Genomic DNA, 144,179 nt, shown 5'->3' with positions numbered 1-144,179 from the left:
ACACACACGACATAGTGTATTTACCCAGTCACTGTGCTTCTCTGTTAACTCAATGATAGGCATGCACCTCTTTTTCACCCTTAAGTAAAGAGTGAATATCAGCATTATCAGGTAAGCTCAATAAGCTAATAAAGAATATTATTATCATTATTATTATTATTATTGTCAGTATTATTATTATTATTGACAATAATAATAATAATAATAATTGTTAATGCCAAGTCGCGTGTAGTCATGCATCATTAGAATTTAGTTACATCATGGCTGATCTCACAGAATTACAGCAGACTTGTGGCTGGTCTGTAGGTCCAACTAATATAAGCATGTTCTCTTGAAATAGCTCTGTAAAAATATAAATGTAAAATATTTACCTGAATTTTCGAAATAATTTTAATTAAGATTTGTGATGAGCATCTTTCACTAAGTTGTAGCTGGGACATCAATGTTTAAAGGAGACTGGCAATGTTGGTATTGACACAGAATGATGTAAAATACTGGTAATGATAGGCTTTCTGTTTAGTTAGCAGAATGCAGTGTCTTCTAATCGAGACTGCAGCAAGCAGGCAGTGCTTTGAAACATCACCGAAATGATCTTCTGTTGCAGTCTTTACGAGCTCCATGTTGTATTGTTTACAACCTTCTGTGATTCATATGACAAATCAATGCTTACAGTAACTGCAACAAGCTAAACTTTTTTTTTTTTTTAAATTTTAAATCAGATTTTCAGGTATTCAGATCAGCCATTTTCCCAGCAAAGATCCTCACTGCTCCTCTAGTCCTGCTGACAGTAGTGAGTCACAAGTTAGAAGATCTGCAGTAGATGTGGTTTTTCTCCATCAGCAGCTCTTAACCAATTGCCCAACCGCCCATCAGTCAATACCCCTTCCCCCACAATCCCTGCATCTTTGCCCTCTGACCTCCATATGGATGCAGCAGCTGAGTCCCTTATTGCTTGGCAACCACATCCTCCATCTTCTCCTGCTCTGCAGCTCTCCGCAATGAAACTTTGAGCAGCAGGTTTAGCCAGAGGCTGTCTAGAATAAACACTTCTCTGCAATTCTACACAATCCAATAAATGTTCAGTGGGACACGAAGTTTATTGTTTCCCTGTAAGTCTCCCCATTTACTTGAAATTGTCAACAATTACTGGTTGATTGTAGTCAGTCAGTAACATGCTCAGTGTGGCTGACAGCTTGCTTTCCAATTACGCTCATTGACATTGGTGTCTGTAATCGTCCGTCTGTATGAATTAGCAGGTCTGCTTAAAAGTAGAGCACTGTGGCTTAACCAACATTTTTAATTAGAGCAATTGGTATAAATTACAGACAAACTACCCCATAACTTTACTTGGTCTATATTCCTGCAACTGAATGTATGTTTATATGACATGCTATCAGAGGTCTGTGGTTAGCCTCCCTAACTCCCCTGCTCCTGGCGAGCTGGACGAAGTGTTTCTGGTACAAGCTTGTGGGTCTGAATTCTTTAATTCGAGTCGATTAGACAACAGCAGCAAAGAGGACGTTTGTGAGTGAATTGAGGTTGAATGGAGGCGAGGTTTATGTCAGGGCCACAACACAATGAGTAAAGAGAATTAATGTGAATAACATTCATTGGATGCCCATTTGAGTCTTATCAATGAGAGCCGTGCCAGCTGTGTGCTCAAACCTACCAGCGTGGCGATTACCACGTCGACTCTTACCTGTGACGATCCTCGCTGAATCCGGTCTATCCAGCTTACCCCCAACACGCCTGTCCTCACACAAACTCTCACACACACACGTGGTCTGTGTGACGTCAGCGAGGGGATTTCCCATACCATATGAGAGCATCAGACAGACGCTACATATGCTGTGTCACTGCGCCTGCCATGCTCTCCTTCCGATTCACCCCGTTTCCTTCCGTCCCTTTGCTGTCTCTTGGTTTCATCTCGACCCGCTGTTTCTTCACCAGACTGCCTGAACTTGTGCTGACTTTATCTCGTTTCCCAGCGGTTACTAATTCTGCAGCCCTTCTTGCTCTGTCGCAGCGCTTCATATCTGAGGAGACTTTTTTTGCGGTGCCGTTTGCTTACATCAAAATAGCTTCTGCAAAACAGCCAAAGACATGTTAATGCGAAGTGAAGCAGAAATACATCGAGGTGTCGGTACCCGGTGCCTGATCTGGACAAACCATTTCCCTTTGCGTTTTGTTGAATGTGTGAAGCATTCAATGACAACAAACATGGATGTGTGGTGTAAAAGGTGCACATTTGTGGTGATATTTCACATTGTGATATTAAACACTGTGAATACAGGTTTTCCAAAGTATGCCTGGTATTTCCATCTCTGCAAAGACTGTAGACAGAACTCACAAAGCCCGACAGCGTAGGTGGTGTTTTCACATGTATCCTTTTAAGATCACTGTTTGGTGAAGCCAGCATGATCTTTCTTGATGGTTTTCTTTAATTTTTGTCGCTTAAACAACTTTGAAGTGTTTTTTTTTAAACAGCAATGTGCTGTTTTTGTGTATCTTGTCTTGCGTCAGCAAGTTGGACTTTGCTGTGTAACTGTGCATTTTGCCTGTCGGGGGTGGGGTGGAAGTAGGAGGGTTGTGTGACTGCTTGAAAGGGTCTGTGTATATGTTTGTGTGTGTGTGTGTGTCTGTGTGTGTGTGTGTGTGTGTGTGTGTGTGTGTGTGTGCGCGTGTGCAGTCCAGTCCAGTTATTGCGAGCAGCCCTGACACAGATGGTGCTCAGCGATACCACATACCAGAGGCATTGTTTAGGGAAGGCGAGTTCGGGGAGATAATTGACAGGCATAGAGATGACCCATCCCCCTACGACACGTCCACCTCCCATCCACCTTCACTCTGTGTCTTTATGTCAGCCTCCCTTTATGGCGCTGCACACACGCACACACACGATGACCCTCTCCTTTTCACTTTAACCTCCTCATTTTACTAGCTCTGATTTTTCCCTCTTTTCTCTCGCTCTCTTTCCCACCCTCACTTGCTCTCCTTCTTTTCCACCCTAGCAGCAGAGCCCAACCCGGCCTCTGATTGGTGGACAGACTGCTTTTGTGCGCTATCTCCACCGTGACGTCTCTCCGGCGAGCTGTGTGTGTGTGTCTGTGTGTGTGTGTACATTTGTTCATAAGTGTATATGTTTCAAATGTGAGAGTAAATGAGAAAGAGAGAGAAAGAGGGAGGGAGGGAGGAAGGGTTGGTTGAGGGAACATTCAAATTATGTACACAGAAGGAGAAAAAAAACTGAATGAGGGTGAGGAAGGAGTGATAGTGATCATAGTGTGTGTGTGTGTGTGTGTGTATATTTGAGCGTGTGTGCGGTAGACCTATGGCATACTAGCAGGAGAGAGAGAGAGAGGCAGGGAGGGGGGTAGAACAAGAGAGCAAGCGACAGAGAGCGAAATAGAGAGAGAGCTTGTGCATACGAGGGCTCATGTAAAGCCAGATTAAAAACACAAGATGGCTTCCTGAATGGGCTGTACAGACGAGGGAGAGAGAGAAAGACAGAAGAGTGGAGAGGCAGAGAGAGAGAGAGAGAGAGAGAGAGAGAGAGAGAGAGAGAGAAAGACAGCACAAGAGAGAAGAGAGAAGAAAGGGATAGGGGGATAGAGGTGAGGACGAGAGGGAGACTGATCCTTCTGATGGGGATTTGGCCAGCGGACGGAGGAATACAAACCAAAGCAGCTCAGAGGCTTGGAGGGTAAATATTCATCACTCCAGACTATTTTAGGATTGATGGGTGGGTGGGGGGTAGAGTTCGGGAGGAGGGGGGGGAGGTTGGTAGGACTGGGGACCGCTCGAGACTAAACACACAATATAAAGCCAGCCAGGATTGTATAGACAAGATGTGATGTAAATAAGAGTCTCTTATCGTTTTAAATCATCAGCCCCCGGTTGGTGAAACATTTCCATCTGTTCCATCTCACTCTGAGCTCACCTCTTACTCTCATTCATTTAGAAACACTCTTACCATAGTTGTCTAATTCATACATTAGAACAACACCGGGTCTGGATGCAGACATTACATAATTCTATAACTGCCTTTGCAGACTTCTTCTCTGTCCCAGCAGTAGAGGGAAGTGCCAGCTAATACATTCACTATTTGAGGACGAGTCACACAGATTAGTGCACACGGCTGTTTTTTGTTGATGGATGAAGATGGCAGGACTGATAAGGAGATGGTGTGTTAGTCGTGTGTGTTGTACCCCGTGGTCTTTAGTGACAAGTCTTTTTGAGCAGGCTCTTGTCGCATTACTCTATTGATTGTTATTGTCTCCCCCTCCCACCTCTCTCTGTCTCCCTCTCGCTGCCCCCCACTCTTGTTCTTTTGAATGGCTGTAAAGGTGGAATATTTTGGAGACAACGGCCGAAGCTGCTGGGAAGACCCCGAACTGGTAGCTGAGGTAAGAGAGGACTTCAGGGTGTTTCTGGCCTGTTTGTGATCTCTGTTCAAGTTTGATTTTCACTTATTGGTTCTCCAGTGGTGTGAGGTGTGAATGTTGATCAACCAACTCAATGACCGTCTTCTACTCTTTCAACTGTTTCTGTCAGAATGTGATCAACACTTTATTCGACATGTTTGTGTGAATTGTTTAAAAGTTGACACAATGATAGGCTAGGACTGTCGCTGTTGTATCGTTGGGATCATTTCTGACTGGATGGTACGTTCCGTTTTGAACTCGCGATATCAGCCCTGTTATCAATACAGAGTGAAGATGCATTACACACCATAAGGTCTGTGCTTCCCTACCCGGAAGAAGACAATCTCGAATAAGTTAGTTTATGTCCAAGTAGCGGCGAGCTCAGTGTCTCAGCAATAAAGTGCTGCCATCCTCAGTTTAAAGCATCCCACGCTGCCCGCTGATTGGCGCCAGAGCGAGGCATGTGTAGTGTAGATACAAGAGACCAGAAGAGGAGGAGGGAGGAGGAACCCAATGCGCTGGCGCAGGAGCCAAGATAGTCGTTCTCTCTTCCATTGGTTCTGGAGTCAAATGAGGTAAAGGGAGTAAAAGTTAGTGTGTCACGCATGCGTACATGTTCGTTTGTCAGGCGTAGTAACCTGTGCCTGTTGGGAGCCGCTCCTTTGCAGTTTGCCGGGGCTCAACACGCTTGTGTTTTGTGTCTAAAGGACGTTCGCTCAATCGGTGAATATAGAGGATGGATTATTGAGGACGAGACAAGCTGTTGTCTTCTCTACGACATTCTGATTGTCTCGTTTCCCAGCGGAAGAAGGAAAGCATTGGCGTGCCGACCGACACATTTTGTGTTGTGAACTTGGACATGACTCAAGGGTATATACTGTATGTTAGCAGAGCAGCATCACTACAGTGACATGAAATGTAGTTTAGTCAGTCAGTTCTAAATGTCTTGAATGGGTTTAACTCTATGTTACTACTGACATGCTCAAGCTTAGCTCTAAGCTTGCTCTAATCCATGATCGGGCAGACAGTCTTTCTTTTCATGTTGTCTCTAACCATCTGGATTGCTGGGGAAAATAGTTTAACTGTCTGCTCATGAGAGCAGCGTGACCAGGATGTCATGGTTACTGAGTTTGTCCCTGGTGGAGTGTTTATCTTGTGAAGATCTGCATATTTGCCAAAAGTGTCCTTGGTTACATAAAGACAAGCACGGTCCACACCCAACATGGTGAGAACACCATTTTAAACAATAATAAGTAGTAGATTATCCTTAAGTGTTTTCAGGACCTACACAGCTGCTCTTACATCTCAAAACATAATATTATGTGTGATGATCAATGTGGTTGAAAACGTGCAGAGGAGGGACTTTAGCTGTCTATCTCTGTTTTGCAGCACTGTGTCTGTTTGTTAGTCTCTTGCAGTTCATAAAGCAGAACAGAATCAAAAGTTAACCACAACAGGCTACAAGGTAGACAGACTCCACTCACATGATTTCATTTCCACATCAATACACAGGATTTCCTATTAAATATGAGATATATTTTACACAATGTAGCACTGGAAACAGAAACACTCAAACGGCTGCAAACATGACTGCAGAAGAACATGTTAATTAACATGTTCATCCTTGCGTAAATTTCCCAGCCTCGTCCACAAAGGGTTAACACTGACCTAGTTTCCGTGGCAACACTGGCTGTCTGATGACGTCATTGTTTATAATTTTAGCTCAAGTCCGGCATCCAAGGTTTGTCACATGACCAAATAGCCGGCGCCACACGTCTGTGTATTTGTGGAGTATGTTGTTCTGTATATAGTAGAGCTTCAGGAAGCAGAGGGTGTGACATCACCTCATGCTACCCATGTCCCATGAAACCCCACTGGTAACCAAGGGTTAATTAAAATTAATTTTAATCCAGTTATATCCAGTCTCTTAGGATATATCTTATTCTTAAATTATATTTCATGAACTGATCAACCATTTGAATAGTGACTGACTATACATTTATCCAGTTAACCTCAACTGCAACCCGTTATGCACACAAGTTCAACTTTATCAAATTGAAAACATACAACAAAAGTTGAAAACATAAAATCCAAAAGAAAGTTCCCTTAAATGGATGCAGTCATTAATATATGTACACTTAATATATGTACACTAGTTTTCCCATGTTGGATTGATACCCTGCACTAAGTGAGGCACTGTGGTCAGTGGCCCAGTGGAATTCTTGTTGGCATATCTGTGTTTGATGATGGAAGGAGGTTGTCATCCGCCTGGTGCCGCAGCTAATAAAAAATGAATAGAGGGAGGAGGAGGTGGAGCCGTCAGCTGTTGCTCCAGCTCTTTAACTCTCACCTCTCTGGCGGCTGTTCTGCCGCTCCCACTGAGCGATGCACTTTACACAAGCCTGAATCCCGCTGCTGCCCAATGATGCCAGGTTTTATGTAACACAGCGCCACAGCTGCTGAAGTTTTCGTCTCACTCTTTTGTAACATGAAAATATTGATTTTTGAAGTACCAGTCTATTCATTGGAATTCAGTGGAGGCTAATCTCTCCATACAAGGTAAAGAACTGCACTGATGAGAGAACACACCAAACTGGTGGCAGCACAGAAATAACTTTGAGACAGCATAATCAAAAACTTCACATTTAAAGAAAATCCAGCTACTATCGTTCGTAAACCTGCCTTTAATGTTTAAATATTACAAATTCACCTTGGCCTTGATTGTATCAATGATTTAGTGGCTACATGGTTTCATAGCACACATTAGAGCACTGGCCCTTTAAGCCAGGCTACGTCTGACTTGAACATATGGGAAGCTAATCTTAGCCTAAATCCTGAGAGAGACAAGTCTGGCAACCAGCCACTGTACAGAGCTAAGGAAGGTTTCATTGGTTTTCTCTCTCAAGTATGAGCAGTTTATGATTTACCCTTAAATACCCATCAGATATCAGGCTGATCACCTGGAAAGCTCTGGTATTCTGTTAATGATTACAACAAAGTGAGTTCTGATTGCTCAGCTCTTTATCATGACTTGACATGCACACAATCCCAGCAGGTAGTAGCAGACAAGGTTTTCTTTTTTTTAATTATTTTTGAACTATTTAAATTCACACATTTATCATTTATTTTCCTTCTGTCTGCTCTCCCTTTTTCATATCCAGACTTTTCAAACATATTCCCTCTGTTGTGTCCTCTTCTTTTCATGTCCCAAACCTGAAGCACAAAGAGCTGCCTCTTTAAAACAGCAACCCACTCTTCCTCCTCCTCGTTATTTTTTAGCAGCTCCACCCTACTCAAAAGCCCTCCACCCCCAACAACCTTTCTGATTTTTTTTTCTCCTTCCTCCCAAACAACTCCTCCCCATCTCTTTGTGAGCGCTGGTTGTAGTGTTGGTGGTGGCGTTGGTGGGGGTTTGCCCTCCCCAGCTGGTCTACTCGTGCTGACTTGCACGTGCCAAAAGTCAGGAGGTATGACTCAAGCCAGGATACTCTACACTGAGTACTATGATCTACACCCAAACCCACCCTAAACCTAACACCAGCTGCCTGGGAGCGTGTTGGGGGTGGGGCCAGATAGCAAAGACAAAGAGAGCAAACCAGTCAATGGATGAATGATTAAATGACAAGGTCATCCTTTAAATATGAACAACATGTGAACTGCCTGACACTCCGAGGCTGACAGACACAAACATATACATAACAAGGCAGTCAGAGACGGAAACATCCCGCAACACACCTGAATTCAAAACTTTACCCTGACCTACACATTTTTGTGCCTCTGGCTTCCTGAAAATGTGCTTGTTTTGTCATTATAGTATATTCCACACAATGAGGCGCACCTAAAAGCTTTTAATTTTCTCAAAAACCAACAGTGCACCCTATAATCCAGTGGGCCTTAGTTGTGAAAAAAGTTTTGAAATAGGCCATTCATTGAAGGTGCATCTTATAATCAGATGAACCTTATAATCCAGTGCGCCTTTTATATGAGAAAGGTTTTAAATTGGCCATTCACTGAAGGCGCGCCTTATAGTCCACTGTGCCTTATAGTGCGGAAAATACTGTACAGTGATACCTCTGTACTCGACCATAATCCGTTCTGAGGTGGTGGTTGAGCACCGATTTGTTGGACCACCGAAACCAATTTTCCCATAAGAAATAATGGAAAGTATTTTAATCCGTTCTTACCATTTAGAAAAATACCTAAAATATTATAAGAACATGTATCTAAACAACAATGAATACGTAAATGTGCACAAGCAGTACATGATAAAGATAAAGCATTATAAACCATTTTGTATAATTTACTTTACGTTTTAGAGAGTGGTTGATGGCACTAGCGACATCACGGAAGGGGAATCCCTTCCATGATGACGCTAGGTAACGCGCCTCCAGGGGTTTTCTCCCTTCTCTCTCTCTTCCGTGGAGGTGAATCTGGCTGGGCAGTAGCCTTCCTCTTTTCTTTAAGAAGGAACCTGTCCATTGTCAGTTGCTTCTGCTTCAAGATAGTGGAAATGGCTCGTACACCACTTTCATATTTTGCTATAATTTGCGTACGTCTTTGCGTACGTAATTTGCGTACGTAATTTGTGTACGTGTTACTCAGCTGGCGGTCTGAGTCGAACTGACGCTTACCCGCTGGCCGAGGAGCGCAGCCGAGGAGCGTGTTTGGGTCGACTCGGCTAATCGAGTACCGAAAATCTGTTCGGGGTCCGATACATTTTCTACTCGAATTTTTTGGTCGAGCACCGATTTGGTCGAGTATAGAGGCGGTCGAGTACAGAGGTATCACTGTATATCTCATCAGGTTTCAGACATGTGTACCTAAAAAGGTATAAAAGTGAAAACTTGACCAAGTTTTTCAAGGTCATCATCTCATTTCATCCCCTTTGCTGCCTGAGTAATGTGCTTTTTGTTTCATCTTTCTATCTGCAAAAGGCTGTGAGGATATTTGGTGGATGGACGGATGAACACACAAACACTGACAATTGCAGTACATCACCGCTTCGCGTGATGTGATAAACACAGAATACATAACTTTTTTCTATCATATGAACATATGACCATCAATCTTGTTAATGATGTTAGCCTCAAACACTGGACCGCTGCTTCTGCTGCGTTGAACATGAGCTTAGTGCCTCTCTGCAGCCTGTTGTCCCGCCCACCAGTAAACCCAGTGACCCTCTGAGAACAATCCAATACTGTATGCACACTAGCATGTATGTGTGCAGGGGAAAAATCATTTACGTCTGCCTATGCGTTTGTTTCCAGTGGACCTTTGTGGTCGCCTTGATGTTGATGTAAAACAGGCATGCACTTGGGGGGGGGGGGGGGGGGGGGTTACATGAAAAGAGAAGAAAGAGAGAAAAAAAAGCGAACGTTAAAGAAATATAGAGCCGAAAGAGAGTGAGAGGATAAAGAGAGAGCCACAGAGTGTGTCAGATCAGATGACCTTGATGCCACTAGTCTGCAGGGCAATATGAATTGGGGGTGTAAAACTGAGCGGTAGCAGTAGGGGGGTGGAATCACATGACCCAAAAGATGGGGAAGGGTAAGACCTTCATGTACCAGCCACAATGCTGATGTGAGACATTTAATATTTTCTTTATCCACCATGTCACCAATGAGAGGAAAGTAATGAGGGCGCAGAAATATGTGGTGAGGTTACATTTGTTCATCAAAGACAAAGAAGACATGTCACCCATGACACAATCATCCTTCCTCCTTGCTGATGTGTTTCATACACTCACGCTTCCTGATGCAGGTAAAATTTTAAGAAGGTTGTTTGACTTTTATGTCACAAGGTTTTTTGAGAATACAAGAGAAATGACTCAGACTTAGTCATGCAAGCCAGCCTAACACAGATTGCTGGTGATGGACTTTTGTTGTCAGTCATCCCTCCTACAACCGACCTTTCCTTTGCGCTGCTGAGAAATGATGAGCGAGAGAGAGAGAGAGAGAGAGAGAGAGAGATTCGAGGGAATGAAGCTACTCATTTAAAGTGTACTTGACTACATTGTGAGACTAAGTGATAAATTAGCATCGTTGTTGTACATTCCTCATTTTCTCCATGCCGGGTTATAGCATGTTTACCGTAAGTGTACAATATCCTGATTCATGTTTGCCATGTGATTTCCACTGAAGAGTTAGCATACTCTCTTTGTTTTTCAATTCTCTTCAAGTCTTTGCTTCGCTGAAGTGAGTTGAATTACCTGGAACGTAGCCAGTTGTAATGTAATCGGTCACATTGTTGTGTTGAAATGTAACTCATTATGTATAAGAGGTGATTTTAGGACACAGCTACTAGGCAAACCTAAATGCCATCATTGTGATTTTGTTTATTTCTATGATTTTAATCTCTCGGGAACATCTTAGAACATTTGCTCATTTCTATCACTTTATCTACATTCCTGTAAATCTAAAGATAGGACAACTAGATTGATTTTGAATGTGACTCCTGCATCGTGCTGCTGGTTTGTGAGTCATCAATGAACTCTTGTGTTTGAATAAAGAGAAGTTATTGTAATTTAGTTTTGTGTACAGTACTTTATAGAAAAACCACAGATGAAATGTTGTTATGAGTATCTGAATCATGTGGTAAAAAAAGAAAATACAGACGTGAAAGTTCCTTTTGTTGGTCAATTAATCAAATTGATCTTTGTGTTTTAGTGAGCTGTGTATGTGAGAGGTGACTCTCATTCACCGAGCGTGAGCTCATTTCTTTCCAGTGAATGGTTGTGTTAATGTATTTTAGTGGAGTATAGGGCTTTCCTTCATGTAACATGATCGGTGTGTTTTTGCTCTGTTTTATTGATGATATTTTCAAAAATACTGGTCATGTGATGTCATGTGTTTGTGATGTGTTTTATTTATTTTTTGTGGTTGGTATTACAAAACAAAAAGTTCCTTGTGTCGGTGCTTCTTTAAACAAGTCCAGTCTGGAGGTGGATTTGCTGTGTCATGGCAGATGGGGAGTGAGAACAATAAGTCAGGTGTATGAAAAAGCACATTTATGAGTGTGTGTTGGTGTTGGCACATGTGTCATCTGTACACTAAGTGGTGGAGGCAAGCGCCCCGGTGGGAGACACCGATGACGGTGATGACGAAGCAGCTACATCATCGTAGCTGCTTCTCTTGCTCACTGCACTCCCTCTCGCTCATTGGCACTCCCTAGTCATGTGACCTAATGTTCTACTTCTCCTCTCGTTCCCAGAGACAGCATAAGCTGCGCTGGGTTTTTTTTGCCTCTTTGGGATGGAAGCTCGTCTGCGTGTGTATATACGAATATGTGTGGTAACCGAGAGACAAGCAGTGTACAATTTGCAGGGCCAGAGAGCGGGTGTGACAGAAAGTGCTGGAACGGTAGGGCAATAAGCTATGCTGGATGGAGAAAATGCTCAGGAAACAAAACAGAGGCAGATCGGGAGAGGGAGGCAGAGGCTGTTTGAGAAACCCAGAGAAAATGAGAGATCAAGAGTAACAAGGAAAGGCTATTGAAGTTGATCCACCCATAGCGCAGTGAGGCCAGCATATTCTAAGTGTTACTATACGAGAAAAACACTACACAGGAGCTGACAACGACCTGCATCGGTGAGACGGCCATGTTTCCTCGTCTCGTCCTCCTCCTGGTTAAATCTGCTCCAAAACTCCATCAGTGTTGGAGAAAAAGAGGAGAGACCACAAGGCCAGTCAACAAGCAAGTGGGCGAGAGGACATTTCCAGCGATCGAGATGATGTTGATGATGATAATGGCAATAACACCAAGGCAGAGCAATGGTGAGGAGAGGATAATAACAGGCCATTATCGTGTGTTGGACTGGAGAGGACAGACGTCAAGAGTCTCCAGCAAATTGGTTGATCAATTAAAGTTGCTGCCTTCACTTGGTAACCTGGAGATTTCTGTTGTTGCTCTTTTCTGCTTCATTTTCCCTTCTAAAGCAGAATCAATCACACAAATAACTTTCCATGTTTTTCTCCAGTCTTCTCTCTATTTCTTCATCCTGTTACTATTGCGCCGGTCCCTCTCCTTTGCCAAGCATAGTTATCTTGCTGTTGGACATCGGTGAAAACGGTATTGCTTAATTTTTTTTTTGTCTTCCCACTTGTGCGTTACTATAATATAACCTACCCAGTGACCCACGGTTTCTGATGGTAACTGAGAAACTTTTCATCTTGTCTGTACGTTTTGGATCTCGGGGGAAGGGGCCGGAAAAACCACTAGCAAGCCAACGACTGCGTCATCTTCCAACCTTTCTTTCTCTTTCACTTGCGACTTTGCTAGATGATCGGCCACAAGGTTGACGCTTTTTGTGAATAGGCCACTGATGTGACTCTTGATGAGGAGAAAATGGAAATTGCAGAATCATTACCAGTGACTACTCCTTGACTAAGCTGAATTTTGGATGTACAAATACGGAACATAATCCCTGTTAGGAAAATGGAATGCCATTTGCCGAAGACTCAGTCGAGCAATGTAGCGTTGCTTCTCTTTGCTCCTTTTTCTTCTGCCCGCTGATGCCGTTGTAAGTTCAAATTGTGTGTTCTCTTGTCAGCCGCTGGTTCGTCTCTGCACTGAGGTTCTCTGGATGAATGAAGCTCACAACATAGCCTTATATGTAACGTCATCTAATGCAGTAGAACAAGTACTGTTGATGGGAGTGGATAGTGGCAAGAAGAGGTTTTTCCATTGGTGGGAGCTCTAATGCACTGTGCTGTTTCCTAGGCTGCCACTGCTAGCGACTGTCCCCCACTGCTCTGTTTCTGCTCACTCCTCCATCGTACGTGCCCGCTGTGGCTCAGATAATGGCCTCTCCTTCTGCACACACTGAAGAGAGAGAGGAGAGGAGATGGAGGGAGAGCCAGCGTGAGAGGGAGGGAGGTAGAGGGAGAGAGAGAAGGGAGAAGGTGGGGGCTGCAAAGAGAAGCCGACTGCATGTGCAGCCGAGAGAAAGAAAGAGGATATTGAAAAAGGGAAGGGAGGAGCAGACAGAGATAATGAGAAAGGAAAAAGGAGAGAACAGAAAGCGTCAGCCATAAGAAGAGGCAAGAGAATGAAAAACGTGTGTGCTTGGGGGAGGTGTGTTGTGTGTGTGTGTCGCTGGTTGCGGGTACGTGTGTGAATGCATGCATCTGTATTTTGGTGCTCACTCTGTCTGTACACCACACGGATTGGAAGGAATTAAAAAAAGGAGTACAGACCAACAAGGTCGGCTTGATTGTGGGTTGCTGTACCGGCAAGCAAGTCTCATGCTCCTCTTTGACTCGTCTTCTGCTTTCTGCTCTCTGGCTGGCAGCTCCATCTGGAGGTCTGGGACGACGTGAGTATGTATGGCTGGTCCTTGGGCTCACAGCCGGCGTCATTGTCAGGGTCTCCGTTTCATGTTCCTGCTCTGCATGGCAGCAAAGGAAAAGGTGGGAGAAGGAGTAGTACAAGAGAGAGGATGAGGAGGGTGTTGTGTATTTGGGATTTGGGTCCGGCTGTCTACACAGAAGCTTAACTTAAACCATTCACCACCATCACTATGAGTATTGTTACATGCTCTATATCCACCATTTAGTTTTTCCTTTTTTGAAATCTTATTACTGATTACTCATATCTATCACTCTCTTGGAAAATGGCTCCAAGACCCAAGGGACTAGTCCACCTGGTTCTGCAACATCCGATCTGGCTAGGTGGGTTGACTGTTTTGTGTGTCACGCTTCTACAACCGTGTGATAAATAGCTTGACACAGTCAGCTACAAGACAGATACAGACTCCAGACCAGAGTAGGCTCAGTCAGGGTATAAATAGTTGTCAAACCACGTGGACTGTTCTCAGACACCTGACTATGTACAAAGTCCTGCATGTGTGAGGTAATCTTCATTTTAGACCTGCATAAAGACTCATGAGAAGTCAGTTCATCTTTATCAGTGCTACAGTGTACAATAGTACGCAGTGCAGTGTTTGCCATCTGCCCCGCTACAGCATAAGGAACACTAACCCCATGTGACATTCTTTGTGTTAGTATTGTGTACATGTAACTGTGAGAAAAAGAGGAAAAGAGAGTGTCAATATAACTTAGTGTGCCTGATTGTGAGATGTTGTACACCGTTGCAGTCACTCTGTTTCAACATACTGCAGTTCTCATAACAGTTGCGAACTGCTAACCCCCTTCCTCTTTCTTGTCTGATGCTACTGATAGTGCAGACATGGGGCCTCTCACGTATTGCATGACGTCTGTTCAATGCCACCCCAAACCAACCCCCGACTCAAGCTTCACACCACCTCTCACCAATAGCCCTGTCACCCCCTGGGACCCCTAACAGAAACCCCGTGCAGGAGGTGGATTTCGAAATACCCGAGCATACTGCCTGTCCTGTAATTAGCTACTTCAAAGACTCATTTCAATAATATTCAAATGATGGGGAAGCTGGGCATCAGGCTCACTTCCACTGCCATACACTGATGGATCTACAAGAACCAGCCAATTTCTCTCCAATTTAAATCCTTTGGAGTTGCTAACATTTGTGTCAGTGATTTGAGACCATCAGACATCTTGAGGTTTATTTTGTTTGCATCTGTAAGAAAAACTTTAATGTCTCTTAATCTGAATCTTCTGCCAGGGAAGGGTTGAACTTGTGACAAGAGTTGTGATCCTTGTAGGTGTATTGAACCCAAGCTGTGAAGAATTAGACACGGGTACTAACACCAAAATGTATGTGCATTACATATTGCCTTTGCTTCTAGATGTAGTAATACATTGCTCAACCACATGAATGTTCTAAGTTATTTGTGCGCTTGTCTTCATTTGATTGTATTTTAAAAGGAAATATCTTGGTTGAAAACTGTTTGTATTGTATTTACCATTATCAGTTTCAAGGGAATGCAGCACGATAGCAGATTATCATCCATTCTGCCAAATGACTTCTTTATTCACAGTTACTGTATATTTGACACTATTGTGCTCAAACTGCCCCTTATGGTGCTTCAAGCTAACTAAAGTGAATAGGAAGTCCAGGTGATTTTTTATTACTTTTTTTTGCAGTTTTCAGTGGAACCCCTAGTGTGGTAACCGTCCAATTTTCTGTTAGGGAGGAAGTGAGATATGCCATTTCAGAGATCAGCTCCTCATTATTGTTATCAATCATCTTAAGTCTTGAAATCTACTGTGGTGACAAAATGACTTTTTTTTTTCTATTTATAACATTATATCAAAAACGTTTGGAATGAAAATATTATTGCCTTTAAAATAGCATGTTACTATCCATGTTGAATCCTGATGCAGTTAGTTTTCGAGTTTGTAGTAGTCAATGAAGAATGAGAGTTGGAAAGCAGTTTCAAAAAGCTACAGTTTCAGCTCTCATAAGCCACTTAAAACAGAAGCTTGAATAACATTTAAAGCATTTCAATGGAGGCTCTCACAGTTAATCAGCAGCAATGTCAAAGACTATAACTTCATCAATACCTGGTTTTGCTGATGAAAGTAGTTCACTAAATTGTGACCTGATAGACTAATCTATTTCTCAGCAACAGATTTAAAATATCTTGTAATATTTGTTTCATTTGTCAATTTTATTTTTGAAGTGTTATTTCCACTGAGTATAAGGCTTTAATCTATTGATATATCTGCTTTGCTTAACAGCAAATGTTGTAAGTTTAGAAAAAGAAAATAAACTATTGTAAATGACTAACATTGCAGTATATTACATTTTTTTATTAATGTGTAGTGTACCCACTTCACGTTTGACCCACAGTGTCTCTCATTAATATGACGGACAATGACGTGCTTTGCATATCCCACCTGATTTGGAGCAAAGTTTAGATTTATAAATGGAATGGTGTATGCTGGCTTGTTATTTGTCAGTATAACAGATTACCCGTTGTGGAATTACTTCGCTGAAGCAATATTTAATTCAGTTTTCCTTCGCTTTGCTGATTTTAACCTGCGATTCTGTGTTTTGTATGTGTGAAATGTTGAAGAGAAAACCTGGTTGACAGTTTGGAAAAAGGGAAGGCTGGATATTATATTAGTAATTTGATAAATTGTATTATAACATCCTGTTGTGTGTATTATTAAATTGATAACTGTAACTATCATTTTGTCACATTATTCCTGGAGTATTAATCAAAGAAATACCAAATTATTTTATTCAGTTCTACTGATTATAAAACATCCATTATCAAAACAGGGTGATTTTACAAATCATGTAGTGTAGTTTTGGTCATCATTCCTGGATTTTTTTTTACAATTTTCATAACTTCAGCTCACTGTATGTTTCTCTTTTTCAGACCGTTTGCAAAGTCACTTCAGTGGATGGCCCCAAAAGTGGAGGTCAGATGGAAATTGGGTCACATGACAGCCTCCAGGAAGGCACGTTGAGCCTGGAACTGGCCAATGGGGTGAATTCCTACCCTAATGATGATGAGACATCGATGGAAACAGAGCAACAGAGGGCAGGGACCATGCCTACTCATCAGTGGTTGTCAGGACATTGCAATGCCAGTGATACCCAACAGCAACGATCGTGCTGGAACAGCAGCCGTGGTACAAAAGCTGTCCACCACACAGACATGGAGGATGCCCACAATCTTGTGGCTTTTTCAAATATTGCTGGTTCGTTGCCCCCTTCTTCCTCCCCTTCCTGTGTTGTGCAGGCTAACACAACCCAGCTGTATGAAAAATTCACCCAGGAGATGAGCTCTGAGGGAGCTCAGGTCAAACCTTCAGCAGGGGCTCCTGTGGGTAGCTGCCAACTTCCAGAAGACCTGAACACCCTACAGACAGCACTGAGCCAGGCTAGGCATGGACACAAGCCCCCTAACTGCAATTGTGATGGTCTTGACTGTCCAGACTACCTAGAGTGGCTGGAAAAGAAGATCAAGTTGGCAACATGTGAGGATAAAGGTGCTTGCAAGAACACTGATTCTCCCCAAGGCTTACAGCCTCAACTGCAGCAACCCCATTTGCTGCACCACTCGCAACCCTACCCACAGGTCAATGGCCACTGTCTGTCTACATCATACCCCAAGCAGCAACATGGTCCTCCTGCAGACCAAGTGCCCTGCTCCAAACCACCAATTCCCTGCTCTCCCCAGGTGCTCTCCATTGCCAAGGAAAAAAATGTCAGTCTTCAGACAGCCATTGCCATAGAAGCCCTGACCCAGTTGTCTGGCACTGGTCCCCAAGGCACCGACTCTCCAACTCCAGCCCCCTACAACAGTAACCTCCATCATCATCAACATATTCAGAACCTCCCATCCCTGTCCTCTCCTAGCATCCATTCATCATCCTCACGCTCTCAATCCGTCCCTCCAGGACGACACACCAGCCAACAGGCCCCAGTGGCCTGTGAGCACCACAGGCCCCAGTCCCAGGGCCAACCAGCCAATGCTACTCCTCTTCCATCCTCTACCTCTAGCTCTCCTTTCCCAGGTCAGGGAAAACATCAAGTCTACGGTCCTAATCCCAAGCAGTGGCAGCAGTGCTCAGGCAAAAGTTCTGAACAGAAGACCCCATGGATGTGTATGAAATCTGAGCCTCAGCCTCACTATGCCACTGCACCTCACAGTAGCTCAAACCCCATGTCGGAGCTCAAACAGCTGCTCGGTGACACCAGTGGAAAGTTTAACAATGCTCCTTTCAAGCTTGCAGTCACACAGCAGCCCAGATCAACCCAGAATGGAAGTATCCAGGGACAGGAGCACCTATCATTGGTCAGGATAAAGCAAGAGCAAGACTCTGGTGAGCACTACCATTGCACAGCTTCTGTACAGCATTATGGCATTGCTAATTGTCAGCAGCAGGGTCAGCATTATTCTGGCTCTCCCTTGTCTCCTGGCCAAGCAGCTATCAGTCACTCCACTCAGGCAGCTCTGCAACATCACCTTCACTACAAGAGGAATCTATTTTCTAACCACTCAACTGGCTTTGGAGCACCAGGCCCTCGAACACCTCTGGTTTGCCAAAATTTGAAAAAATGGTGGCCACAGATGGAAACAGAGGGTTTTCCACATCAGTCCATCAAACAGGAACCCAAGGAATCCAAGAAGAAAAGAAACAGCCAAACAACTCCTATTAAAAAACCTGTGAGTGGGATGCTTACAGCTTCTCCCCTGCCCAAACCCAAACAGATAATCATCAAAAAGACTAAGCCAAAAGCCTCCATGCCGACCTTTCTGCCTCAGACTCAGATCATAGTACAAAAACCACCAGTCGTCATGATGGACAGAGCCCTGCCCCTGACCAACCTGCAACCAGGTACTCTGCCCTCTCTGCCAGTGGTCAGTGACTCCATTCAGGCTAGTGCTGCGGACCTCCCTGCTGCAGGTCAATCTCAGGTATCCATTCCCAACTCCCCAGTGAATCCCACTTCCATTGTTTCTGCTTTGTCAGAAAATATTTTTACCCCAATGGGTCCTCTGCCCCCACCTGTGTCCACTGTAGACAATACCAAGTCAGAGACACTGGGCAGCATGACCAACAGTAACACCAGCATCCCCACAACTCTGACCTCTACATCTTCATCAAGCACCTCTCAGTTACCGAGCCTCACCAACATTGACCCAAAATATGAAGAACTGATTCGCCAGTTTGAGGCTGAATTTGGGGACTCAGACACACTTGTTAGTCAGCCCACAGAGGAAACTGCAAAAGCCCCTCAGCAAGGGGCTCAAGTCAACTCCACATTTCAACCAAACAATCAAGAAATGGAAGTCAACAAAGATAAGCTAGGGATGGAAGAGGAAGAAACCTTGAACCAAGCATCCACAGAAAGACTTACGGATGAGGAACAAGAGGAACCCCTCCATGACGCCAATTTTGACAAGCAGGAACAGCCCAGTTTGCTAGACAACACATTCAGCATGCGGGGTTCTCCGTTACCCAAACGTATGAAGATCGAAGCTTCGGGTGATATAGCAGTACTTTCCACCACTTGCTATTCTGAGGAGGACACACCCATAAAGGACAGTCAGCCTTTCTCTCCATCGGTCAAAGGCTTCCTAGAGTCTCCTATGTGCTACCTTGACACCCCCATCAAGACCATGCTGGATACTCCTTCTAAGGATCTACAGGCAGAGTTACCCACTTGCACCTGTGTGGGTAAGTTAACATGTTGGTGTTGGTGTTGTGTGTGTATGCAGGAGAGGAGAGTGCTACACAAAATCCCATCCATCCTTTTTCATGAAGACAAGATGATAATCATTTTATCTTCAGCCACTTATCCATCTTGCGGGTGTTGCTGGAGCCTGTCACAGCTGGCTATGGGTGAAAACCATGGTACACCCTGGACGCGTCGCCATCACATTGCAGGACCATATAAAAGACAACCAACCATTCACACACACACATTCACACCTAGAACGCGGAGAGAACCCACGCAGACACAGGCAGAACATACAAACCCTTCACAGAAAGAATCAAATGCCGAACCCTCTTGTTGTAAGGCGACAGTGCTACCCACTGAGCCACCATGTCACCCCTGCATAAACACTTAGTCATAAACATATAACACATAAATATATTTTAAACAAGTATTGATTAATATTCTATCAATTCATTGTTTTGAGTGTTACTCATACATCTATGATTGTACATTGAATTAGTCTGCGAGAACAAAATCTGACTAGTGGTGATATCTAACATTGTTTGCCTCAAAGCAATAATATATTGTGCGTTTTTCTGTGTTCATGATTGAGTGTGTGAATAAAGTATGTGTGTTGCCAAGAAGTGTGGCTCTGACCCTCCACACTGCAACAATGTGAAGCACTAAATGCAGGAACAATAACAGTGGTGGCAGAAGCAGCCCTTTGTGAGAGTTTGAGTCACACAGGCAAGCAAAACAGTCTTTGTCTGACATAAAGGGATTCAGTTCCACCGTTTGGTTACTACCCTGCTTAGGTTGTTTGTTTATAACAGAGTAGGTGGTCTACTGTATATGGTACTTTACTTTATCTTAATGTATTGTATCATTCTAAATAAATAAAATTTAACAGGTAGATAAAAGGTGGATTTTCCTTTGATTCACCAATATAGTAAAAGGTTTTTAAAATGTTTTTCAATATTAAGACCAAGCCTGTTTGTCTGTAAAGTTATTAAATCACTAGCTCTGACTTTTACAACTGTACCCAGCCTGGGTAGGGTTGGTAAACAGAACCTTGCTAATCCTAAACATTGAAGAGAGTGCACAGCTGGAGGAAAAGCGGCTGCAGGGAAACACTTTCTTTTTTAATGTATACTGTTACACTAACACACACATGCACACCCACACACAACCAATTTGCACACAAGAATTTAGTATTACTATACTCCTCCACTTCCTGTACTGAACCACACACTGGTGCCTCCCAGCACCAACATGGGAAGGGGAACTTGTGTTACTCTTAACCGTATATATATATATATATATATATATATATATATATATATATATATATATATATATATATATATATATATATATATATAATTTATACACATAGCACTGAGTGTATCTCCACATTAGGGTCTCCAATTTAATGTGAGGTAGACTCAGCTTTAGTCAGATGCAGTGTTTAACACCAAGGTCTCAGAATGCACTCTGCAACCACATGTGTTACTTTTCATCAATGACTTGCCTTCAGCTGAAAAGGGGATTCTTTGACAGGTTTCGAAAGCACACAATAAACTGTAAAACACTGGGATGTGATTCTGATATAAAATAATTTCAAAGTGAGGCATTTATTCAGCCTGTTTAGGATAACATACTGTATCTTGAAATGAAGGACTTAATTATTTGATCAGTTTCATGATCAAAAAGAATTTTATAAAGCACCTTTAAAAAAAGTATTAGCATTGCAGAAAGATAACAAAAGTTACATCGAGGCATTTTCCTAGATGCGGAGATCTGGACCCTTCTCTTAATTGATTGGACAACCAACAAAAACAATAATGTCAGTGGTTGTAAACCACGATCCCAGCTGTAGACGAGTCTGTGGTAATCTGCTGGATTTGAAAGTCTCACTGTGAAAAGGTCAAATTGATGACATGAATTAATGACACAAAAGTGTGGCAAAGGAGAGGGAAACAAAGTGAATCTGCATCAGTGGAAGTCCCCCAGCAGTTTCAAGAGTTAGCAGCATAGCTAAGTGCTAACCCAAACCATGTGAAATTTCTTGGCTGAAATGTGACATTCAAATTCAATGAGATGCAGTTTTTTTGCATTTTGGTGCCTGACCATTAAGGGCTTTGTACACGAGGTGAAGGAATTTAAATGTTATCCTGGATTTTACAGGGAGCCAGCTCAGTGAGGCCAATACAGGAGAGATATGAGTTGTTTTATTAGTTCACCAGTCAGAATACAGGCAGCATTATTCTGGATCAGCTGGAAAGTCTTAAAAGACTTATTGAGTTACAATAGTTCTGCCTTGAAGTAACAAATGCATTGATTTTCTGCATTTTTTTTGTGATCGAATGTGCCAGATTTTTAAAAATATTATAGCAGTGGAAGAAAATACTCCTACATATTTGTTTATCATGGGAGTTAGACGACATTTCCCGATCAAACATGAATCTAAGATTCCTCACAGCACAGCTGGACTGCAAATTTTGTTATTACAAAATTACATCTATTGAAGTATGCTAAATCAAATATTTAATGAGGAATAGGATTGCACTGGTTAACAGTTCAATAGTAATCGAATGTTATAAAATTTGATGGCCTCAAACTATGTAGATTTGCTTCAGAAATGAAGAATCTCAGATGTGCATCTCCACTACTCCATCTTCCTATGAGACTCAGCACAAGGTAACATATGTATACTAACAAGGAAAAGGAGAGAGACGTGAGATCTCAAGTTCATACTCAGACATCTCCTGAAAGACCTTTACGTTTTAATAAAGAAATTGTTTAACCAAAAATATTTTCTTATTCCTTCATGGAGCATTGTAAAACATCAAAAACAACAACCACAGTACAGGCAACAGCAACAATCACAACATTAATAATAATCATGACTTCAAATAATTGGGTTGGAGTCGGTGTCCGACAGAGAACAAGGGGAGAAACATGCACCAGAAGCAGAGTGAAAGCAGTGGCAAGAAATCAACAAAGTTTAGCTCGATTCCTTTCTGGGTCTAAGACTGAGTCAAGGAATAATATCTATATGCATTTTTGACATAGTGGTAATCATTTTTAAAACGACCTACCACTGTGGAGAAACACCATCATTACTAATGTAATCTGTCCATTTTGGAAATAACTGAGTTGGAATTTGCGGTTGTGTTTTTCATGGTCCATTTGTTTGCTGTTTCTTCATCTCTACTGTCTCTGTATACAGAACACATCGTGGAAAAAGATGAAGGGCCCTATTACAATCACCTGGGATCTGGACCTACTGTAGCTTCCATACGAGACCTGATGGAGATGAGGTGAGCCAATCCCACTTCTCTTTATATGTCGTCTCCTCTCAATTTCTCTTCCACCTACATGCTTGTGTTTTCTCTGCTTCTCCCTCCTCCTCCTCCCTCTACACCTCTCCTCTTCACATTTTGCCCAAAGGGAATTTGTGACCCAGAATCCAGTAGGAGGTAAAGGAATTACTACGTAAGCTTATCAGAGGCAAAGCAAGAAGAACAGGACTAGCAGCAGATGATAGACAGGAATGAGAGGAATGAGCAAGGATGGTTATTTATCAAAATATATATAAAAAGAGAGAGGTGAACACAGAAGGGTTGGTGGAGTAGAAAGGAGGGAGTACAGCTTTACCAGAAAGATTGATAGAAATGGACCTTTTTGTGCAAAAATGTCTCATCTGGCAAATTATGTAACAATAATATAAAATTCCTAAGAATTCAACTAAAATTCAAATGATACCACAGTTCTACCCACAGTAAATACCACAATGTATGATAATGGGCATTAGCCAACAAGACTCTAACCTAATCCATGTTACAAACACAGCTAAACAATGAGATGCTACTGTCTGTTACACTTTCACAGAATGTCAAATAAAAAGACAGCTTCTACTAACAGTTTCATCTTCACAGGATTACTGTTTATTCAATATAGGAAAGAGCACCAGAAAGCACCCAGCTGATATTTTTAATAACCAAAGTGCAGATATAATCTCTATAATAAAATCAAAACTCTATAATAGAGCTATTCATCAAATTAGATTGTTTTGATTTTAGAAACCAAACATTGGGGAGATTGACTCATAATTTCTTCTTTCAAATGCAATGGGAATAAAATGTATTAAGATCTCATCCACAAGATAATTATTCAGTTAATTATTGTGGTTCTGTAGCAAGAAATCAGCTGTACAACTAAAGGTAATTTATGTGATTTTGATTCGAGGTGAATGCAAGTGCTGTCAATGAAACCTGACCAATCTTTACTCAGGCTTTATGAAAATAAAAGTCTGTTTTATAAAAGTTTTTACAGACATGTTGAAGAACATTTAGAAAGAACATCACTATTATTATTATCATTATTTTTATTATTACCCAAATTTGCATCAACATTTTATGAGCTCATCTCATTTTTATCATGTCAACAACTGGACGTCACAGTGAGGCTGCTGTTTGCTGGCCTTCAATCGGACCAATGAGTCCCTTGGAGTGTTCAGTTTAAATCAGAGGGAATATTAATGCAGGGACCACCTTTTGTTATTTGAGAGATGACATAAGACTTAAGACCCAACGGTCATTGGTTAACCTTTGACCCAATTCTTACCCTGGTAGCCCACTCCTGTGGTGATAGAGCCTAGTTCCCTCCCACTGCTCCAGCCACCCCAGAGTGATTCCCTTTCAGCAGAAGCCCCTGCGTTCAGTGTCAATCCAAATCTGTCCAGGGTTGACATTTTCACAATAGCCAAAATCACATGAGCAGGAGGCTTGATATGAGCCGTGAGCAGACATCTGACAGCTTCTGCTGACCTGTATCTACTCCAATACAACCTCTGACCCCTCCTCAATTTATTTGCCTCCCCAGTAGAAGTGCTAACATGCATCATCAGGACTACTATTGCACCAGATTCCATTATTTTCATTGTCCTACACACAGAACAACTAGACATCAAACAGAGAGCACACACCTTGGCAAAGGTAGTTTAGTTTCTCCATTAGGTTAGTGTCTCTTGATACGAATAGTTTCCATGGTTCACACATGTGAAATACACAACACGAGGCTGTCCATGTGGTTACACTGTCACTCAATGCAAACTGGTTTGGGTGGTGTCGGTGTAGGAGCGAAGGAGGGCTTTTCTGGAATGATGGCTATTCTTGCATTGATATTGGTTAGTGGTGTCAATCAATTAATTTTTTTAATCACAATTACATAACTTATATTGTTAGTTATTTTAATCAATAAGATGTTTAAAATACTGATATTTACTTGTACCTTTGGGGTAGTTAAAGTATAGTAAAATGCTTGTAGCAATCAATTACTTTATAAAATCTCAATTTTGCTGATTTTGAATTACAGATTTAATTTGAAACCATTTCTTAGTTGTTGTTGCTCTGTTGACAGACATGTCTTGGCTGTGCTCTGCTAGTCCATATTGATCTGTGGGATAAGTAACTACTCACATGCACTCTATTTGGATGTATCTGCAATATCTATACAAGGGTAAAAAGCAATAGAGATCTAAGAGTAAGAGTATGAGGAAGCTAAACTGCATCAAAATGATCGCTCACTCACTCACTCACTCACTCACTCACTCACTCACTCACTCACTCACTCACTCACTCACTCACTCACTCACTCACTCACTCACTCACTCACTCAGACATCACTGATCTAAAGTGGTGTTAGTGTGCTGTTTATCTGATTTGTATCCACACACACATCTCATCCAGATAATGGTCCATTAAAGTTCAGTATTGTGATACATACACTATGTGTGTGGAAGTATACGCTGCTTCTCTCACAGACCAAATAGAAAATAACAGATTCAGAGGAACAGAGGAAAAAAAAAACACTACGAATGAGGTCAGTATAATAAAAAGGATCTGTAGATACAGTCGTGTCTCCTGTCACGGTTCTATCACACCAAACTTGCAGCCAACAGCTACTGAGGCATTTTGGACTGTTAGTGGCCATGTGTAGTTACAAGCTTTTGCAAGGCAGCAAAAATAGCACGAGCTGACCTTTAGAATGTGTAATCTGAGCTGTCAGATTGTCCAGCTCATTAATAGTAACAAATTCACTGCATTATTTGGATTTTGAATGTGTCCACTGAACATCAAGTGGCCATACATAATATTCATGTTCAAATCTTTACAGTAAATTTGAGGCTATGAGAAATGACAAAAATTGTCTGACTGGTCGATTTTTTTCTGGTGCTACATTGCTGAAATCAGTTGAATGGCTCACGGACACACAAAAAGATTAAAGTATGTGTTCATGTTTTGTCATTTTACCATCAGCTTGGTGTTTCACAGCCCAGCCATCTGGGCTGTTCAAGTGGATGTGAATCTTGAAATAACTAAATTATTTACCTCCATCCTGTGTAGGTATGGAGAAAAAGGTGATGCCATCCGGATTGAGAAGGTTATATACACCGGTAGAGAGGGCAAGAGCTCACGAGGATGTCCTATTGCTAAATGGGTAAGTAGTACTCCATCAATGTCATCAGCCATGTGGGCTCAGAGCCTGATACATAGCTTTGAATGAAGGGGACTGAAGTAGCATAACAAGCCTTGGCGGATTTGTGTTAGCATGGTCTCTTCCCTCCAGTTTTCACAGAATAGTGCACAACAGTAAAAACATTAAGATTAAATCAAATTTATTAATCCCCAAAGGAAAATTATTTTTCCACTCTAGTGTTAGTCTATGTTAATCACATACATAGCATGTATGTGTACAGGCCTGTGAACCACACACACACACACACACACACACACACACACACACACACACACACACACACACACACACACACACACACACACACACACACACACACACACACACACACACACACACACACACACACACACACACACACACACACACACACACACACAAACACGCAAAAGGGGCCTGTAAGCATTCAGATAAGAGGTAGAGTGGCGGGCAGCTCCTTTATGGTGGTACCCCAATGAGCGGCTTATAAAAGGGACAGTGCCTTGCTCAAGCAAACCTAGGCAGTGCTCAGGAGGTGAACTGTAAATTTTTTGCCCGACATTAGTTTTGAACCGATGACCCTCCGGTTCCCAGTCCAAGACTTAGTGGACTGTGCCACTGCCTCCCTAAATATCATAATTATCTCTCAACAAATGAGAGTGATAGTACAGGCGTTTTTGCACTTCTCTCTCACTTCATAATAATGTCAGCCAATCTGCAGCAGGTTTATGCCGTGTGTAGGTGTATATAATGAGTTTAATGAGGGGCCCCAGCGAGCCAGGTTTGTCACCACAGTCAGACAATCAGTGTGAGGTCTCTGTCTGTGACACCTGACCAGCCCTCCCAAAGCATCCATCCTCACACATCCTGCCAATGACCAGGGAGATTTAAAACTACCAGCCTATTGAGACAGTGTGGGTGTGCGTTGAAGACAGAGAGGGTGGGAGGGGAGGGATGGTGTACTTAATGGATGCAAAACAAAGAAAGCTTGCAGAGTGACCTGTCTTTTCTGGTGGATGAAACAAGTGCGAAGGATCAGATATTAAATTAAAGCCAAGAGAAGTGAAATGCTTGTCATTTAATACTTTGGTCTTCTAGTTTCTGTTTGTGGTGTGTGTGGTCTAAATGCTGCTAGAAAATATAAAATATAGTGGATTATGTCTTTTGAATACACACACACACACACACACATGTACGTATATATATATATATATATATATATATATATATATATATATATATAAAAATACACACTGTATACTGTATATATACAACACGTGCGGCTTTACCTCGTTGCAGATTTTTAGTAGGCAGTCGCGTGACATCGTACGTGCCTTCTATTGGCTGGCGGCATCCGGAAGTGCACTGTGTTCCATGAGTCTTAGAACGCAGTGCACACAAAAGTGCTTTAAATAGTCTATAAGAGCGTGGGAAAAGGTAATACGGATAGAAGGTGGTGTAATATCAGTGTGGGGAGGGTTCATAAACGGTTAAATTACCATAAATAATAAAATAGTTTGTCGCTATATCGCAGAGTTTTTGTTTTTGCGGGTGGTTCCTGGAATGCATTAATCGTGAGTAATGAGGAATCACTTCATCTTTCTATTGTTCCACTGAAATTTTGTTGTAGTTGTATATATTTCATTATTAACATGACAAGACCAAAATAATAATAAGCTCTGTTTCCTGTCAGGTGGTCCGTCGTGGCAGCGAGACAGAGAAGTTGCTGTGTCTGGTGCGTCACCGTGCCGGCCACCACTGTGCCAATGCTGTCATCATCATCCTCATTATGGCCTGGGAAGGAGTCCCAAGGGCCATGGCTGATGCGCTGTACAGCGAACTCTCTGCTACCCTCACCAAATATGGCAACCCCACCAGCCGACGCTGTGGCCTCAATGATGAGTGAGTAGCTGCTTGGCACAAAGTGCTGCTAAAAGTTTAAGTTGAATGTTTGTGACAAGCTTTTGAGTAATTGTCTGTATGTCAGCATTACGTTGCATTGTTAGGTGACTATGCAAGTTATTATTCATTAGGAGTAATAACCATTCACACACAACCAAGGTGTCCTACAGTATATGGGAGACCTCATAAACTTTTGAGAAAGTTTTCATGCCCCAAAAAACCTCATACGAGAAATCCCTCCCAGAGAATAATCCAAAATCCAACTTGTAACCATGGAACCAAGAGAAACAAATGTTTCCAAAGAGCAAAAGACAATACTTGGTTTTGTGCATATAGAAAGTTCTGTTTTAATGAGTGAATACATTCATTCATTCATTCATGAAAATTGTATAGATTTAGTCCTGCTCCATAAAACAAACATGATGAGCAGGACAGTTTGGATGGATGAACAGAACCCAGAGGATAAGTATTTTTGTGAGGCTCGTAAGATGTGCTGTAATATTTATCCTCTAAGCGCAAAATTGTTCATTCACATTTTTCTGTCAAATCGTTATATCCTACTCAACCCAGAAAAATTATATATTAACAGTTTGTGTAAAGCATGCTTCGGTCACACATGCATTAATGCAAAAGTGTCTGTTGTCTCCCCCTGCAGTCGTACATGTGCATGTCAAGGCAAGGACCCTGAAACGTGCGGAGCTTCCTTCTCCTTTGGGTGCTCCTGGAGTATGTACTTTGATGGCTGTAAGTACGCCCGCAGCAAAGTACCACGCAAGTTCAGGCTACAAGGAAATAACCCTGAAGAGGTACTCATAAAAGTTACTATTTTTGTAATACAGTATTACACATATCAAATATAATGATGAATGACTTGTTACTAGTGTATTCATTAATGTTTTTGCTTGTCAGGAGGATAAAGTCAGGGATAGTTTCCAGGATCTGGCAACTGAAGTGGCTCCTCTGTACAAGAAGTTAGCGCCTCAGGCCTACAGTAACCAGGTTTGTTCTACAGATAAATAGTCTAAATGCACCAACACACAAATAGTACTCAGTGTACGGATGATGAAAACTTAATCTGTCTAAAAATTATTGGCAAGAAGATTAAGAAACAGAAATGACATGCATTGAATTAATTGATATCGCACCTGCAAGAAGCTGGGTGAGAAGCTCAAGAAAATTGTTCCACTGCTGTGTGTGTCCATTCTGGATGCATGTAAGGAGTAAAGTTATCTCTCTTCTTCAGTGTCAGTCAGAGTCAAAAGCTCTAGATTGCAGGCTGGGCTTGAAGGAAGGCCGGCCATTCTCTGGAGTTACTGCTTGCATGGACTTCTGTGCCCATGCACATAAAGACCAGCAGAACCTCCACAATGGTTGCACAGTGGTAAGATAATTCACCAAATGCCTTAATTTGTTTCATGTTTATTTTATGATAAAAACACAATAAATATTTTATGTATTTTCATAAAATATGTTTGTCAAAAGTGTTTTGAAGCCCAGTTTTGCATTTAATTGTACTTTCTATCTTTCTTAATGTCAGGTTTGTACTTTAAATAAGGAAGACAACCGTGAGGTGAAAAAGATCCCAGAAGACGAGCAGCTTCATGTTCTGCCACTTTACAAGATGTCGATGACGGATGAGTTTGGTAGTGAAGAGGGCATGCGCCTGAAGATGCGGACAGGTGCCATCCAGGTGCTTCAGGCTTTCCGCCGTGAGGTGCGCACATTGCCTGAGCCTGCAAAATCCTGTAGACAACGTAGACTGGAGGCTAAGAAAGCCTCATCAGAGAAGAAGAAAAATAAACTCATGCAGCAGGCCGGGGAGACTCCAGAGAAAACTTTGGTGAAGGCTGAGCTCTGCGTCACAGGTTCCCCTCAACCCCAAGGCAATAAAGGCAAGTTACTGTATAGTGTTGCCCATTTTGTGACTTCATTGTGTTGTCTAGACAAGCTCGATGTAAATAACTGTAAATTACTTGACTTGGATGGAATTTTGTCTGTGGCATTCCCCCTAACCTTTAATCCACATGTGTCAAACTCAAGGCCCATGGGCCAAATGTGGCCCACCACATAATTTTATGTGGCCCGTGAAAGCATAAAAGGTCAGAGTATCTATAAATAAATAGGTCCAAAGCATGCTTTGACCAAAAACCAAATTTCCTACAATGCAGTAATTAAGCCTATTTTAACTCTGACAAAAAACCAAAGTTAATGTCTTTATTTTTCTTTATTTGTTTAGATAGTTTGATCCTTGATAGATGGAGTTCTGTGCGTTTCATAACCTGACAAATTACAAGGATTTGTTATAACAGAGAAACAAGCACAAATATTTTTTTCTGTTTAGTTGTAATGTTTACAACTTGAATCAGTAATAACTTCAGAGTTATTTAACATTAAGAAATAGTTACATTTATTTTAATTACTTTAAGTTACATTTAGTTACATTTATAAGTTACATCTGGCCCTTTGAGGACAGCCGTGATGCTGATGTGGCCCTCGGTGAAAATGAGTTTGACACCCTTGCTGTAAACAGAGTATAACAGACCCCAATATTAAACTTTATTAAATAATGAAAATTAAACATGTTTCAGGTTTAGAGATTGATTTACCTTTTCTTTGTTTTTAAATGTTCAGCAATTATAAAACAAGAGATGAAGCCTAACATCAAGCAAGAACACTTCAATGGATTAATTGATGAATACAACGTACAGGCAGCAGACACGTTCGACAGCGTCTGTCCACACCCCGCCTACTATGCAAAGGGAGGCCGTCCCCCAACTGGCCAAACCTCTGCACCAGATCCAGTGAATGGTTACCGCCACAATCTGGCCACAATGCACAATGGCTTCTACAACTACCCCCCCAATGCACTTTTCCCCCGTAAGCTGAGGACCTACGAGGGTCGAAATAGCTGTTTGACCAAAGCAGGCAACAAGGTTGACCAGCTAGAGAAGAAGCCTGATATTCTGAGCCTCCAGGCCAGACTAGCCCCGCCCTACTCCAACTCTACAGAGCAATCCAACCACAGTGGTTACAGCCAACCTGCAGACTACAGCCAATCCCGTCCTTCTTCTCGTTCCTCTGAGTATTCCGACAGAGGCACTCCAGTCATCAAACAGGAACCCATGGATATGCCGTTGTGTGAAGGCACAATGCCAAACCAGGCTGGTGCCATCACACCTAGCACGACACCCCAGCCTACTGGATGGCAAGGGCACAAGCTAAACGGAAGCATAGTTCCTACCAACTGGGACAACAGTCTGACCCCTAAACAAAATCTTGAAGCCTCATTGTTAAACACAGACAAGCAGCTGTTTAATTCTCATCCCCAGCAGCAGCAACAGCAGCAGTCCACTCCATGCCACTCACGGTGGACACCCTACCCTAGCTCAAACGCCTTAATGGCTTCCCCTGCACCATCACCATCCCCCCAGTTACCACTCTCTCAATCTCCATCCCCTCAGCTAGGCACAGCACTCATAGCTAACATGCATCAAGGCTCTACTTGCCCTGTCACCCCACGTCCAAACACCCCTCGTCCAGGTACACCACAGCCTAGTAGCTCTCACTCACGCTCTGTTACTCCACAGCCAGGCACCCCAGGCCCAGGCAACTCCCGACAATGGGTCAGCCCTGCTCCTAGTCCTCAGCCAAATGCTTGGGCCATGGGCCCAATCACATTTAACCAGGGTTTGAAGCACATCAATCCTGCAGGTGCTTATCCTGACAAGATGTGGTTCAAGACTGGGGAAAGTCGGTGTTCCACTCCCCTTGGGATCCAAGAGAAGACCTGGAAGTCTTGTGGAGGATCAGTGGCATCCAGCACCCCGTCCCCTGCCCCTGAGGGTCGTCTCTTCCCTGACTCCCTGCAGCAGTCAGATTGGAACCTCAACCAAGCTGAAAGTGATGTTGAGAGCACTAAGGGCTGTGACCATGATAACGATGAGGTGTGGTCTGACAGCGAGCACAACTTCCTGGATCACAACATTGGTGGTGTAGCAGTAGCACCAGCCCATGGCTCCATCCTGATTGAATGTGCTCGTCGGGAACTACACGCTACCACTCCACTCAAAAAGCCTGATCGCACCCACCCCACCCGCATCTCTCTGGTCTTCTACCAGCACAAGAGCCTCAACCAGCCAAAGCATGGCCTGGCTCAGTGGGAGGCTAAAATGAAGCTGCAGGCAGAGCGAGCATTGCAGAGGCAGCAGGAAGCAGCTCTTCTGGGCCTCTCCCAAGAAGATATCCTGGCCATCGGAAAGAAACGGAAGCGGGGGACTGCAGCAGATGGTGCCAGTCCGGGACCTGGACAATCTAAAGTCAAGAGGGAGGGGCCAGTGACACGGTGTGCCAACACATTCCACACCACCTCTATGGTCACTGTGTCTCCCTATGCCTTCACCCGCCTCATTGGGCCCTACAGCCACTTTGTTTGAGGTCAGACAGACAAACAGATTCTTAGCTACAGAGTGGTGCATTGGAGGGGTTCAGAGTAATGTGCAGGATGACTGTCTCTTGGCCATCCTGCAGTCTGGCAGCTCTCCATCTTGCATTCTCTACAGTCCATCTGGGAGGAGGGGACATGTTTATTGTTTTTTTTTTTTTTTTTACCTCATGTCAGGCAGTGGTTTGATCTTCAGATACACTGCCTGTGGTGCTCTTTCTCTCTCTACCATAGAGAGGAACTCCATTGCTTTTTCTTGTTTATAGAATTTTAATGATTCTAATTATTGCTAATTATCAATATTATTATGATTGCTATTGTTACTGTCAATGTTGTTATTACAGGTATTATTATAATGAAGACGTGTTTATTTTTTATGATTGCTGTTTTCGTTAATGTTAATAATGACGTGATCGTTTTTGGTTTATCTATTTGTTTAATCAATCAGTCTGAATCAATCAGACTCAGACAATTGTTGTTTTTTTCCATGTTTGGAAAATGTGTACCTTATTTTCTGTTTCATGCCCTTCTTTCTTTTCAATCTTCAAGCTGCACTTAGAGGAGGAGACGTCTTCTTACTGGCAAGACAGCAAATCAGTATCAGTAATCAGTCATTATATGTATGTATACAGTTGATTTTCCAGTGGTTTTACCTAGACCTAATTCCATATTGACAATATGCAGTTGTACATACTGTATTAGATTAAGATTATGTTAAATTATTTTAGACATAAATGACAATTACAATTATTTTCAACCTAGGTCTAAAACTGATACAGTTTATCCCCACTGGGTATCACTGCAGTAAACTGAGCACGAGCAGATTTCATTGTCATATTTTTTTTGCCTGACATTTATATGTAATGCACTAATTACTAGCTTGATTTTCACATTTTCTCCTTCAGTTGGGAAATATGCATCAAGGCTTCCCAGAAAGATTCCCCAATATTATTATTATTATTAAAGCTGAGGTTGTTTAACAATAACAGTGCTTGGTTTCATCTTGTTATCCCTGCTGTGAATGTTTATGACACAGCAGAACCTCTAAAAAAAACTATAATTAAACTGTGTTAAGAAAACTAGTTAACAGGAAGTAGAATGATGAAAATAGCTAAAAAAAAACAATTGTACTTTTCCTTTAAGCCACATTGGTCACTGCTTGTCCTGTAAGATGATGTGCTCCTCCTCTTCTTTTTTACCCCTACAGTTTTCGATTGGTGCTCAACTTCCATCTGTGACTGATTCCCATTCCACTACTCTTTTAGGCACTTGATGCTGTATCTAGGTGCTTCATCTCAAATCTGTCTCAACTGCCATTTGCAAATATATATTTCTGTTTGACCGAGGTTGAGTACAATACCACAATGAGAAGATTCATGAAATCCAGAGAGGTGCTGATGGTCACCAGGGTTTACGCAACATGAAAGTCACTTACATTGCTACTCCACATAGGCTCGAATAAGAAATATTATTTGCAAATGTCATTTGACCCAGATCTGTAGTTATTACTACATTAAGGTGGAACACACACTTTATCTTCCTGTAATGTTCAAGCAGGGATGAGCACTTCCCAGTTTAAACTCTAGAGGGCAGCAACGAGTGCTGTTTCAAAGTGATGTGTACAAACAAACCTACATGTGCTTGAGATCCAGCCAGAAGCCAGGAGTTTTGCCTTGCTGCTTTAACCACTCAGTGACCAGTAGAGAGCGCACTAACATCCTATTTGCTGAGCGTGGGTGAGTTTTAACAAAGCAGCTCCATCCAAAGCCGATTTTTGTCCACTGGTGGCACAAATGTGAATACAGCCTAGAGATCCATGTAGGAAGGCCACTCTGGGCTACAACAGAAGGAAACAGCATGGGAACAGCAGTGCTTTTGTTGCTCCTACACATACCTGGTGCTCTCCTTGTACACTTGATTTACTGTGAAGGACCCAATCCTTCCTCTGTATGGTGCTGTCATCTTCAGGCAGAGTGAAGTGTGTCCTTCAGGCACCTTGTCACAACAGAGCCTGTCAATCAAAGTGGCCGGCCCATGGTTCCTTTGGCAGTTTCTGTAGGCAAAACGTGTTGTGTCACACACAATGTGTCCTGTACAGAAAGCACAGGCATTCATTTATGGCAACTCATTGATAAAAGAAGCAACAGCGCTGTGATTTCAAGGGAGATCTTGAAAAGTTACTCCAGCATCTGGGAGTCAGCAGTAAATGAAAATACATGATCTCTTACATCGTGTGTCAGTGTATGTGCACATATGTAATTGGTGTGTGTGTGTGTGTGTGTGTGTGTGTGTGTGTGTGTATGTTCGTATGCGTGAGTTTGTGTGTTTGTGTGTTTCCATGCACACATGCATGGTCATACGAAAGAGAAGAGCCAAAGAGCTTTGACTGAATAGAGTTACCTCCGTGGTAAATGACCATAATTGATTCATTCACCTGAACAGGCTGACTCCTGGCTGCGGGGGGGTTGTTTCATCTGCAGAAGAACCCATTACCTCTCCCCAAGGTCTCCAGCTCTCTACCTCACGTTGTAGAGACACTGGTCACTATCGCATGTTGCTACTGAGGGAAAAGAGTCATGCATATGTCCCTTTATTGCTCTAGATCTCCACACTCATTTTACCCTACTTTTTTTAAGCTCTTATTTATTACTACATGATGATGATGATGATGATGATGATGATGATACTGATTGTCTTTGAAGTTATTGCTTTTTTCTCTTTTTTATATAGCTAATACAAATTGTACATAGAGATGGAAAGATTTATAAAAGCACTTTTAATCTTGATTTTATTGACAAAACGTAAAGAGCCGATTATTGACAACTTGAAGCTTAGTTTTTTTGTTTTTTTTTTATTTTCTCAAGAGAGAGATAAAAAATTTAAATATTAAAATATTTAGGTAAGATTATTTAACTTGTGATGATAGTAACTAAACCATGAATGACAAGGGGGTATTTTTAAGTCTCTGACAACCCTTAACAATGGTGAACAACACTTGGTCCCAATGTGTTGTGTGTAAGTGTGTGCTTAGTAACACTGCTGTTTTTGCTTTTGTAAGTACTGTACCCCTCGTCAGCATGTATCGGACAGAAACCTGTCGCTTCTTAAACATTAAACATTTCACTTGCCCAATTGGATATTATGACTTTCCACTTGGCTCACTTAGCAGCTATTGTCAAAATGACAAGGGAGAAAAATCCCTCACGTGGCAGATTTCTGATAAAAAACCTCATAGCTATAAACACCATGACTGTATCCATTACCAACCCCCCATGATTGGCTGTTTTGACATTTACACCAGGCATTAACAACCCCAGCCACATCACAAATTCCTATACCAATGTCAAATTTATTTGAAATTTCAAAAATTCCAAAATTATAATTGTGGGACTCAACATCAGTCATTCAAGAAGTCAATTCAAAAAGCAAATCTAAAAAAAGTAGTCACAAATCTGATTGGTGCTGTTCGACCTTCTATTCAATTAGCTTTTTTTTCCAAGTGTAAAGTCAGTAAATCAATATCAAATGATTTCTGTAAATGATATATATGTCGCTGTAGCAAGCAGTTGTTTAGCTTAGCTTTGAACCAGGGGAAACAACTAGTCAGGATCTGTTGATGGACAAAACAAATCCACATACCAGCACCACCAAGTTCAATAATGTTTTGACGTTTAATCCTCTCAAAAAATGTCAAAACACACCATGTTTTGGTTTTATATGTAAGTTATGTCTCACATTCCTCTCACGGGGCGACCATCAGAGAGTGTAGTAAGTCCCATCTCTCAGGCTTTAAGCTGCTTTTAATAAATAACCAATAATCATGTGCAAAGTGACAGATGTTTAGGAGCATACTGGTAGCATCTGGACTAGCCTGAGCTGAATCTTTAGGGAGAAGTGGCTCAGCAATCTTTAGTCAGTCAGACTATCAGGTAAGAGACTGCTCCGTGTTTCTGGAGAAATGTCTATCATTATACTTCACTCTAGTTCTGTAAGTATATGCATGCATCCATCATGCTCCCTGTTTGGTTTCTAATAGTTTCTAATAATCACATGGATTGGGATTTTAATCATTAGGCATGGCTTACTTACACAACACACACACACACACACACACACACACACACACACACACACACACAAACAACGGGTGCTGAGTATACAGTGTACATGACATCTTAACAACTTTGTAAATTCATAAATGTCTCACGGGTTTGCTGAATGTTTCTCTTTATAGGCGCCACATTCCAACCTCATGCTGAGATGAGAGGGTCTGTCAGCTGGTGCTACACCTTAAAATTCACTGTGTAATAATGTGAGGGATAAATGTCACAAATATTTTTCTGAGCTCTTTGAATGTCAGGAGAACTGTACGCTTCATTCAAGCAGTTTCATTGATTGGAAGCTGCCCTGGTGCTGATTTTATGAGGTCTTTTGTTACAAAGCTGCACGTTTACATCTCTTGAGGGCAGGGGAGCTACTCAAAACAGTTGATTACGTAGTCCATTAATGTTTGTTCCACAATGTACTTGAACACATTAAAACTAGGAATAAGTAAAGAATCATGCTTAATGAAGACTGTTATCTTGGTTTCACATTAGGTACAGCGCAAGTACCAAAGGCTATAGAAATTATGTTTTGGGTTTTCTGTATATGTTGATGGTAATTGAATGCTAAGATATTTGAACAATACAAGAATAGAAATTGTGTACTGCCTCCTCATCCTCTCCCTAGTCTTGCACTTCCTTTGAACACCTTGTATATTTTGTCCTTCTCTCACAAACACTTAAATATACATGTGTATCTCACTGTTTGTGGCCCACTTTTAGAAGTCTGTGGAACACTTCATTTAACATGCATTCTTTAAAATTTGGAACAAAGACTTAGACCCTTGCCCATACAAAAAATAGAAATGAACCTACACAACTGGCAGCTACATTCCTTTTTGAGTTTTAGGATTGTTCTGGGTTAAATATTTTCTTTTCAAGGATGCAGTATGTAAAAAAAAGTGTTTTTGTTCAGTCTCTTTCTCTTTGTAGCTGTATGGTGTAATATGTGAACACATAGTGTATGTGGTAAAAAGTCCACAATATTGTTTTATGTTGCGCGATAAATAAAAACATTGAAATGAAAATGTGTTTTGCTGAAGTTATTTTGTGGTCAAGCTCATTCTGATTTTGATTATGATGGCTTATTTGACCAGAAGTCTGTTCTAAAGAGATTAACTATGGTGAGTGATTTCACTTTAATGACTCAACTCTGTAGCTAATTTAAAAGGAAGAATATGTGCGATAATTGGAAGTCTGCACTGAAATAAGTTTCTTCCAAGTCAGTAAACACATGCAACCATTAATAAGCTTTTCGTGATCCAAAAAAGTCTCTTTACTGTCTGTACTTTACTGACTCTATCTGGCCTATCTGCCGTTCTCTTTCTCTGTCTCTCTTTCTCTAACCCTGTCCTCATCTTCATTTTATTTCTTTTCCTCCCAACCGGTCAAGGCAGATGGCCGCCCAAAGGAGTCTGGGTCCTGACCAGAGTTTCTTCCTCAATGAGGGAGTTTTTCCCCACTACTGTTGCTTATGCTTGCTCTGGAGGGTTCATTTGGGTTTTTCTGTCTGTTGAAGCTCTTTGAAATGTTTGTTGCCATGATTAAGCGCTACAGTATGTAAACAAAACTTGATTGATTGAAAGTTTGAGAAAGGACGGCACCAGTAGCATTTATCCTCTCCTATGTCTGATGGAAAAATTGAACTTCTTCCCCCACCTTCTGGAGGGCTAAATGTCAGCCTTGAGTTATAGAACAGGGTGTTGACCACCAAAACTGGACTAGAATGTGATTTGTCTCACACTAAACATGTGCAGCGTTGCCATCAGTGTACTTATTGATTATTGGAGTGGTGATCTGACTCAGTCATTATCTTGTGGATGAAGTTCTGCCTCCATCTTCAGTTCCTGAAATGATGAGAATGTCATTGCATAAATTATCTATTTGAAGTCTGACAAATGTTTGGCTTTGACTCGTAATCGATGAATTTGCTTTTTGAATCAACTTATCACACTAATGAGTATTACGCCCTGAACTTGCATTCACCTTTTCATGACATGTTTCATAGATCTTACGACAGTTTTTACATTTACAGATAAATAATTGTATCTGGATTGCTATTTAGTCTGTTACGATCAGTAAGACGATGTCCTCTGACTTTCTTGAATAATTATCCACCCCAGCATATCCATCAGGTCAAGGTGCTCACAAGGAACGACCACATGGCAGCCAGCACCGAAGCCACATGAAAGGCGACATCAGCAGGGACAACATCTGAATCTGTGCAGATGTTTGTACAAAGACACTTTGGGGAGGTTGAAATGGTTGTCCATCACTGCAAAAACGTCTCCATTACGTTGGTTATGTTACCATAACGTCTTAAAGATGGAATTTTGGTGATGCAAGTAGAGACAGATTGGGAGATGTAGAACCCAGGAACAAAGTGTCCTGAAACTCAATAAGCAATAACAATAAGACGAGACGAGTTGAGAGATGATACTTCAAAGACTCTGCAGGGAAATTTATTTTTGGAAATGGTGTGAGCATCCAATTCTCTCTTCAGTGAAAACATATAATATAAAACAGCATGATGATATTTAATATCATGTAAAATACACACCTGGAGAGAATGTCAGTGATGCACATTTCTCAAAAAAATAAAGTACATAGCAGTGTAAAAGGGGATAAGTAGTGCTTAAAGTTGTGGTGTATTATTTTTTAAAAATGCAAGTGGTCTCATGTTACAAACATACTTTATGATGAACACCTGGAATATTAATACATTACAAGTTTTCATTTTAAAGCTTTTGAAGAAAAACAACCCATGGGGTCATGCTTGACCCCACACGTGCATTTAAGGGTTATAAATCCTTAAATGCACGTAAGTTCAATTACTTAATATTACTTTGTGATATAAGATTATATTTAGGAAAATGCATTATTTTACCTATTTAATTTATTGCTCAAATAAAGTGTATTAAGATGGATATATAAGAAGAATGTAACGTCTTTTATTTAGTCTTTCTATCCATACAATGAAGTTATGGGAAAGAGTGAAAGAAGAAAAGACAGGAGACAGAGCTGGAGGTAGCAGAGATGAAGATGCTGAGGTTCTCTCTGGGAGTGATCAGGATGGATAGGATCAGGAATGAGTACATCAGAGGGACAGCACATGTTAGAGGTTTTGGAGATACAGTCAGAGAGGCCAGACTGAGATGGTTTGGACATGTCCAGAGGAGAGATAGTGAATATATTGGTAGAAGGATGCTGAGTTTTAAACTGCCAGGCAGGAGGCCTAGAGGAAGACCAAAGACGAGGTTTATGGATGTAGTGAAAGAGGACATAAAGGAGGTTGGTGTGATAGAAGAGGATGCAGAAGACAGGGTTAGATGGAGGCAACTGATTTGCTGTGGCGACTCCTGAAGGGAAAAGCCGAAAGGAAAAGAAGAGATTCAGGGATGAAAATTAGATCACAACCCGGACCTTGAAAAACTAGGTTGGGTTCACATTTTCACTTTAATACCTTTACTGGTACAAAAGTACCTAATGACAAATAGAATGCAACAGTTACATGTTGGACCATGGGTCTTTTATTAAATGACCCTGACCTATGAAAGTATGATTTATAAGTTCAAAATTGAAAAATAAAATGTTTCTAAAAAAGGTGAGTTATGTAAATTAAACATGTGCTTGTTGATAAGGGTGTTAAACTTCTGACAGTGTCTTTTGCTCAACTCCCTTTTATATGTAAACTGAAAATTGGCCAAGCCTGAAGCCATGGTCTGTCTTCCTCATGATTACAAGAGTGGTCTTCCTCAGCCATCATGAAGTTAATGATGCTAACTTCATTACTGCTGAAGTTAACATCACAGATGAACAATCATAGTTACCAGATGGGAGGAAACATTTCTGTGCCCAAGTCTCTGTTATCAGATACTGCTTTTAATCTCCAGGTCATATCAAGAAGTCTAGTGGTACAAACACAGAAATACATAATTTGTGGAAAATATACAAAAACACAAATATGCAAAAATAAAAAATGAAAATATTTGTGGCTCGCTAATGGTTAACTAGTGTGGTAAACTAGCTTACTCCTGGTTAATTACCCCCACCAGCATCTGTGGTGCCACTCAACATAAAAAAAGAGTGGAGCAAATTTTTCACAAAATTGGATAACTACACATTTCTGCACCTGAGAAAATGTCAGTTTTCATGAAAAAACATTGGGAAAATAAAAAATAAACTGCAGTTTTGGTTGCTTGAATTCTAGCTTTCATATTGGTTGTGTTACCTTGAACAAAACCTGTTCAGGCAACATGATGCATACGTAGCACAAACCTCTAGGATAGTCCATATTGATTCCTGGGTATCTGTTACTGAAGCATGACACACACCCATCAGAACACATTAACACAAACATGTATTACATGAAGGAGAAGTGTGTTCCACAGGTTCACACATTAGCTACAGAACTGTTGATTAGCTAACTGTGAATTAGGAATCAGTGTTGCCAGATCTGGTCAAAGAAACAAGCACCCAGATCCACAGAAAATAAAAATCCAAATAAAGCAACTTGTGAGGGGGGAAAAGCTAAAAGTGCAAATTAACATAATTGTGGGTTGCATCTGTGTTTCCATTTTCTGTGTTTCCTTAGATATGCAAAGTTTGAAACCTAAACACAAAGCATACACACAAAAACATACAATCTTTCAAATTTTTTAAGTAATTGGCAACCATTTGTTGTATGTTTTTGCATTTATTGCTTTTTATTTATTTACTTTTTATTTATTTATTTTTATTTATTGCTTTTGGTCACACTGTCTTGGGAACAAACTAGTGAATGGAGACATGTCAAGGAAAGAAAAAAAGAACATCCAGTATGTTGTGCTTCTATGGTGTATACAACATGGACGATACCAAATATGACAGAGAAGGCTTGTTTTCAAAAAAATTTGATGCACGATTCAATTGACTGTGTTAGTAGTTGCTGCGGAACAGAGCGGGAGGCAAGAGTTCTATTGTTCTGTTCCTCAACAGAGATATACTGGAATCTGTTTGAGACAAATACTAAATGTTCAACAATTACTTTTACAAGGACACCAGATGCTGTAACGAGATGGTTTTAAATGACCTGCTTATTATCAAAGCCCAGCTGAGTTCTTCTAGCCTTAACTGCTCTTTGATACACAAGAGGAACATCTCTGCACGAAGCACCATCTTTATTTTATCAACCAGTAATTAAGGATACGACCACATATATCCAACATCCAATCACTTTACCTCACATCACTATGACAACCTAACCTTAAGAGTGGGTGTGAAGTGTCCCATTATGACTTCCTGATCCAAACCACAGAACAGAACACAAAAATTAATTCTACTTGACTCTAGTATTTGTTCTACTACAAACATTGCAGGAATAGTTTCCTCTTCACTGACACACAGGTCATGTAAAATTTGAATCTCAACAGTTCTTTTAACAGTACTGTTAACATTAGTATCAACTTATGCATTAGGCACATCCTATGACTTTAAATACCATATATCACATCTTCAAATGTTCTGGCAAGGTCCAGACTTAAACAATTTGGTAGTATGGTCACATAATAAAAAAAAAAGAAAATGTATGCAATATTTTGATTAAAAATATACCTTATCTTTGTCTAATATAGAGTAAAGTTGAAGTGATAATCACTTCCACCTCACACCAGGATAATTAAGTCTGAAGACTTGAACGCCTGTGTGGAGTTTGTGTTCCAGTTTCTGGTAAAACCCACAGTCCATCCATCTTGTGTAAATGTTCATCCTTTGTGGGGTCATGGGGGAGGCGGGGTCTAGCCCAGCTGATATTGTGCAAGAGGTGGGGTACATCTTGGACAAGTTAGCAGGTAATGGCAGGGCCACATAGAGAGATGAACACCTACCAACAATTCAGTGTCACCAAGACATCTCTACCACATGTGGGAGGGAGCCAGAGAACACAGAGAGAACCCATTTGGAGACATTTGGAGACATGTAAATTCCACACAGAAATGTCCTTAGGTATATTTGAGGATGAAGGGAACGCATTTTTTAATCTAAATGATGCTCACTATGTCAGAATAAGAATTTAAATTCAATGACGTGAGTTCGCTGCTTGACTGCCAAAGTCATTGTGAACTTCACAACAAGAAAAGTAATGTGTGAGGGCAACAGAAAGGCGAGAGGTGCTGTGTGGCCTGTTTTGGACAAAAAAAAACATGAAATGGGAAGCAATTTTACCATGGATAGTTGGAAATAATAAGCTTTAAAGAACGTTCCCCACTAGGCAGCACAACTTACAGTTCTTGACTCCATGTATACTCCAGTAAAAGGTCCCTTCCACGTCTTTACCCATGCCAGGCCATAATTATGTAACACAGCTTTCTTGGGGCTGTGCAGCACCTGAAACACATAGTGCCAGAATATGAATTCTAACTTTCTCCTAATGAAGCAACACTTTAAACCAGGAATGCTAAAGTCAAATACACAGAGGGCCAAAAAACAAACAAACAACTGGTTCAATGTTTATTAAAACATATGGAAATGATTGCACATAGCCTACTGAACCAAGAGTGTATATTAATAAATTATTAAATGAATAAAGCAATATTTTCTTATTGCTGTGTCAGTAATTTCAAGTGAAGACATCTTTTAACAGGCACATCGATAAAAATGAACTTCCTTCAAAGAAAAATCACATCTTTGTTTGTGTGTTTCTGAAACGTTTGATGGTGCCTTCCATCCATCCATCCATCCATCCATCCATCCATCCATCATCAACCGCTTATCTGGGGCTGGGTTGCAAGGGCAACAGTCTCAGCAGGGATGCCCATACTTTTCTCTCCCCAGACACTTCCTCCAGCTTCCCCGGAGGGAGCCCGAGGCGTTCCCAGGCCAGCCGAGCGACATAGTCCCTCCAGCATATCCTAGGTCTTCCTCTAGGTCTCCTCCCGGTAGGACACCTCGCCAGGTAGGCGTTCAGGAGGCATCCGGAACAGATGCCCGAGGCACCTCAGCTGGTTCCACTCGAGGTGGAGGAGCAGCGGCTCTACTCCGAGCTCCTCCCTGGTGACTGAGCTCCTCACCCTATCTTTAAGGGCGTGCCCAGCCACTCTACGGAGGAAACTCATTTCAGCCGCTTGTATCCGGGATCTTGTCCTTTCGGTCATGACCCAAAGCTCATGACCATAGGTGAGAGTAGGAAAGTAGAGTCTTACGACTCAGCTCCTTCTTCACCACAACGGACCTATACAGCGACTGCATCACTGCAGAAGCTGCACCGATCCATCTGACAATCTCACGTTCCATCCTACCCTCACTCGTGAAAAGACCCCAAGATACTTAAACTCCTTCACTTGGGGCACGGACTCTCCACCAACCTGTAGAGGGCACACCACCCTTTTCCGGTCGAGAACCATGGTCTCGGATTTAGAGGTGCTGATCCTCATCCCAATCGCGTCACACTCTGCTGCAAATTGTCCCAGTGCACGCTGAAGGTCCAGGTTTGATGAGGCCAACAGGACAACATGGTCTGCAAAAAGCAGAGATGAAATCCTTTGGTCCCCAAACCGGACTCCCTCCAGAACCTGGCGCACACCTAGAAATTCTGTCCATAAAAATTATGAACAGAACCGGCGATAGAGGGCAGCCCTGCCGGAGTCCAACATGCACCTGGAAAAGGTCTAACTGCCGGCAATGCGAACCAAGCTCTGGCTTCGGTCATGGTTTGATGGTGCCTTCTTTGATATTATTCTTTCATTAGAGCCAAACTTTTTCGACACAGAAGACACACAGGTTTGTCTTTTATCTCTGTGAACATGAACTCTGACTCCTACCGGGCTTGAAACCCCCTGTTCTCAGTGTGCACTTTTCACTTAGCCATCTTTGAGGTGAGAGGTAGCTGAAAGTTAATCTCTACTCTGACTGCTGATTAATAATGAAGCTGAGCCCTCTGGACATGTCCAAACCATCTCAGTCTGGCCTCTCTGACTTTATCTCCAAAACCTCTAACATGTGCTGTCCCTCTGATGTACTCATTCCTGATCCTATCCTTCCTGGTCACTCCCAAAGAGAACCTCAGCATCTTCATCTCTGTCTCCTGTCTTTTCCTCAGGGACTCTGTCTCTAGACCAAACAACATCACTGTACACCTACAAAACTGTGGTGTTGTAGGTGTACAAAACCAGTTTGCGAATCAAACCACGTGCGATTAATGAATTCCATGATAGAATTCCGTGAGAGTAACACAATCAGTTCCTTCAAATGAACTGAAGAGTCACAATAAAGTTTGAAGTAATCACAGCAATAATATAGTAATTTGCATCAGTATAATAAATCTGGGGTTTGGGTTAGATTAATACATGAGTGCTAATAAAATTGAAACTAACTCACCAAGTTTTTAGTGATTTAAAAGTGTAATGTAGCCACAAAAGGGCACAAGCCAGTGTCTTATTGTGCTGGTCCCAAGCACAGATAAATACAAAGGGTTGTGTCAGGAAGGGCATCCGATGTAAAACTTTTGCCAAATCAAACAGGCAAATTAAGTCTATCTTCACAAGCGTTGTAGATAGAAAATGATGAAAGAAAAAGAACATAACTCGGGCGGCAAAAGGGATGAAAATGTGATGATGACCTTGAGAACACTAAGTAAAGGTTAGATTCCAACATTTGTACTCACTGTGGATTTTTGGAAGGCAGTCACGATAACGTACGCGCATTCTATTGGCTGAAGACATCTGGAAGTGCGCTACGTTCTGTGAGTCTCGGACTTCTGTGAGACACAAAAGTGCTTTAAACAGTCGATAACAGTGTGGGAAAAGGTAATACCCTCCCCTAACAGTATGGGGAGGGTCCATAAATGTTTAAAGGGACAGTAAAGTTAATTTTAAGTGACATAAATCTTATTCATAATTATGAAAAATATAAGAAAAAAATACATTTTATGTGTTTAGCATCATCCGTTTGGTCAAAAAAGCTTAAACTCTGCGCAGCAGCTTCCGCATTCAGTGGTCACGTGGGCGTCATACGTCACTGGGGCCAAACATAGCTTAGCAGCCATAAGAAACAATACATTCTAGACGCGATTAACACCAAAAATATAATGGTTACCTGCGCGGTGAACGATTGTGTCAACAGAAGAGCAAAAATACGCACTTTTCAAATAAATTCACTGTAAAACTTAAGCTAGAGTTATTAATTCCACACAGTCCAATAGTAATAAACGGCGGTTAGCTCAATGCTAACATAATATGGACAATCCCATTGACGGGCTAGCGCATTAGCATCTTTAGCGCGATTAACTTTTCCATACACACAGTAAACCAAATCAAGGGGATAACCCCCCGAAATCTGAGGTAATTGTTGTAAATTACTAACAAGCCTCAGGGGAAACGAACCCCATCAATTTATCTGTCTCTCACGTCTGATATTGTTTATTTTTCATGAGTGCATTAATCACATGATAATCTGGTCATAAAAACATTTATACAATACCTCCAGTAGCTCCAGACATTAATTAATTGTCCACTAAACCTTGGGAATTAGAATAAATACTGTGGGTTGTCTGACAACAATCTTACCCTCAAATCTCTGGAAATCACCCTAGGTAAAGTGCTCATGGCAGATCCTCGGATCCTTGATCATTTTGACCCGGTTTATCCGTACTCTCCATGTCCTTCCTAGCTTCCCAGAAGGTATTCTAAAGAACGACAGGTCTTTGTCTTCGCGTCTTTTTGCTGTTCTGTTGACACAACCGTTCACCGCTCAGGTAACCATGATACCTTTGGTGTTAATCGCGTCTAGAATTGCATTGTTTCTTATGGCTGCTAAACTATGTTTGGCCCCAGTGACGTATGACGCCCACGTGACCACTGGATGCGGAAGCTGCTGCGGCGCACATTTTAAGCTTTTTTGACCAAACGGATGATGCTACACATATAAAATTTAATTATTCTTCTATTTTTCATAATGATGAATAACATTTATGTCACTTAAAATTAACCTTACTGTCCCTTTAAATTACGGTAAATATTAAGATAAATAGTTTGCTGCTCGGAATTTGTTAATCACATGTGGTTCCTGGAATGCATTAACTGCGAACAACGGCGCACTGTATACCTTTATAGGTATGTTTTAAACCTGATGAGCTATAATCACAAAACAAAAAGCAACATTTTCAGGACGCCAGAGGCACAAAAATGTGTAGGTCAGGGTAAAATGTTGAATTCACGGGATGTTGCAGTCTCTGACTGCATTGGTACATTTTAAATCAAGTCTGATTGCAAGCTCAGCCTGAGCTGCGTCAGTCAGTCAGTCAGTCAGTCAGTCAGTCAGTCAGTCAGTCAGTCAACCAACCAATCAAATTTTATTCAATTCATTTCATAAATGATAATGTCAAACAACATTGACACAATAAGCTTCATTCTTCTCCCAGCGGTGAGCTATCTTAAATAATTAGTAATTCACATTTAACATAGTTTAATATTAAAATATACAATTTAGTACTGCAATCTTGTAAATTACAGCCTTATGGATTACATATCTGCCTTAAAATTTGTGTGTATTGACATTCAACCCATTTGGACGTATAGTAAAAACTACACCTCTGATAATTACATTGGTACAAAAATGTCAAACAGCACCACTGACTCATCACTCAGGGTGCAACACTAACTCATTCACACAGGTTATATGCAAGGCAAAACCTGTTTGTCATTAGTGCTAACCATCACACAATAACACACACACACAAATGGAACTGTATGAAAGCAACTCTCAAAATGAAGGGGAATTACAAATACTCCTTCACAAGATATCTGTGCTGTTGATCAGATACATCATCATTGGTAATCAACACTTTCTGACTCCCCACATGAAGACTGACAACACACCTTATATGTGTGGATGGAAGAGAGAACCATGGACGAAAGGCTCACACCTGAACGGAGCTACAATCTCCTGATTAGATGGAGTCTTTCTTCCGTTAGATAAAGGAGATAAAAATAATTCCTGCAATAAAATACATACAGGGTTCTCTTACAACACCCATGTACCCCCCGCCCACACACACACACCCTCCCATTCCAGATAGTGGTATGGGGGAGCAGTTCCAGCAGAAGTACTAGACATGTATTGAAGTACTTGATATGCACTGTGTGTGTGTGTGTGTGTGTGTGTGTGTGTGTGTGAACTAACTTATATTACCTTAGGGTGATTTCAGACCTGGATTAGACCAACGTTGTGGGGCCCAAAGACCTTAGGCACCCCAAAATGGTGGGCCCCACAAGGTTTTTCATTGCAAAAGGCTCAGGGGACACTCCTGATATGCCCCCTGCCTTTTTTTTGACATGTCCCATAAGGTAGCAAAAGTTGGGTACAGGTGTGTGTGCATTTTCACCCTGGTGGTAGGAAATGGTACTGCATCGCACACACACTCCAGGAAGTGTGTATCCCAACTTCCTGCAAGAGCAGGAAAAGCAGGAAGTGCTGCTGAGCTGCATATATGGACATATTTTTTCAATGCCATTGTGTTTAATCCAACTCTACAGCAAATGTTAATGTTAGATAATGTTAGCTAATGCTAACGGTGGCTAACGCCAACATTAATGCTAACGCTAGCTAACGAGCGTTAGCTAGCGCTAGCGTTAGCGTTAAATAGCGTTAGCTAGCGTTAGCGTTAGCTAGCGTTAGCGTTAGCGTTAGCTAGAAATAGCTAACATTAGTATTAGCTTTTATTGCTAACTGCTGGTCATAATGATGATAGTTAAATGACATAAAAATAAACAGATGGATGGATATTTCAGTAGAAATGTAGAGATGGATGGGTGGAAAGATGGATGGACATTTCAATAGAACGCTCATGCAAATGTTTTAACCACAATACATGGATCTCTTGTTTATGCTTTATGTTAGCTAGCTACAAGCTAGTGTTAGCACTCTATTGTTAACTGCTGGTCTTGATGATCATTGGATGGATGGATGAATGGATGGATGGATTGATAGATAGATGGATGATAGATAAACAGAAGATGGATGAATGGATGGATGACATTTGTACATTGATAGTTTTTCTATGCCATTGTGTTTAATCCAACTCTGAAGCAAATGTTAATGTTAGCTAATGTTAACTAACGTTAGCTAGCGTTAGCATTAGCTTGTATTGCTAACTGCTGGTCATGATGATGATTGTTAAATGACAATGATAGACAGATGGATGGATTAATGGATGGATATTTCAATAAACCTCTGCAGCACATGTTTAACCACAACTTCAAATGGATCTATTGCCTGTGCTTCAGAGCTTTTTAGCTAGCTACAAGCTAAGGTTGGCTCGCTTTCTTTTGTTAACTGCCGGGCATGATGATCATGATTTTTAAAACAAATACATGGATGGACGAATGGATTATAGATAAATGGGCAGATGATAGATAGATGGGTGGATAGCTGGTTGAATGTTTCATTAGAACTCTCATGAAAAGGTTTTCATTTTAATTAAAAAAAAAAAAGTTTTTATTAAGTGTATTAATCCCCAAAGGGAAATCAAGACTCCACTCTACACACAGGTTAGTAGTTACATGCATCTAAATGGTGTGTACAGGCCTGTAACACACACAAGGAGCCTTTGGGCATGCAGGTGAGAGGGAGGTAGAGTGGCGGGCAGCTCCGTCGTGGTGCGCATCCAATGCGCAACTTCTAAGATGATGGCGCCTTGCTCAAAGGCACCTCAGCAGTGCTCCAGACGTGAGCTAACACCTCCCACCATCAGCTCACACTTTGGGTGTTTTTGGGCACGAGCGGGAATCTGAACCCCCATCTCAGAACATTGGACGACCCGCTCTACCGCTTGCTTTACCACTGAGCAACTGCTGCCCCAAAACCACAATACATGGATCTCTTGCTTATGCTTTAGAGCAGCGGTCCCCAACCTTTTTTGCGCCACTGACCGGTTTCATCTAAGACAATATTTTCACAGACCGGTCTTCATTTGCTCGATAATTGTTAATGTTGCCAGGACAACTGTTGTCTAATAATAAATCCTCCGCAGTGGTTTTATATAAAATGCAGACATTGTTGAAACAGACACAGACCAATGGATGGATAGATGGATGGATAGATGATAAATAAACAAAAATGTTGAAATGCTAGTTTCACCGAGCCTTTGTATGCTATTGAGGGTCATTAGCATGAGACACATCACCTGGGTTAATCTGCTGAGACAATCTTTTTTGGAGTTTCGAAAGGACCTGATTGTAAATAGGCGCACAGCCTATCTGTGAACCGCGCGCAGCCTATCTGTCTCCCTAAAGTGGTGTTACAGAAAGTCAGTCGGGCAACGCGAGAGGGGACATGGGGAGACAGACAAACGCTGCAGGTACATTAATGGTTAGAAGTTATAATTTTGCTGTTTCAATATTTAAAACTTTCTTAACTTGTTAAACTAGTGTCAACTTATAAGAGCTCACAACCAGCGCCAGAAAATGAAAGTTATTAAAGGACAGTAAAGTTAATTTTAAATGACATATATGTTATTTATCATAATGAAAAATAGAAGAAAAAATAAATTTTAAATGTGTAGCATCATCAGTTTGGTCAAAAAAGCTTAAAATCTGCACCGCAGCAGCTTCCGCATTCAGTGGTCACGTGGGCGTCACTGGGGCCGAACATAGCTTAGCGGCCATAAGAAACAATACAATCCACGTCGCGGTTAACTCCAAAAATATCATGATTACCTGCGCAGTGAACAGTTGTGTCAACAGAACAGCAAAAAGACGCGAAGACAAGGACCTGTCGTTCTTTAGAATACCTTCTGGGAAGGTATCGCGCTAAAAATGCTAATGCACTAGCCCATCAATGAGATTGTACATATTATGATAGCATTGAGCTAACTGCATTTATTACTATTGGACTGTGTGGAATGAATAACAACTCTAGTTGTTATTCATTCCACAGTGAATTTATTCGAAAGTCGCGTCTGTTGTGTCAAGTCTGTTGACACAACCGTTCACCATGCAGGTAACCATGATATTTTTGGAGTTAATCGCGATGTGGATTGCATTGTTTCTTATGGCTGCTAAGCTATGTTTGGCCCCAGTGACGTATGACGCCCACGTGACCACTGAATGCGGAAGCTGCTGCAGTGCAGATTTTAAGCTTTTTTTGACCAAACGGATGATGATACAGATATAAAAAATGTTCTTCTATTTTTCATAATGATGAATAACATATATGTCACTTAAAATTAACTTTACTGTCCCTTTAAGTGATGGGAATTCCAGCTCTTTTTTTGTTGCTTTCATCAATATATTATACCAATAATATAAAATTATAATGTAAAATTATGTACAAATGAATTAATAATGTAAAAATCTCGTTATACTTTTTATTTATATATGTTTATTATATAAGTATGCCTTTATTTTTTTCACTCTACAGTGCACTTTAAATGAATTTAAACTTAAAACTTATTTTATATAAAACAAATCGACAGTCAAACAACACAGAATCCCTTAAAAACTCGTAACACAACAAAATATAAATGAAAATATGTAAAACAAAAGAAAAAGATCAGCATCCAAATAATGTGTTTAGTGAAGATTGGCATTCAGAAACACCATGTGTGTCCGCTTTGAGGGACTGATTCGGCTTCTTCTGTCAGTCATGATCTGCCTGGTTTTGGAGAAAATTCTCTGGGAGGGAAATGACGTTGCACCAATGCACAGTCTCCATGTCATCACGTGTGTGAGGTGTGGGCAAAGTGAAGCCTTGTTTTCCCACCAGTTTAGTGGATCTGCACGTAACTGGCAAAGGGGCTCCTCAAGGTAGGGTCTCACTTCCAGTATTGCATCTGCTGAAGGCTTCCTTCTTGTAGTGTCTTCACTTGCTCTTTCTTCAAAGAATCTCCAAACAGCAGATGCTTGTGGCCCCTCTTGCTCATCCTCTGCTCCATCTTGGCCCCCTGGAAGTGGAGTTGGCTGGTTGAACCTTGCTGCTGCTGCAGTTATTCTCTGAATAGCTTCATCAACTGCTTTAGTGTCATTGAAGGTCAGCTTCTTGAATCTTGGATAAAGAATGTTGGTTTCTGACAGAACAGTGTTATATTCCATTCTATGGAACTTTCTGTCCATGGATGCACAGGGAGCCTCTACTAGCTCTTTCACATGCTGTGGTTACGCTGGTCTGGTTCTGAGCTGTCACTCTCTGCAGAACCCTGCGCAGGATTAACATTTTGGAGGCTGTAACATAGCTGAAAAAGAATTAACAATTGGTGTTAATATTACGCTTTGTTTTATGTGCAGGTGTATTTAATTATTTCATGTCTACTCAGCCTTTTATTCCAGTAATGCAACAACAATTACTACTACTACTAATAATAATAATACTAATAATAATGTAACAACATTTGTATACTGCACCTGTCTGCACTGATCTCCACAGCGACCTCCTCAAATTGCTCCAGAACAGTGCATGCCTCCTGCAGTACCTCCCATTCCTCTTGGCTCGGAGGATCGACCGGTACATTGATAACAGCTAGGTTAGAGATGACTGCATCCTTGGTCTCCAGAATCCGTTTTATCATATGAAAGGTGGAGTTCCACCTTATCATACAATCTTCTCTGAGCTTCAGCTCAGGCATGTCCATCTGTCGTTGTGTTATTTTGAGCCTGTGTGTGGCTGTTGTGCTCCTGTGGAAATATTCCACTATTGACTTTCTCCACAGCAGGCTTCATCACCTTCAGAGCATCTCTCACAATCAGGTTAATTGTGTGTGCAAGACATTTCATAATTGTGCTGGGTTCATTTCAGGGTTTTAACTGCTTTGGTTATGTTCGCTGCATTGTCAATAACACAACCACCTACTTTGTTGATAACATTCCACTCTTTTGCCACTCTGAGCAGTTCCCCTGCTAAGTTCTCAGATGTGTGTCTGTCACTGAACTCAAAACAATTCAGAAGGCAGGACACCATTTTATCGTCTTCAATAAAATGACAGGTAACTGACGAGAAGGATGTGGGGGTTCAGGATGTCCAGCTGTTGGTTGTTAGAGAGGGCTTTATTAACCCTCTCTTGCAGGGATGATTTTTTTGAGAGAGGGTTTTACATGCTTGGAATGTTGTACACGTGATCTCTTCTTGGTGTATTCTATTGATTAGTCATGCGCTAGAATTTTGTAATGTCCTAGAATTCAAATTCTTTATTTGGGGGCCTTTAGCAGGTATGAGATTAAAATGTGATTAATTAGATTAATTACAAATCCTGGTATTAATGAGATTATTTTTGTAATCGCCTGACAGCACTACTTTTTACCGTGTTTAGGAATATCCTTGTCCCTCCCTGTTGCTCCTCTGTCTGGCCTCCCCTGACTCTGCTGTCCTGACCTGCTGTGTGGAGCTGCCGCCGCCCCTCCCCCACCCTCGCTCCCCCGCCCTCCGCTGTGAGAGACTGGCGGTCACTTCTGAGTGTGAGCTGACAGCGGGAGATGTCACTGAATGCAGGAAGGCCCCTTGTGTGTCTCTGAGTGTTACGGGCCTGTATGCATAACACCAGAACTAATAGTGGGGTCTATACTGTGCTACTAATAATTTTCCTACAGGGATTAATAAAGTATATAAATTTACTTTATTAATCCTGGGCAGAAATTATCTACTATCTGCTGTCATACAATCACAGAATTTAAAATATTACACAGACCACAAGACCGCGTTTAATTTGTGAGCATACATTCAGAGGTCATGTAGCTGTTGGGCTACCAGACCTGGTTTCCCTCCTGAACTCCTTCATGTATTCAAGGCGTCAGTGTGGCTGCAGGGAGCCAGTCCGCTGTCACGTGATCAGTGTGGCTGCAGGGAGCCAGTCCGCTGTCACGTGATCAGTGTGGCTGCAGGGAGCCAGTCCGCTGTCACGTGATCAGTGTGGCTGCAGGGAGACAGTCCGCTGGCACGTGACAGGCACGTGACGCTCAGACGCGCGCGACTGCCGGCGCTGCCAGTCGACTCATCAGACGTCCGCATCTCATTAGAGTCACGGAGAGAAGTTGGATGAAGAGCAGCGGACACGGAAGTTGTGTTTCTGTTGTGGCTGAAAGCACATTCCTGTGGTGAAATCCGAGGTAAGTGTGTTAATACGTCACGAATCTAACATGGCTTTAACAGAAAGTTGTCAGACAGGCGATGCGTCACTGCACGGTTTTTGACAGCAAGAATAATAACCAGTACTGATGCTAGTTTTTGTGCGCGATGAGTGTATGTACCCGTGTGCGTAAATCACGTTTTAAAAGTTTTTGTGTGTGGTATTTGGTCGTATATGTGTGTAATTACACATTATTTTTGACTGATAGCCAGAATAATACAAATATTAATGCTATTTTTATTTATTTAACCTGCGTGCACGTGTCGTGCACGTATATGCTAGCATGCATGTAACGCTCGTTTTGGAAGGCGTGTCAACGTAGCTCACACTCATCCAGAGTCTGAGGCTGATGTTCAGGTGACTGATCCTACTGGATACATCTGTAGTTTCTTGGAGATATGCAGAAAGTGATTGTAGTAATTTAATTTACTGACTTGAGGCCGTATGCAATGTTAGTGATGCATTCAGGGTGTTTGGATACTGTCCATTTGTGTGTGATACAGCCCATCATACAAACTGCAGAAATGTAAATTTGAGTTTGTGGTGATTTCAGAATGGTTGATTCAGCAACCCTTCTACATGCATGTTTTTACCCCAAAGGAGCACTTCTCAACTTACGAGTGCTTTTTGAATGACATCATTTGATTATATATATAGCTGACTTTTCTCTAACTGTACTTTGAGTTACAGTGCAGTTTTGGGAAAAAATAAAATATTCATTTTGCTTTAAATTGTGGTTTTGGGTGAATACAGATGCTCTGGTGACAACAATAGAATTTGTAGATGATGTGGCATTTTGCTTGTGAGAAGCATTGAGGTGGAAATTCCTATAAAAGTATATTGATCTTTGCTTGACAAAATGGATATGAGCAATCAACAAGAACATGTATTGCCTTCTCTTTTGGGGGATAAGTAGAAATGTTTATCAGGGAATGTACTATATCTGGTTATGGGTTGAGTGAATCCAGTTCTGAATATTGATCTATTGAAGCTGGAATGTGTTTACATTTGTGTCTCCCTATGTCTGCACCTTGACAAAACAGATATTTAACCATTATAAAGGACAGTGCCTGTAAAGTTCTTTTGATGAGGGCCAGGTATACTTTGGTATACCTGTAACATAATAAAAATTGGGACAAACTGAAAAAAATGTAATACATAACTGGCCTAGCAGCATCAAATGTTCAGGGTGTGCCATGTGGAGCAAACAAATGTTTGGTGAGGTGCTGACCATGTGGAGCAACCTACTGAAATAATTAGGACTTAAATTGGATGTTGTAGTGTACGCATTGTAATACAAGGTCATGTTGATATAAAAAATGTTCAAATGAATTAGAATACACTAAACTAATAGTAATGAATGTAGGAGATTGGAAAAAATTGTGGTAAGGACAGGCTGGCTCTATCACAGTACCTTAAAATTTGTGCAACTTCCAAGTATACATCAACATGACTATTCCAGATGATTATGAACTATGATTATGAATATGTCTTTAAATCAGTTATTAGTTTGGAAGGATGTTGTTTGTGTTGTTGGATACATTTGAAACAATTTAACAATATTTTCACAGAGGCCTAATGTCAACAAGGAGAACCAGGATTAGGGCCTGCAGATGATGCAAAATCATACATTCTGTCTGCGAGGGACAAACCAGCATTTATTGAATGACATATTGACGCCAATAAAGGTACAGGGCATTATTTGGGTGCACAATACACTGTTATAAAGTTGATATTTAGGATGCATAGCAAAAACATATCTTTGGGAACAAACTTCATTTCAACTGCTAATTATTCAATGTAAAATAATTAAGTTCTTTACCTTACAGTCATATTTCTAGTTCTGTCTACATTCACCTCTATGCATTTACACACTCATGTGTCCCTGGTCTTGTCCTTGTGGGGTCTTGAAATCCTGGACACACAGTTTTCTCTTTTGTTGCAGCCAGTTAACTTTACACACTCCGTTTCTAGTCTTATCCTTGTGGGGCCCTTCCGTCTGTAACTTATAATATATTACTTTATAAACAATTGGCAACACCTGTCAACAACCAAGTCAAGTCATTACTGTCATAAAATAGCACTTTATTAAGTATTAGAGGTTTGACATGGCTATGTTGAATGTAACCCATGTTACTCTTTCATTTGTTGTCTTATTTCCTTGTTCCTCTAGTATAGACTGAACAATGCTGTTATTTTTGAGTTTACATGTAATTTCAGAAGCTGCTTTCACTTGAACTAGTGCTTTTTAGACAGAAATATCTACAAATAGCAGGTTTTATCTTTACCAGCTTGCAAACGATTGTTTTGATCTGAATTCACAGGTGATAAACAAGCAGCCTCCCATTCCACCAGCCGCACCTGAAATTGGTACCCTTGGATCTACAATCTCAGACTGATTACATCAGCGCCTGTGACAGCAAACAGGTAAAGTAGCAATGCAGAAGCCATCATTCCCAGTTATTTTAACTTGTACATTAACCAGAATAAGAAGGGCTAGTGCTGCTTGTGTTTCACTAATGGTTACTGCCTGGATTTGTGTCCTATTTGAAGTAACAGACTTGACCTTAGTCATATTTCTAGTTCTGTCTACATTCACCTCTATGCATTTACACACTCATGTGTCCCTGGTCTTGTCCTTGTGGGGTCTTGAAATCCTGGACACACAGTTTTCTCTTTTGTTGCAGCCAGTTAACTTTACACACTCCGTTTCTAGTCTTATCCTTGTGGGGCCCTTCCGTCTGTAACTTATAATATATTACTTTATAAACAATTGGCAACACCTGTCAACAACCAAGTCAAGTCATTACTGTCATAAAATAGCACTTTATTAAGTATTAGAGGTTTGACATGGCTATGTTGAATGTAACCCATGTTACTCCTTCATTTGTTGTTTTATTTCCTTGTTCCACTAGTATAGACTGAACAATGCTGTTATTTTTGAGTTTAAATGTCATTTCAGAAGCTGCTTTCACTTGAACTAGTGCTTTTAAGACAGAAATATCTACAAATGGCAGGTTTTATGTTTACCAGCTTGCAAACGATTGTTTTGATCTGAATTCACAGGTGTTAAACAAGCAGCCTCCCATTCCAACATCCGCACCTGAGATGGTAACCTTGGATCTACAATCTCAGACTGATTACATCAGCGCCTGTGACAGCATACAGGTAAAGTAGCAATGCTGAAGCCATCATTCCCAGTTATTTTAACTTGTACATTAACCAGAATAAGAAGGGCTAGTGCTGCTTGTGTTTCACTAATGGTTACTGCCTGGATTTGTGTCCTATTTGAAGTAACAGACTTGACCTTAGTCATATTTCTAGTTCTGTCTACATTCACTTCTATGCATTTACACACTCATGTGTCCCTGGTCTTGTCCTTGTGGGGTCTTGAAATCCTGGTCACACAGTTTTCTCTTTTGTTGCAGCCAGTTAACCTTTACACACTCCGTTTCTAGTCTTATCCTTGTGGGGCCCTTCCGTCTGTAACTTATAATATATTACTTTATAAACAATTGGCAACACCTGTCAACAACCAAGTGATGTCATTACTGTCATAAAATAGCACTTTATTAAGTATTAGAGGTTTGACATGGCTATGTTGAATGTAACCCATGTTACTCTTTCATTTGTTGTTTTATTTCCTTGTTCCTCTAGCATAGACTGAACAATGCTGTTATTTTTGAGTTCACATGTCATTTCAGAAGCTGCTTTCACTCGAACTAGTGCTTTTAACACAGAAATATCTACAAATAGCAGGTTTTATCTTTACCAGCTTGCAAACGATTGTTTTGATCTGAATTCACAGGTGATAAACAAGCAGCCTCCCATTCCACCAGCCGCACCTGAAATTGGTACCCTTGGATCTACAATCTCAGACTGATTACATCAGCGCCTGTGACAACAAACAGGTAAAGTAGCAATGCAGAAGCCATCATTCCCAGTTATTTTAACTTGTACATTAACCAGAATAAGAAGGGCTAGTGCTGCTTGTGTTTCACTAATGGTTACTGTCTGGATTTGTGTCTTATTTGATGTAACAGACTTGACCTTACAGTCATATTTCTAGTTCTGTCTACATTCACCTCTATGCATTTACACACTCATGTGTCCCTGGTCTTGTCCTTGTGGGGTCTTGAAATCCTGGACACACAGTTTTCTCTTTTGTTGCAGCCAGTTAACTTTACACACTCCGTTTCTAGTCTTATCCTTGTGGGGCCCTTCCGTCTGTAACTTATAATATATTACTTTATAAACAATTGGCAACACCTGTCAACAACCAAGTCAAGTCATTACTGTCATAAAATAGCACTTTATTAAGTATTAGAGGTTTGACATGGCTATGTTGAATGTAACCCATGTTACTCCTTCATTTGTTGTTTTATTTCCTTGTTCCACTAGTATAGACTGAACAATGCTGTTATTTTTGAGTTTACATGTCATTTCAGAAGCTGCTTTCACTTGAACTAGTGCTTTTAAGACAGAAATATCTACAAATGGCAGGTTTTATGTTTACCAGCTTGCAAACGATTGTTTTGATCTGAATTCACAGGTGTTAAACAAGCAGCCTCCCATTCCAACATCCGCACCTGAGATGGTAACCTTGGATCTACAATCTCAGACTGATTACATCAGCGCCTGTGACAGCATACAGGTAAAGTAGCAATGCTGAAGCCATCATTCCCAGTTATTTTAACTTGTACATTAACCAGAATAAGAAGGGCTAGTGCTGCTTGTGTTTCACTAATGGTTACTGCCTGGATTTGTGTCCTATTTGAAGTAACAGACTTGACCTTAGTCATATTTCTAGTTCTGTCTACATTCACCTCTATGCATTTACACACTCATGTGTCCCTGGTCTTGTCCTTGTGGGGTCTTGAAATCCTGGACACACAGTTTTCTCTTTTGTTGCAGCCAGTTAACTTTACACACTCCGTTTCTAGTCTTATCCTTGTGGGGCCCTTCCGTCTGTAACTTATAATATATTACTTTATAAACAATTGGCAACACCTGTCAACAACCAAGTGAAGTCATTACTGTCATAAAATAGCACTTTATTAAGTATTAGAGGTTTGACATGGCTATGTTGAATGTAACCCATGTTACTCCTTCATTTGTTGTTTTATTTCCTTGTTCCACTAGTATAGACTGAACAATGCTGTTATTTTTGAGTTTAAATGTCATTTCAGAAGCTGCTTTCACTTGAACTAGTGCTTTTAAGACAGAAATATCTACAAATAGCAGGTTTTATCTTTACCAGCTTGCAAACGATTGTTTTGATCTGAATTCACAGGTGATAAACAAGCAGCCTCCCATTCCAACATCCGCACCAGAGATGGTACCCTTGGATCTACAATCTCAGACTGATTACATCAGCGCCTGTGACAGCATACAGGTAAAGTAGCAATGCAGAAGCCATCATTCTCAGTTATTTTAACTTGTACATTAACCAGAATAAGAAGGGCTAGTGCTGCTTGTGTTTCACTAATGGTTACTGCCTGGATTTGTGTCCTATTTGAAGTAACAGACTTGACCTTAGTCATATTTCTAGTTCTGTCTACATTCACCTCTATGCATTTACACACTCATGTGTCCCTGGTCTTGTCCTTGTGGGGTCTTGAAATCCTGGACACACAGTTTTCTCTTTTGTTGCAGCCAGTTAACTTTACACACTCCGTTTCTAGTCTTATCCTTGTGGGGCCCTTCCGTCTGTAACTTATAATATATTACTTTATAAACAATTGGCAACACCTGTCAACAACCAAGTGAAGTCATTACTGTCATAAAATAGCACTTTATTAAGTATTAGAGGTTTGACATGGCTATGTTGAATGTAACCCATGTTACTCTTTCATTTGTTGTTTTATTTCCTTGTTCCTCTAGTATAGACTGAACAATGCTGTTATTTTTGAGTTTACATGTCATTTCAGAAGCTGCTTTCACTTGAACTAGTGCTTTTAAGACAGAAATATCTACAAATAGCAGGTTTTATCTTTACCAGCTTGCAAACGATTGTTTTGATCTGAATTCACAGGTGATAAACAAGCAGCCTCCCACTCCAACAGCCGCAGTGTCCCCCGCCTCACGCCCTACGCCAGCATGGGATAGGCTTCAGCACCCTGTGACCCGCCACGGTGGACACAGTGGCAGAAAATGGATGGATGGAGATGTGGCCCACTTTATTTTCAGTTTTTTCTTTTATAAAGTTATCTTTCTTTAAGTTTTTTTTTTTTTTAAATTGAACTAAGGCTAAAAGAAGGCCTCAGGGTAGAAAGTTTTTGTTTTATGTTTGTCACTGCCTGTTTTTGATTTTATATTTTTGAAATGAAGCCCACTTGTTTTTTCTTTTATAAAGTTATGGTGATCTAAGCTCAAAAGAAGGCCTTTTTGGAAAAAAAAACCCAGTGGAGAGCAAGGCAGTAAGGTTTTGTTTGTTTTTGTCACTGCCTGTTTTTTATTTTGCATTTTGTTGTGATGAGGCCATATTTATTTAAGTTTTTTCTTGTTTGTTGATAAAGTTGGGTTAATGTAAAGCATTCATGTCTTTGTCACATGTCTTGTACCACGCTACGATATAAAAGCTAGAAATGTGTGTGCAGGTGTGTAAAAAAGGGCGTCTAAGGTAGTAAATGCTAGAAATTGGGCCTCACAATGCAGCAAAAAACTTACTTGGAGACAAAAGTTTGGAAATATGTTAAACTCAAGTGATATTTGTGAAATAGATTTTTTTTCCAGCTTGCCTGATTTTTTACAAAGTTGTAGCACCAGTGGAAAGGGTGGACCCCACAAAGTAGCAAAGATGAGTGAGACCCGGTAAGGTAGTATAAGTGAGTATGTGTGTGTGTGTGTGTGTGTGTGTGTGTGTGTGTGTGTGTGTGTGTGTCTGTGTGTGTGTTTGTGCGTGTGTGCGTGTGTGTGTGTGTGTGTGTTTGGGTGTGCGTGTGTGCTTGTGCGTGTATGCGAGTGTGTCTGTGTATGTGCGGGTGTGTGTGTGCATGTGTGCACATGTGTGTGTGTGTTGCTGTGTTTATGCTGTTAACACATAGTATCGATACAAAATTTTATATTTTTGTCAGATGTCAGGAATCCCGCCTCCTCATGTACACCTTGTATAACAGCGTTGCTTGAAGATCCGACACATTTTAATATGAGAACAAAAATAGAAGTTTCCACCCTAATTTTATTCCTAAAAAATAAGATACAATTTTGACTGGGTCTTGTAGGTAATGTTGATCAATATTTTGCATTGTTGGTGATGAATGACTTAGTTTTTTTTATGGAAATGAACCCTATATAAGGTTTTAGGTAACAACATTTCCATAGTGATTCTTGGAGGCAGTAAAATACACACTGCAGATAACAACATGTCAAATTCGGACTGTATACAAAAAAATATCTTGGTTGTAAGCCTGGCTTACCACTGATTTAAACAGTTGATTTTTGATTTCATCAGTCTACAGAATTGTCTCTTAAACCTTTCTTTTAATGCAAATCGCTCCTGGGCTGTTCCAGTCAACTCTTAATGTTTCTTGTGGTCAGGAGTGGAATGAATCTTGATGTCTTTGTTCATTCAGTGTTCATCTTCTGGTTGCCACAGAAACAGTTGTGCCAGCCTTCATCAGGCCATGTTGGAGGTGTCTCACTGTCACACGGGGTTTTTCGTTCTTGTTCTGAGGAAATTGAAAGTCATGAAATGCACTTGATGAAATGCTGGACCTTCCAGAGCCATGTTGGTTTAGAGCTATTCAACACTTCTTTTTTTTGTTTATTTGTATTTTGTTGTGGTTGTTTTCAAACCTGTGATGTTCCCAATGGAATGTTAGTTTTGTAAGATATCTGAAACCCAGGGGTTTTCTGATCTGACCGCAATTGCTAGACTTTTGAGGAAACCAATTTCCCCATAATTGCATCTCATCTTGAATACAGTACCTTCACTGGAGGGGTTTAAATATGCACAGCCGACGCAAATAAAATACCATTATAGAGTTCCCAAAGGAATAATCATGTTTCAGAGCCATTTTAGAAAAACTGTCCAGCTGCTGTAAAAGTAATATTATATGGGGCCTGAATAATTGAGACATAATTATTTTCATAGGAACAAGATTCCTTGCTTGACTGTTTCTTATAAAAGAGGGATTCAAGGTTAGAACTGAATGACATTTTTGTCATTATTGACAGACGACATATGGAAAAAAGGGCAAAGGACAGGACAACTAAGATGAACATGAGGAACAATCAGACAAGAAGAGAAGAGAAAGACAGACACAGAGAGGAGAAATGAAAACGGAATAAAATTGTAAACCAGATGCCAAGAAAGCTAGTTAATGGAAACACACGAAATCTAAATTTCAGAATTAAAAAAATGAACAAGATGATGGATCTTCATTCTGTTTATTTTCATTCAAATTAGTTGCATGTTGTGTTGAGTTGTCTCCATTTTATTTGTTATGGGATATATAAATAAACATATTAATTAAAGCGGCTCTATTATGAAAATCACACTTTTTCAGGTCTCTACATATACATAGTGGTCCTCGCTAAGCCGACCAACTCCTAAAATCTGGTAAACAAACACTTCCTGCATCAATAGATATTTGGACTTTTAGGAAGTCATGGCTCTGAACGACTTGATTCAACCACAAAGCGCTAGAAGAGGCATTCTTGACGTCAGACTTTGCACTCTGTGCTATTGGACAGAGTATTGGACGATATGGATTGGTGGACATGCTCAGGGGCGTGGACGATATGGATTGATTGACACGCCCAAGGGCGTGGCCATCCCCAAGACGGAGTTCTTTGTGTCGGACGTGAGGCATCAGTCTGTTGAAATGGCGTCCAGGAGAAGGAATAAGGTAGTTGCTCAGTTGTTGATTGTACAAATCAACACCAGTGTTTATTTTTCATCCCATCCAATGAAGAACAGAAGAGAGCGTGGTTGCATTTCATTTTTAATGGCAATGTGCAGCTACATCGGCTGCACGTTTGTTTGTGTGTGAACCACTTCAGTCCAGCCTGTTTTAGCAATGAGGGTCAGTCCAGACGGGGCTTTGCCTGAGACTGATCCTCATTCAAGGATCACTCCCAACCAAACTGCACCCCGGTTACAGGTAAGTCTCACCACATTTATGTTTTTTTGCAGTTGTCTATTAGCATGGGTGATCAATTGCTATTTGGCTAATTAGGTGGTGCTGGTTTGTTTCGTGTTTGTGTGTGTGCGCTCCAACGTGTGTGTGGTAAACCTACAGTACCTACTGTAGGCACAACGTATGTGTGCTAAACCTACAGTATCTACTGTAGGCACAACGCACATGAGTTGGGCTCACATTTTATCTCTTTTCTTTTTGTCGGTTAGCATGAATGAAGTCATGCTATGCTAGGCTATGTAGGGAGGTCTCCTTTGTTTCGAGTTTGCGTGTTGCGTGTGCGCGCACGCTCCAACACGTGTGTGCGTGCCGGACCTACAGTATAAAGCTCAAACGCACAGTAAGTTGGTCTCATATTTTCTTTTCTATTATCTGTCAGCATAAATAAAGTCAACTTATGCTAGGCTAAGTAGGGAGTTGTGCTTTGTTTCGTATTGCGTGTGTGCGCGCACATGTTAGTTGATTGTTTGTTGGTCGTCATAGCGACAACGCACAACGCAACCCTCCTTATCCAAAATCAGAACATTGGTGTCCTGAAATTAGTGTCCCTCTTCCTTGTGCATCCTTTCAGCCTACTGCTTCAAGGGACGTGGGGGGCCAAACTGACCCAGTGGACACCCATACTGTTGGTACACAGCTGTCCTGCAGGACTCTTCATTCCCACTATTGAAGTAAAGGTATGTACAAGTCATATTCCATACAATGTTTTAATAAAATTGGTTACACAAATTTTCTAAATATTGTTGTCTACAGGTTAGTGAATGCACCTGTATTGATAGTAGTTCAGTAAAAAATAAGAGTGTTGTGTATTAGAATTTTCTACCAAGACAGTAAGTGAAGACTTTAGTATAACATTTTTTGAGACAGATTCATGTATGTCATATATTGTTTTGGCTCCTTATTTCGTTACGTTTGGTGTACCCCTCTACAAGATCCACTTTCCAAAGGCTTTTGAAGGGACAATGCAGAGTCAAACCTCACAAAGTCAGAGCAAACATTCTGTTAGTGTTGCCATATTTTAATATTTCAAACAAACATGTTTTGAAATTCTGTCTGTAATTGCTTACAAAAAAACACAGTAAAAAGTAACCATACAAATAAATAAATTAGTAGCAAGTACCAGGATGCATTTTTCTAAATAAAGAAATGAATCAAACAATGTCAATAACAGTAAAGATATATCTTTGTGTTTTATTGAACAGGTTTTGTATCTGACATGTTGGACCTCATATGTGGCAAAGTCTTGGTGGACCCCATGCCATACACAAATGAGATGTTGTCCATTCCTCTCCCCGAGAATCTGTCTGCCCAGTATGAGCGTCCGGACAAGGAGGAGGTCATTGCCAGCTACATGACCAGGTTCAACCAAGACTCGGTCTAAATCCAGCGTAGTGGCCTTTTTCTTCAGGAAACTCCTGGCGTATGTGAACCTGGTGTATGTGGGTGACAACCCGGATTCTGCACCCTAAGCAGCCCCAGCACCAGCCAACAAAGGTGCGATAGGCCAGATGTCTGCACCATCTACAGAAAGAGGACACAAAATTATTTAAATGTTTTCAATCCCGAGTATTACAACTGTTGTTGATTTCCTGACAGGATGGCTCTGTGTTCTCATTATTGTTATTGGATGTATTGTTTTATGTAAATAAATTCTTGTATATGTCAACAGAAATGGATTGTGAATACCAAAAAATGTTCAACATGTCCATTAATAAGATAAAAATCAAGGTGTCGCAAATACAATATATTAGACTTTGTTGTACCTATATATGTCATGTTACTGCATTAATGAAGGAATGCCTAATGAAGCAAAATAAGACATAACTAGTTTTTATTCCGACATCTTTCAAAGAACGACTCACCGATGTATTGGTCTCAGACGTGAAGGGCCACACTCGGCCCTCAGTACGTGACCGGCCGTTTGTAGGGTGTACACGTTTAGGCACAGGCTGGAACCCAGGATGTTGAGTCATGCACGGAACCTCATCAACCTCCTGCAGACGGCTCCTCACCTACAGTGAAAAACATGGTAAAGGTCATTTAAATTTATAATTGTAAAACTAGCCGAATACCGTAACAGCAGATGCTTTCTGCTCCTGTTGGCGTACATTCAGTGTCCACAGGAACACCTGTACAACAGGTGAAGACACCTCAAAATAGAGCAGATAAAGGCATCGCTGCAGTATGGCTACATCATTTCACCATTAACCTGGTGTGATGGTGGCAGGTGTCAGCTCCGTGTGTCTCGTCACAGAGGACTGCCTCAAATATTTAGCAGCTCAGTAACGGGTTAAATCAATGTGATAGAAAAATAATGTAACTTAGCCGTGACCAGAAGCTAGCATTAGCCACATGGTAAAAACTACCAGAACCACCTTCAGACTTTACTGTCACTTATAGAAGTGCAGCAACTTTTTAGCAGTAAACACATCTGTACATATACTAAATACATAATAAGACATGTGACATTATTACTGTGATGAGAGGCGGGAGTAGAAGCTAAAGTAGCTACCGGACGATGCTAACGTCCTGTGATGACGTAGGTTACACAACAAAACAACACAGAACCAACTAAGTAACGTTCACACGTACGAACCATTCAGAAACGTCCTGCTGCAGCCGCACAGTCGGTGTTTCTTTAGGAGCCCCCGCTTCTGGGTCTGACTCAGGGTCATAGATGTACGCCGACACGATGGGTCCTCCAAACGCCATAATGCTAACAAACGTAAAGCCGGTCAGTGTCCCGTTAGCCTAACGCCCTCCTTCAGAGGGGCGTGGCCCAGGTGAAGGAGGCGTGGACCAGTGGAGCTCATTAGCATACTGCAGCCGGAGGCCTGAAACGAAGCGTTTTGTGAGTTGCTCAGATGAGCGATTTTGAAAAGCTGATATTTAGGACCACAGATCACTTTTGGTCAAAATATTTGGAATACAGTCTAGTTGGACATCTGGCAGCTGAATGACATTAAGTTAAAAATACATAATATGGGACCCTTAATAAAGAAGAGAACAGAAAACAGATCTACATATTGAAATTAGAAAAAAAAAAATCTAATTAGCAATAAACCAACTGTCCTGTCAACATTTCTCAGCATACACAGACATACTCTGACATGTACATCTACATGTTCCTTAGAAGCTTTATTTCTATCTGTTCCATTCTTTCCTCTCTGATTAGTCACACTTAGCTGTTATGTATGACTGAAGGATGATTGACAACCAGGTCACCTTCTGAATACCGTTTGTCCTCTTTTCCTCCTGATGTAAAATAAGAACCAGGACAATAACAACAATAATGCCTTTTATTCGTGAATGATCACCTGTCTGTGTGTCTGTCAGTGACGTCACTCTGACCTGTCTCCATGTAACAGCTGTCTCACAGTGCGTGACGTCAGCGGCCAGTCGGACTCAGTGGAGCGGAGTCTCTGAGGCAGCCGGCCGGCGGTGCGCTCTGGTCCCGGGCGAACTTCTCTCATTGGGGTTAGGGTCCTCACCCCGTGGCTCCTGACATCTGTGAGCTAAAAGGCATCTGGCACCGCAAAGGTAGGTCGATTTCACGTGAAATAGGTACTTGCTTTGCATGAAAATCTCAGACGCGTCGCTTCTCAGAATGTGCGTTTAAATAAGCTTTTCTTCCATTCTTGCTGCACAAACATAGGAAGCTGTTAACGAATGTACTTTCTCCTGTTTATTATCTAGCTGCAGTCTTTTCTTAAACCCGTGAACCTAATTTGATTGTAAGAAATTTGTGACAAACTATATAATATTGATAAATGATCAATCCCCATTTAAGATGTGTTTCACGTTGCACTAAAATGTTATTTTTATTTATATACTTATACTTAAGCACAACATATGGTATTCTAGTTGTTGTTTGCATTTTCTTCAATTAATTACCATTAATTACCACCATGGATACAGATTCTGACTCACTTTCAGTAACATTTGTAAAAATACTGCAGTATGGACAGATCCCATGACTGTAACATATATAACATATAACATATATATAACATATATAACATATGTAACTATATTTATATGTTGTCACACTGTAGTGGGTTATAATACAGAATCAGATGAGTAGAGACAAGTTATGTGTGATTAGTCACTCAAATGGATTTCCACGTTTGTGAATGGTAAAAAGTTATAGCAAGAAGAAAATCAGTCATAAAATCATATTTTACCACTTATTATGATAGATTTCATTATACAACATTCACCCTCCTGCTGGATCCATTCCTCTGTTAAAGAAGGAGACAAAATGGTCTTTGTGAGACTTTGAAAGGAAAAGTGTCTGCCTGTTTCTGAGTCTGTTCTGTAATATCAGGTGGTGGAGGCTTGTTCTATTCTGTCTGATAGGAAACTCCATTCATCTCACACAAACCTAACGAGATCAAATGGCAGCTGTAGCAGCCTAACATAGTCCAGTGGAATAATGTATGTAGAGGATCATGTGATTTTAAATGATAATAACTGGACTTTATACAAAAATAGAGAACACAACTGGACTCCGCAGTCTGTTGCAAATGTATATTAAAGGGGTCTGTATGTTTGTTTTCATTTCTTGATTAATTGCTTACTTGATTGATTGATTGATTGATTCCCTGTAACAGTGTTGCAAGGTTAGCTAGTAGCTGATGTATAATTTCTTTGTGCTTTTGTAGATTTTTTTTCAAGATAATGTAAGCAAAAGAGTATGCCTGCTAATTGGAGCCTTATAAACTCATTAAGTCACAATCACTTGTAGATTTCATGAATATTTTTGCACATTTTACAGTTTGTGTTACATATTCCCCCTAGTAAATGTTCCATTGTGAATGTCATCTGTCTGCACAGGCAGCGATTTATCCACATCCTCAAAATACACACACTTTATAAACGACTTAAAGGCGTGACTCTCCCACTTGTGCGTTAACTAGACTTATATTTTAAGACACATTTGAATTTGGAGTATTGTCGTGTTGGTTTCACATTCAGAGGGCATGACACTCAATGAAATTATACACATGGGTTTTTTTTGAGTAACCAGGGGTCTCATTAAAGAAAATATTCAGATCTGTAAAAACATGTCGCAATCACCTGTTCGCAGTGAAATACTTACAGAGATGACCTAAGTGGAAGTGGCCTCTTTCCAGTGTCATCCCACATGCATTTATGAATAGTTAAGGATCCACTGCCCATGAAAATGCTGATGTTGTTCAAGAGCCTGGTTAGGCTATCAGTGAGTTTAAAAATGGAAGTCCTTTTTTTTTTTTTTTAGAATATTTTATTTTTCAATTTAAACTTGTAAGAAAAGAACACAAAATACAACAAACTGGGTACAACATACAACAAACCAAAAGATAACTACCAAAAACAGTAGGCTAGTTAATCATCCATCAAAGCAAAAAGAATAAAAGGGTGCAAATGAATGAATTAATGGATTAATAAATAAATAAGAATATAGGTTAAGTAGGTTTGTGTAAATCTTTAGTTATGTGGTATATTCATTTTTGATGCTTACATGTAATCTTTTCAAGTAGGATGCAGCTATTCTTCATCTTCTTTTCCTTTTGGCTTGTCCTTTTAGGGGTCATCACAGCATGTCATCCTTTTCCATGTCAGCCTACCTTCTGAATCCTCTTGTCTAACACCAACTGTCCTCATATCTTCCGCACTACATCCATCCACCTTCTCTGTGGTCTTCCTCCTGCCCTCTTGCTAACACCTTTTTACCAATATACTCACGATTTCTCCTCTAGACGTGTCCAAACCATGGAAGTCTGCTCTCTAACTTTGTCTCCAAAACATCTCACCTTGGCTGTTTCTACAGTGAACTCATTCCTGATCCTATCCACACCTTCAAAGACATTTTAGGGCTTGGATCCATTTCTTCAACTCCTTACCACAGTCACTGTTGCTCTGGACTGTTGACCCCAAGTATTAAAAGCCATCATCCTTCACTCTTTCTTCTCCCTGTAGCCTCACTCTTTCTTCTTCTATCCTTGATACAAATATTCTGTTTGGCTTCAGGTAATCTTCATTTGTCTTCTCTCCAACCCTTGCATCCACCTTTCTTAATGGTCTTCCACCTGCGCCCTGGTTTCACTACAAATGACAATGTCATCTGGAAAATCATGGTCAATGGAGATTCCTGTCTAACCTCGTCTGTCGGCCTGTCCATCACCATTGCAAACAGGAAGGACCTCAGAGCTGATCCTTGATGCAGTCCCACCTCCACCTTGAACTCCTCTGTCACACCTGCAGCACACCTCACTGCTGTTCTGCTACCTTCGTACCTGTCCTGTACTATTCTGACATACTTGTCTGCCACTCCAGAGTTCCTTATGCATTACCGCAGTTCCTCTCTGGGCACCCTGTCATAGAAATCTATAAAGATCTATAAAGACACAGTCTAGCTTCTTCTGGCCTTCTCTGTACTGCAAATAATGCATCTGTGGTATTTTTTGTTTGCAAATATTTGCTTCTGTTGTAAGTCTAGCCTCTACTACTCATTTCCACAACTTTATTGTGTGACTTATCAACTTTATCCCTCTAGATTTCCCACAACTCTGCACATCACCCTTGTTCTTAGTAATGGGCACAGGCACACTCTTCCTCCATTCCTTAGATTCCAGATTCTAAACCACTAGAATTCTGTAAACAACAGAAATGCATCCATACCTCCATAAGAATGCCATTTGGACCAACTGCTTTTCCTTTCTTTATCCTCTTTAGTGCCATTCTAACTTCACCCTTGCTAATTCCTGCTAAGTCCTCGTCCACCATCTCTCTCATTTTCCACATTCATCAACTCCTCAAAGTATTCCTTCTACCCAGTACACTGCTGGCACCATTTAACACATTTCTATCTGTATACTCAATCACCCTAAAGTGCTGCACATCCTTTCTCAACCCCTGTCTGGTTATCCTGTACATATCTTTCTCTCCTGCTGAATGTTCAACCTGGCATAGATGTCATCATATGATGGTTGTTTTGCCTCTCACCTCCACAATCCTCAAGGTAGAGAATTTCTTTCTGATGCCACACATGCAAAATCTTTTTGTCCATAGTCATAGAATTGAGTTCATTTTGTGGACTTCATACCATATTTTGGTTCTATGTGTTAAAACAGGTTTGTCAGTCTTTGTAGCCATGGTGCTTGGCGTTCATTTGTAACTAAAATCCCCAGGCGTTTTGTCTCCGAGGGTGTGAATTCCAATGGAAGCCCAGTGAGGAACACTAGACCTCTCAAAGATAGAAGAAACATGTTGCATTTGAGCAGCCAAATAATACTTCTTTAAACCAGGTAGTCAAAGATCACTCAGGGTATAATCCAAGGTGCGTTTTTTTGTAGACACATGGATTCCTGCCATTCAATAGGAATTGTCTAAGATGCTTATTGAAGGTTTTAAAGAGCTTTTTTGCTATTGGAATAGGTAAATAATGGAAAAAGGAATGTAGTTAGGGTAATATATTCATCTTAATACAAAGTATTCAGTGAATCAACGTAACTGGTAAATTCATTCATTTTTGTTAATCGTGCATTATATTACTAAGTATTGTTAAGTAATTGAGCTTAATGTAGCCGCAAGAGGACACAAGCCAGTGTCTTATTGTGCCGGTCCCAAGCCCGGATAAATACAGAGGGTTGCGTCAGGAAGGGCATCCGGCGTAAAACTTTTGCCAAATCAAAGATGCGAATCAAACCTATGACTTCCATACCGGATCGGTCGAGGCCCGGGTTAACAACGACCGCCATCGGCGCTGTTGACCTACAGGGCGCCGGTGGAAATTGGATTACTGTTGGTCGAAGAAGGAGAGGAGGAAAGTGCGTTCGCACGAAGAAAGAGAAGAGGAACACCAAGAGTATAGGACTGAGAGTAGGGACGTTGAATGTTGGAACTATGACAGGAAAAGGTAGAGAGTTGGTTGACATGATGCAGAGAAGGAAGGTAGACATACTGTGTGTCCAGGAGACCAGGTGGAAAGGTAGCAAGGCTAGAAGTTTAGGAGCAGGGTTCAAGTTGTTCTATCATGGTGTAGATGGGAAGAGAAATGGAGTAGGAGTTATCTTGAGGGAGGAGTTTGTTAGGAATGTCCTGGAGGTAAAAAGAGTGTCAGATAGAGTGATGAGTCTGAAGCTAGAAATAGAAGGTGTGATGTTCAATGTTGTTAGCGGGTATGCTCCACAGGTAGGATGTGAGCTGGAGGAGAAGGAGAAATTCTGGTCGGACCTTGATGAAGTGATGCAGAGCATGCCTAGAAGTGAGAGAGTTGTCATTGGAGCAGACTTCAATGGACATGTTGGTGCAGGAAACAGAGGTGATGAGGAGGTGATGGGCAGGTTTGGTATCCAGGAGAGGAACGCAGAAGGACAGATGGTAGTTGACTTTGCAAAAAGGATGGAAATGGCTGTAGTGAATACTTTCTTCCAGAAGAGGCAGGAACATAGAGTGACCTATAAGAGTGGTGGTAGGAGCACACAGGTTGACTACATCTTGTGTAGACGGTGTAACCTGAAAGAGATCAGTGACTGCATAGTAGTGGTAGGTGAGAGTGTAGCCAAACAGCATAGGATGGTGGTGTGTAGGATGACTCTGGTGGTGAGGAAAATGAAGAGGGCAAAGGCAGAGCAGAAGACGAAATGGTGGAAGCTGAAAAAGGAAGAGTGTTGCATGACTTTTAGGAAGGAGTTAAGACAGGCTCTGGGTGGTCAGGAGGTGCTTCCAGATGACTGGACAACTACAGCTAATGTGATCAGGGAGACAGGTAGGAGAGTACTTGGTGTGTCATTTGGAAGGAAAGTAGATAAGGAGACTTGGTGGTGGAATGAGGAGGTACAGGAGTGTATACAGAGAAAGAGGTTAGCTAAGAGGAAGTGGGACACTGAGAGGACTGAGGAGAGTAGACAGGAGTACAGGGAGATGCAGCGTAAGGTGAAGGTAGAGGTAGCAAAGGCCAAACAAGAAGCTTATGATGACTTGTATGCTAGGTTGGACAGTAAGGAGGGAGAGACTGATCTATACAGGTTGGCAAGACAGAGAGATAGAGATGGGAAGGACGTGCAGCAGGTTAGGGTGATTAAGGATAGGGATGGAAGTGTATTGACAGGTGCCAGTAGTGTGATGGGAAGATGGAAAGAGTACTTTGAAGAGTTGATGAACGTGGAAAATGAGAGGGAACAAAGACTAGAAGAGGTGACTGTTGTGGACCAGGAAGTAGAAAAGATTAGTCAGGATGAAGTGAGGAGGGCATTGAAGAGGATGAAGAGTGGAAAGGCACTCGGTCCTGATGATATACCTGTAGAGGTATGGAAGTGTCTAGGAGAGGTGGCGGTAGAGTTTCTGACTGGGTTGTTCAACAGCATCTTAGATAGTGAGAAGATGCCTGAGGAATGGAGGAGAAGTGTGCTGGTGCCCATTTTTAAGAACAAGGGAGATGTGCAGAGTTGTGGCAACTACAGAGGAATAAAGCTGATGAGCCATACAATGAAGTTATGGGAGAGAGTAGTGGAAGCTAGACTAAGGGCAGAAGTGAACATTTGTGAGCAGCAGTATGGTTTCATGCCAAAAAAGAGTACTACAGATGCAGTATTTGCTTTGAGGATGTTGATAGAGAAGTACAGAGAAGGCCAGAGGGAGCTGCATTGTGTTTTTGTAGATCTGGAGAAAGCTTATGACAGGGTGCCCAGAGAGGAACTGTGGTATTGTATGAGGAAGTCTGGAGTGGCAGAGAAGTATGTTAGAACGGTGCAGGACATGTATGAAGACTGTAAGACAGTGGTGAGGTGTGCTGTAGGTGTGACAGAGGAGTTCAAGGTGGAGGTGGGACTGCATCAGGGATCAGCTCTGAGCCCCTTCTTGTTTGCCATGGTGATGGACAGGATGACAGACGAGGTTAGACAGGAATCTCCATGGACTATGATGTTTGCAGATGACATTGTGATCTGTAGTGAGAGCAGGGAACAGGTGGAGGAGAAGCTAGAGAAGTGGAGGTTTGTCCTGGAAAGGAGAGGAATGAAGGTTAGCCGCAGTAAGACAGAGCACATGTGTGTGAATGAGAGGGACCCAAGTGGAAGAGTGAGGTTAGAGTGAGAAGAGATCAAGAAGGTTCAGGATTTTAAGTACTTAGGGTCAACAGTCCAGAGCAGTGGAGAGTGTGGAAAAGAGGTGAAGAAGCGGGTCCAGGCAGGATGGAACGGGTGGAGGAAAGTGTCAGGTGTGATGTGTGATAGAAGAGTTTCAGCTAAAATGAAAGGAAAGGTGTACAAAACTGTGGTGAGACCAGCGATGTTGTTTGGTCTAGAGACAGTGTCACTGAGGAAAAGACAGGAGACAGAGCTGGAGGTAGCAGAGATGAAGATGCTGAGGTTCTCTCTGGGAGTGACCAGGAAGGATAGGATCAGGAATGAGTACATCAGAGGGACAGCACATGTTAGAGGTTTTGGAGATAAAGTCAGTGAGGCCAGACTGAGATGGTTTGGACATGTCCAGAGGAGAGATAGTGAATATATTGGTAGAAGGATGCTGAGTTTTGAACTGCCAGGCAGGAGGCCTAGAGGAAGACCAAAGAGGAGGTTTATGGATGTAATGAGGGAAGACATGAAGGTAGTTGGTGTGAGTGAAGAGGATTCAAAGGACAGGGCTAGATGGAGGAAATTGATTCGCTGTGGCGACCCCTGAAGGGAAAAGCCGAAAGGAAAAGAAGAAGATTGTTAAGTAATTGAGCTTATATACATTTTTGTTATCCGCCATAATTCCAAGGTATTTAACATCTAGCGATACAGTGGTAGCTTCTGAAACAATTCTTGTCCTGATGATAGAAACCCATGACACACATGAAACTTTTTGTGACAGCAGCATGAGCTCCACGGCATTGGTCCCAGATGGGATTCCTTCCACTGTTGACTCATCAGGAGGAATTTCCAAAAAAGAAAAGAAAATGTCATAGTACATGTACTTTTTATTCAAAATAAATACTTTTTATTGCAAGAAAAAACATTCAAATTCATACAAATATGAATATGTGATATGAGTAAGTTATAAATCTTACACAGTAAAAGTAATAAAAGAACATTTGAGATAAATCCAATAACACACAATACAGTATATGATAATAAGCAGCGTTATAATGTTGGAAATGAACATCAAATGTAAACACACAGTTTTACTTGCTGTGATAGAGAAGGTGACAGAGTAGACATGACTAACTCCTCTTGTTCATAATTACAAATGACAACTGCAACTGCTGTTAATTTATTTTCTCCTACCACGGCTCTCATTCACTACCGTAATGTATGTACAGTATTTTCCGCACTATAAGGCGCACCTAAAAGCCTATAATTTTCTCATAATCCCGTAATGCGCTTTATAATACGATGCGCCTTGTATATGGATTAATATTAATATTAGTATTGGTTAAAAACAAGATTGCTGAAAAAAAGCCGGCAGTCATGCTGCAATATGTCATCAGGGGCACCCTCAGACAGTATTCAGGCCGTACTACGCCCCCTAACAACGGTAGTCAAGGGGCATAGCTGAAGTGCCGACTCTCACTCCTGCTGTTTGACGGCAGAGCAACCTGGTGAGAAGAACACCGGTGACCGGCTACGGCAACATAGCAAAACATTGGGAATTTTCAACAATTCTATTAATAAAGTTTGCCCGACTGACTGATGTCAGTATTTCCCAACTACTGTGGCGCCGGAAATAACCCACTTTAAAGTTAATTGGTCTAAAAAATTTGAAATACACATGCAGCACAATTTTGTTGGTTTTCCCTGTGGTAATAAGTCATAGGTGACCATCAGCCCAGGCATAGCATGGATGGGTCTTGTAGAAAAAGCCACGCAAGACAAATCTTCAGAATGTATAATATGGGTAATATGTTTTTTTCATGAAACTAGAAGAACAATTGCTTTGTTGTTGTTTGTTTCAATGTTTCACGAGCATCACAATGCTTTTTGACAAAGCTAGATGGCCCACAGCAAAGGAAGGATAAAGTGAGTTTAATCTTTTCCAGAAAACTTTTCAACTTCACTGCTTCAAGTGTATTAAAAAATATGTCAATAGAAGCATGGCATACAAATGTTCATTCGTCTTCTTGACAACGAGGCCATGGTAATAATCTGATCTACAGCCACTTTCCCAGATTATGGGTCACAGTTTGGCTGGACCCTATCTCAGCTGTCTACAGGTAAGAAGTGTGATGCAGGCCAGACATGTTACCAGCTCAAAGCAGTAGAAAGGTAGAATATCATATGTAATGCTAAAGATCCTATATTATGCTTTTTTGAATTCATGTCATTTAGCTGCCAGATGTCCAACTACACTGTATTTGAAATGTCTTGCCCCAAAGTGATCCGTGGTTCTCAATATCCTTGATTGAATATGGTTAAAATCACTTCTGCTCTGAAACGCTCGGTGTTAATGGGCGCACCTGCGAGCTCTCTGTCACCACCCCCCTCCTCCCTCTGAGGTGCCTCTATCAACACTTCCCTACCCCCTCGCGTTCACGTGCATTTTATTTACGTATGCCACGTGAAAGCGCGCGCTGTGGCTTCGGATCGATCAGCATAGTCGATCCGACTAACTTTAACTTTCAGTAACTTCTCTGCCATGAGGGTGCAGGAGCAGAAATGTGTTTGAGTGTGTTATGAATATGAGGAGTGAGTTTATGGTGTTGAGCACTAGCATTTAGCACTAGCAGGCTAACACTATGACACAGATAGCCACTGTGATTAAGGGAGGACTGTGTAGTGTATATTTAATCACCAACATAAACTGTGCCGTTGCTAATACAGTGTTGATGTGTTTGGAGGATATATGAAGATCTGGAGTGTGAAATTATAAATGTTGGTTGTTTTTGGTTTATTTGAATTATAAATCTAAGTTTGTCCCTGTTGTGTGTTTCAGCTAATGCAAATGAGAAACAGGGACAATTAGGCCGTTTGAGTTCTTGAATATGAGGTTTCAGCTGTTATATTGAAGTTGAGTAATTATTACACTAAAAAGGTGTTTATTGAAAATACTGTGTTAAATGTTATTTCTGTATTAATGTTATCATGGTGCAGTGAAGAAGGGAAAGTATATTTCTTTGAGCAGCTATAATAACTGAGTGCTTATGCACTGTTATGGTATTAAACATGAAACAAGCAGGAAGTAGAGTTCAGTTCTGACGGTTCCAGTCAAGACATCGGCCACGGACTACTGAATGTAAACTGAAATACTGAATATGTGTTCCTACTGTGTTTCACAGATACCCCCCTTACCCTGAAAACAAAATAAATGTGTTGCACCGGAGTGAGGAGTCTTCTTGATTACATATGTGTAACACACACACACACATATACACACACACGCACGCACGCACGCACACACACGCACACACACACATTTTAACTAGAACACATTTTAACTTTGACCACCACCAACACCATTGGTATGCCATAGTTTATTTTATTTAATTTTTTTAATTCAATAACATGATTTTTCATTTCCATTTAAAAAGGCATGAAAAATAGCAAGCAAGGTGAATACACATTTACATACATCGCTGGTTATTCCTGCCGGTCATAGGTATCAAAAGTCTAAGACTACAAACAAGTATTATTAATATCTTTCATTTACCTTCTGATCGGTCTGTCACCACTCCTCCCCCCTCTCAGCATTCACCTTTTGTTTATTAATGAGGACTTTAACACAAACTCTCCTATAAAACACTGGATTCTTTTGATCGATTGTCCTTGCCTTGTTGTACATAAATACGCGGGTTCAGCTTGTAAAAAAACAATATTTTTGTTTTTCATTGGACGAGAGGAGGTCATGACCCGAGTGCATATTTAATGATCGGGAGCGTTCAGGTCACTTCGGCTATTTCCGTGAGCATGCTTCGGCTAAATTCCGTCGGCATGCGGAAAAAGCGAAAGCCGCTAGCGAGTGACAAAGTTTTAAGTTTTGTGGGGAATGTGGGGAATGGCTAGCGTAAGCCCAGCACATACACCTGACTGAAGCAGAGCTAACTAGTTGGCCAAATACTAGCTGACTTCAACAGTTTGTGAGGATGGGATGACCACGAACATATCCAGGTGGACAAACAAATATGACTCAGGATAGGTCAATTTCCTCTATCAAACATTCAATTTGTTACATCACAAATTTAACTGTTACAAATCCGAGCATATTCGCTGTGGATTTTTCATTTTTAATATATCTATTGATGCAGGAAGTGTTTGTTTTCCAGATTTTAGGATTTAATTGGGTTAGGGAGGACCACTATGTATATGTAGAGACCTGAAAAAAATTGTTTTTCATAATAGGATCCCTTTAATAAAAGTTAATTTATTAAATTATTACCAATGTGAAACTTATATCTAGTAGCTTGAGACTAGTGTAATGTAAAATAAGTTCAGAAATATTTATTGATGACAACCAATGCCCAAATGTAGCCCGGATTCAATTTATTTAACAATTGGGTTCAAACAAAGAACCTAATGCTGAAGTATTGTTCAGAATTGTACTCTACGTTTATTAACAGACATATTCAGACATATTGTACAGCCTCATCTGTGATATGTTTATTCTGAAACTAGTAAATGTGAAGATGAACAGACAGGGCTCCTAAACTGCCCTAAATTCATATGATTCAGTATTGGAAAAAGTAACTCGGATACTTTTTACTTTTTTGAACAAACAATAACAACTTTTTTTATCCTCCTAATGGAGGCAGTAAAGAACTTATTTTTTATATGGATTTTGTACCTAATGTTATTTCCTAGTGCATTTCTCAGTGTTACATCTTCTCAAACTGAATTCTCCCCAGACAATCAATAAATATCAATAAAGATGTGTATGTTGGGCTTATTACTGACTAGTTTTTCTTACAGGTTAAGTTCCATCAATAGACTTACGTCACTTTGCTGTTGCATGACCAGTCGTTACATTAGTCTCTAGTGAGTAGACCAAGATGTCCCTAGGTCTTTGGTTGACAATCAATCAATAGTCTTTTATCGACTGTGTCGTTTTCACTACAGCTTTTGGTACATTAATAAAAGAGGTGTTTTTACCAAAGAGAATTGAGCCCATCACCATCCCATGAGTACCAAAGCCTCTGCACATGGGCAGACCCGTGCCACAGGTTTGCTTAACTTGCCTTTTGAATATTATTGGCGTGAAAAGAAAGTTCTGTTCTATTGATAAGAGCTGAGATTAAATGAAAAGATCCCTCCTGGACTACACCTCATGTTCTGTGCACTAAATCTCAAGATGCTCTATGAATAACGATCCTATCTTGCAGAGACCTGGTTATTATACGGTGCTTTCACATGTTTATCTTCTTCAGAACAGGTTTTATGGACAGGATATGCTGTCATGGCAACATATCCCTGGTGAATTTATAGCAAAAACTCCCTTTCATCTGGGGAAAAAAATGAAGAATCATCAGGGACGGGAACCAATGGAGTGGGTATTCAATCGAAATGACCTCCTGGTACATACTGTATAATATAAAGTCTACAGTTTAATGCAGCCAATGACCAGATAAGAACATATGTAGAAAATGACCAGGCACGTAGAATCACGGAGCATATAAATGATCAGAATGAGTAGAGTGCTCCACAGAGTAGGAGTAGACAGCACAGGGATAACAAACAAAAAATCTGAGAAGAAAGGAAGTCTTGCAAAATCTCAACCCTAACTCAATGACCAATACATAAAGTATCTGAGGCAGAGCTCACTGAGATAGGCTGGATCTGGGCAAACAAAATAAAAAAACCCACTTTTTTTTAATGTTCCTCTTCATTACTAATGTTCCTCTTTATCACCACTGTGATTTTATTCTATTTCCAGTACTGCTTTTAAGTAAATGAGGAAATGCATTTTCAATTTTTCATTTTCATTTTTCAATTTCATTTTCTTTCAAGCAAATGCACTTCTCCACTGCCAGTTCACACTCTGAAATTTTTGGTTCTCAGGGACCTTGAACTGGCCATCCTCCGGTCCCTAGCCCCAGACCTAGTGGAACTGACACTGCTTTTAGCAGTCAGTGTTGCTGTTGCCTGTTAGCACAAAGATTAAAGCTGGGGTTTATAAAAAGATTCTGAAACAACCATGCTCCATGCTGAGACTTTCAAAGTGTCAAGCCATAGTAATTCTTTTTGTATTTCTTCAGTCCTCCCTGCAAATAGAAAGTTAATCATGTTGTCAGCATTTCTGCAGGAACGCCTGCCAGAACAAGATTGGTTTTTACACCTGCAGCTGACACTTCTGTCACTGACAGTTGTTAGTGCGCTGTTTCACTTCATTAGAAGCCCGCTGTTCAGTCGTGTAATCATCAGTAGGTAATCTTGAGTAACTAGTAAGGTTACAGTTACTGTAAGGACTGTAACTGCAATAGGCTTGATAAACACATTGTTTCATGATTTCATCGTTTGAATTCAAGCTTCAGTCCTGTCTCATCAATCTCTGACAGTTGACAGAACTTTTGTAAATTAACCTAGTGTATCATTTGTAGTGTGATGCATGGTCTTGAACTAACTAACAGACAAAGGACCCTTATCCTGAATCTTTTAGCACATAATAGTTGATTAAATAAAACAGAAAGTTGATGAACCTATCCCTTTGAAGCAAAAGCATTTTGTGTCAGTGGCCCAAGAGATAGTTAATATCAGGACAGTTTGAAAATAGAACCAATGCTGTCACAGACTGCAACATCCTGCTACACCCCTGAATTCAAACTTTTACTCTGACTGTTATAATGTACTAATTTTTATATTGTATTTCCCTTTGTTTCTTGATGTTTAATGTTTTTGAGTGTTTAGTGTTTTTGAAATTTCATCTAATGAAAAATTGTAAAATGTTCTAAATGTTCTAAATGTTAAATGTGATTGAAGTTTTTTTTTTTGCAAAAAATCTTCTGAGGCACTTTAGTGTTTCATCTAATGTAAAATTGCAAAATGTTTGAATGTGATTAAAGTGTTTTTGCAAATATCAAAAAAAACAAACAAACCCATCCTGCTACACCCCTGAATTCAAAATTTTACCCTGACCTACTTGCATAGGTCAAAGATCAAAGCTAGTGGTCTGACCTACTGTCATAGATCAAAACACTAGCTTTGATCTATGGTCTTACTCGCACTGGCCTTCTCCTACGTCTGTCTATCTTATCCGGTTCCTGAGTGTACAAAAGTTGACATTTGACCTTGACCTAGTTTTCTCAAGGTCAAGGTCATCATTTCATTTTCATCCCCTTTGCCATCCCAGTAATGTGCTTAGTATTTGTTGGACATACTAACGGACGGACGAACGAACAAACAAACAAACAAACAAACAAACGAACGAACGAACGAACGAACACACAAACACTGACAATCACAATCACAATAAGTCACCGCTTTGAAGCAGGATGTAAAAACATTTTATTACATCCTCTTCAAAGGATGTTTATCCAGTGCAAACAATTCATTATTTGCAATGCAACTTTGGAGATTAAGATTTTATTGTGTGCGGCACGGTTGTGCGGTGGGTAGCATTGTCGCCTCACAACACGGCGGTTCCGGGTTCGAGTCCCGCTCTGTGTGGAGTTTGCATGCTCTCCCCATGTCTGCGTGAGTTCTCTCTGGGTTCTCCGGCTTCCTCCCACCTCCAAAAGCATGTGCCTCAGGTTGATTGGCCGGTCCCAAATTTCCCGTAGGAGTGTGTGTGTGCACGGTTGTCTGTAATTGTGTGTGGCTCCACGGTGCACTGGCGTCGTGCCCGGAGTGTCCCCCCCCTCACGCCCTATGCCAGCTGAGATAGGCTCCAGCTCCCTGTGACCCGCTACGGCGGATAAAGCAGCAGAAGATGAATGAATGAATGGTTAAAAAGATTAGCCTGTGTTTTTAGGTGTGTAACTGTTTGTACCTCAGCAGTAAAAAAAAAAAAAAGGGTTGGCTAAAGAGGCTGTGAAATCTTTTTTAATCTAGATTTCATTAGAGACCACATTCCTCATGAGCAATGTGTCACTCATGCTGTAATGTGTCTGCACATCACCACAGGTGTCGTCTCCCTGTCAAGTATGCTTTTTTCCCAGAGCACTTCGACTTTTAGTTATCCACATGGGGTGGCCTTTTGCAGGGAATGTATGCTGTTTCTTATATATTATGAAATGCTCATTACTTTTAGAGGATATTATGAGAACGAATACAGAAATTATTTATAGGAACTTCTTACAATAGGCGAAATTATGCTTATTATTATTATTATTATTATTATTATTAGTAGTAGTAGTAGTAGTAGTAGTAGTAGTGTTTTTGTGCCTCTGGCAGCATATCTTTTTAAATACCAGGCCTGTCTTTACACAAGCCTCCTACACATAACTCTGACAAATGTAGAAATCCACGTATTGTTGTCATGTACTTATTTTTCAGTAATCTACTATAACAACTGACACAGCTTTTCTATCCCGAATCTTATTTCCTGACTAAAACCTGAAACATATGCTGAATGTTTTGTTTAAATGTCAAGCAATGTATGAGGTTTTAGTAATGTATGTACTGGAAGTTGAATTCTTAAAATGTAGATTTTTTCTGAATTTTAGGATGGAGATTCTGGAGGACATGGGCAAGGAGGAGATGGAGGGATCCATCACTACAGCAGCTGTCATGAACATCAGCCTACATGGTGTCACAAATGCCACAAACATTACCATCTCCCCCTACTATCAGCATTCCCTTCTTGTGGCTGCCAGCTACATCCTGGCCTACTTAATCATCTTCCTACTTTGTGTGGTGGGAAACATCCTAATGTGTGTCATTGTAGTGGAAAACAGACATATGCATACAGTCATCAACCTCTTCATCCTCAACCTGGCTATAAGTGACCTACTGGTGGGCATCTTTTGTATCCCTACGACATTGGTGGACAACCTCATCACAGGTAATACCAGTCATAAGTCCCTTCTTTCTTTGGAGCTGTGTAAATGTGTTAAGAGCCAGTAACACATTTACAGATGCTCCATTGTGTATTGGCCAAGTTATACAAAAGCAGTGGATCTGTACCAGATTGAAATTGATTGATATAATAGTGTAGCTGTGGCACTGAAGTCATTCTTCCCACCCATTTACCCCTTCTTTTCCATTTCTCTTCTTCTTCTTTGAGAGTGTAATTAAGGTTAATGGTGGCTTAAGTGGTCATTTTAAGATCCAAAGGCGCGTGAGACAGGGCTGCCCTCTCTCAGGGATGATCTACTCTCTGGCACTGGAACCTTTTTTGAACCAGCTGAGAGCAGACCTCTCTGGTTTTAGTTTTCCTGGTTCTTCTTGTGGTTTTAAGATGTCTGCATATGCTGCTGATGTTGTTGTCGCAATCAAGGACCAGCATGATGTAAGCTTTTTGGAACGCGCTGCACAACTTTTTAGAGACATCTCCTCCGCCAAAGTCAACTGGGCGAAAAGAAAAGCTCTTATTGTGAGAGGTAGGCTGGACGAGATCAGACTCCCAGATAGACTCCAATGGAAACGAAACGGGTTAAAATACCTTGGAGAGTATCTGGGAGAACAGACTATTATGGAGAAGAACTGGAAAAATGTTTTAGAGAAAGTAGAGGTCGAGGTGTTCATTATAAATAGTTTAGTGCATCTATGTTGTGTCACCGGCTGTCCTGCGTTGAAAAAATCACCGCCTGGATTCATTCCAGCAACATAAGGTCCCCCACCAATGGTGCTGGCACAAATGGAGGATTTTACACGGTCATCAGTTTTATTTTGAGTTTGAATCCAAATATGTCGGAAAATTGTTCATTCTGTTCTCGCAGAGAAACTGTTTTTCACTGCTTCCTAGACTGACAGAGACTCTGCAATCTGTTCCTGTTTTTAGAGAGAATCTTTCTCTCATTCGGTCGTGTTCTCGACAAACATGTTATTACATGTTACATTATTGGTTTGAAACGCAGGAAGAATGAAAAAAAAAAAAAAGATTGGCAGATTCTAAACTTTCTTCTGGGCCAAGCAAAAATGTCGATATATCTAAGCAGATGGAAAAAGATTGAAGGCTTGTCTGACTGCAGTGCAGAAGCCGTTTTAAGAAGATTGTGTCAGGTAAGAATCAGAATCGATCTTAACTATTTCAGAGCTATGAATGATTTAGACACATTTACAAACCTACAGTATAATGTGTCAAAAGTGTTAAAAGTGTATGTTCATGTGTTGAGTGAGAAACTTGTGTTCAGTCAGTGGTTGATTTAATTCAGGCTTATATTTTGTTTAAGTGCCAACATTTCATATTACAGTACTTGTTTTTGAAATGTGAGTTCCTGTTTGCGTGAATCTGTTTTGGATTTTGTGTCAGTGTGACTATCTTGCATTTCAACTTTTATGAATAAACGTGATTTTAAAAATCAATCTTCTTTTTCGTGTTTTAAGTCCCGTACTTTTAATATGAATGGAGCATATTCAACATGGACACTATAGCCTCTGTTTTTAGTTTTATAAATGTTAGTTTTCTTCGTTCAGGAATGTTTTTGATGTGAATTCCTTTTTGTTTGAATCTCTTTTGGATTTTGTGTCAACGTGATCTTGCAATTTGGCTTTTATGAATAAATGTACTTTTAAAAATCAAAATCTTTTTCTTTTTCTTCTTCTTTTTCTTCTTCTTCTCTGCTTTCAAAGATGAAGTAAAAGAAGAAACAATTTGGTAACATTTTACTGTATTGAGCATAAAATGTGAATTTGTTCTTCGTTAAAGTGTTGAGTAATGAAACTTTATTTAGTGATTGTAATTTTTCTTGTGGCACTTCTGGATGGGCTCTTTAAATAGTTAATCATAAACAGGTCGCCTCTGGCCAACAGCCATTGGAGGCGTGCCTGCTGCTCATCTCAGTGATTACTTCTACGTCATTTGTCTCCGGACTGGGCAGGTGTGGGCTTCTTCTGACAGCTGATAGGACAAAGACTCACCATGGAAGAGTTATTTTTACAGAAAATATTGCAGCAATATGGGAATACAGTGTGCCCTCTTTCCTCGCGGTTAATGTGTTCCAGGAACCACGCTTGATTAACAAATTCCGTGATCTAGCGATGAACTATTTATCTTACTACTTACGGTAATTTAAAAATTTATGACCCTCCCCAAACTGATATTAAACCACCCTCTGTCTGTATTACCTTTTCTCACACTCTTACTGATTGCATAAAGCATTTTTGTGTTTCACGTAAGTCCGACACTCATGGAACAGAGCGGACTTCCAGATGCTGACAGCCAATAGAATGCGCGTGCCGTATCACGTGACTGCTTACCAAAAATCCGCAATGAGATGAAGTCGCGAGCGTTGTTGCGCAAATGCGCGAGGGCGCACTATATATTGATTTAATTGGCAATCATCATGTGAGCATTTCATAATTTCTCAGCATTATCTTATAGTGTAATTAGTCTTATTTAATTTGCCATCCATCTGCTAAACGTATATAGCATTATAGTACTACCATATTCAAGCCAATGATATTTGAAGCCTTCATTTGTGCTGTAGCATCGTAAGACCACGATCAAGTGAAAAAAAGGAAGTAAGGTGTGAAGGGACAGGTCCTGAATGTCGAAGGGTCTCCTACTTCCTCCCGCATTATTATCACAATTTCAACATGAAAGAGTTCCAGAAATCTTAACAAAGTGACAAAATGTCACCGTATGCTAGCTTCCAGCATTAGTTTTTAATGTTTTTCTTTTTTCTTTTCAACAGGTTGGCCATTTTCCAGTGCTGTGTGCAAAATGAGTGGCTTTGTCCAGGGAGTGTCTGTTTCTGCATCAGTGTTCACCCTGGTGGCTATTGCTGTCGGAAGGTTAGTGAACTCTGTGTTTCTGAAATTCCAGTTACTCAGATGATGGTTCAATGGCTAACTCATAGGCAGATCCCACTCAATTGAATGAAGGTTCCAATTGATAGCATTACTTCTACATTTTGCTGCATTTTAGTGTATTTGTTGTGTGACTGACTGTTGAGTGTACCCACTCAGCCAAGGACTTCATGACATTGCATAACGTCCCTTGAAATTTTTAAAACACGACAAGTGATAACCAACCTTGTTTACAGTTAATGTGTTTTCACCAAAAACACATTAATGGTGTAATGGTGATTTCATCTTTGTCACAAAGACACATTGATAGGTTTAGTTGTCGTGATTTGTCCAGCAGTCTTCATACATATTTACCAAGTTCACCAGCTGGGTTTCCATGATAACATTTGATAATTAGCAGGAAACAAACATTTCAAACAAGTAAAATACCTCAGACATGTCACTCAAAATATAAAACACAAATATACTGTATATAAATATGTATATATATTAAATATACATTATATATATACATATACATACATATAACACGCAATATTTTATATACATATGTATATACATATATATACTGTATATATGTATATATATTGTATGTACGTGTATATATTTTATGGATGTGTATATATATAAATTTTGAAAAATGTAAGATATGTCAGCCTAACACCACAGTATCATGATTCTGATTTAGAAAATCTTGCTTGACTTCAATCCTTTTTAAAATTAACTATTTTTAAATTGATTAAAAAAATACTTTGAAACATGTCTAGAAAGATCAGAATTGTCATTTGTTAATTTAAAAGAACCCCAACATATAACGACATGTGAATGTACAGGCAAATGGTGTGAAAATATGGGACCAGTAGATTTTCAAACATAACAATTAAAGTTAACATAAAACAAAAGCAACTTGAATGATCACAAAGTTCAAGTTTTAAATGATACGTTTATTAAATTAGTCATACAGGTCATCAATACCTATTTGCTTCCTTTTAAAAAACTTTAAAAAAAACTAAAATGCATTATACTACAAATAGTTGTAGATTGACTACATAAGTCCTTCATTCATTATAGGTGACAGGCAATATTTGATATCTCATACTCTTTCACACCAAAATATATACAGTACATGTTAACCATATGCCTAATGAATGGCAGTGTTGTTTTTTTCCTATTGCAGGTTTCAGTGTATTGTGTACCCTCTACAGCCCAAGCCATCTGTGCTTTATGCAAAGGCAGTCATCGTGTTAATTTGGATACTAGCAGTGGCGATAATGTGTCCCGCTGCTGTAGCACTTACTGTGGAGAAGGTTCCATTTCATTACACAGTGTACAAAGATAACTTCAACCACACATATCCCCTTTACATGTGCTATGAAAACTTTGACAAACCTCAGATGAGAAAGATCTACACAGTGGTTCTGTTTTTGCACATCTACCTGCTACCTCTCGCCATCATGACACTGATGTATGGGAGCATTGGAATCAAACTCTGGTTGTCTGTGGTTGCAAGCAAAAAGCCACAGATGCGAAATACCATAGGGGATAGAAGGAGTCGTCAGCAAATCATACCTCTGAAAAAGGTCAAGGTAATAAAAGTACTCGTCCTGGTGGCTTTGCTTTTCATGCTGTCCTGGTTGCCTCTCTGGACCCTCATGATAATGGCCGACTACGCAGGCTTGGACCGAGACCAGCTGGACTTCCTTACAAGCTACATCTTCCCTCTTGCCCACTGGCTGGCTTTCTCTAACTCCAGTATCAACCCCATTATCTACGGCTACTATAATGACAACTTCAAGAGGGGGTTCAAGGCAGTCTTCAAGTCCAGACCTTGCTGTTGTGTCATGCAATGTCGGCCTTGGAGGAGAATGACGAGATTGGGTAGGAAAAATAGGTCCGTACAAGTAGCGTGCAGAAGTACTGACTTCAGAGATGATTCTAGAAATCACAATTATCTTTTCTTGGAAATGAGAAATCGAGTACATAACACCAGTAAATTTAACGACACAGCAGGGGTGAACAGAAATTCACAGATTGGGTGTGTGGTGGTTCACTCTGAGAAACATCTTTCAGATCAAGGGTTAGAAATGGTTGTTATGCAAAAGAAACACAGTAATGATGAAAGTCAGAAAAAAAATCTACACAAACTCCCCAAGTGTGAATGCACCCTAGGTTACACTGTTACATAGATGTGCCCAGGGCACAGTTGGATGTATTGTGACTCAGTGCTCAAACCAGGGTAAGATATATACGCGCATCATTGAAATATAAAGATACTTTATGTATATGTACCATGAATTTAGTATTTTCTAAACCACGGGTCGGCAACCCATGGGTCCGGGCCACATGCGGCTTTTTCATCCTTTCATCTTTGTGGCTTGGGAAAATAAAATATAAAAGTAATTTATTATTATTTTTTTGATTAGTTCAATTTTTTTATATTGTAGTTGTAAATTGGAAGATTACCGTGGTCCATTACAATGACATCATATGTTGTTGTTTTATTATTTTTTTTGTCACTCAAAACATATCTCACACTTGCCAAAAGTCAGTAGGAGTATACTGTAAGTCCCTTTAACCAGGTAAAATAATTATGCAGATTTTTTTCAAAATATTTATTTTTCATTGTTCAGTGACATAGTGCCCTTTTTATCCTGTTTTTTTTTTTTTTTTAAATTCAGGTCAACCCTCCACTAATATGCTCCAAAAAACCAATGGCAACATAATGATGACGACTCACAGTACTTTTTTGTTTGTTACATGGATAATTTAAGTTCAGCTTTTTTGTTCATTTGAAACATATGCTAAAATGTTCAAAATATGTTTATTACGTAAATAAAATTACATTTCGTCCGTAGCACTTCATGTATTTCAGAAAAAACACACTATAGTTGTTTAAACAAAGCGTAAAGCGTAAATGTAGCGCTATATACAAAGCGTATATAATTTCCTCCGGGATTAATAAAGTATCTATCTATCTATCTATCTATCTATCTATCTAAAGGTTAAAAAAAAACATGTGTACAGCGGTAACTTCATTTTAGACGTCAAAATGTATTTGTGTTTATTTATTGATATCCATGGAAACCAGGTCCAATTGGCCCTTCGAGGGTTCAAGGATGCTGACCTCAGCTCTGCGTTAGAAGTGTTTTGAAGATGGGTGCCTTGTACAAAAGAAAACTGTTGATAATACTGATTGCCTCACTATTGCCAAAGAATTGAATCAAAGCTTGAAGCAAATTTATGAAATAATTTTCCAAAACCATGTACAAAAGTATTTAGTACAAAAGGAGTTTTTTATATGATAAGGTTCAGATAGTTCTGATGTCATATATTTTTGTGAACATATTTTCAGTTGAACAACAATCTGTGGTGGAAAACAGTCATTCTTAAGTTTTATTTGTAAACTCTGTGTGATCAATCACTACAACTAGATATCTTCAGTCTCAGATATTATCTCAGCAGTGCTACACTGTACAAGGGAATAACATTTTAACTAGGCAGCACGGTGGTGCAGTAGGTCGTGCTGTTGTCTCACTGCAAGAAGGTAATGGGTGTGATTTCTTTCTGTGTTCTGTCTCAAATTCTCCATAACTGTGAGTGTGATTGTCTGTCTCTATGTGTGGCCCTGTGATGAGCTGGGATGTGCTCCAGCAACACCTCTGACCCATAGATTGAACACGTGGCTAAAGGCGAGACGATTATGGTTACCAGGTCTTCGACAAGATGAATGAATGCATCTTTGTCTTTATCTTTCTGTGCGTGCGTGTGTGTGTGTGTGTGTGTGTGTGTGTGTGTGTGTGTGTGTGTGTGTGTGTGTGTGTGTGTGTGTGTAATCCCACTTGTGTGACCTGTGGTTTTTCTTGTTGCCTTGTCAGTATTTCACATTGTTTCTGCATTTTAATTTATTTAGAGACTGAGGAGCATTCTATCAATGTTTAATTATTTATGATCTGTCACAACATGAGCTTTCTGTTGATATAACTGTGTTAATATCAATGTTACAAATAATTAACTGCATATCTGTGCTCGTATAGTGTTACAATCTGTATTTTGAAGTACTGTATGCCAAGTTAGATTGGTGTGTGATTTTGTTGTGATGTTGCATTGACGTGACTGTGCTAAACACTGTTATTAAACGAGTCAGTTACTGATAACACAACCTTGAATTGATGTACAGTGATACCTCTACTTACGAATGTCTCTACTTACGAAATTTTCTACGTAAGAAATTTCTCAGCAGAAAAATACTGCCTCTAGTTACGAAAGAAATGTCGACTTACGTAAAGTAAAAATACAGTATCGGCTGATACTCGCAGCTCCCACAGGTTCCTGAACGCAACATTCTCATAGCTGCTCTGCCATTGGCTATTACCTAGTATCTTCTTGGCATCCCATTGGCGAAGAGGGACCTCTGTGTGTAGCTAGATCGGTGTTTATGCAGGGTGCTCGTCATTAGCTATGGACCCCAAGAAAGTGACGGAGAAAAGAGGAAAAGAAAAGACGAACAAACAAAGCAAGAGATGATAGAAAAGCATGGCAAAGGGATGCGTTTGGTTGATCTCGCCAAAGAATATGGCCGTAATGCATCTACAATCGCCATGTTATTAAAACAAAAGGAAGTTTTAGGAGTTTAAGACATCCCTTTGGTGGTTGGAGAAGTTCAGAAGGAGGACTGGAATTCACTCTGTTGTTCGGCATGGTGAGATAGGAGCATATGAACCAAAGAGGGCAAAAAACAATGGGGACAGCAGTTAAAAGGTAAATGACTATCATTTTTATTCTTTAGTCTATTTGTTTTTTACATTATGCACAACTCTCATTTATTGTGTAATAATGTAATCGGAACATGTATTTGTTACATGTTTTAATGTATTATTGTGCTTTATAAAACACTTATGTTGGAATTTTGGGGGGCTTGAAAAGGATTAGGGCATTTGCATGGAAAACGCGTCTCTACTTACGAAATTTTCTGCTTAGGTAATTTCTTCCGAAACCAATTAATTTGGTAAGTAGAGGTACCACTGTATATTGTTGTTGTTGTTTTTTTTAATGTGTGAATTATGTATAGTGGTTCCACTGTTATTCTTATACAAATGTTCTTGGATTTTGAAGTGTAAGTTATAGTCGTCTTAATCTTTTGCTCACTCAGTTCCTCTCTGTAGCTTTAGATGGAAAGCGATGTGCTATAATTTTCGACAAACTTCTTATTAACTTTATTTCTTTTAAAGTCTAAAGAAAGGTAATTCTATGCTTAGTGTGACATTAAATCCTCCATCACTGTGCTAATATGTTCTAAATGACAATATTAACTCACAAGTTCCTGGATGTGTGACACAATGATTACCAGCCTATTTTAGCACAATACAGAATGAGCTAAGGCTGTTGAAATGTCCGTAGTTTTGTTTTATTGGGTCATAAATAATACATACCTCTTACATGGTGAGTTATAATAAGTTATATTGGGTCTATCAAAGGATGTAAATAGGACTAAAACTGACAAACTCACATTGATAAAAGCAATTAACATGTTAGGATATACAGTATCAGAGATACACAGCACTGTACAAGTCTTCTTAGGTGGGTGTACAGAAACATTGGAAGAATGGAAGAATATAGGTAAGAATCTTCTTTTCCTTTCGTCTTTTCCCCTCAGGGCTCGCCATCCTCTTCTCTCACACCAACTACCTTCATGTCCTCTTTCACCACAGCCATAAACCTCCTCTTTGGTCTCCCTCTAGGCCTCCTGCCTGACAGTTCAAAACTCAGCATCCTACCAATATATTCACTATCTCTCCTCTGGACATGTCCAAATCATCTCAGTATAGCCTCTCTGACTTTATCTCTAAAACCTCTAACATGTGCTGTTCCTCTGATGTACTCATTCCTGATCCTATCCATCCTGGTCACTCCCAGAGAGAATCTCAGCATCTTCATCTCTGCTACCTCCAGCTCTGTCTCCTGTCTTTTCCTCAGTGACACTGTCTCTAACCAAACAACATCGCTGGTCTCACCACAGTTTTGTACACCTTTCCTTTCATTTTAGCTGAAACTCTTCTATCACACATCACACCTGACACTTTTCTCCATCCGTTCCATCCTGCCTGGACACGCTTCTTCACCTCTTTTCCACACTCTCCATTGCTCTGGACTGTTGACCCTAAGTACTTAAAATCCTCCACCTTCTTGATCTCTTCTCCCTGTAACCTCACTATTCCACTTGGGTCCCTCTCATTCACACACATGTACTCTGTCTTACTGCGGCTAACCTTCATTCCTCTCCTTTCCAGGACAAACCTCCACCTCTCTAGCTTCTCCTCCACCTGTTCCCTGCTCTCACTACAGATCACAATGTCATCTGCAAACATCATAGTCCATGGAGATTCCTGTCTAACCTCGTCTGTCAGCCTGTCCATCACCATAGCGAACAAGAAGGGGCAGTCCCACCTCCACCTCCACCACCTGATGCAGTCCCACCTCCACCTTGAACTCCTCTGTCACACCTACAGCACACCTCAACACTGTCTTACAGTCCTCATACATGTCCTGCACTGCTCTAACATACTTCTCTGCCACTCCAGACTTCCTCATACAATACCACAGTTCCTCTCTGGGCACCCTGTCATAAGCTTTCTCCAGATCTACAAAAAAAAGTTATGGCCAGAAACCCATACCTCACCTGCCAGTGGGAAGAAATGCTGGATATTACCATTGTAAGTCATACTACTAAGACTGTTAGATTGCTGAATGTAACCTGTAGGTAGCATCTATGTAAAAGTATTATTCTGTATGCAATTGAATTCATCCTACACTCTAAACTCAGATGTTGTTTAGCTGAGGAGCCAAGGTCTGACATGAACAATAGTTAATTGTTAGCTGCTATAATAAGTTATGACCACAATGTATGCCTTTACATTCACTACAGTCACATGGTAGAGATTACATGTTAGTGCATACAGGATGTAATTTGTCCTTCTATGTCGTTTGTCTTCAGAATCCATTGTTTAGAGAGCTCTCTTTTGTTTTTGTTATGTGATGGCTAATAAATAAATGTTTCACTGCATATGGTTTGTCAATTGTTAGAGTCAGAGGGCGGGAAAAGGGCAGCATTTTGAGTCTGTCTGAATAGTCTTGTGTCCCAATGGCTCGGGGGAGAAATCTTGTTGCTCAGGAGGACTTCACAAACATACCATACAGAGCCTCCTACCATATGGCAAAAGTGCATCGAGGATGTATGGAAGTGGGAAGAGAGGGTTCTGTCAGTATGATAGTGGCTCTTTTGACAAAGTGGTCTGTGTAAATGTGAGTAACAGCAGAGAGGGGCAGCTTTTACCGGTAATTACTGCCACTGATCTCATTGTCTCTGTAAGGACTTGCTGGCAGCAGCTGAGCAAATGGGGTTCCTCTGTAGAATTTTATCACGAGTTACTCCTCCATCATTAGTTGTTGGGGTTTCATGGTGAGAGCTGTGGTGGACTGTGTGCTTGGTGCTGTTGACTCATTTGACACCACAGTTGTTAATAGTCAACTGCAGGTCCGTAGTCCACTCATTGGAAATACAGTCTTGAAACAAGTTTGGAATACTGAACATCAACTGTAGAAGCATCTCCCATATTATAAAAAACACATCTTTTCTGGGCTCTACATATATACAGTGGTCCTCCCTGAGCCTGTCAATTCCTGGAATAAAGAAAACAAGCAGGTCCTGCATCAACATTACAGCCCGCAAACTACGAAATGCAGTCCATCTGCACAACACTGCCCTCTCCCCTGATATGGGGAGTCATAGCAATACATTGACTGTAAACATTAGCCCATGCTACCACTAGCCACATCCTCTCCCTGAGAGGGGTGTGTAACAGGCAAAGCACTTGGCAGATGGAGCTCATTAGCATTTAAAGGTACTGGCACAGAAATAGCCTGGAGCTCATGTGTGTGACTTTTGGATAGCTGAAGTTCAGGAGCCACATATCACTTTGGGGCCATACATACCAAATGTAGTTGGATGTCTGACAGCTGTGTGAAACTGATTAAAAAGAGTATATTATGAGACCTTTAGGGGTGGTTTACTGCTCTCAAACAAATATTTGCCCCGATGGGAAAAAAATCCATCCTACAGGTGTAGTTTCTCCAGAAGCTGATTGACCAACATTATAATTACGCAGATGTGTGTCACATTAAAACGCCACTTCACATTTTTAGTTTTGTTAACTTATCTCAGGGGTTTAAGTTCAGTCCAGTATCAGACATACCGTATCAACTCCTGAAAGTACCAACTGCTGTACAAGAAACCAGGTTTCCTTTCTCATAAATATTTATTCTCACACTTTACAACACAGTGAATATTCAGGTCACAATTATCCCGGAAGTCGCTCATGATTGCTAGTTGTACAAACTTTGATTCACAAGTACGTAGAATTTACATTTAACACACTTTCAGGTGTCACATGTTTCTATAATCATAAATATACCTCACAATTCTCTTCTGAAGTTTAATTTTGTTAAAATGTAGTTTTTGGTTCAAAATGGACTTCCTTAAGTTCTTCCAGCAAAGTCTCTCTGACTGTGCTTTTGTGGTCATTATCTGGATAAGAATGATAGTTACCCACTGTTTTTGGAGAGATTTTAATGTTGAGTTCTCTTTCCTCCTCCAAGTAGTCTATCCTGTACTTCATAAAGAACATTGGTAGACACAAATCCCCAATAATCAATATGATGGTATAAAGTTCTATGCTTTATTAAGAGTTACAGCATAAAGAGTATTTTCTTTCTCTTGTTATTAATTTATGAAGGTAAAGAGATGAATGAATCAGAATCAGAATCCTACTATTGCTATTAAACTAAGTCCTTTTTTAACTTGTCCATCTATAGCTGTAAAAGTTGAATAAATAAATGTATTTTCTAAAATGAAAATCTGTTCTACTTTTAGAATCAGATTCAACTTTTTCACGTTCCTGTGACGGATTCAAAATTGTTGGGAGTCTTTCATTACATGTCTTTTTATTTGATCTTTATTGTAAGACTCTTGCAATAATGGCACAATGAATAGGTAACGTTTCCTAAACTTTGCTTCTGTAAATGTTTAGAAAGGCAAGATAGATCATGTGCATCATTACAAAATGTACCAACTTTGAGGAACCCAGAGGGCTTGAGGGTGCAATAAATTGTGTGTCAATGTGAAATGAGACTTATACTGTATGTTCCAACAGTCACATTTTATGAAAGGTGCAAATCATCTGGTTGTAATTTCAGAAGTCAAACTACTACTTTCCTCAGTAATGACAACACACAACACTACTACTTCTTAAAAGACAAAACAAAATCTCATTTTCACACTCGGTCACTGCACAAAATAATTATTCTAGTACTAAAGACCTATTCTCAAGTCGATGCATTATTTTGATAACCAGGTAAATCAAACAAATCAGCTGTGTTAACTGGCTGACCTGTTCAACATTGTTCTGAGGATTCAGTGCTGCCCTTCACTTTTGATCCTGCATGCCACTGCTGTGATCAGGGCTGCTCCTTTCCCGCTTCCATCCTCTGACTTCTGAAATGTCACCTCACACTGTGGGGCCAAGTTCTTCAACGTCTCTTGCATGATCCTGGAGAAACTTTAGTGAGGGAGGGAAATAAAATAAAAAAGTTCAGTCATAAAAATCAGAAGAATTCCCAAACACTCTCTTATAAAGCATTTGTTGAAAGAATCTGAACTTTCAATTTTAAAAAAACTTCTCTCACTGCTGTATTACACTACAGCTATATACCCACGTAACAAGGATTTGCTCACTTGCCTTCGCACACATAAGACCTTCAGCTGCATCCCATTCTTAAACCAAAGCATTTAATATGATGTTGATCATTGATCTTCCAGAAATCAGCCACATAACGAAAATCTGTCACTGACTACAAGTAAAGCTTCTAATGACAGGCCTTTAAGCATCTTAGCAGCAGTCAAACAGACTCTTACATGTAAGAGCCCATACTCCATCCTGACTGATGGAGCTTGAGCTCAGTCCATCATCAGATCTAATCCATCATATACTCAGCCACCTCAGCCTCAGGTTTTGTGTCTGTCTAACCAAACAGCACCTCAACCAAACTCAATATGGCTTCAAAATGATCTCCTATCTTTACATCCCTTAAAAAAGTAGTAATGAAGAGAGGAGTGAAAATGTGCTCTGATATTTAATATTCTTCCACAAATGTGAATAAATATGAAAAAACATAAATTTGGTTCCTTCAAGATGCTTGTGGGTATTCTCATGGCTATGGATTAATAGAGAAGGCATTTCTCTTAGGATATGAGTGCTCCTTACTGAGGGTGTGTTTTATAAAGGGTTCCATCCACGCCTACAGTGATGGAAATTTGATTGAGGTTGCGGTTCTCTCGTATCTTGTCGACCACAGCAGCTAAACCAGCCCCACATAGCTGAGCTGCACGCCTGGAAACAACACGACAAACCTCCTTCACCAAGACACTGTCGTCACACGTGGAGCCGGTGAGGCCCAGGTGTTGCAGGATGGAGCGAACCTGGCGCATAGCCAGACGGTCGCTTTTGGAACACAGGAAATCATAAGAGTTAGAAATCAGAAAAGCAATGCTTTAGAAACACCTAAAAACAGAGTTTGTTACAGGCAAGTTATACAAGTAGACAAGAACACTGTTAAACCAGGTAATAAATGTTTTATGCTGTACATCAACTTAATTTACTGTTCTGGCAGGGTTTATCTTATGAGGGCATTTTTGACAGAATGCAGGAGCTTAATTTCAGCTGTTTCTTATCTCTTTGCATATTTTACACTCACCTTTCAATCTGTGATAAAAACTTTGTCTCAAAGATGCCCCTCGTCTTGAGTCTCTCAGACATTTTGCCTCTGAACAGCAGGCCCTTAGTCGTAAAATCAATCAGCACATTCCTCACTATCTCCCCCAGGTACATGCCGCTGATCATCTTCTCATATCTCAGAGAAAAAGACAAACAAGTAGAAGAAATGTTTACAAATACAAAACATACATACAACTACAAAAGTATTATATGGTCTGTTGCATAATGATCAGGTATGAATGTTGAGAAAGTAAATAAAGCTGGACTGGCAGTCAAATTATGACTGATTGGTTTAAATTGAATAAAAATTCAGCAGGCGTGACTGGTGCTGCATTTAACTGTGACCACTGATAATATCTCTGTCCTATAACATTCAAATTTTCCAGAAACAGTTTCTGAGTTGTGCCTTGAAAACGTTCATCTGCAACGTCCCTAACCAAATAGACGTTCAATTTGAAAACAAAAAACACAAATGATTGTTTTCTCAGGAAGTCCCCTGTAATAGAATGTCTTTTAAAAGGGAGACCATTAGTGCAGAACATATAATTTGCATTTCACTCAGTCAAAACTCAGTGTATAACTTGTCGATAATAACAATATTTAACTGAGCCAAATGACACAGAATATACCAGTACTGGTCTGGAAGTTGTTTTTTTGACGAACCAGACCTACTTGAAACAACTTGATAAAACGTCCCACTGGACACATTCCCATGCACCACAACCCTCGTGGATGTCTCTAATAGCTTTTTTGTTCAGTTGCTAACATGCATTGATTAAATCTCTTGACACGGTAAAAAAGCGCCAAATCTGAACCTCCACCCCTCGTCTCCAGCAAATGAGTGGCAGGACATGGATTTCTCATAATTACAATTTGTGTTTAGTGTGATATTTTAAAAGATTTTTCCCATAATGCATTGCCAGAAAAGATGCAATGCTGGTGAAAACTGGTGGTCACATCCAGAAGGAAGGACTATAACCTCAGAATAATATGAGTGATTATACTATACATGTGTTTCTTAATGTCAGGCTGCTAATTTACTGGCAAATATGACGCTGTTTTACTCCTAGAACTGACTTTAACGTCGGTGTCTCACCGCCGTGAATCACACAAGCCTGAATTCGCCCCTCAGCCGCTAGCCCAGAGCTATTAACTACATTTGTAAATCAATTGCAGCACACCCGTTGGCACCTTTGTCTAGCAGTGACTCTGCTCTTGAAATTTCAGAAAAGGCTGGAAGTTCAGCTTTGAGGGTCTTTCATTCACCTTTATGCCAGTTTCTCCGTGTGTTTCCACAGTCTAATAGAATGGACTGTCACTAGATTCCAGATGACAGCACAATGGCATTTTTTAGACCAAATAAGTTTAAAGTGGGTTATTTCCGACACCAAATAGTTAGGAAATACTGAGATCAGTCAGTCAGTCAAACTTTATTAATAGAATTGTTGAAAGTTCCTTATGTTTTAATACGTCATCACCGGTGCTCCTACACTCTGCTCTACCGTCTGAGAGCAGCTCAGAGACGGGACTTCGGTGACACCCCTTGACTACCGTTGTTAGGGGGCATGGGCCTGAGTGCCTTGCAAGGGAGCTCCTCTGGTGGCGGAGTGCGGCATGACTGGCGGCCAGACTGCCGGCTTTTTTTCAGCGATCATGTTTTTAACCAATATTAATATTAACCCATATATAAGACGCATGGGATTATAAGGCGCACTACGGGTTTATGAGAAAATTTTAGGCTATTAGGTGTGCCTTATAGTGCGGAAAATACGGTACATTCTTTTGTGGTTCTGATAGTGTCAGCCCAGAATGTCTGACACCTATTACCACAGGTACAGGCAAGTGTGTGTATTCCGAACAGCCAATGTTCCGCAGAAGAAGAATCCTAGAAGTTGAAAGAAAATAAATTTATTATGATAACTATATTATCAGTGTGTGTGTATGTATATATGTATGTAAGTATGTGCAGTATTATGCACATACATTTATTTATGTTTGTCAAAGATGACTTGCTAAAAATCTGACGTTTCCTGGTGTAATTAGAAACCTTTGTGCTGTTTTGGAGAATCTGACGTGATGGAGTGCATCATTCTGCAGTTACTGTTATCGAAAGCATTCCAAAGCACTCAAAAAATAAATGATTCACTTAAGTCAAATACTCACCTCGTCTACTGTGTATGCTTCTCTGTGACATAAATAACTAGTTTATCATGTATGAGTCAAATCTGTACGAACAAAAATACAGAACGGACTGTCAAAGTGTTTTTTTTGGCTCTCGTGGATTTGCACTTCCAATATGCGCAGCTTCACTACATTGCGGATTTTTTTAAGTGGTCATGTGATATTGTACGCGCATGCTAATGCCTGACAGCATCCATGAGTCTCATGTATTAAAGAAACAATTTGATACAAAAGTGTTTTAAACAGTCTCTAAGAGTGTGGGAAATGGTAATACAGATATAAAGTGGTTTAATATCAGTATGTGGAGGGTTTATAGACATTTAAAATACCATAAATAATAGAATAAATACTTTGTCGCTATATCGCAGAACTTCGTTTTTCGCGGGTCGTTCCTGGAACACATTAACTGTGAGTAACGAGGGATTACTGCATATATAAAAATAACTTTTAGTCATATTTTGACAAACTGTCTCTATTTCCTGGCAGTAGCACACATGGAAGATTATTGGTAAAAAGACTCTAAATCCTAAATCTAAACCACCAATCAGATGCAGGAGTGACTGAGTGTTAATTAGGCCCTTTTTGGGGTGATCAACTCACCTAAGCTGCAGGAGGAGAACATACAAAATTGGCACAACATGGATTTGAATCTGCAACCTCTTAATGTGAGGCGACAGCGTTACCCAATGCGCCCTTGTGCTGTCATACAACATATCACATAATAATAGTCCCTGTTCGTCATCTTCATTTTATCCAACACCATTTTCTTTTCCATTCACATTTTGTTATTTTGGTGCATCAGTGAAGACCTTATTCCATAAGGGTCTTCGAGAGTACCAGGTTTTTATCAGTGAGACAGTGTTGTTCCCCTTCTCAGTGTGGGAAATGTAACTGTTATTTTTTCACTTTCACCATTTTGAACCTGAAGTAAACTTTGACAATTTATTCTACTCTTTCTCAATCTGATCAGCTATGCCTGAGCACACTCCACATGTTTGATATGACATTGAGGACACACCGTAAGCAGGAACATAAAAATTGGGTCATCTTTAGACTCTTGGATGTTTTTCTTGAGAGATAGCTGAAAAAAACTTGTTTTCGTAATAGGATCCCTTTAACAAAGTCACATTCTAGGTAACCAGTGCACCGTATCCTCTTACCAAAGTGGTGGTTAAGCCATACAATTTCCCCCTTGGGTAGCCTCCTAATGCTTTATTTTCACCTAAATTTTTCTACCCCTAAAGTAAAACCCCAAACTGTCAAACTGCACTAAGAGCATAATCTATACGTATACCATAAATAATCAGTCCAATACCTTTGTTTTCCAGGGTTGTTGGAGCAGTCATCAACAATGTGATCAAACCCGGTGCAGAAATCATCAAGTTCGCCGTTGTCACCAAATGCTCCCCATTCCATGTTGACGCACATACGACCATCATCACCCTCCACCAGTTCAATGTTCCGCATTTCTTCCATGTAGCAGACGTTGGTCCCGGTGCCTGAGTAAAAATATAAAAGTCCATTTATGCATGCAGCAAGGCAGTCTGTTTTACCCAAAAGGAATGAACTCTTTGCTGATTTTAACATTTAAATGGAATTACTGCCTTACGGATATGTCACACAACACTCAAGATGCATTTTACATTTACATATTATACATGTATCGAGTACTTTGAACTGGTTACTACCTTTCTGACATTTACTGTATGTCTTCAATGATTTCCAACGAGAGATATTCTGTGTTGACTTTTAGATCACCTGAAACTCAGAATCATCAAACCTAACAAGAGTGTTAGGTTTTGGGTCTCAATCTCCCCTTTTGTAAGGCCTTCTAGATGGCCTGACGTTGACCTGACATTTACGTGTCCTATGATTGGATACTCACTTCTTAGAAGGCAGCCCTACATAGATCACAAGAGTTGGGTTATGGTTAGAAAGGAGAGCTTTAGTGGAGAAAACTACTTTCTTTTCTTTTTTTTAATTTAAAAAAAAAAAAAGGCAGATTTTCTTTTTGCTCCTACAAGCCCTCCCCATACTTATATTAAACCACCTTACATCTATATTACCTTTTCCCACCCTCTTATAGACTTGCAACAACCCTGGTGTTTCTTATGCTAGGCAAGGATGACGCACAAGATGTTCCTTGAACAGTCTTTATTTAGCATCCAGCCTTAACAGCAATCTCCCACTCGCACTCCCCTTCTCAGTCTCTCGAACACATAAAGAACACACACATAGGCCAACTCAAGGCCACACAAACACAACAGAACAACACAGGTTATCACAGACTATTTAAAACACTTTTGTATTAAAAAAAAGTTGCAGGAGGAACTGTGAGTCTCGGAATATAGTGCACACATGGACGCTTTCAGCCAACAGCATACGTGTACAGTATCACATGACTACCTACTAAAAATCTGCAATGTAGTGAAGAATAAGCGTGAGATTACTATATTTCACAAGTGATTGGAGAAGAGGTGAAAACAGAAATCAAACAAGCGCTTTTTGATTCTGTAATGATAGATGAGACAAGAGACGTAGGTAACGCCGCACAGCTCGCTCTTGTCTCGCGCTGTGTTACGGAATCAGGTATCAAAGAGCGTTTTGTCATACTGGGCCTGGCTAGCCATTCACCACGTGGCCATTGGCAAAGTAAATTCCAGATTGGCTATAAGATTTTTCAGCTTGTGTAGCCACAGTGGCGTTCTTATTTTTTGGAAAAAAAACGCACAACTTTTCTGGACTCGCGAAAATCCCCGAGCGATAACAAACTTTTTCTCTCGCTAGCGCCGCTATTTCCATCGGCGACACATTTTCAAACACCTTATACACTCTCTGCGCCTTCTCCTCTTCCGACACCGTTTCAAAACCAAAATGCGTCTTTCTGTTTTCCGCCGCTTCGCTGGACCAACGACGACCCATCGGAAGCCAGCAGCCCCCTGACAGACATGACGCTCCAGCGGCCAGACCCACAGCAGCAGGGGTGGGCGGATCGATCCAAATGTTGATATTATCGATACTAAGCAAGTACTTGGATCGGATCGATACTGTCCTGGGATCGATACTTTGCTCCTCCACCAAATTCCTCAAAGCGCCGCTTCTCTGCGCAAATAGCGCACCCCCCTCTCTCTCTCGCCTAGCGCCCCCTGCTACTCTCTGAGGCCCCGTCCACACGATGACGGATTTTTTTAAAACGCAACTTTTTTGTTGCGTTTACGCCTTCCGTCCACACAACCAAGCAGATATACGGAACGAAAACGCAACTTTTCAAATACGCTGGCCTAGGTGGATTTTTTTTTAAATCGCTGGGTCTGCGTTGTCGTGTGGATGGTGTATCCGCAACTTTTTAAAAACGCTGACGTCTTGCCTGCGATGAAAACCTCTGTGACGTCATATTTATGGGCCTGTGTGTTGTGACAACAAAACACGGAGGATTCCTATTGGATAAAATTTCACTCAATACTGCCACCACATGGTTTGGCATGCTTATAGCCGTCGTCGAAAACGCACTGGTGCGTTTACGTGTGGACTGAGATTTTTTTAAAACGCTGTCGTGTGGACGTGAATCATTTTTGATGCGTTTTTAAAAAGTTGCATTTTCAAAAAAATTCGTCATCCTGCGGACGGGGCCTGAGTGACTCAGGCACACCTTTAGCCCCTCCCCCTACCTGGCCACTGGCCTGCTGCATCCTCCGGACAGAGACAATGGACTCTGGCAGAGGCTTTTCAGCCAAAAAATCAACAAGACCAATGTAATCTGTTTTTCACAATGTAATTGGGTATTAATTTTAGGAGATTGGTTCCATGGTTATATGTTCAACCAGTTGAAAAAAATCTTGTTTTACTAAGGGCTACAGCTATCCATTACCCAAGGAATCGATTAATCTATTGATTAATTCTATTACCAAAGTAATCAGATAAAAATACAAGGTTCACAATATGTTATTGATATTGTTATTTAAGTGACTGCTTTCCTATTTGGTCTGAATTATTGTAATGATATAAATACAAGTGAATGAGAAGAAACACCATTTTCATTAGTGTAATATTTATTACCCCACAAATGAGTCTCTCATTATCTCTAACTTATTGTGAACCATGTACATTAAAGTGTTAAACAAACGTTAACGCCTGGAATAACATTATGTTACAATGCTACTTTTTTTGGTTTGACTCTCTTGACTCTTGTTCTGAAACAGTTGTTGTAGTAGAAGTATTTTTTATTGCACTGTAGTTATTTAATAAAAAATGAAAAATTTGTATTGCCTAAAATCTTTGTGCTGTGTTTATCACAATTATAACAAACTAATTCATGGGGGGGGTCAATTATTCAATGATCTTGACATTTCCAAGCAAAAAGTATAGGTATCGTATCGGTATCGGCCGATACTACCCTGTATTTACTTGGTATCGGATCAATAACAAAATTCCCGGTATGGCCCACCCCTACACACTGGCTCCCTGGGTGCTCCCCCTATTTCCGTCGGCGCATGCCGACGGAAATAGACAAAGTGACCCGAACGCTACCGATCATTAAATATGCACTCGGGTCATGACCTCCTTTCATCCAATGAAAAACAAGAAGATTCTTTTTTACAAGCTAAACCCACGAATTGGTGTACGACAAGGCGAAGACGATCGATCGAAAGAAATTAAGAATGCAGTGTTATATAGTAGAGTTTGTGTTAAAATCCTAATTAAACAACAAAAGGTGAATGCTGAGAGGGGGTAGGAGTGGTGACAGACCGATCAGAAGGTAAATGAAAGATATTATCAATACTTGTTTGTAGTCTTAGACTTTTGATACCTATGACCGGCAGGAATAACCAGCAATGTATGTAAATGTGTATTCACCTTGCTTGCTACTTTTCATGCCTTTTTAAATTGAAAAGAAAAATCATGTTATCGAACTTAAAAGAAAAACTAAACTATGGCATACCAATGGTGTTGGTGGTGGTGAAAGTTAAATGTCTTCTAGTCCAGGTAAAATTTACAAGTAAACATTGAGTAATATTTTGTATGACTGTATCTTCACATAGTGAATGCAAGTTTTCAATTGTTGAATCTCACATTCATACCTGCATAAAGTAGGACAGAAATAAAGATAGTTAATCTTGAACTGTTGACTTTAGTGTACTTTTGTAGGTAAACTGAACAGAAGATTTTGTCCTCAGAATGCAGGAAAACAACCCCATTTTCTAAAAAATTTCCCGGGGGAGGCCCCCCGTACCCCTCCTGTGGGAGGTACCCCCCCCCCCGCGAAAAGCGTTGGTCGTCAGCGCACTGTGCCGCTGTCTTGGACACAGAATGTTGCTTTTTGTGGCTTACTCAATGCTTTTACACTGAGCCACAGTGGCTTAGTCATACTACCTCCTAGTGCAAGCCCAGTCATATATGAGGATAAATCTAGTGGTCAGTCAGCTGATGACATTACCGCTCTTACTTTTTTCTTTTCTTGAGGAATATGAATGTTGTGGCACAGTTATGATGGTGCAGCAGTGAGTTGTTCTGTGACATATTCGTGTGACATCTATAAAAAAAAATGTGTTCGCCAAGTTTAGCCTCTCCAAAAGCGCCAGTTTTTTCGTATTTGAGAGATGTTATAAACGCCTCAGTCCTCGAATGTTACATTGGTGGCAGTGATGGGAGCTGCTTACAGTATTATGGGATGTATTTATTAGTGCTGTCAGGTGATTAAAAAAAAAAAAATCTAATTACAGGATTTGTCATTTATTAATCTAATTAATCGCATTTTAATCTCATACCTGCTAAAGGCCCCCAAATAAAGAATTTGAATTCTAGGATATTACAAAATTGTACTGCATGACTAATCAATAGAATGGACCAAGAAGAGAAGATTTTAAATCAGCATTTTTATTAGTTAAGTGTGCTTTATAAATGAAATTCAGAAGAAAAAAGGTCAAGCACATCAGCAAACCAATTAGGCCAAGTGCATTTCTCAAAAATGAAATACAAATACAGTTAAATAAAATAAGTAAAATTCAGAAATAAAATAAGGCTGAGTCTCAAATAGGCACAGAAGCAGACTCTCAATGAAAATGAATACTAAACCTGACTCAGTACAGCAATTCAAAATGAATAGTATAACATTCCTCTAAATAAGGCAACTAAATAGCATGATGCCAACAGGCTTTTCCTTTGAAGGGGAAAGCTAACGTTCAACTCTGTGTTCTTGACATGTTTTGCATTTAAATGATACGTTAGGCTAGAGTTGCTTTGGTGATATGAAAATTCCCTTTTACAAGAGGTATAAATAATAATAATATTAATAATAATAATGGATTAAATTTGTATAGCGCTTTTCTGGACACTCAGACGCTTTACATCGTATCCATTATTCATTCATTCCTCATTCATACTTGGTGATGGTAAGCTACGTGTGTAGCGTCAGTCTGCCCTGGGACAGACTGATGGACGCGTCTAAAGTGCGGATTGGCAGCGCAGAATCACTGCGTTTTTGTTGATACTCCCGTCTTTGTTCTTTTTATAAATAATCTTCCACCCAAAAGTCCGAGCAGGCTTGCCTCACTCACCTGTGTCGCATCCATCTCTGTTGTCAGTCACCCTGCTTTTGACTAGTGGTACAGGTAGGAAGTAACGTCACTGCAGACTACGGGTCCCTCACTGGGCCAAATTGAAAATGCTTGCGCATTGACTTGCCACTCGTGATTAATTGCGTTAATTTTGATAGTGCGTTAATTTGCAGCGTAAATAATTAATCTAATTAACGCGTTAAAGTGACAGTCCTAGTATTTATTATAGTTTGACTAAGTACAACATCACTGAAGGCCTAGGTGTGAAATGCACAATCTGACACTGCCAGTTTCATTCTAGGCACCCATGGTTTGTTCTTATAAATCAGCACCAGATAAAAGATGAAATATGGTCTCAATCTCCCCTTTTGCTCCGGAAATATATTAATGTGTAATGGACTGAAATTTTTTCTGAAGAACATCCTGTCACGTTGAAGTTGAACAGAAAATGTCATCACTTCATCATTTTATCTCATTGGACTGTGCCATAAGGTTTCTCACACCATAAGGCTTCTCACAATGGCCCTGACCTTGAAGCATCACCATGTAATCACCACATCTTTGAGTCCAGCCTACATTAATGTTATATTTGAAGATGTTCCCACCAGGTCTTCATGGGACATTGCATTCACAAAAGATGGATGATTGTACAGATGCATTGTCATGACTACCACTGACACAGAAGTGGATCAATGGAACAGAGGCAGAGACTAAAGGTATTAGTTGCTACAGAGAAAGGTGGATGTAGACAATCTTACCTACAATAAGCCCCACCTCACAGTTGGGGTCCTCATAGCCACAGGTCATCATGGTTCCAACTGTGTCATTAACCACTGCCACAAAGTTCAAGTCAAATTCCTGGAAGTAATGTATACATTTACAGCTGTCACTTCATTTGAAACATAAAAAGACAAATATATACAATCTTTTCACATACAAGCAATAATCCTGTCCAATATGGAAATCTGTTAAAATGGAAATCAGCGCAAAATATTTTTTTCTTTCTGAAAACATTTGAGAGGCACTGTCCTAATGTAAGATGACATACAAATAATAATGTTGTCCTTAAATATTTGATGAGCTTTTGGTTGGTGGTTACGGTGGTGAATGACATTTGTCAACTATACAGACTTTTTCAAGTTTCTTTAAGTTTATTTTATTTACATGTCCTAAACTGGGAAATTCTTGACACAACAGATAATAAAAAACTGTAAAAACACATCAAATGTACATTAACATGAACAAAGATAAAAACAAAATCCCAAGATCAAAATTGCAGCATTGAAAAATTTAAATAAAAAATAAGAGGTATCACAATTATAACCTCCCTGGAGTTTTTAGCTCCAGGGGGGTTATAATTGGCTTGAAGGCAGTACTGTATCCAAATTTCGGGGGTGGCAGCTGCCTGCTTTGATGGATGTTGACTTCTTGAGCACTTGCTCATTAGTTTTACCCCAACAATCTTGCTGCCCCCCCGCCCCACACACACACACACACACAATGCTGTTATGGGCATTTTTGTGCATAGCACCAAAGTTACTATACCAACAGATGACAGCAAAGAAAATTAGACTGTGAAAGCCCTGTAGAATACAATCTCAGTGACTTATCCACCTGAAATTTGACTATCTTCCTTAAGCAGAAGAGGCGCTTGCTGGCCTTTCTTACACAATACTTTAGTAATACAATCAAATTTCAATCGATTGTCAAAAATGTTACCAAGATATTTATATGTGGTTACCAATTCGACTGTCTGATCATTTATGACACTACTCTAAGGAGGAAGTGGAAATCGTCTGAAATCAATGCCCATGTTTTTGGTCTTAGCTGTAGAAATGTCTCTCCACACCAGGAAACAGTCATCTACCATTGGTCGTGGCTGACCTCACCATCACTGAGAAGACTGACAATAACAGAATCATCTGCAAATTTAATAATGCGTCTGTCGCCACATTGGCTTCTGCAGTCATTTGTGTACAGAATATACAAGCGTGGTACACATATTTGTGGGTAATATGTTTACGCACAAAGTTGTACCCACAAAGCTACAACTTTGTGGGTACACATATTAAATTCTAAAATTTGGGGGTGGCAGCAGCTCAGTCCACTAAGTCTTGGACTGGGGGACCTGAGGGTCTCCAGCTCAAGACCTGTGTGGGCCAAAACATTTAGATTGTGAACTGGCAGTGGGAGGTGCCTGTTCACCTCTTGAGAACTGCTGAGGCGTCCCTGAGCAAGGCACCATACCCTTAAAAGTTGCTCATGGTGCGCCCCACATGAGAGCTGCCCACCACTCTAATTCCCATTATCTGCATGTCTACAGGCCCCTTGTGTGTGCGTGTGTGTATGCGTGTGTGTCTCTCTGTGTGTGTGTAAGGGTACTATATACAGTATATATACGTGTGTGAATATTAAAAGCGGTAATCAAAATAACCTTAAGTTTGGTGGTTACGATGGTGAACGACGTTAATCAGCTAAATAGACCTTTTCAAGTCAATAACCAATTCCCTACAGGGGTCATTAAAGGATCAATTATCACACCAAGTATTTCTGATATTCTGACAATGTATTTGGGATATGTATATACCAACCTGTCTACGGCGAACGGCATCTTTAAGTAATGTAATAACATCCTGTCCTTCACATCCACTGGCCTTAAAGCCCTTTGTCCACTTCAGAAGAATGCCCTGAAAGAAAGAAAGAAGCGTGTGACTATTTGTATACAAAAACTACTGAGACATAAGTGGATGTAACTGCTGTGACTTACTTTTTATAATCAACGATACATTATAATTGACAAATGATAAAATGTTAACTTTCAAGAACTTTAAAAGCCGCAATTAAAAAAGCAGTTGTACTATGTGGAGAAAATTATAAGTTTAAGTTTTCTTTAAAAAAAGAAGATTGTTTCCCTTCTGTACTGTAACACATACACAGCTGTGCTTATGAAGACTGAATATAACCTTTATAATTAAATTTCAATATTTAGGAATCATTTTCAAAAAAGAGGCTAAATGATGCTCTCCACCCATAAATTTGTAGCGAAAAAATGTTCATTCATGTTTTCTTCATTTACTTACATTTTGTCTATTTACTTTTAGTCTTGATGCTTCTGACTACGGCTATTATTTCAAAGCAAACCAGTGTAGGCTTTGGTCTTTATTAAAATTCAGTACAGTAAAAATTTGTGAGACAAAGAGAAAGTCCTGCAGGCCTGGGAACAAATATTCTTTCTGACATTCAGATGAAACTCAGGGCGGCAGTAGCTCAGTCCACTAAGTCTTGAGCTGAGGACCGGAGGGTGGCTGGTTCGAGATCTATGCGGGCCAAAACATTTGGAATGTGAACTGGCAGTGGGAGGTGCCCGTTCACCTCCCGAGGTGTCCTTTTGGAGTCAAACATTACCTGATCAAGTTTGAGTTGCCGACATGGGAAGGAGAATGTAAACCCCATTGGTAAGGATGCTCCTCTCATGCCCACGTATTCCAGAAAGTCAGAGATGCAGCTTACAATGTGGTCAAAAAGCTGGTATATTAGAGATTATAATAGATAAATATTAAATTGGAAAAAAACAAAACATTAACATAGTGATTTTAGTGTTTTGGGAGATCAGGTTGACACATTATAAGAGATTATATACCTTCATAAACATTGCAGATAAGTATCAATGACATATTTCTGGTTACTTTTATCATTGTCATGTGAAATTCTACAGCACTTTAAAAAAAGTGATTCTTTACCTCTTCCCCTTTGCCATGCATGGTCTCTTGTGGTATATTGTAGATCTTTTGGTGCATATTTACTTTGTGTTTCCTTCCACCATGAACTTGCACCAACAGCACTCGGAAGTTGGATCCCCCAAGGTCCAAAGCAAGGAAGTCACCATGCTCTGATGAGGATGATGAGGAAATTAGAAATGACATACATTAAAATGTTAAAGCTACACCCAGTGGAAAAAATGATTTCTCAATTAAAGCTACCTGTTCCATCTGGTGTGGATGTGACGTAAGTAGGAAGCATCTTAATGCTTGCCTCCTCATGGCTTTTCTTTGACAGGCCTTGAACTATTCCTTCGCTGATTCGTTTTTTCACCTCCTGCAGCTGTTCACTTGTCAATATCAGGTTATTGATGATACGCTGACGCGCAGCATTTTGAGCAACAAGACGGTAGGCTACCGCCGTTACCATGGCCGCACCTTTCCCACTGCCACACTGTGACTGTAAAAAACGTACATCACAGTCTGGCACAAGGCGATGAACCATCTTCTGGAGCCTCCTGGAAAACCTGAAAACAAAACATTAATAGTGTCTGTGCTGTTTTAATATCAATTTGTTAACCCTTTTGTATTGCAAGACAAGTTAAAGGTATAAACATCTGTTTCTTGTCAACATTCACACAGTCTATGTGATTGTACATTAACGTCTATAATCAACTGTAACAGGTTTTAAGACATTAAAAGAGGCGTGACCAAATGCTTTCTCATGAGTAAAGGATTGTTAAGTGTTATTTCCTGCATAAAAGTTAATTAGACATTCTTCTATTTATGTGACAACTCCGGTTTGACAAAGGTATCGTGTTTTAAGAACAGGATAGAAAAGGACAAATGCTGACCAAAAAACTACAAATCTATTTAGCACAAATATCAATTTTCTGGTTGAAACGGGGCAAGTAAGCACAACATGTGACAGTAACAAGTGTTCAACACGCAAACGGACAGGCAGGGACCAGTGGAATGGTTCAGTAAAATGCTATTAAAATTTAGAAGACAGCAATTTTTAAACACCGACTAATTTGGATACCCTAATTTAGTTTGTTTTTTTAATTTTTTTGATAAATTTTATAAGGTTGAGGATTTGGGAGATTTGTCACTGATTCCCAATCTTTTTCTGTAGATCCCAAAAGAATCTGGCTCCCATCCTCCTTACATCATCCAATATGATATTTACTCAGAATCTTCTGATGTTTTGCTTCCTGGTGCTATTCCATTTTGTTTGACTACATGCCATACATGAGACAGCTTTTTGCAACAATTGACATAAACTGGATTAAGTTCAATCATTCATTCATTGTCAACTGCTTCATCCGCTGTGGTGGGTCGAGGGGAGCTGAAGCCTAATCTTATTCCACTAAGTTTTGCCACTCTTCTGTTCAGTGAGGATATAAATTTGCAACACTGTCGCCACCTTAATAAACACAAATCACAAAGTAGATTGCATCTGAGGTTCAGGAAAAAGCACCGAGTGGTCTGGCCAGGTGATGCCATGGCAACAAGTCTTTACTTCAGCTCACTTCACGTCTGTTTACGAACTAAGGACTATTATGTTTACAGTATTGTAATGATGTTCAAGAACACTTACTGTGGATGATTCTTGTACACAGACCCGTCTACTCCCACAGTGGCACGCAGCTTCTCAGCTGCTTTGTTATCACGAATCTGGCGTAGCACTGCTCCAAGGGCTGCTGCACATAAATGTGCAGCACGTGTAGAAACTATCTGACATACCCTCCGGGTGGCTATGCAGTCTTGGATAGATGGCTCCAGATCCAGGCTCAGGAGCACCTTTTCAGTGACCGCCATACCTTCATCGACGCTACAAGTAAAGCAGAAATCAAATTTATTGACTCACTGACTGAAACAATTCTAAGCCTTTTTAACAGATTTATAGTAGAATGTTATTTACTGCTGCTGTGGCATCATTACTTATACACAAGTGCTTTGCATAAATGTTTTGAAAGTGTTCAGAGTTGTTGCACTCATTCAAACTATCTTAGTATTCATGATTATAGTAGATTCCTTGATTAAAGATTATAGATCATACCTATGTAAACCAAATAAAGTTCACCCCTGTGGGACAAATAAAAGATATGTTATCTTACGTTTGAATTACTCTTAACCATCTCACACATACTTTTCCATTTTTTCTCATAAAAAAAACAAACAAGTTCTGATGTGAAAGAAAAAGTCTTCCAACATCTACAGTAACATTTCCTAGGACTCTGTGTTGAATAAATTAAACTGAACTGATAGGGAAAGCTCGAAGACATTTTGCCCATCTTCCAAGAAACGTCTTCAGTCCTGAACTGCTGTGTTCCAGACATCTGATTCTTGTACTCTATTAGCAATTAAAAACAAGAATATATGTATCTCTTTCATACACTTTCATTAACACTGTTCAATTGAATCCACAATGAACACACACACACACACACACACACACACACACACACACACACACACACACACACACACACACACACACACACAGAGGGCACACACGCAGAGGGCACACTCACAAACACTTGCACATAAACACACACACACACACTAACTTGTCACTTTCAATGGCATAGATGTAGTTGGTGCTGATGCCTCCAGTGGTAAGGAGTTTTGCTGAAGTCTTGCCCTGGAACAGTAGCTGCTGTTTGGTCATCCTCACTAGGATAAGACGTACCAATTCTCCCATGTACAAGCTGCTTATCATTTTCTCAAACCTATAATAAATAAATCCTGCATTTATTGATACGTACACATCTTTTTTTACCAAAAAAATATATATGAATCAGGTTTTAAATTCAATCCAGTAGGCAGGCTTGATAAGCAAACTTAAATAAATGTATCAACAAAGAAACTCCCTCTCCTAGAAAATGTAAAAATTATAACTCAGAAGTTAAATGATAAAATTACAAAAAGACACTCACAGATGGTTGCCAGGGTTCAGAGAGCCTGCATCTATTTCCTGGTCAATATCAGTGCGGAGGTCTTCCAGGACACCATCGTCTCCAAAAGCACCCCACTCCGTGTTGACACACATGCACCCCTCATCACCATCTAGCAGCTCAATGTTTCTCATCTGCTCCATGTAGCAGGCGTTTGTCCCCGTACCTTTAGGAAGGGGAGTCAGCACAAAAATCAAACCACAGCTATAATAAAAAACAAACAAATGAAGTTGCTGGGCATTGGTTGAAAAGATTTGGCAAATTTTTCATGAGCAATCAAAAATTAATCTCTGCTACTCATCCCACAAACACATGCTCCTTATAAGTGTGGCATCATTTAATCAGAAAAATAAACAGCCTTTCCAATAGTGGATTTTTGCCATGAAGCATTGCTACAACAAAGAAATAATCAACCCAAAACATTTCCTTAATTTTAGCACGCCCTTTATATATATATTGTAATATGTTGGGGAACAATTGGGTGGGTTTCCCAATATTCATTCATTCATTCATCTTCCAACCCGCTTAATCCGCTAACGCAGGTCGCGGGGGGGTTTCCCAATTTGTGTTGGGATATTGTGTTTTAGGCCATGAGTCTTGAGTTTGGATGTGATCTGGATGTCAACTAGTGTTGCCTGTTGTACAGTGCTTGGATATTTGCATATGTTTAGCTAATACACATTTGTAACTGTTGTGTGAAGACTATATACACCATGTTTTAAAATGATTATTAGGAAACTCAAAATAATGTGATTGTTTTATTTGCTGTAATGTCCTCCAGTTAAGTGCGGCACTATGTAATGAATTATTAAAGTTATTGAGTCATCCTCTCCTTGTGATACCTTCAAGTCTTTTACTTGGCCGTGAATATTCAATAATACACTTTCACTGTGGACTCACCCACAATGAGGCCGATTTCACAGTGAGGGTCGTCATAGCCACAGGTCATCATGGTTCCCACTGTGTCATTGATGACAGCCATGATGTCAGTGTCAAAGTCCTGTAATGTGAATTAATTTTAATTGAAATTTAAAAAGAAGAAATATTAAACAGATTTGGAAACAGAACTTCTAAATCATAAATACAAACAACTATTTAGAAATACAAAAATTCAATTTGTGTTTTGTTTTGATGCTTTGAATGCATCTTAGAATTTTTTTTTTTTTTTTACATGGGACCACTAAAATATTTTATTCGGACAGCAAACGTGTGAAGTGGGTGGTGCTGAACCCCACCCCCCTCCTTGCTGTGTGTATGTGTGTATATGCGTGTGAGTGTGTGTGTGTGTGTGTGTGTGTGTGTGTGCGTGCATTTTCTCCAGGTTTTCTAACTTTCTTCCAGCACCAAATTATATAAATAAAATAATAATAATAATAAAAAAAATTATTTAAGGGCACCTGTGGTAACAGGGAGCAGATGGGACAAATATGGACGGTTGAGGTTGGGGATGGCCTTGAAAGTTAGGAGGATAATTTTGATATGAATTCGGAACTAGACCAGAGGCCAGTGGAGCTGTTGGAGGACAGGAGTGATGTGGTGAATTGAGGGGGTTCGAGTTATGATACGGGCAACTGAATTCTAAACCAGTAGTAGTTTGTAGGGGGATTTGTGAGGGATCCCGAAGAGGCGAGAATTGCAGTAGTCAAGACGAGAATTGACGAGACTGTGGACGAGAATGGCGGCAATGTAGGGCGTGAGGGAGGGGCGGAGTCAAGTGATGACCAGGTGATGTTGCTGATGTGTGAATGGAAGGATAATGCGCTGTCAAGGATGACATCCACACTCTTAACCTAGGGAAAAGGTGAAACGGTGTATTATCGATTATAAGAGAAAAGCTGTCAGTTTTGGAAATGGAGGATTTGGTGCCAATAGGGAGAACCTCGATTTTCTTGCTGTTTAATTTAAGGAATTTTAAGGTGAACCAGATTTTTATTTCAGAGATGCAATCAGTGAGGAAGTTGGGCGGAAGGGTGGACGAGCGTTTAATGGTGACGTAGAGCTGGATGTCATCAGCATAACAGTGGAAATGAGAGTTGAATTTACAAAAAATATTGCTGAGGGGAAGGAGGAATGTGATGAAAAGGAGGACAGCCCCAGAAAACAGAATTTAACTAGTTTGGAATACGCTCTATTTATGGCATTTACCTTAACTGTATGCACAAAAAGTTTGCATGCATGCATGTTTGCAAAGGTTTGAAAATGGCACATCATGAACCATAAACTAATAATTGTAGACTTACCCCTCGTTTTTTAATTGATTCCTTCAGAAGGCTAACCACATCCTTTCCCTCAACTCCACTTGCCTTGAAGGCTTTGTTCCAAGACATCAAAATACCCTGCAAAGGGAAAAAAGACATAATCAGTGATTTTGGATGGGACAGTCTCTGAATGGAATAGGAACATTGACAGACTGGTAAAGGTCAACACTATTTTCCTTCCCATATTTTTGACCATCAGCTATGTGACCGCAGCCTATATGTCAACACTAATGTAGTTGGTTGGTTGATCTGACGTTCTCTTGCTCAGATCTGACAGGTAGAAAGGATTCATTAACCACACATAACTGCTTTATACTGTTTGATTCTTTACTGTCAGCTAAAATCCAAAATGCATTTGTTTGTATCAGAGCCAAATTAGTACATTTCTACTTCATCTAGGGGTAACTCTGGTTGAAGGGATATCATCAAAGCAGAATCACGATTATAATGCATAGAAAACATTGCCAGACATTCTCTCACACAGTTTAGGTGTTTTGAATTATTGTCTAAAATCTTTTGTTGTTATCATTTCAGAGTCATCATCCTGTTCCCCTTGCACAGGCTTCACTGGTCTTAATTATTTTAACCTTTGAAATCAATTATGATCAACAAACAATTACTTATTTCATGTTTTTTACACTGCCTGCAAAATTCCAATGTGCTTATGCCTAATTTGATGAACTAAAAACCCAACTGTATGACTCAAAAAACTGGGTTGTCATTTTGTCAAAGGTTATCCAAAAAAAAAGTACTTTATATAATACTGACAAACTGAAATAATATTTCCTGCACCGTGAGGTTTATAGGACTAATGATTAAAACATGCTTTACAGTAGAACATATAATTACCTCATCCAACTTTGTCTGACGACAAGGAAAAGAGAAAGTAAAACCCAGAGGAAGCTTTTTGTCCTTTATACCCATCTTCTCCATGAAATCAGCCAAACAGTCAGCAATATGGTCAAATAACTGTATAGAGAGATCAGATCAATTCTGTTAGTAACCAAGGCATGCATGTGAATGTGTGTGTGTGTGTGTGTGTGTGTGTGTGTGTGTGTGTGTGTGTGTGTGTGTGTGTGTGTGTGTGTGTGTGTGTGTGTGTGTGTGTGTGTGTGTGTGTGTGTGTGTGTGTGTGTGTGTTGATGAAGTGGTTGCTCTTGTTAAATTTTAAATTGGGCTATCTTTGATTGAGCGGAAGTTGAAAAACTGTATAATTATATGCTCACATTTCCCTTCTTATCTGTGTTACACAGAGCCTACAGCTAAACTTTTGTGCAAAAGCAAATTTGTTTTTTCATATGATATGGGGACTTACTATTAAAGGGAGACTTGAGCCTGTGAGGAAGAACTCAGTAACTCTATTCTGTCAGGTGTGAATGAGAGGCATTATAAAGCTTCTTAAGAGTAAGTCAGGCTTCAAAAGCTAACTGTACTCTGCTAAAACCTGAGTGGAAAGACAAATTACAACAATCCTCTAAAGAAATTCTTCTTGTTAGTTTATTAATCACTGTATTATGTTGATATTCATCTGACAGAAAAACACTATGTAAGCTAATTAAATAATATGTTGTCACAATATCGGACAGGTTGCTATCAGTTAAAGCCACCATGATCCGAAAGCTCCATTGTATCAGATCTCCTTCATACATACTGCACAAACCTTTGTCCTGAGCTGTTTTAGTACAGTATGATTAGTCGTATAAAACACCTCTCACCTCTGTCCCACTGCCCCTCATGAGATGTTCAGGAATGGCATAAATCTGATTTTCCATCTCCACCTTTTGCTCGCCGTTAGCCTTTACTTTCACAAGGAGCACCCTGAAGGTGGATCCGCCAAGGTCAAGAGCTAGGAATTCACCTTGTTCTTTTAGAAAAGAAGAAAAGAGCTCTGGTTGGTATTAATTAAGCCAGCATGCCAACTGTACATTAAGAAAACTGCACATTCAATAGTAGAGAGATTTCTTTTATTCTGCAAACTATTTTACCAGCTAATCAATAAACTTTTGTGATGTCTCTAAATTGATTAGAAAAAAAAATCACAATTTCAAAGAAACCAAGACATTTTTTTACATCTTTGCCAACAGTAAAAAACCAAAACAATAATAAACAATAAATGATGCAATGGTAAAAAAACAAGAACAACTTTTAACTGAAAACGTTGGATCAAAAGCATATCTGAGATTTTCATTTCTGATTGGAAAAGAACTCAAATGACGGAAAGATTATGAAAAATAGTTCTTTTATGGAATAGAATAGAATTTATATAATTACAATGGTGACCATCATTTTCTGTTGATTAGCCATGATCAAAAGTGTGCTTGAGCATATGTATTCTCATGTACATGACAGTTTAGCACAGGATTTAAAAATTGCACACCTACGTTTCATTCCAAACCTACAGCCTACACACCTCTTTACATACCTCCACTCTGTGTGCGAATCCTTGAGGAATCCCGCCCTCGAACCCCACCCCCACCCCTACCCCCATTTACTGCCAAGACATTTCATATGGCCTAGAAGTGAGAAGTGAAACCTTGATTATAAAATGTTGTAAGGGACTTAAGGGACTATTGCAAATACCATGAAACATTTAGTATATAATACTAGATGATGTTTGAAAAAGAACATGCCAACTGTGAAATCACTGCTCCTCATTCTGTCAGAAAGATGTCGTCACTACCAAACATCTCAGTGGCGGGTGTTTCTTTAAGCTCTGGATGCGTATACACAGAGCTCAATTAAAAGAACTGTTACCTGTTCCATCAGGAGTGGAGCGTACAAATGTGGGCAGCATCTTGACTGTAGCTGTAGAGTTGGTGTCTCTGCACAGGCCTTTGTCCATCTCTCGTCGGAACTTTATTGACACATCCATCAAGATCTCATCTGATAGCTGAAATTGCTGCAAGAATTTGTCCACCTAAAACATTTTGGAGAGGAGAAACTGTCACATTTGAGCTGTGACTATCAAAAGCTAATAATGAGTGCTGACTGTTCTGGTTGTCTAATAAAATGATTGGGTGCATCCCTTCATCAGCACTAAAAGCAAACTGATTACTGCACATGATTCCTTGACAAATTTGAGTTCCATGTTTTAATCCAGACAACTACACAACTTATCATGTTTCATACGGAGGGTATTTTTTGTATGCCACGGTATGGTACATTGCATTTCCATTGTTGATATAACATGAATGTGATGCATAAACTGCAAACTGAGACAATGTTTCTGTTTTCTAAGTTTCTTCATTAAATGCAAGAATGGTATTGTGTGGCACTGGAATGCTAGAAATGAGTTTTTCTTGTATTGATAATGTTCTTGAATTATATTTAATAATGTTGCGTAAGACGGTGAACAAAGACACCTAATCATTCAACAGCAGTCTTTCTTGAACTGTTGAGAGACCTATTTATAGTGCACTGCAGAGAAACATGTTCAATAAGAAACCCGCTGAGCACACAATGTTTCTTATTCGATTCTTGATTATTTATCAGAATAATCAATACTTTCATTAACAAAATAATCTATTCCAACACCCCTTGTGGAAAAGTACAGCAATACGTCATGCTTATTGCCGGTAAATGAATAAAATCACACTTAATCATCATTTTTCAGTGGAAAAGATATTTTCCACTGAGCCATCATGCTGTGGCCAATACTTCTACCCACTGCAAGTTTTCTTGGCCAGAATAAAAACACATCTTAATCACAATTAATTTTAATCCAACTGTCACAGCGGTATTGCTCATTTAAACTGCTGCCGTTTGCATTTAGTGCTGTTCTACACTTCCTCTGCTCAGGTGACTGAAATTTATTGAAACAGAAATTTGTGCAAACTCAAATATGTTGTTCGTGATTTGGCATGATTTTTCAAGAAAAAATATTTTCTCATCTTAATAATTTGGGTCTGATTTGCTTTAATCAGAAAAAATCACTAGCTGGGACCCACTGGTGATGCAATCACACATTCTACAGTTTCTCAATTCAAACCACTGTAAGGCTTGATTATAAAATAAACACTAGGTATTCTACAAAATAGTGGCCTTCATAATCTTGCCATATCATGAAAATTTGTATTTCTCCCTCGTGAAACCTTCAGCCTTCAACTTTCTTATGAGGTCACCTTGGTCTTAAAAATTCTGCCATGTATCTTGTAGAAAATTAATTAAGCAAATACCAGGATATACTACAGAACAGAAGGTTTCATGGGCCCAAAGCGTCTGCTCTATGCAACATGAAAAGGAGATAGTGTGCAGAGAATACATAGTTTATTTTGAAGATAAGAAGATAACTTTTCCCCATCAGACATTTTGACATTCACAAGAGGTCTAGTCGAGTACTGGAAAAATTGTTCCTTTTCAAGAAATATTTATAATGGCATTCATTCTTGCATTCATCACAACAGAAAAGACTGAATTGAGCTGGCTCAAAATGTGAGGTCCATTTGTATCATCTAATGCCCACAACCTGTGACGTAAACTTGGCCATAAACTCTAGTTTAAAGTTTAAGTTTATTGAAACCTTGTTTATGTGGTATAACCATTAAATGCAAAATGCCCTTAAAATACAAGCTTACTTGCTCCACTAATATTGCATGACGCTGGACAGACATGTCTGGATGTAAACTGCAAAACAGTAAGGCAGTAAATCTAGTTTACTTTTGGCCAGAATTCAGAATATCAGGGTTGTATCACTTTGTTTTACTTATTTACTTTTTGACAAAATAAAATGGTCCGAGTTTGTCTCAGATCACTAATGCTTATTAGAATTATTTTTCAGTGTAAATGAAAATTAAGGAAGCAACAGCTGTTGAAAGACGTTCATGAAATACGAAAAACATTTTTATTGATCAATAAAATTAATGACCATTAAACTTCTCAGATCACCTTCAGTGCTTAGACCTATTTCATGCCTTTTTTTAAACCATAAGAATTCTATTAGTATTTATTAATAGGTACTGTTGAAATGATACTGTAGTTTGTATTATAAGAAAATAACATTGTTAAGATTTAGTACAACATAATGTATCCTGAGCAACTCAATTTTGGGGGGAAAAAATTCCATTATTAGCTTTGTATGTGGAAAATTTACAGTGAATAAACAGAAAAATAATGAGTGTGGCCCTTTTTACACTTCCAGAGAAAGACATCACAGTCTAAATAGGTAAATCTTCTTTTGCTAGTTTCAAGTGCAAAGAAAAAAGTCCCAAATTTCATCACAAGTGGTCTTTTAAAAGATATATCTTTCTATTCAAGCGTCAACATAATCCAAGACACTGTGACAATGAGGAAGCAGGAAAAACACCCAGAGTGTGAAACCATAACAAAAGTAAACACCAGTAAGTAAGCACCATCACTTTACTATTTACATGATCGGTTTCATGGAACCTCATTGTCAAATGTGCTTTTTTTAATGTTTACACACTTATTAAGACATAAAAACAAACATATCCCCGAACACAATTAAATAAATAATGTCTTAGTGACCACCACAGCTGGTCGGAGCGCACAGGGGATGAAGATTAAGGTCGGATTGAGAGATGTGTCGTAGGTTATTACTGTTTACATACAGTATTACTGGGAGAAGGGCGATTTACTTGACCCCTGTTGTCAGTTTAGCGACACACATTCGATTGGCCTTTGGTTACACAGCAAACATTCCAAAATAGCAGAGCATAATCTAAAAGTTGTACCAACACTCACGTTTTGTGTTTGGTCATCGTGGACTTCGGGGTCGTAATCCGTCAACAGATTAGAGGCTAGCATCTCGAGTTGGTGATGTATGACGAAGCTGCTCCTTCCGCTAAATTTGAGTTTAAAAAGAAAAGATAGCTCTTTTAATTATTAAACAATTAAAAATGTCACCCGACGCGACAGCTATCGCTAATTACACTTGCTAAAACACTGTACTTACAAAAAATTGACGTCTGTCGTTGAAGAAAGTAGGAAATTTGCAAGTTGTAAACTACAACTTCCTGAAGTTCACCGTTTGGTGACGTCACTGGAAGTGGCTGGTGCTGATTGGCTGCAGCGATGACGCAACTTTGTTCTTTCTTTTTTTGAGTTCCGTAAGTGCGTTTTTTTTTGTATGTTTTGTAATACAGTATAGTATTACAGTATAGTATTACAAAATACTATCGACAAACCGATTCTTTTCATATGATAATATGATCAACTAATATACTCTTTATTTTGTGCTTATTTTTGTTCTTCTGTACGTTCATATTCAATTCAGTCCGATGTTATATGTAGTTATTATTGGAAATCAATATTTTTCAATTTACTTTGTAGACTGTTTCTTTTCGGAGAAAACACCCTAATAATAATTATCTTTGATATTTAGTACATTTTGAATCTCCTCCACCTCCACTGTCTGCAATTGAAAATGCTTCTTATGTGTAGATGATAAGTACTCATATATTTGCATACTAGACAATTCTTCCAGATGCTGTGCCAGTGTTGAGGTTGACAATGGAACTCATGAATACATTTTATTTAAAGTAGGAAATATAATCACCTCATCCAATTTGGTCTGCTGCCAAAAACAACATTAAACCCAAAGGAAGATTTTTTAAAATCCTTTATGCCAATCTTCTCTATGAAATCACCTAAACTGTTAAACTGTAGTCAAACAACTGCACAGTAGAGAGAGAGATGAGGCTAATTCTATTTAAGTAACCATGAACTGCGTGTGTGTGTGTGTGTGTGTGTGTGTGTGTGTGTGTGTGTGTGTGTGTGTGTGTTGTGTGTTTGTGAGGTGCAATTAGATCTGGGAAATTTAGAGGGTAAGTCAACAACTTAAACTAACTGTGTTCTCAACACGATCCTGAACCATTATGCTCAGCGGAAGTGTACATTATCCTGCTGAAAGAGGCCACTGCCATCAGGCCAAATGTTTATTTGCTGACTGTATCCTACTCACTAACAGATGTCCATGATAAAGAGATAATCAGGGTTACTCGCTACAGTTGTCAGAGGTCGTAATATTACAGCTCAGTCCTTGGAAATTATACAGTACAGTGAAAAGGTGTCAACAGTGAGCCATTATGCAATGGCAGTTAATATAACTATCTGAGTGAAAGGTGTACAATTTGAAATCTGGAAGCTATGAAACATGACTTACAGTATATATGAAGTACAAAACAAAAGGTGTCAAAGCAAAGATATTGAATGTGTACAACTGGTGAATAAAGACTCATGGAAAGGTGTGTGATCAAGACTATGGGTTTACGGCACTTGGGATGAACATAATATTACAATAATAAACTATTGAATAGTTACTACACCATTTTATTTTTATTAATATTTCCCTTTTCTCAACTGCTCCTTATTTATTCAGTTTTTATTATTACAAATAAAAATGGGTTTCATATTTATCGGGTATCATATATTCTCAATATTTTGTAAGGCACTGAGTTTAGGTTAAAATGTAACTTTTGAGTGGCATATCTTTGAGATCCATCTTTTAATACTGGCTCTCATTTTTCTTTTTTCACAATACCAAACAACGTGTATTATGGATACATGTAAGGCACCCAAATGTGTCAATTTTATCTCTTTGTTTAAAAATAAAGTTTATGTTAAACATTTTTCAAGCTGTAATTTGTTGAATGATTCACTATCTTTTAGATTTAATTGCACATTTTGGATAGTTATTTGTATTCGTTTGAGGGTTGTTATATCTTCAGCTAAAATATCTTTCCAAACACAAACATTTAATCTGAAATTAAAAGCGCAGATAGATAGATAGATAGATAGATAGATAGATAGATAGATAGATAGATAGATAGATAGATAGATAGATAGATAGATAGATAGATAGATAGATAGATAGATAGATAATTTATTAATCCCGGAGGAAATTGCATATATCCACTGCTCAGGCATTACATAATGAATATTGGATAAACACCAGGAGAAACAGAAACACATCACAGGACATACCACAAGACATACACTACACTAACAGACACATGTAGCATTAACAGGATATATACTAAACTATAACTAAAAAATAAACAGCATAAAATTAAAATATAAACAGTATAAAATTAACATATAAACAGTATAAAGTTCAATAAAATGCATTTAACCACGTGCACCAATAATTTAACCACGTGCACCAATAATTTCACCCCACACGCTGCTCTGTGTCCCCCCCCCCCTGAACTCTTGGTACGTTCCACCTTAGGGCAGCGCGAGCCAAGGTGCTGCGGGGCCCTAATTAAACCCACGCGCCACAGGTGCTCACCTGCGCCGTGAACATGAAAGTACCCGAGGAGGAGTTAATGAGCGACATTTTGAAGCAGCTGACTGGAGAGTCGGCTCTGCCTGTGTACAGCAACATTGAGAAATACAAACGAGGAAAGGACGGCTCGTACTTTGTTGCCGAAGACTTCAGTGAAACTGTGAAAAAACGAGAACTGGTCAACGCGAAGGAGAGGCTGAGAGTGAGTGTCGCCCAGAGGCTGGTGGAGACTGGGTTTGGTTCAGGTCTGTGGGCATAGGCTCTGCTGTAGCCAGCACTCACCGGCAGGTGGCTCACTAGCTGTAAAGCTCATTATTATTCATCTATTGTTTATTGGACCTGCCATAGATACAGTATATCTATGCTTTAAATCAACGTAATTTTTAAATGTGTAAAATGAGCTCGTTTAAAAATCGTCACCCTGATCTTGTTAAAGATGTTTTGTGTTTTGGAAGATTGAGTTAAATTATTCAACCAAAAACGTATTATTATTATTATTATTATTATTATTATTATTATTATTATTATTAGTAGTAGTAGTAGTAGTAGTATTACTGGCAAACTGTACTCTTGATCAGCTGTTTGCACTTGCCAAATCAAAAGTGAAAAGTTTAATTTTTTTCAACAAAAACTAATATTTCTAACGTCAACTGGAATGACAAATTTCTTAACGTAATCCCTTATAGCAGTGCTTTGATCAGATATTAATAAGACATTGCACCAAACTTCTCAGGCCTTGGCAGAAGAAAACCCACATATTTTCCCCTGATAAGGCCTGATAGAAGAGATCCTTACCTGAACTCCAAGATGTTCACCACTGCTACCCCATAACTACAAGAAAATTTGACTCCAAATAACACAGACGAGTTTTGTGAGTTGTGTAACAATAGTGGAACCTATGAGGAATATAGATCAGCTGTATTTCTAAATGAATAGATTCATTTTGGAAGAGGACACCCCACATTCAGAGAAGTAATGGAATGTTGATTCTCTGGGGTGGCTTTGCTTCCATGGGTCCTAAAAACCTGCATGGTGTAGAGGGTAAGATGGACTATTCCAGAACTGGAGGCCTTTGTCCATGAGGAATGCTGAACCAGTTTATTTTTTAAACATTATTTTTTGTGAAATGTTTGCCCTTCAATGGAAAGGATAGCTGAAGATGTGTGACAGCGAATGGGAGCGAGAGTGAGAGTAGATGGTAGTCATGTAGCAGAGGGTGCCTGTTTGAGCCATGGTGCTATTAGCATGCCCTGACCCAGCTCTGTGCATTACATTATTGTATAGAAAAGTGTGCACTAGATAACAGGAGCAAAACGACACTTTTTTAAAAATTTTGCATGATGCATCTTGTATTTATTAATCATTTTATCAGTAATAAAGGATGAAATCAGTTGGTAGGTCACTGCTTCAGGTTTTATTGTTTTGCTTTTAGATTATAACTTCAGAAAAAGACTTCAATATTTGACTTTGTACATGATTCTGACACTTCATTCTTCTGTGCAGATCAGGAACTTGAACACCATGTTCTCCCGCTTGAAGCGCATGGTGCCGCTAATGCGACCGGATCGGAAGCCCAGCAAGGTGGACACGCTTAAAGCTGCAACGGAATACATTCGATTGCTCGTCGCAGTTTTGCAGGATACTGACGGTGTAAGTGCAGCACTCAAGTGACAAGTGTCCTGCTATTCGAGGAGGATGAAATGGTGATTTTTGTTGCTTCCTGTTTTTAAGGATAATGGGACTGGCACTGATTTTCTGAGGAATGCAATCACTTATGGTCAGACTGAAGGCTTGGACAATGACTTGTGGAAAGTGGATGATGTGAGTGCTGCTTGTTTTTCAACTGTATTGTGGGAACAAGCATAGAGGTGACTTTTATATTGCTAGTCTGATGTGCCTATGAAACATTCTCAAAATAGAGTTGAGTCACCATTTTGTAGTTGAGTTTCATTCATGAGTTTCATCTCAGTCTGTGCTGGAATACAGTGGCAACATTAATAATACTTACAACCAAGCAGAAGGATCAGTTAATGGCATTACACATGTACAGTATAATATAACAATTTGTAATCAGTGCATTCATTTTACATGACGACACACTTTCATTTGTCAGCATTTTGATGTATCTCAATATTTTGTTGCAACAAGCCAAGCATGAACTGTGTCCAACATGGATATGCTTCTTTTTTTTATGGAACAAATATAATTGTGTTCATCTTTTAATATGATGTTTTTCATCAATAAATTTGTTATTTTCCAGTTGTGCGAAATCAAGGTCATAACTGCACGATGTGAGGGATGTGAATGCGCACTGACATGAAAACAATGGTACATACTAGTAGTTTTGGCACAATGAAACGGTCTGTGTTATGAATACACAGGACTGGAAACTTTGATTAACTGACACTTCATCTTTTCACTAAATTTCTACACAGCGACAGTACTGAAGTGGTACCCTTTACATTTTAGGAACTTTAAAGATTCCATTTGTTTGTTCTCAACAGTTACTTGTATTCAGAAAGATCTTGTCGTATTTGTGTCATAAGGGTTTCCAGGGTGTAACTCAAAAATGTGTGTTTTCTAAATGTCTTTTTCCTAATGAAATTCATCAATGGTGGGCAGCCCAAATATTTCATATTTTTACTAACTGTAAATATCAATTTGTTTTTAAATTTTTATCAGTTACAACAGTCAATGATTCTATTTGGTAGACTAAATCATATTGTGTGATAGGTTTTAGTATGATTTCACGTTCATTAAGTGCTGTTTCTTGACAGTTGAACCTGACAGAGGAGCACTTGGACGATGGGTTTCCTCTGCCTCCAGAGCCGGTGACCGAGGATGGAGACATGACCAGACTGGTGCTACAACACTGTGTCATGCCTGCATACCAGTTCATCATCCAAGTAGCACCTGATCAGATCCCGGTAACTCATGTAACTTTAAATTTACACTAACTTTTGCTTATGCTTTGTGTTTGTAAGTTACAGTGAAGAAAACTGATGCTGGCCAGCATGCTGTATCACAAGAACCAGAGGTGGATTTTAATGTATAGAAATGTATGGTTGGAAAAACTTCAGTATTTTGTTTGTCAGTCAAAAAGAAAAAAAAACTGCATATACCTCGGAAAGGAAAATAATTGGCATGAACAGTGCTATATATTTGGTTTACCTCAGGTTTTTATATTGTGATAATGGCGGGTGAGAGAATCAGTTTTTTAAATGGTCCGTAAATACAAAGTTCCGTACCTGGTGGAGGCTATACGCCTTGTGGCAGTTTATTTTGAGTAAACATCCAGTCAGGTGGAAGGATGTGCAAAGAAAAATCGGGTATCGTGGGTCACATGAACGTACCTTTTGGCTCTATCCCAATAATTCCTGTGCTAATTTTAAGTGTCCACAGATTTTAAGAGGATTAAATTTTGAAGTGAAATTTTATAACTAAAGATCAAAGGTAGACTTTGCTGTAACATACTATAAAAAACACTCTTCTGGCCTTTTTAGCAGCAGAACTCAAGAATAGAAAGGGAGACCGGGACTTTAACAGTTGGACGTGTACTGAATAAATGAAACTGACCTTCAGTGCTCACCTTAAACACAGGTTTGCAGAATCAATGTTTAAAGTCAGTTTGTTGACCCACATACAGTATATAACCCAAATTCTAAAATCACAAGGCTTCAGACGGTTTTGGATTCTCTACACTTTAGGGTCCTCTATCAGTTCTCTCTAGAACAAGGGTGTCTAATGCACGGCCAGCTGGCTGGAACCAGAATAAATCTGCAATAAAAAAAAAAAAGATGAACTTTTCTCAAATCTGCAATACAAAGAAATAAAGTGAACTTCATCTTACTTCTACGTAATCTTGCGATGAGTTTATTGGTCTAGCGCCCTTAAATTCAAATTAAGCTGTGTGTGGGCCCCCAGACCAAAATAAGTTAGACATACCTGCTCTAGAACCTTTATTCATGCACTGAACAGGGGTATTACATTTTGACATTCTGGATCAGCAGCTCTGGAGTAGCACTTGGATTCATATTGGACTGTCCCAGATCTCGTGGGGCTGTCCTCATGTAATCTTTGAAACACTGCAGACATTAATTTGTGCAATTTCCTCCGGGATTATTAAAGTATCTATCTCTATTTCTCTATATCTCTATCTCTATCTCTCTATGACGTTACCTCAAGTCAAACTAAAGTAAACTACAACACAGATTTCTCTTGCAACTGGAAAAAGGATGATAATAATTCTATTTTAAAATTACAAGTTTGAAAGCTATGTGGTGTTAAATATTAAATATGCAATGGTGTTAGTCAAGTATAAAAAATGTAATCAAGTTAATAACAAGTTGTATTTAATTAATAACAGCTTATTAGTTAACTTGAAATACAGGTAGTCCTCAAACTACAAACACAGGTGGTTCCAAGAGGTTGTTGGTAAGTCATTATTAAATGTTAGTCTATAATCCATGTGAGGTCATTTAAATGGCATTACTACTCAAAATACAAAAGTATGATTCCCTAAAACTCACCACAACCAATTACAGGACATAAAAACGACACACAAATGAAATACAATACTGTACTAATGTAATGAGCTGGTTCTGGTGAGTATCCATGCCCAGACGGCACCCTAATGGCAGGTTATTCGCTTGACAGCTGGGATGTGTGGCAAGCTTTATATCTGGCACCACTGGACGTGGAAGACGTTGAAAATGTTTATCCCTTCGCCAATATGAGGATCATTGTGATGGGGTGTGGAGCATTCATGCATCATCACATGCTGGATAAACTGGCCGTTCAGCAGCCTCAGGAACACATAACACCAACACAATAAGATAATTACTGCCTACTCTCTCCACGCATAGCAATCATGCCTAAAATAGTTTCTAATACAGGATGTTATGGCACCTTTGTAGTTCCTGTCATGTATAGTTGAGGCTGCTTTAGCTCCAGTGTTGTCTTTAGTGGGTTGCGAGTTGAATTCCAACATAATGGCTGTCATGGAGGAATGACTCCTTGACCATGAGAGACTTTTGGAATCTTCAGCTGTGCTGTGTTTACAAGGCTTCTGACTGCATTGGCTAAATCGCACACAAAGCAGTTACCCTCTGGGAGTACACAAGATTTGAACAATAGACTCCTCACTGCTGTGTGCTGAGTATTTCACTATTTTTTTTATTACTGCCTGTCTTGTGTTCTTTGAAACACAAGACGGGCAGCTCAGAAATCTGAAGATCAACCATTTGAACAACAGGCAATCAGACAGTTGTTTATCTCCTGAAATTAAATGGAAGCTGTACATTATAATTACAACAGGCGATCAACCGTCAAATTTCCTTTACTTACACTACACATCTGAGACAGCATCCTCATGAGGGCTGTTTGATTGGATAAGATGTTTATATGAAGCAGTGATGAGTTCCTAGATGATGCATTTGACCATTATGCCATTTTCAGAATTGACTGATGAGCTCTTTATGGTTGTGCAGACTGGCTGTCGCAGACACTGCTTATTTCATTAAAGTCTTTGATGAGCAAATGTGGTCTCAAGTGATTTGCTATGCTTCAATATTTGATTAATAAACGGTTATTTTTTTTATTACCTTTTCATTCCTAAGAATAGCTGAGGCTGAATTAGTTTGATTACAGCATCGTTGTAATTATTCCACCTGCTTAGAGTAATTGTATGTAAGCACTTGGAAGCACTGAGTGTGTTTCACTCCTTTTTTATTTTAATAATCAGGCCAACAGGGGGAGTAGGAGCCGTCTAGTCAAATTCAGAAGGAGGTTGAGACATTAAGTTCAACTGATTTGTCTGGTTGTCCGAGCTGGATAACCAGTTCCATTCTGTGACAAAACATCACATCCATGCTTCTTTTCCTCTACTGTAGACTGAATTACTGCACTGTTCATTATTCTTTTTATTCTGGCATTAGTTGACAAAACTTTCACAGATGGCAGCTGATGCAAAACATCGCTGCCAGACTTCTAACAACTGTTAAGAGAAGTGACATTTTGTTGTCCTTCGCTGCCTATAGATTTAGGAGTGATTTCAGGTTTGTTAGCTTGTATTCCAAGTCTTGAGTGGTCTTGGCTCCCTTTTCTAAGCTCGTATATTAACGCCCTATGAGCCAGATGGCTGTATGGGATCCTCTGACAGGTCACTGCTAATCTTGACTTGTGGCCAGTGGACCCCTGCTGTCCAAGCCCTGCAGCTGTGGGGATTTCAGGAAGGTGATCTCAGTATCCACCTTTAAGTTTGTTCTTCAAAGCTAATTTTTATCAGATGGCTTTTCTTTTGGCAATTCTATTTTTTTACATCCCGCTTCAAAGTGGTGATGTATTGTAATTGTCACCATTCGTGTGTTTGTCTGTTAGTCCATTAGTTTGTCCACCAAATACCTCTTCACAACTGATGCAGATGGATAAAACAAAGAGTACATTACATGGGCAGCAAAGGGGATGAAAATGAGATGACCTTAAAAAAAACTAGGTCAAGGTCAAATTTCAACTTGTGTACACTCAGGCACCAGATAAGATAGAAAGACGAGGGAGAAGGCCAGTGTGCATTAGCCTTGATCTATGGTCAAAGCTAGTGCATAGCTTTGACCTACCCTGAAAGATCAAAGCTATGCACTAGTCGGGTACTACTTTCAGGGTATCTTGACGTACCCTGAAAGTAGGTCAGGGTAAGTGGGGGGATGTTGCAGTCTCTGACTGCCTTGTTTTTTAAATTATTTTCAACTGCTCAGATTTTTAATTAAAATTATTGCGCTGTTCTGCTCAATGAAGAACTTGATAACTTTTGTATATTTTGTTTGTATTTGTAAGGTGCCATATAACTTAAGTTATTGTTTGTGTACTTTCTGAAATGGTAACATAAACCACATTTAATTTTAATCACTGTGATTGAATTACTGGTACTGTTCAACTTTATATATGATTTTTTTAATTTACTTTGAGGACAACCCACTGCTCTACAAAAAGTAAAAATAGAACCATGAGATGAATCCACTTGAGTCTGTAAAACGGCTAAATAAATTTCAACATTGCTCAATACTTTTTTTGTTCCATTGTTCTTCATTCAACAGGCGTCTCAACCCCTCTGAGTGCTTACCTAAGCAGACGATGTGGACCAGTACTGGAAGCCTGCCAGGTTTAGTTAAAAAATTTTTTTACCGTGTGTAAATTACTTTGACTGATTCATTATTTGTTACAACAAAACTGAAGAACTATAGCTAATCCATTTTGCACATTGATTTGAAATGTGTTTTTAGAGTGCCCTCTTCTGGTTGAACTTGTCTGTCCCACCTATCTTTTAAAAAAGTATTGAGTGTGTAGTGTGTTACTGTGAACTAATAAAAACATCTACATCAGTGTCATAAGGTCAGAGTATGTATAGATTCCAAAATGTCATAGTAAAACAAAACAAGTCACTGAAAAGGGAACGGTTTATTCAGATGATAAAGTCATCTTGGTTTTATTTTTAGGGACCAGTTGCTTTGAAGTCCGGATTCCACCAAAGAAACTGCAGCTTAATTTGTCTTTTTCTGTTTAACTTCTGAACTTGGAAATTCTGTTGAGTGATCTGTCTTATTTTCATTTTATAAAGTGTATCGTTGGCAGCCCTTCAATAAAATGTATGAGATAGCCCTGTTGTTGTTGTTTTTTTTACCATTTCTTCTTTTCCTTTCGGCTTTTCCCTTCAGGGGTCACCGCTGAATCAGTTGACTCCATCTAAACCTGTTTTCTGCATCCTCTTCTCTCACACCAACTACCTTCATGTTCTGTTTTACTACATCCATAAACCTCCTCCTATCCTTAATCACCCTAACCTGCTGCACGTCCTTCCCATCTCTATTTCTGTCTTGCCAGCCTGTATAGATCAGTCTCTCCCTCCTTACTGTCCAACCTAGCATACAAGTCATCATAAGCCCCTTGTTTGGCCTTTGCTACCTCTACCTTCACCTTACGCTGCATCTCCCTGTACTCCTGTCTACTCTCCTCAGTCCTCTCAGTGTCCCACTTCTTCTTAGCTAACCTCTTTCTCTGTATACACTCCTGTACCTCCTCATCCCACCACCAAGTCTCCTTATCTACTTTCCTTCCAGATGACACACCAAGTACTCTCCTACCTGTCTCCCTGATCACATTAGCTGTAGTTGTCCAGTCATCTGAAAGCACCTCCTGACCACCCAGAGCCTGTCTTAACTCCTTCCTAAAAGTCATGCAACACTCTTCCTTGTTCAGCTTCCACCATTTCGTCTTCTGCTCTGTCTTTGCCCTCTTCATCTTCCTCACCACCAGAGTCATCCTACACACCACCATCCTATGCTATTTAGCTACACTCTCCCCTACCACTACTTTGCAGTCACTGATCTCCTTCAGGTTACACCGTCTACACTAGATGTAGTCTACCTGTTTGCTCCTACCTCCACTCTTATAGGTCACTTTATGTTCCTGCCTCTTCTGGAAGAAAGTATTCACTACAGCCATTTCCATCCTTTTTGCAAAGTCAACTACCATCTGTCCTTCTGCGTTCCTCTCCTGGATACCAAACCTGCCCATCACCTCCTCATCACCTCTGTTTCCTGCACCAACATGTTCATTGAAGTCTGTTTTTTTTTTTACGATTTCTGTTTGAATATTATTTGTCAACATTGAATAGAAGGATTCATAGATGCACTCATTAAGTTTAAACCGTCTTCACAGGTGCGAGTTATTGTCCCTCACCTTATCAGGTTGATTAGTAATAAACAGGCTGCTTAGCTTTCTATCTTATCCAAAGCACCTGTCTCTGAAGCATCATTAATTCACTGAAGAACCCAGAAGAAGGCCTTGACAGATTCTCCAGAGGTCTAGGTGATCAGGGGAACTTATCGGATGTTGTCCTAAACTGATTTTTCATTTAATATTTTGTGAAGATAAGGTAAATTCTTCCGTGCAATTTCCTTCAGGATTAATAAAGTATATATCTAAGGTCTGTTTTTTGGGAGTCTCGGATAGATGGAAGATTTTGATGTTGTGTTTAAGTCTCAAGAGGAAAATAGCATCTATTTGTTTTATACACTTTAAGCTCACTAATAATTTATGCGTAAACACCAATAATCTGTACATACTAAGTATAAAATATTTGTATAAAATATATTTAGTACAATTCAAATTGCTCAGGAGCTTATTTTCAAATTATATCCACTCTAAAACAAAGAAATGTGTAGATAAGGTCTCAGTGGCTGACATACATGTGGTATGGTCTAATTGTGTCCCAAATGACACCAGAACAAATCAGCAAATGCCGAACAAGTGGTGTGAGGATGGTAAACAGTGCACTCATGACATGTCCTGTCCAAAGTCAATTTTGGAGTGGAATATTCAAATGCAATTTTTTTTTTTAACAGAATTTAGGTTTCATGGGGTATTGTACTTGGGTGCAACTCTGTCTTGACTTCTTTCAAAGAACAGAAGCTTAGAAGTGAATAAAGTATCCGACACACACTGGTTTACTTTAGAGGCGTCCCCCCCCCTCCCTCTCTCCATCGAGACGTGACGAAGCCATCTCGTCTTCCACATGCTTGTCTCCGTCCCACCAGCAGGTGGCGCCTGTCTGATGTGTTTATTGTCTTGGAAGGGGCCCAGTCAGGTATAAATAACGTTTAGCAGGGAGCATTTGAAATCCACCGGGGCGTCACCTGCGCTTTTCAAAGTGCGTTACTTGGACTGATTCCCTCTGTAACTGCAGGACTGGGAGCTGTGGTGTCAGACTGCAGGCGTGGCAGTGGGCTGGTCCAGCGGCACTGGGAGATAAAAAAAAACCATCAGGGTGTATTGATTTGGTGTGAGCCGAGGCCCTGAAATACTATGACAAAGGAATCTCGGCGTCAGGAGCCCAAACAGATCCATTTATAGCGATTAGTCACATCTGATCATTGAGGGGGACCCGTGGCCGTGCGTCTTCCACGAGGACGCGGTCCTGAGGATGCGCTGAGGTGAGTCCACTCATTAGTGTTCGCGTTAATCCGATGGTGAAATGGCTGGGTGTGTGAGCGCGTAATCCCAGATTGCTGGATGTTTGATCGCATTTAATTTGAAGCCACTTCTGGTTGATGTTAGTTGTTTTTCTCCGTCGCTGATTCTGTATGCTCAGCCATCCTTCGGTGTGGTGCTGTCTCCAGATCAGGCTCGGTCAGAGCACCAGGGCCCATTTGAGCGCTGTGTTGTGTTCGGTTCCGATCGGATGTGTCTTCTGGACGGTTATCATCCGTGTCGTTTTCTGGGGATATTGTGCGGAACGCGGTTAAGATATTTTTTTAATTTGAAAAACGTGATGGTTTTTAATACGTGTTGTGCTTTCTTTCACCCAGAGGTGCGTCGTGCAGCAGCGCCGCATCGCTGCCGGCCTCTGCGTTACGCTGGTGGCCATTAGCGGACCTGCTTTGCTGGTGCTGAGGCTGCGGTGCCTCAGAGTGTTGCTAGGCAGCGATGTAGCAAGGACCGCTAGCGGGCGGAGGATGCTGATAACCTACAAAATTATATCGTACATTCATGTTTCAATGAAATGCTGTAGATAAACAACATGAAGCCCTGCCCCTGAGTGGAACTGCCCTGGCATGGTTTATGCAATCTAGGCATCGGTTCTGCCACAACAGTGTTAGTGAATCTGATGGTCCTAGTTACCCAGCTGATCTACTAACTTTAGTATATCAGGTGTTAAATTACTAACTTACATCAAGCCCATTATTAACCCCATTAAATGATTAAGTGATTACTTTCCATTTACTTGTTAGGGTTACAAACAAGTAATTTTTGTAATACTAACAAGGGTTTCAACATGATGTCAGTATGTCTGATAAATTGCAGGTCCAATTACTGAAAAATAAACCTGAGAATCATTTAACTTTTTGCTTCAGCTGATTTTCTGGTGCTACTCTATGAAGTGTTGTATACATTTACATTTATTGCCAATCTGTGCTCGTCAGAGTGTAACACAAATTTCCCAGGAGAAGCTGTGAAACTAGAACCTACACCTACACCGTCAACAAAATGTATAAATATACTGTATGCATCTACATTATTCATGTGGTAATGCCTTTTTTCTTGCATGCACATCATTTTTGCAACACTCCTTAGTCTTGCTTTACATTTGGAGGCAATGAGTCCATTAATGTGAGGTCTAAACAATCTTATACCCCAGCGAGTTTTACATGGAATTATAATGAATTTTGTTGAAATGATTTATTTAACCTAGGAATGAGCTAGCCATTATGACTTAATCTAAACCAAAGCTAAAAAAAAAATCAATTCAGAACTACTTAGGTCATTACACCACTCTCTGCCTGTCTTTTGCTGGACGTCAGTGCTCAGACACAGACCTGAAACCAATGAATCGATTCACATTTACGTCCATCAATACAGACATGTACGTCTGATGAGAATATGCAGTTCAGTAAATGGCTTAAGATGTATGGGTTAAATTCTGTCGTAGCAGAGCACTGCAGAAACACACCTGGTTAAATAATATGTTTAAGAAAAGATGCCATACCATATAGTAAATGCACTAAAACGATGCACAAAATTCTGCCAGGGGTTTGGGGATTAGTTAAAGAAGAGAAGGTGTCACTTCCCATAATTCCTTACTGTACATGCAACATAAGTGAGACAACGTTGATCAGGCATCACAGTGCAAGTGAGGATAAGACGTGGAGGGTATGTGGTGGGCCAGCAGCCAGATCCTCCCCTTAGTCATTAAAGTTGTCCCTAGAGGGAGATGCTTTCTGTCTGCTTTTTGTCAGCAGCTGGGCCCCCTCTACTCCCAGAGAGAGACGGGGAGAGATGCATCCACATATTATAATAGATACATGTCGGACTGCTGTGTCGAATACAAAAAAATATCCAAAAACCCTCAGCACATTTAAATATTCTGTCTTGCATTTAATGTGTGCGATTGTATGAAACCAGACGCTGGCATTTCAGCACTAAAAGTAAATATCATAGGTTCAATAGTATCATGCTCTTCAGCAGTCTCTGTTAGTAAACCGGAATTCTTTAACTTACATGGAGATTGTCAAATGACTGATGTTTGTGAATAAAGGGATATAATGGAAACCTGTTGTTAGGATGGAGCCCACAGTTTATCCAGACATCTGTCAGAGTTTCTCGTGTGCTGTGTAATGACAGTCAGTGATGCACATGGATCGGATGTAACTTTTTTTTTTTGCTTTTGATTGAGTTCACATTTTATCAGCTTGGTCTGAAGGGCAAAAATGGTTCCTTGACAATAGTAAAGGATAAAGTAAATGAGTTAGTGAGAGACAGGGTGTGGCGTTTTCAGGACCTTATCTGCTGCCTGCAGTAGTCAGTCTGTGTGTGTGTGTGTGTGTGTGTTTGTGTGTGTGAGTGTGTGTGTGTGTGTGTGTCTGTGGTAGAGAGCAGTGCGTGCTTCATTCTGGGAGTGGCCAGTTTTTTTCTAAAGATCCTTACCGTAACTCTTTCTCCAATTACTAAGCTGTATCATCGGCTAACTTCCTGCTGGTGGTTCGGCCGCTGCTGTCTGGATGTGAACTCGTATTTCTAATGCTGCATTTTCTACAGGCCTGCACCCCCACCAGTCAGCATCCAGAGGAATACGGCATCCTGAATGTGACGGTAGGGTTTTCATCCTAATGCTACTCTGTCAGCATGAACAGAAATCGTGGCTGAATGCGTGTCCAAAAAGCCGTTTTCATTGTGCTTGTCATCAGGAAAAAATATTTTAATTTTGATGCAAAGAGATTTGCTCAAGGTTAATTTGTTCAAGGGGGGTGGGCATATTGATTTAGATAATTAATCATTATAGCAATTAATTCTACCGTCACATGATTATGACTGCTGTTTCAAGGGTTTATGATTAATCAGAGCTAAAGTGTTAGTTTTCTGAAATCTTAATTCATAGATTCTGATGCATTTCAGCTTATTTTTTCTTTTTTAATTTTTTTAGATCGTACCTGCCCTGTCATTGTTTCATGACATTCACATAATTTGATTGCTAGGTTTGCTTTGGTTATGTTTAAGGAATAACCTGAACTACAACTACCCATAAAATCACATCTTGTCATATTTGCTGTTTCCCCTTCATCCAGTCTGTGCTGTGCTAAGCTAACCTGCTGCTAACTATAGTATCACATTACTGGGAAACAAGAGAGTGGTGAGGATACACTCATCCTCCTCTTGGAAGGCAAAAAAAAAGAAGCCAAGAAGCATTGTGTATTCTGGAAAGTGTAGTTTATTAGAATGGTACACTTCTTTCTACTTCATTTCTGATGTTGACACATTTCTGTTGCAGTGTTCCCCACCCATTCTTTGATTGTGAGACACGTACTACAAAGTAGAAAATGAGCAAGTCGCCCACCCCGAAAAGCACCCCGGTGCAGCGCAGTCCCAGCGATGGAGCACCAGAGGGCCTTCCGTCTCCTCAGCACCCTACTCCACCAGGGCAGCAGCAGCAGAAGAAACGCATCTCCAGCCTCCTGCAGAGTCCGGTGAGACGGCTGCAGGATTGAACGATGTGTGTTTTCATGCTAGAGTAGATCTGCTCTCAGATGCCACTGGACTGTTTGAACTGCAGCCAGTGCTGGATCTCATTCCCATGACATCACCATACGTATGTTTCTGTGTGTACCATGGGTAGTATGAAGTGAAGCGACTGATGATGAAATGCATGAACACGTTAATATACTCATTCTCATTCTGTCTGTTGTATGTTTGTTCGTGCACACGTTGAATCTTGTGTAAAATTAAATTTGCATAAAATGTATTTAGATTTTTTAGGGCCTTTGATTTTTTTTTTGGCTGAAAGGATTTCTAAGTGTGGCCTGTACGAATGTGTGATGTATTTATATCTGTTTGTTTGCAGTCATTCAGAGAGGAGCTGGATATGCTGATCCAGGAACAGATGAAGAAGGGTGGCAGCTCATCCAATTTATGGGCTCTGAGACAGCTGGCTGATTACATGGCATCACATGGTTCTCCAGCTGCTTTGCCTGTGTCCCCTTCCAGTATGTGCACCATACTTAAAAAGAAAAATCCCTAAATATTAACCTGTGCAATGACATTGTTTTATCACTGCATCGCCTTTATCAGGATGGATGGATTTCTTAAACTTTTTCACAGACATGATGATCGTGACAGCCATCAACGACTTGCATAGCTGGGAGCCTGGAAGCATGGTGAAGGGGGAGAGGCTGATGCGATGCAAGCTGGCCAGCGTCCATCGTCTATTCGACCTCTTCGGCTGGGCCCAGATCAGCCGTACCTGCCTCACCGTGAGCTTCTTTTCATTTCATTTTGCTGTGAACTCACATTTATTGTACAGATTTCTGAACATATAAGTAATGGCAGATAAATATAGTCTGATTGTTGGTCTTCAGAGTTTCGTATACGGGTGTGTCTTCATCCTTGACAGCTGCGTGTTAATAAAGAGCAGGAACACTTCCTGGTGCTTCCAGATGGCCTGGCATACAGTGAGGTGACTGGTTCCAGTCTGGTGAGTAAAACTAATCCCACTTAGTTTAAAGGACACTCATACAGCGGTCCCAATGCAGCTCACATTGTGTGTATTTACTTCTACAAGTTCATTTACATCACAAAGCAAACATGAGGTGTGAAAACACTTCTCAGTATGAAGCAGTCAAATTTAATGAAGTGCAAAGCTTCAGTGAACCTACGCGTGTGGATGGATGTGTAAAGTTGCATAAAGGTTTTATATCCCAAATACCATCTCATCATAATTTTTATGCCAAAAAAAAAAAAAAGTCAAATCTGGCTGGATGTCCATGTGGTTTCCAGGTGAAGGTGAATATCCTGGGTGAGGTGGTGGAGAGGGGCAGCACCAGTCTGGGTGTGGATGCAGACAAGTTCAGCCTGCACTCTGCCATCTACTCGGCCCGGCCAGACGTGCGCTGCCTGTTCCACCTCCATACACCGGCTGCAGCAGCGGTGAGTCACCCGCTAAGAGTCATGACACTTCTGCTGAACAAACATGGAGGAATGAAGGATCGTGTGACTCAAATGTTATTTGATATTATTTTATACTGTCTCCAGGTTTCATCCATGAAGTGTGGCCTGCTGCCCCTTTCCCATGAGGCTTTGCTGGTTGGAGATGTGTCTTATTATGACTACAGTGGAATCATGGAGGAGGAGGAGGACAGAGTGGAGCTGCAGAAGAGTCTGGGGCCGACCTGCAAGGTATGAACACCACAAGGGTAAAAACATTTCATCTTCTAGTAGTGTATCATCTTATTCCTCAAGGAGCTTACAGCAGATTAAATATTGTAGCTGTAGTTGCTGCAAATAGACCAAAGTATAGAATTGGTGTCAATGTGTCCTGACGTGACATTTCCGTACAGCCTGCCACTACTGAAGTGACTGGTTTTTATTCCCATGTAATTGCTGATGTTAAGGTTCTGATCCTGAGGAACCACGGCATTGTTGCTTTGGGAGAGTCTGTGGAAGAGGCCTTCTATTCCATCTACCACATCCAAGCCGCATGCCAGATCCAGGTACCACACACACACACAGACACACACACACACACACACACACACACACACACACACACACACACACACACACACACACACACACACACACAGACACACACACACACACACACACACACATTCAAATAACAGTTGCTACACAGGAGTCTTAAGTACCAGATCAAATGTAACTGAATATGTTTCTAACTGTGGCATTGATCGTTTTGCTTCATTCTCTTTGGAGCTGTTCCATATGTCCGTGCTGATCTTTCTTTAACCTGCTGACCTGTGTATCAGCAAGCATGGTGAAATAAAGCAGATATCTAAGAGGACAAATGGGGAGTCAAAAGAGAAATTAAACCTCAGACCACAGAAATAAATCTGAAACTTCAAAACTCCCAAAAGCTGAACACGCAAAGACTTTCACAAACATATTGCTGCGTGGTTTCATGCACAACAATCCAGTCTTGCAACATAAGCTGAACGGCACGGCACACTTTGGCCCCACCCTGCAGATGGACCATCTCAGACATGGTTTGAAACAGTATGAAGTGGCTGGACTGCTAATGGAAACGCAAATCAAACACAAAACGGTTTGACTTTGCACAACCAGAGCCCCAATTCATTTTAGATGAGTAGGCAATGTGATATAATGCATGCCACAGAGAAGCAGATATTTCGCTGTAGGTCCACTGATATGTGAACCTCACAGTAAATATAGTAGATGCTTTTAAATGAGACGTGGCTTACATTGAAACTTGTAGAAAGAAGAATCAGGAGAGTAGAATTTGAGCTCAGTCATAGTTTCTTGTGCTTTTTTTTTTTTTTTGAAGGTGTCGGCTTTGTGTTCTGCTGGTGGTGAACAGAACCTGATTCTGCTGGACCGCACTATCCATAAACCCAACCCCACTGGGACCGTGGGCTGGGCTGGCTCCACTTTTGGACCCCTGCACAAGAGTCGCATCGGGGAGCACGAGTTTGAAGCCCTAATGAGAACTCTGGATAACTTGGTAGGCAATGATTGTTCAGTATGAACACGTACAGTATTAGTGACAATCAGCAAATCATGTATTATTCATCTGCTGTATTTTAGGGCTACCGTACCGGCTACACGTACCGCTTCCCTGTGCTGCTGGAGCGATCGCGGACGAAGAGGGAGGTGGAGGTGCCTGCGACCGCGACGGCTTTCCACCACTTTGACGATGACAGACTTCACCCAGCTTTGAGGCAGAACCCCTTTGCCCAGCGCCAGCAGCAGGAGAGGACTCGTTGGCTCAACACCCCGAACACCTACCAAAAAGTCAGCCAGGAGCAAGCCAGCCCGGGACACCGCACCACTGTGAGCCACTGAGAAGGCTTTCATTGTGTACACAGATCCCACTGGTTGTCTAAAATTCTTGTGATGGTCTCTGCAGTAGTCATAAAGATTCCGTGCGTCTGTGCTACATCTTGAGTCATATACTGTCAAATTTCCTGCTTACCAGGGAACCATAAATTGACTGACTGGTGATGCGTGGGAATAAAAAAGCCAATCTAAAGTGTGTTCACATCTGGGTTCATAGCCGGACAGATGAATGATGTGAGGTGACGATGCAGAAAGAGAACAGCTGACTCACGATCTTTCCGATGATTAGAAGAGAAAGATAAATGTATTTGATGCGAATGGGGTTGATGTGTATTGTTTGAGTGTGTGTGTGTGTGTGTGTGTGTGTGTGTGTGTGTGTGTGTGTGTGTGTGTGTGTGTGTGTGTGTGTGTGTGTGTGTGTGTGTGTGGAGTGTGGCTGTTGCTTTCTGTTTTCTGCTTTCCTTCGTCCCTCCCACTTCATCCTCCTCCTCCTCTTTTCATCCCCTCCTCTCTTTCCTGCATTGCAGGTGCTTTGTGTTCACTACTGTGGTGCAGAGGCTGACCTCTGGTGGACAAACATCTATATTATCAATGCTGAGCTGTTAAAACATTACTGTAAAAGGGGAAAGGTTATTTTCTAAAGGAAGCATGGAGTTGAATTCTTCTTTAGCTCATCTCTGACTAAATAATACAAATTGGATTCTCCTATTTGCTTTAGTGGTTGAAGACAGAAGAGCTGACTCAAGCCGGCAGCACTGCCATCAAGATAGAGAACCCAAATCAGTTTGTGCCTCTTTTCACCAACCCCCAGGAGGTGATTGAGACACGAAACAAGGTAGTGCTGCCTTTAACACTTTCTGTCTGCTGTAATCCCTGTTATCCCATCTTCATATTCACGGGACTCATGTGAGTCTTAAGAGAAGTGTTACACAAGATGTTTTTATTCAGATTCGGCAGCAGAATCGTCAGGACACGAAGACAGCAGGACCACAGTCTCAAGTCCTCGCCAGCGTTATAACCGGTGACAGTCCTCCAGTAAGACGCAGCCTCGCTGCACATCAGACAGCTGTCTTTTATCCTCTGCAGTGCCCTCATCTTTTATTTTGTTTTTTTCTTGCTTTTGTATCAGTCTCCAGTCAGCCCACCCATGGACCCACCAGAACCAGAACCTCCCAATCCCTTCAACCAGCTGACAGACCAGGAGCTGGAGGAGTACCGTAAGGAGGTGCAGAGGAAACAGGATGGAGGAACCAATGGTACGAGTCTTTCAGCTACCCTTATCTTACTTAGTGAGTAAGTGAACTACATATGAAATGGAAACTAGATTTATCCTTAAAGTAAGCATTAGAAGGTACATTTGAAGTTATTTTAACATTTTTCTTTGAACAAAAGCGTGCTGAATGCGTGAAAACAAAAACATGTCCGTCTCAGCGTATCACACACTGCTCCTTCTGTTTTACACTTTAAAAAAAGACAGCCAGAAGCACAAACTGTAGCGCGCATTAAAGCTACACACAATCACATATGATTTTCCATCAATAATTTGAATAATTTATTGACTAAAATAAAATTAGTAATCCTTTCTCATTCTTTCAGCGACACACCAAAGGATAGGTTAGAGGGAGACGTTTACAGCTCAATATGACACTGTTTCTCCGTGTTCGTGTTCAAGTTATTTTTTTCATGTAGATTTGTCTCCACTGTCTTCACTGTCATTTACTAGCATCCTTTGTTTGTCTGTGTGCCTGCACAGTTTTATAAAGGCAGTTTTAAGGTTCAGTGTGCAGCATTCAGGCGCATTTTATGGTGAAGTTGCAGATTGTAAGAAACTGAATTTCCCTTCTCTCACTTCTCCCGCTGTAAAGCAAATGTTTGCCCATTCTGGGCTCCTATAGAGACACGGTTTCATAATATGGCAAACTCTGTGGAAGAGGACCCTCTCCCTTTGTAGACATAACAAGCTCATCATTGGTAACACAAATAATAATTCAGATTTTCAGGAGAATATCAGTAACAACACAAACGTGAATATTATATTCTGCCCAGAAATCTTGCAACTGGACCTTAAATATTCTATCCACACTTTAATACAATAAAAACTTTCTTCTAACTTCTAGAAGGTGCTGTGTGTAACATTTAAATACCAGTATAAGATTTTCATATTAAATTTAATTCATTCAACCCTCTATCATTGTCAGGAAAGACTTCTGCAATGCATTTTCCCCTGTGAAACATGCAGCAAAATTCTTAAGCTAAATTCTTGCTTCATGCTAAAAGATGTGGTGAAGATGATAGACCGTCTTGATTTGAAATTAGAAAATATGCACCTACTTATTTTGGAAGTTGAAGAGCTACACAGAGCTCCCTGAAACAAACTTGTTTCACTTGTGGCTGTAGTGTCAAATGTATTTTCTGACCCTTCACTGTCCTTTAATGTGTCTGTGTGTGTGTGTTTATTTGTGTACGTAGGGGAGGAAGTGGAAAGTGACAAGGAGTCTACCCCCACTACCTCCCCCACGAAGGGGCCTTTGCCTAGCCAGGCCTCTTTCTCAGGTGAGGCTTGGCAGTAGTGCTGACCATCTCCCCTGCTTGCCTTACATCCTGTGTGTCTGAGTCTCCCAGAGTTAATAAATAATCAGGGACAGCGTAGTGACACGAGGGGCGGCCGTGGCTCAGGTTGTCCAATGATCGCAGGATTGGCGGTTCGTTTCTTGGTCCCGCCCACTCACCTCGGAGTGTGAGCTGACAGCGGGAGGTGTCAGCTATATATACATACATGCAACTAACTAATAATGTGTGTGCTGGAGTGGATTCATAATTTCCCTACGGGGATCAGTATAGTAAATTAGAATTTAAAAAAAATTTTTTTTAAATAAAATTAAAAAAAAGACTCGTGTTTCAAGATTCATGACTGGATCAAAATGACATGATAGCAAATTCAAACACTGCAAGCCATCCTTGACGGTTCAGATGGTGTTTTTGGGATGACAGACAGCATTCCTTCTCCTTCAAACATGCGTAGTCTATTTTTGTCATGTGACCACAACATTTCCTCCTAGTCCTCCTCTGAATCATTCAGGTGTTTATTGGTAAACTTCATAAACTTCTGTGCTTTGTTGAGCAGGTTGACATTGTAGGATAGTTTCATTTTCTTGATGACCACAACCTCATCACATGTAGTTCTGCGGTCACCTTTTTCATGATCATTAAACCTTATGAGCTTGAAATTAAGGGATGTTGAAGCTTGTTTTGTGCTTCTTCCATTTGTGAATAGTCACATAAACCTTCCCAAAAAGCTGCTTGATAATACTCTTGTAGCCAAACCGAGCGTTGTGCAGGTTTATTATCTTGTCCTTTGACAACTTTGGTCTTTGCCATGGCGGAAAGTTTGAGATCTTACTGGGTGATGGTTTCTGTGGATCTGTCTTTTAGATAGGAAAGAAGCTGAGATTAGGAGCACTCACTGAAAAGGCAAAGATTCATTTAACTGCCTCGGGGACACAAAACCAGTCTTTAGTCAGTGGGGAATCAATTTCTCCTTTCACTGGATTAACTGCAAATCAATTTATCAAGCATTAAATGTTTTGTTGTTGCTGATTTTGTGTAACTCATGGCAAAACAAACCTGTCATTAAAGTGATTTTTAATTTCTTTTCCAGTGAACAGTCTTAGAATATCAGCAGAGAATCAAATAATTACTTCTCACTGTGTTTATTCACTAACCCCTAGGAGCGCTAGCAGTTGTAGTAGTAGTACAGTAAGTACTACTATAATTAAGTGCTCACAGAAGTACAAAATAAAATGGAGATATTTATAAGCAGCATCTATGTCCTTATTTTTATGTTAATCCTCAAACCTCCATTGAAGAGTTCATTTTTTGAGCTATTATTGACCTCATGAAAACTGCTGACCTTTGGTTGCCATGGTTATTACATTAACAGTTAGTTACCTGAATGAGAAACACAGAGGGTCCGATTGTTAGCATGTGTATCTTGTTTTCCTCATGAGAAACATTCTGACTTGAAAACACAGATTTGTCTCATGTCCCCCCTGCCAGGGGGGGAAAAAAAATATTCCAACCAGAGATAAAGTGAATGAAAACAATCTGTTCACATTTACATCTACACAAGTCATAATGTTCTCTGAGACATTTTGCATTTGCGTTTGTCCTTCTGTCACCGCTGCTCCTGTTTCTGTTATCTGCATCTGTTATCTCCTTCTGTATTTGTGTGATTCATAGGGCACACTACTACTCCTTTGGTCTCGTCTCTCTAGTAAGTGTAGAGAAAGAGCCAAATCCACGTCTCATTGAGCGAGCATGTTCATCTGCAGTGACATGTCTGGCCTGTAGCTTTGCAGCCCCTACCCACTGCAGCTTCGCTGTCTTCTGAATGTTTTACTGAATGTTTCTTTTTCAATACTCGGAGCAGAGGAGGAGAAAACCAACTCTCCAGCCATGCAGAATGGAGGCGAGGAAGAGAAGCAGACGACAGAGGTGCTGGAGAAAGGGATGAAGGCTCTTTCCACAAATGACACCTCCCCCTCTCCTCCCGCTCTCCCCACCAAACCACAGGGAGGCACTCCAGAGGGTTCGCCGTCCAAGTCCCCGTCCAAGAAGAAAAAGAAGTTTAAGCCGCCATCCTTTCTGAAAAAGAGCAAGAAGCAGAAGGAGAAAGCGGAGGCCTAAGGCCCTCAGATGCTCCAGACCTCGGTGAAATACTACTGTGAAATGTTATCTTAGTGTGTGAAGGAGTCGTAAATGAGTTTATTACATCAGATCTATTCGCCTTCTCTCACTTCAGACATCTTCACACACTGTGTACTAGAATAAACTTCAGATACTTTGCTGTAACACTGGTACTCACTGATCTGATCTGTGCGTTAACTCATCTCTAGCGGGTTAAAAACACTGATAGTTATTTTCACATACTATTTGACCCAGGTCAGAGAGCCTATACTACGTATGTCTTATTTTCACCTGCTGTGCGAGCAAACCGCGCTTAACTTTGCTGTGCAAGTAGTCAAAACATATTCCAGACTGGGATTACTGGTGTCATCCTGTGCACATGCAACTGTTTTACACCATTTTTACATCCACATTTTACGACACAGCAGCAAGTTAAGTTTCTTTGAATTATGCACCCCTTATTCATGCACTTAGCATTTGTATATTGACATTCTAGTATCTGACATTGGTTTATCAGTATAGACACACTGTAGTCATGACTTGGTTCTGTCAGAGAGACTTTGCAGATCTGTTGCAGCGCCTGTAGAAATATACTGATAGCAGCCAACGGTACTCTTCTGAACACTGGTCGTCAGCCTGCTGACACCACATCAGGGATGAACAAGGATAAAGCACGTGTGACAATATACTGACATAAATAAGTTGCTGTTTGCCATTCCAGTCTGGAACACTGATAGAATATACGAACGGTACTGAACATTCCACTTTGTTTCTTTCAACCGTATGTGTGCAAGATACCTCTTAACAGTTGCAATTATTTTCTGTTTTAAACGAGTAGCTGTTGATGCTAATGTGACGTTTGCTCATTTCGTTTATTTTATGTTATATATTTAAGTGAGTGTTGCAAGGTTACCATGTATCAGTCATTAAAAAAAGTTTGATTTAACCACTATTGGGTCGTCTGTCTGTCCAACATGACTGCACAAAAACTACAAGACCTTCATTAAAATTGGTAGTGGTTGGGAACATACAGGTGGATTTTATGGGTGATCCAGCGACTTATACTCAGGAGTGACTTATATATTTAAATGAGGCCATGCCGATGTGTTGACCATTTGAACTGATTCAATCAGCCCAAAGGAGTCCAAAAGGCCATAAATTCTATACAGTGATTTAACTGAATGGAAAAGAAACACAAACATTCAAGTCCCCACAAATCAAGAGCTAATCCAACTTTGAAATCAAATCAGGACAAAAGCCTTGAATGACATCCCTGTTGATTTTTGTTGGGTAATAAAACAGCTGTAATTCAAAGCTGGAATATTTATGAGCTGTAATATAACATACATGTAACTGTAACTTAACCCTAT

General features: G+C 40.2%; 5 protein-coding genes and 1 long non-coding RNA gene across 10 annotated transcripts; 4 read left to right on the top strand and 2 right to left on the bottom strand.

Annotated features, from left to right (window-relative positions):
- Positions 1–3,557: 3,557 nt before the first annotated feature.
- Positions 3,558–37,471, top strand: tet3 (tet methylcytosine dioxygenase 3). 3 transcript variants are annotated; one of them, XM_068310159.1, is made up of 11 exons: positions 3,558–3,703; positions 4,347–4,406; positions 16,690–19,501; positions 22,717–22,807; positions 25,895–25,988; positions 27,700–27,908; positions 28,564–28,714; positions 28,818–28,907; positions 29,152–29,289; positions 29,446–29,800; positions 30,540–37,471. In XM_068310159.1, exons 3-11 carry the CDS (start codon positions 16,738–16,740, stop codon positions 32,339–32,341), a joined length of 5,694 nt encoding a protein of 1,897 aa, XP_068166260.1. In that variant the 5' UTR covers positions 3,558–3,703; positions 4,347–4,406; positions 16,690–16,737; the 3' UTR covers positions 32,342–37,471. The 3 variants fall into 3 exon arrangements, with proteins under 3 accessions (XP_068166260.1, XP_068166259.1, XP_068166261.1); XM_068310158.1 differs by lacking the exons at positions 3,558–3,703; positions 4,347–4,406 and adding an exon at positions 13,435–13,737; XM_068310160.1 differs by lacking the exons at positions 3,558–3,703; positions 4,347–4,406 and adding an exon at positions 13,984–14,092.
- Positions 37,472–50,772: 13,301 nt separating this feature from the next.
- Positions 50,773–52,501, bottom strand: LOC137592988 (uncharacterized). The gene is made up of 2 exons (XR_011035062.1): positions 51,824–52,501; positions 50,773–51,654 (listed from the first exon to the last, which is right to left on the bottom strand). It is a non-coding gene; the product is annotated as an uncharacterized lncRNA (long non-coding RNA).
- Positions 52,502–81,238: 28,737 nt separating this feature from the next.
- On the top strand, positions 81,239–89,734 carry npffr1l2 (neuropeptide FF receptor 1 like 2). Its single transcript, XM_068311968.1, has 3 exons — positions 81,239–81,575; positions 84,370–84,469; positions 85,662–89,734. Exons 1-3 carry the CDS (start codon positions 81,239–81,241, stop codon positions 86,668–86,670), a joined length of 1,446 nt encoding a protein of 481 aa, XP_068168069.1. The 3' UTR covers positions 86,671–89,734.
- Positions 89,735–92,777: 3,043 nt separating this feature from the next.
- hk2 (hexokinase 2) lies at positions 92,778–119,021 on the bottom strand. The gene is made up of 19 exons (XM_068311967.1): positions 118,933–119,021; positions 118,722–118,821; positions 115,776–115,938; positions 114,737–114,885; positions 113,871–113,990; positions 113,004–113,099; positions 111,664–111,763; positions 110,746–110,929; positions 110,377–110,538; positions 109,404–109,637; positions 108,026–108,330; positions 107,786–107,934; positions 107,451–107,570; positions 106,637–106,732; positions 104,804–104,903; positions 98,807–98,990; positions 95,291–95,446; positions 94,801–95,037; positions 92,778–94,095 (listed from the first exon to the last, which is right to left on the bottom strand). The coding sequence occupies exons 2-19, from the start codon at positions 118,782–118,784 to the stop codon at positions 93,951–93,953; spliced, it is 2,763 nt and encodes a 920-aa protein (XP_068168068.1). The 5' UTR covers positions 118,785–118,821; positions 118,933–119,021; the 3' UTR covers positions 92,778–93,950.
- Positions 119,022–121,254: 2,233 nt separating this feature from the next.
- figla (folliculogenesis specific bHLH transcription factor) lies at positions 121,255–128,833 on the top strand. 2 transcript variants are annotated; one of them, XM_068311465.1, is made up of 6 exons: positions 121,255–121,468; positions 122,770–122,916; positions 122,998–123,087; positions 124,044–124,193; positions 128,358–128,422; positions 128,757–128,833. In XM_068311465.1, exons 1-5 carry the CDS (start codon positions 121,283–121,285, stop codon positions 128,373–128,375), a joined length of 591 nt encoding a protein of 196 aa, XP_068167566.1. In that variant the 5' UTR covers positions 121,255–121,282; the 3' UTR covers positions 128,376–128,422; positions 128,757–128,833. The 2 variants fall into 2 exon arrangements, with proteins under 2 accessions (XP_068167566.1, XP_068167567.1); XM_068311466.1 differs by lacking the exons at positions 128,358–128,422; positions 128,757–128,833 and adding an exon at positions 123,527–123,594 and having other exon boundaries at positions 124,044–124,101.
- Positions 128,834–131,038: 2,205 nt separating this feature from the next.
- add2 (adducin 2 (beta)) lies at positions 131,039–143,755 on the top strand. 2 transcript variants are annotated; one of them, XM_068311354.1, is made up of 16 exons: positions 131,039–131,252; positions 133,855–133,908; positions 134,585–134,780; positions 135,155–135,296; positions 135,412–135,563; positions 135,704–135,784; positions 136,087–136,236; positions 136,342–136,485; positions 136,701–136,799; positions 137,612–137,788; positions 137,872–138,117; positions 138,842–138,958; positions 139,072–139,158; positions 139,253–139,379; positions 140,593–140,676; positions 142,553–143,755. In XM_068311354.1, exons 3-16 carry the CDS (start codon positions 134,634–134,636, stop codon positions 142,807–142,809), a joined length of 2,010 nt encoding a protein of 669 aa, XP_068167455.1. In that variant the 5' UTR covers positions 131,039–131,252; positions 133,855–133,908; positions 134,585–134,633; the 3' UTR covers positions 142,810–143,755. The 2 variants fall into 2 exon arrangements, with proteins under 2 accessions (XP_068167455.1, XP_068167456.1); XM_068311355.1 differs by lacking the exons at positions 131,039–131,252; positions 140,593–140,676 and having other exon boundaries at positions 133,749–133,908.
- The last annotated feature ends 424 nt before the right edge of the window (positions 143,756–144,179 follow it).

The sequence above is a fragment of the Antennarius striatus genome, chromosome 3 (assembly GCF_040054535.1).
Source record: "Antennarius striatus isolate MH-2024 chromosome 3, ASM4005453v1, whole genome shotgun sequence".
Taxonomy (NCBI): Eukaryota; Metazoa; Chordata; class Actinopteri; order Lophiiformes; family Antennariidae; genus Antennarius; species Antennarius striatus.
The sequence above is the reverse complement of the archived record's forward strand: the minus strand, read 5'-3'. Positions and strand labels throughout refer to the sequence as shown.

Coding starts and splice junctions, on each gene's coding strand:
- figla (XM_068311465.1), top strand. CDS start 121,283: ATGAAAGTACCCGAGGAGGAGTTAATGAGCGACATTTTGAAGCAGCTG. Junction 121,469..122,769: donor ACGCGAAGGAGAGGCTGAGA/GTGAGTGTCGCC, acceptor TCTTCTGTGCAG/ATCAGGAACTTGAACACCAT. Junction 123,088..124,043: donor ACTTGTGGAAAGTGGATGAT/GTGAGTGCTGCT, acceptor GTTTCTTGACAG/TTGAACCTGACAGAGGAGCA.
- npffr1l2 (XM_068311968.1), top strand. CDS start 81,239: ATGGAGATTCTGGAGGACATGGGCAAGGAGGAGATGGAGGGATCCATC. Junction 81,576..84,369: donor GGTGGACAACCTCATCACAG/GTAATACCAGTC, acceptor TCTTTTCAACAG/GTTGGCCATTTTCCAGTGCT. Junction 84,470..85,661: donor GTGGCTATTGCTGTCGGAAG/GTTAGTGAACTC, acceptor TTCCTATTGCAG/GTTTCAGTGTATTGTGTACC.
- tet3 (XM_068310159.1), top strand. CDS start 16,738: ATGGAAATTGGGTCACATGACAGCCTCCAGGAAGGCACGTTGAGCCTG. Junction 29,290..29,445: donor TCCACAATGGTTGCACAGTG/GTAAGATAATTC, acceptor TCTTAATGTCAG/GTTTGTACTTTAAATAAGGA. Junction 29,801..30,539: donor TCAACCCCAAGGCAATAAAG/GCAAGTTACTGT, acceptor TTAAATGTTCAG/CAATTATAAAACAAGAGATG.
- add2 (XM_068311354.1), top strand. CDS start 134,634: ATGAGCAAGTCGCCCACCCCGAAAAGCACCCCGGTGCAGCGCAGTCCC. Junction 135,564..135,703: donor TCAGCCGTACCTGCCTCACC/GTGAGCTTCTTT, acceptor CATCCTTGACAG/CTGCGTGTTAATAAAGAGCA. Junction 136,237..136,341: donor ATACACCGGCTGCAGCAGCG/GTGAGTCACCCG, acceptor TACTGTCTCCAG/GTTTCATCCATGAAGTGTGG.
- hk2 (XM_068311967.1), bottom strand. CDS start 118,784: ATGCTAGCCTCTAATCTGTTGACGGATTACGACCCCGAAGTCCACGAT. Junction 108,331..109,403: donor GTGTACAAGAATCATCCACA/GTAAGTGTTCTT, acceptor TTTTGTTTTCAG/GTTTTCCAGGAGGCTCCAGA. Junction 107,571..107,785: donor TGCATGGCAAAGGGGAAGAG/GTAAAGAATCAC, acceptor CTAATATACCAG/CTTTTTGACCACATTGTAAG.